The sequence below is a fragment of the Pelobates fuscus genome, chromosome 4, assembly GCF_036172605.1.
Source record: "Pelobates fuscus isolate aPelFus1 chromosome 4, aPelFus1.pri, whole genome shotgun sequence".
Lineage (NCBI taxonomy): Eukaryota > Metazoa > Chordata > Amphibia > Anura > Pelobatidae > Pelobates > Pelobates fuscus.
This window is the reverse complement of record NC_086320.1, coordinates 103,996,035-104,140,213: the sequence shown is the minus strand read 5'-3', so window position 1 is coordinate 104,140,213 and position 144,179 is coordinate 103,996,035. Positions and strand designations below refer to the sequence as shown.

Sequence of the window (144,179 nt, the reverse complement as noted above, 5' to 3'; positions counted from 1 at the left end):
GATAAGAAGGTGAAGGTTGTCGTTTTGTATCATAAAACTTCTTTTGAGTGGAGGAGGCCAATTCAAGATTGTCATGCAATTTTTTGAATAAAGAGGACATATGAGAGATTTGATTCGAATCGGATAGATTAGATGAAGAACTTGTCTGAGCAGGAAATGAGGAAGGATGAAATCCATAATTGGATAGAAATGGAGTCATTTTACTGCTGGTATGAAAAGAGTTATTGTATGCGAATTCTGCCATTGGTAACCAAGTTATCCAATCGTCTTGTAAGTGAGAGCAATAACATCGTAGATATTGTTCTAAGCATTGATTGACTCTTTCAGTTTGTCCATCTGTTTGAGGATGATATGCAGATGATAGTTTACGTTGGATATGAAGAGTGGCACATAAGGCAGTCCAGAATTTGGAGGTAAATTGAGTTCCTCGGTCTGAAATGATTTCGTCTGGCAGTCTGTGAAGTTTAACTATGTTGTCAAGAAATGTTTTCGAAAGTTCAGAGGACGAAGGTAACTTCTTTAAAGGAATGAAATGAGACATTTTTGTGAAGCGGTCTACTACCACTAAAATGGTAGTGTGATGATGAGAAGGAGGTAATTCTACCAAGAAATCCATAGAGATGGATTGCCAAGGTCGTTCAGGAATTGGTAAATTCAATAATTGACCAAATGGTTGATGATGGACATGTTTTGATCTTTGGCATACAGAACAAGATTTAACATAAGATTCAATAGTTTGGTCTTGACGAGGCCACCAATAGTATCTTTTGGACAATTCAAGGGTCTTCTTTATACCTGGATGACCTGCCAGAGGAGAATCATGAATAAATTCGAGTACTTTAATTCTGAAGGATGGAGGCACGTAAATCCGGTCTTTGAAATAGTAGAGACCGTTTTTCTTAGATAATTTAATTGATTTAGGAAGTTCGAGAGCATCTTCACTGAGATCTTTAATGTCGTCAATAAGAGAAGATAAGATTCCAATGACTTTAGGCGAAGGAGGTTCAATCTCAGTGTCCTTATGGATCCTGGAAAGGGCATCAGCCTTTTTGTTTCTAGACCCAGGTCTAAAGACGATTTGGAAGTTGAACCGGGAAAAAAAGAGATTCCATCTTACTTGTCGAGCAGACAGTGTTTTATTGGAGTGAAGATATTCGAGATTTTTATGGTCAGTATAAATGATTAAAGAGTTCCGAGCGCCTTCAAGAAGGTGTCTCCAGGTTTCTAAAGCCACTTTGATACTTAATAATTCTTTTTCTCCTGTAGGATAATTCTTTTCAGCAGGAGATAATGATCGTGAGAAGAAGGCAACAGGATGAAGAGGGTCTTGAGGAGTTTTGTGTTGAGAGAGGACAGCTCCAATTGCAAATTCCGAAGCATCCGTTTCAAGGACATAAAGATATGAAGGATTTGGAAGTTGAAGAATAGGAGCTGTTGTAAACTTTCTCTTTAATTCGGTGAAGGCAGTTTGAGCCTTCTCGTTCCAATTGAAGGGATAATTTTTTCTGTTAAGTTGATTGAGTGGGTGAACTATCTCAGAGTAGTTTTTAATAAATTTTCTGTAGAAATTGGCGAATCCTAGAAATCGCTGTAATTCTTTAACTGTAGAGGGAACAGGCCAGTTGATGATACAATCGACTTTTGCATTGTCCATACCTATTGAATGAGGGGAGATGACATAACCTAAGAAGGTAATTTCTTTGACGTGAAAAACACATTTTTCGGGTTTAGCGAATAATTTGTGAGTTCTGAGTCTTGATAACACCCATCTGACATGTTTTCTATGTTCCTCAGGAGTGTTGGAGTATATGAGAATATCATCTAAATAAATGATGACACAGACGTCCAATAGGTCTCTAAAGATATCATTTATGAAATGTTGAAAAGTTGCAGGGGCGTTGCAGAGGCCAAAAGGCATCACCAGATATTCGAAGAGGCCATATCTTGTTCGGAAAGCAGTTTTCCATTCATCATTAGCCTTTATCCTGATGAGATTATATGCCCCGCGAAGGTCAAGCTTAGTGTAGATGGTAGCAGTTTTTAATCGTTCAACCAGTTCATTGATGAGGGGAAGAGGATAACGATTTTTAACTGTTATTTTGTTTAAGGCTCTGTAATCAATGATAGGACGTATAGTCTGGTCTTTGTTTCTTACGAAAAACATACTTGAGGCAGCAGGTGAACTAGAGGGTCTAATGAACCCTTTCCGTAGGTTTTCATCTAGATATTCTTTGAGAATTTGTAATTCAGCCTCAGAGAGAGGGTAGATGTGCCCAAAAGGTACTGGGGCACCAGGTATGAGGTCTATAGGACAATCGTAGGAACGATGAGGCGGGAGCGTTTCAGCTTCTTTTTTACTGAAGACATCTGAAAAGTCTGAATAACAAGAAGGTATGGTTGGTTCTTTGGAGATTTGAAAAATAGGAATTTGCTGTAAACATGTTTCTTTACAATAATGTGAGTTAAAGGTGATAGAGAAAGGAGACCATGAAATTTGAGGGTTGTGGTTCCTTAACCAATTGATCCCTATTATAACGGGATAGAGAGGTGATGGAATAACATCAAATACTAGAAATTCAGTATGAATATGATTGGTGGTTACCTTTAGAGGGATGGTTTCATGAAGAATCGGTCCCGAGGAGATAAAGGAGCCGTCAATCACTTTAACAGGAACAGAAATGGCTTTTTGAACACAAGGAATTTTATTCTTTGTTACAAAGGTTGAATCGATGAATACTCCATGTGCACCAGAATCGATGAGAGCTTCAGTCACAATTCTCACCTTATCCCACTGTATTACAAGGGATACAGGTGTGAACGGAGTGGTCGATGTTGGGGGGGGTGCACTGAAGATCGCAGAGGTATAGGCTTGTCTACCGGCCTTTGTCCGTTTTAGTAAGGGACAATCAGAGACCAGATGATCTTGAGAGGCACAATACATGCATAGGTTTAATTGACGTCTTCGGTTCTTTTCTGCAGGAGTGAGAGGACTTCTTATTACCCCTAATTCCATGGGTTCATTTGGTAAAGAAGTTTTTTCTGGAGCTTTTGAGGGAGTAAAAGATTTTCGGTCTTTAGAATGAAAAAGGGCTTTTTCTGCCTTTCTTTCTCTTAATCTTCTGTCAATGCTGATTGATAAGTGAATTAGAGCGTTCAAAGTAGTAGGGAGTTCTGTTCTAGAGAGTTCATCTTTTACAGCTTCAGATAAACCAATTCGAAACTGGTTGCGCAATGTGATGTCATTCCATTGCGTTTCAACAGCCCATCTTTTGAATTCAGCAATATAATCTTCAACGGGTCTATTTCTTTGCTGTAGTGTTCTGATTGTTAAATCAGCTGTAGCTTGTTTATTAGGATCTTCATAGAGAAGAGACATGGCTTCAAAAAATTCATCCAGTGAGCCTAAGATGGGGTCATCATTGTCCAAAAAGGTATGGGCCCAGAACATAGGTTCACCTCTTAGAAAGGAAATAACTGAAAAAACCTTAGATCTTTCTGTGGGATAAGCTCTAGGTTTTAAAGCAATCAATAGTTTGCAGGAATAAAAAAACTCCTTATATTTGGAACGATCACCATAGAATTTTTCAGGGTTACATACAGCAGGATCACTAGCCGAGAGCAGAGTAGTATGAGGAGTACGAGTTTGTAAATCTCTGACATAAGTGAGAAGTCTTTCGTTAGTGACTTGCAGGTCTTGCACATCTTGGGTTAGTGTATCAACTCTTTGATTCAGCGTAGTTATAGTAGAATCGAAATCTGCTGGATCCATTACAAAGGCTGGATTAATCTGTCACGTTTAAACATTTCATATGAAGGAACACAACTGCAGATTTCTTATAGTTCGAATATTTATTAGAAGTAATTGGTATTGACTTTAATTCCAATATACAGGTACTGTAGCATTAAGTAGTAAATGATAAATGAAGTCCACAGTTACATGCACTGTAGCTTTAAGGAGTAAACGGAACTGAAGCAGCAAGAGTCCTTTAGTAGTATTAGTTAATTAGATGATAAGAAGTTACAATAGCTGTTCCATAGACTTTAACTGAAGAAAGATAGATGCAGCTAACTGAGACAAGTATGTGTTGAAGTTAGCTGTAACGGTTGGCTTTAACGAAGGACTTTGGAGACAGGAAATAACAGCTTTAGATGCAACGTTTATCAGAGAAGTTTTACTTAGCTTCCGGCTTATAGAACACTGGTTCCCGAGATTCCTCAGAGGCAGATTATCCTGCATGGATAGAGTTCAGCTTTAGCCGTGGATGAGGAGAGGCGAAGGGAACTTGAAGTCTTCTATTCCGGTCCGGTAACAGCAGGATTTCACAACTAAGTTGCAGCCGGTTCGTGAGTACAGAACGTAGTTCATTAATCCAGCCTCGATCAGCTGGTGCGGTCAGATTAAATAGGGAGACCGAGTCATGAAGAGGTGTGGCTAAGCTCCGTGGAACCAGGAAGTAAGGGGATATTATAGTTAAGGCATGACAGAAATGCTAGCAGAATGCTTGGTTGTATAGGGAGAGGAATTAGCAGTAGAAAGAGGGAAGTGCTCATGCCATTGTACAGAACACTGGTGAGACCTCACTTGGAGTATTGTACGCAGTACTGGAGACCGTATATTCAGAAGGATATTAATACAGGGAGTGCAGAATTATTAGGCAAATTAGTATTTTGACCACAGCATCCTCTTTATGCATGTTGTCTTACTCCAAGCTGTATAGGCTCGAAAGCCTACTACCAATTAAGCATATTAGGTGATGTGCATCTCTGTAATGAGAAGGGGTGTGGTCTAATGACATCAACACCCTATATCAGGTGTGCATAATTATTAGGCAACTTCCTTTCCTTTGGCAAAATGGGTCAAAAGAATGACTTGACAGGCTCAGAAAAGTCAAAAATAGTGAGATATCTTGCAGAGGGATGCAGCACTCTTAAAATTGCAAAGCTTCTGAAGCGTGATCATCGAACAATCAAGCGTTTCATTCAAAATAGTCAACAGGGTCGCAAGAAGCGTGTGGAAAAACCAAGGGGCAAAATAACTGCCCATGAACTGAGAAAAGTCAAGCGTGCAGCTGCCAAGATGCCACTTGCCACCAGTTTGGCCATATTTCAGAGCTGCAACATCACTGGAGTGCCCAAAAGCACAATGTGTGCAATATTCAGAGACATGGCCAAGGTAAGAAAGGCTGAAAGACGACCACCACTGAACAAGACACACAAGCTGAAACGTCAAGACTGGGCCAAGAAATATCTCAAGACGGATTTTTCTAAGGTTTTATGGACTGATGAAATGAGAGTGAGTCTTGATGGGCCAGATGGATGGGCCCGTGGCTGGATTGGTAAAGGGCAGAGAGCTCCAGTCCGACTCAGACGCCAGCAAGGTGGAGGTGGAGTACTGGTTTGGGCTGGTATCATCAAAGATGAGCTTGTGGGGCCTTTTTCGGGTTGAGGATGGAGTCAAGCTCAACTCCCAGTCCTACTGCCAGTTTCTGGAAGACACCTTCTTCAAGCAGTGGTACAGGAAGAAGTCTGCATCCTTCAAGAAAAACATGATTTTCATGCAGGACAATGCTCCATCACACACGTCCAAGTACTCCACAGCGTGGCTGGCAAGAAAGGGTATAAAAGAAGAAAATCTAATGACATGGCCTCCTTGTTCACCTGATCTGAACCCCATTGAGAACCTGTGGTCCATCATCAAATGTGAGATTTACAAGGAGGGAAAACAGTACACCTCTCTGAACAGTGTCTGGGAGGCTGTGGTTGCTTCTGCACGCAATGTTGATGGTGAACAGATCAAAACACTGACAGTATCCATGGATGGCAGGCTTTTGAGTGTCCTTGCAAAGCAGGGCCGTCTTTAACGCGGGGCAAACGGGGCAGCTGCCCCGGGCCCAGTTGCTCCTGGGGGGCCCAGAGCAGCTGCCCCGTGGGCCCCGCGATTTGCGCAGCCCCCCTTGGACCCGGCGGTGCGGCTGCACAGAGCCGCACCGGCCCGCACGCTGAGGAGACTCCCCGGGTGGCTCATGCACTAAGGGCCACCCGGAGAGCATGTGTGAGCAGGGGCCCGGTCTGGGCCCCTTCCTGTACCGGCTGGGATGAAGTGACGTCACTTCCTCCCGACGGAGAGCACAGCCGCGCGGGTGGAGAATGGCAGGGAGGGGAGTTCCAGAGGAAAACTCCCATCTGCCTTAGCCTGCCACTGGACCCCAGGGAAACCACCCTCCAGGAAAAGGTAAGAACCTGGAGGGTGGCTAAATGTATGCTTGTGTGTAAGTATGTTTGTGTGTGTCAGTATGTCTGTCTGTGTATGTATGTATGTGTGTGTGTGTGTATGTCAGTAGGCCTGTGTGTGTCAGTATGTCTGTCTATGTGTATGTCAGTATGCCTGTGTGTCAATACGTCTGTCAGTGTATGTGTATGTGTGTCAGTATATCTGTCAGTGTATGTGTCTGTGTGTCTGTGTGTGTCAGTATATCTGTCAGTGTATGTGTCTGTGTGTGTATGTATGTTTGTGTGTGTGTGTGTGTGTCAGTATATCTGTCAGTGTATGTGCCTGTGTGTGTGTGTATGTATGTATGTCTGTGTGTCAGTATGTCTGCCAGTATATATTTGTGTGTCAGTGTATGTGTGTGTCAGTATGTATCTGTGAATGTTTTAATGTCTGTCTGTGTGTATGTGCCAGTACGTCTGCCTGTGTGTGTGTCAGTATGCCTGTGTGTGTGTCAGTATGCCTGTGTGTGTGTGTCAATACGTCTGTGTGTGTGTGTCAATACGTCTGTGTGTGTGTGTGTGTCAGTATGTCTGCCAGTATATATTTGTGTGTCAGTGTGTATCTGTGAATGTTTTAATGTCTGTCTGTGTCTGTATGTGCCAGTACGTCTGTCAGTGTGATTGCACATTGGGCGTAATTGGGGGGAGGGATAGGAGGGGCAGGGCCCAGGGGGCCCAAGAAAATGCATTGCCCAGGGTCCTAATCATATTAAAGACGGCCCTGTTGCAAAGAAAGGTGGCTATATTGGTCACTGATTTGTTTTTGTTTTGTTTTTGAATGTCAGAAATGTATATTTGTGAATGTTGAGATGTTATATTGGTTTCACTGGTAAAAATAAATAATTGAAATGGGTATATATTTGTTTTTTGTTAAGTTGCCTAATAATTATGCACAGTAATAGTCACCTGCACACACAGATATCCCCCTAAAATAGCTAAAACTAAAAACAAACTAAAAACTACTTCCAAAAATATTCAGCTTTGATATTAATGAGTTTTTTGGGTTCATTGAGAAAATGGTTGTTGTTCAATAATAAAATTAATCCTCAAAAATACAACTTGCCTAATAATTCTGCACTCCCTGTACTTTGGAGAGAGTTCAGAGAAGGGCTACTAAACTGGTTCATGGATTGCAAGATAAAACTTACAAGGAAAGGTTAAAGGAACTTAAAATGTGTAGCTTGGAGGAAAGACGAGACAGGGGGGATACAAGAGTACATAGTTTTAAATTAGAGGGGCAAATGTTTAAAAATAATATCAGAAAGTATTACTTTACTGAGAGGGTAGTGGATGCATGGAATAGCCTTCCAGCTGAAGTGGTAGAGGTTAACACAGTAAAGGAGTTTAAGCAGGATAAGGCTATCCTAACTATAAGATAAATCCAGGGACCAATTAAAGTATTTAGAAAATTGGGCAGACTAGATGGACCGAATGGTTCTTATCTGCCATCACATGCTATTTTTCTATGTTTCTATGCATTATTCTCTGTATGTGAATCATTTCAAGCTGATACACTACACATACTGATTCCTACCACAATGACCACTTCTAAAAGCAGAAGTGGTCATGGTGGTCGGTGTAATCCTTTAAATCAGGCTTCCCCAAACTCCGGCCCTCCAGATGTTGCTGAACTACAACTCCCATGATTCTCAGCCTATTTCATTCATAGAATCATGGGAGTTGTAGTTCAGAAAGATCAGGAGGGACGGAGTTTGAGGAAGCCTGATTTAAATTGTAGACAGTTAAATAGCTTTGATATTATTTCAATAACCTTCAAAAATGAAAACAAACTACCAATTATGAGTTTATGTAACAAATGTATTTCTCACCATAAAACACTATATTTTGTTTTCTTTGTCAAAAAAAAATGTATTACCCTCATGTCATAAAACCATTATTCACCAAGCTTCAGGGATTTAGCAACGTTTGTTAAAAGTTTCTTTAAATCAATGATAAACTGCTTCACAGCGATCCCAAAAATGCATTTAGTCAACGTGGTATATTTTGCATAGACAAACAAGCTAAACTAATTGAAATCATAGCATTGCTTTAAAATAATCTTGGTGATTCCATAAAGAATAAAGAGATTAATTTACTTTGCCACCTTTACAATTCAATTCTACAATAACATGTTCAGGCAAAATGCATTTAATCTTAATTGCTATGGTGTGTATGCTTGCTTGTGCCTGAATTATTTTCAGAGCTGAAATAGATACAGCGGAACACTAAAGCTTAGAACTCCACCCTTCACCTGAGGCAGTTTCCATTAGTAGACAGCAATGTGTTTGAATATCTGAACCGTTGCCAAGGTGCTTTAAAAAAAATGCCTCTGATGGATCATTGGCTAGTCATTCAGGCACAATTCAGTATGCAGAACCAAAAGGCAAAATTAGTCATAAAATACATTAAAAACTCCATATGGTTCGTGCAGAGAAAAGCATGATTAAAGACAGACACAAAAAACTGGTTCAATCAGTATCAGACTCGCACAATAATGTATAGATAAGAGATCAGCACCTATAGGCCCACGGCAGTTGCTGGAATAAAACAGCCAGTCTATGACTTACAGAGAGTCATAGTTAAAGTACTTTAAAGACAGTTGGATTTCCCAACAAATTTAAATGTTTTATAAATTTTAATGCATATCAGCAACTCTATATTTGTATGCCTTGTCCCTCCCGGCACAATCTAGTCTCCAAACTCAAGTGGGTGTATTAGATATGTGCACAGTCATGGGAAAAATAAAGTACACCCTCTTTAAATTCTATGGTTTTACATATTAGGACATAATAACAATCATCTGTTCCTTAACATGTCCTAAAATTGAAGATTATGCTAGCTTTAGTGTACTAATAATCTTAATTTTAATAAGGACAGGAGGCGAGTATTTTGCATTAACTCTCTTTACTAAACTCCACAGCAGTAAAGAAAAACGTAAAGAGTAACAAGTAAATCACTGAGCAGCATAGTATATAAGGGTCATGCTGCCTGCACAACTTCCTCTTTCTTGAAGCGACATCCAAGTCCAGATAGATGCTCGAACATCCAGAAACTCAACGAAACTGTAACTGTGGTCTCTGGCGAGCGGAACTTGAGGAGACTCCTGGTAACGAGATAGGAGGTAAGACCAAACGAAGCCGTCATCCCATCTTACAGAGTCGTGAGGTTAACAAACCAGCGACCAGTGGAGGTCCTGAAGAGGGTTACACTGAAAGGAGAGTATAAAATCGGTTAGGTAATGAACCGTAACAGTTCACGCCTGTGTGTTTTAACAAAATGGTGTAAATTAAATCAGTACAAACAGATAGTAAACTGGCCAGAGGCTAAATATGTGTTAGGGTAAGTATGTTGTACAACTAAAACTGTCTGTTAGGTGGCAATACTGGGGATAGAGATGGAAGAGATTCCAAATATGTCCAGAAGGTAGAGTGACTATAAAATAAATCCCAATATCCATCACCTTAAGATCCACTCCCCCGAGGAGTCAGGGTAGGGAACAGAAGGGAGGGAAAATACTCGCCTCCTGTCCTTATTAAAATTAAGATTATTAGTACACTAAAGCTAGCATAATCTTCAATTTTATAACATGACAGGAGGCTTCCTATTTTGCAATTTTAACGCTGAAGAAGAGACATCCCAGCAGAAGGGGGAGTGCGAAAATAAAATGTACGGAAAGTGGATTCCTTAGACCAGTCCGCCGTTCGGAGAATATCCGAAAGGGACGCCCCTGCCAGGAAGGCTGAAGACGCCGCCGCTCCGCGAACGGAGTGGGCGCCGAACGCGGGGTCTATACCTGCGAGGGAAAGGATCCATCGGATCCATCGGGCCAGTGTGGTGACCGAGATTGGGGCGTGAGGGCGTACGTAGGAGACTAGGAGTTGGCCCGACGTAGAGGACCGGAGTGAGGAGGTAACCGAAACATATCTGTGAAGGGTGGACATGACACAGAGCTGCGGGTCGTCGGGAAAGAAGGGGTAAAAGACCGAAGTCGAGCCCGACTTAGTGCGACGGGAAATGTGGAACGTGACCCCTTCAGGGGCCACCTCGAAAGCGTCCACGTTGAAAGCCCGAACGTCCGAAACCCGTCGGAAAGATACTAGACGAAGGAGGAAAGCGCACTTAGCGGATAGTTGGCGTAGGGAGAGGCGGTCATTCGGAAGCCAATCCCTGAAAAAGCGGAGAACCAGTCCCACGTCCCATAGGTGAGGGTATCTGGGGGCCGGGGGGCGGCGGAGCCGCATACCGTGGAGTAGGCGGCAGACCAGAGGGTCTTTGCCGACCGGGAGATCCCCGACGGGGGTGTGAGCCGTCGAAATCGCGGAGCGAACGACGTTGACCGAACGATAAGAGCGGCCAGAGGAGAACAAGGAGGAGAGAAAATTAAGAATCATGGGAATAGGTGCTGTAAAGGGATCGGAGTCCCGTTCCATGCACCAAGTAGACCAGGAGGCCCAAGCTGAAAGGTAACAGCGTCTAGTTCCCAGGGCCCATGAGTCCCAGAAGAGGTCCCTAGCAGCCTGCGATAGTCCGCTGACTCGCCAGGAACCCCGGAAAGAGACCAGGCCACCAGGGGTAGCCGGTCTTCCAGGAGGAGTGGGTGGAGATACCCTTTGGGATCCGTGAGCAGGTCCGGGAAGGAGGGTAGGAGGAGAGGGTCCCTGTAGGAGGAGGCCAGGAGGTTCGGGAACCATGGTTGGCTCTGCCACAAGGGTGTTATGACAACCAGTTTGATCTGTTGCGTCCGCATCTGGTGTAATGTTCTCGCAATCATTGAGAATGGGGGAAAGGCGTAGGCTCCTGTCGTTGGCCATCGTTGGAGAAATGCGTCCGTCGCCTTGCTCTCCGGGTCCGGGAGCCAGCTGAAGAACTCCGGAGTCTGGTGATTGTTGCGAGAAGCGAACAGATCCAGGTGAAAGGGACCCTCCGGGCTGCCAGTGCCCTGAAGATTCTCGTGTTTAGCTTCCAGTCGCTGACGTCTCTCCAGTGGCGAGAGAACCAGTCGGTTGTGAGGTTGATCTCTCCCGGTAAGTATTCTGCCTGTAGCGTGATGTTGCGAGGGAGGCAATAGTCGAAGATGGTTCCGTTGGTGGCACCCCATCCCCACAGGCTGGCGTCTGATTCCAATATGAAATCTGGGGTGCCTCCGAATATGGTCTTGCCGTTCCAGGCTTGCATGCTGTCCAGCCACCATGACAGCTCTTCGCGAACCTCCGTCGTTACCGGGACGGGTTGGTCGTAAGTAGGCCTGTGGCATAGGTACTTCGCCTTGAGACGTTGCATGGCCCTGTAGTGGAGGGGACCCGGAAATATGGCCTGAATGGAAGCAGAGAGGAGTCGGAGAACCCTGCGAATCTCCTTGCGAATGGCTGTGATCTTTGAGGCTGGTAGTCTCAGAGTGCAAGTCGTCGAGTCGATCTCGAAGCCGAGGAATTGTATCGTTTGGGTAGGAGTCAGCTCCGATTTCTGTTGGTTCACCATGAAACCCAGAGATCCCAGTAGGGACACTGCCAGGTGAGCATAGGGCGGCCCAATTGTGGAAAGAAAGGGAAATACGTCCCGCAGTGCGGGTGCATGGTAACAACGGAGGAATATGGGTCCTTACCTGCAGCAAAGCAGGAACGTCCGCGTCCGCGGGGTCCACGGCCTCTATCCGAGCCTCTGGAAAAGGGTCGTTGCTGGTAGACACTTGTTGGATAGAATGGAGTTGGTTGAGTACGGGGGCCTGAAGGCCAAAATCGGCTGGCGGCACGGCCCCGTTGCCGGCCAGCCCTTCCAAAAACCCCTCTGGTAGGGTTGCTCTTGAAAACTCTGCGCATAGAGGATTGCGCCTTATTAGGGAGGTGAACACGTTGACATGTTTGTTTAGTTCCTTGAGGAACGGTTCACCGAAAAGTTTCCCTTGTGCCTGGGGCCCAATCTCCTTTGTGCCAAGGTCTGCCAATTTACCGTTAATACGGTATAACGCTGCTTTTCGTCTCTCCGAAGAGAGCGTAACATTGGTGTTTCCGATGAAACAAAACACCGTAGTGCCCACTCACGAATATCATGTGCCCATTCCCTGATGTCTTCGGTGGAGAAAGAATCGGCTTTGGCGTAGGCGTCATCCGCCAGATACATAATGCGAGCCAGGGGGCCTACGGAATCCAGTAGGTTATCTTGGGCGCCCCATAGGCCTTTCTCTACCCCTCGTCGAGGGTCTCTGCCACTGCGCATCATAAAGGTCGTCATAACCTTGTCAAATTCTGGGGTCTGAGCGACCTTATCCGGCAGGGAAGGGCGTGGGCATTCAGACCTGAGTCGGCTGCGGACCTCTTTCTCCAGAGGTTTGCGGAGCCACAGGTGCATGAACCTGGAAAGGTGTTCTGGAGGCGACCAGTCACCCGATCTGAGGTGCCGTATGTTGCGGGGGTTGAACATCGCTTGACCTGAGGGGTCCACAATGGTGTCTGAGTCAAGAGGAGGTTCTGCATCCGCAGTGTCCTCGATACCTCCTGTCTGGGCCGCACCCAGGAGGGTCTCCCGCATGAAAGCGGAGACAGACTTCTCATCCGAGCCCCATGCGTCGTAATCCGACTCAGAAGCGTCAGCTTGCCACTCATCCAGCACTGACATAGACTGGGCAGGGCCCTGCTCTTCATCTGAAGAGTACTCCTGACGCGGGGCCGGGGTGTGTAGTTTGGCAGATTTACGCTTGGCAGGTGCCTTACCCTTGGGTGGTTTGGGTGCATAGTCCTCGCCTTTGTCATGGCGTTTTGTAGGGCGGGATTCATCCCTTGTCTGATAGTCGGACAGTTCGGAGTCCGACTCGTGACGTGGACGTCTGCGGGTTTTAGGTACATCAGGAGCCGAAGCTCGGGCCTTGGAGAGTGCCTTTCCACAGAGGCAGCGAAAGCTGCGTTAATCATGGCCTGGAAGTCCACAGGGACGTTCTGGGAATCTTCCATGATAAGGGTAGGCTGGTATGTCACTGAAAGGCACAGTAATAAACGGGCACCCAGGTCTTGAGAGCAGGCGTAGGGTCAGTTTAATAGTATGGGAACAGAGCCCAGTATAAACCCCAGCAGGGTATAGTAGTGACCTTTTAAAACTGGGGCTCACCCAGTTAGAGAGAACTGCAACAGCTAGTCTCCCAATAAGCAGCGTATTTATAGTGGGGGCTCACCCCGGTTGCACAGGGTTGGGACCCTTAAGTGCAGGTCACAATAATAAACAGGCAGCAGCACTGACCTGACTGACCCAGCCACAGGATAGAGCTTGATAGGAGTAGCAGTCTGTTTGAAGCAGATGGAATGCTGAGCAGGTAATCCTGGACAGTCACACTGAATAGCAGTCTGTTAGAAGCAGATGGAATGCTGAGCAGGTAATCCTAGACAGGCACAATGCCAATCAATGTCACAGCATGTAATACTGACATAATGCATAGTGCAGCACACTATATAAGACAGTCACGAACTGTCCAGCATTGCAAAGTAATGTCACAGCATGTAATACTGATATAATGCATAGTGCAGCACACTATATGAGACAGCCCCAACTGTCTAGCAATGCAGAGTAATGTCACAGCATGTAATACTGATATAAAGTATAGTGCAGCACACTATATGAGACAGTCTCAAACTGTTCAGCAATGCCAATCAATGTCACAGCATGTAATACTGACATAATGCATAGTGCAGCACACTATATAAGACAGTCACAAACTGTCCAGCAGTGCAAAGTAAGGTCACAGCATGTAATACTGATATAATGCATAGTGCAGCACACTATATGAGACAGTCTCAAACTGTTCAGCAATGCCAATCAATGTCACAGCATGTAATACTGACATAATGCATAGTGCAGCACACTATATAGGACAGTCACAAACTGTCCAGCATTGCAAAGTAATGTCTCAGCATGTAATACTGATATAATGCATAGTGCAGCACACTATATGAGACAGCCTCAACTGTCCAGCAATGCAGAGCTATGTCACAGCATGTGATACTGATATAAAGAGGGGTGCCAGACACAAAGGAGGTGAAAAAACCAGCAATGTAGGGGTAACAGCAAGTTAGTACAGTCACACTGAGCCCCCAATGAGATGCACGAGGTAAAATTAAGATGGGCGAAATCTCGCGATCCAAAATGGCGGCCGCGAGTGTAGGCCGCAAGCCGGGGACTAAATTTTTGGAGGCCGGCTGCGTTTGGAAGCGGGCCGGCGCGAAAACGGCCGCGAATGGTTTCGGCCGCAAGGAGGAAGCCCAGGAGGGCACTCCAGGCTAGGAGGGCAGTGGGGGAACCTGGGGAAACCGAGGGGAAGCCAAGGGGGGGTCCCAGAAAGACTAGAGGGGCAGGAAAGAAGGGTGGAAACCCACAGAGAGCCCCTAGTCCCACAGCCCAGAACAAGAATACAGGTAAAAAGAAAGCAATAATAATAATAGTAAAAGCAAATAATGATAATAGTAGAATATAATCAAGATTAATGTACAATAAGTAAATAAAGCTCCAGGGGAGCAAAAAGTCTGACCTGTCTGCGATGGAGCAGTAAAGAAAGAGGAAGTTGTGCAGGCAGCATGACCCTTATATACTATGCTGCTCAGTGATTTACTTGTTACTCTTTACGTTTTTCTTTACTGCTGTGGAGTTTAGTAAAGAGAGTTAATGCAAAATAGGAAGCCTCCTGTCATGTTATAAAATTAGGTAAATACAACCTCAGATGAACAACAACACATGACGTATTACACCATGACATTATTTATTTAACAAAAATAAAACCAATATGGAGAAGCCATATATATATATATATATAAAAAAAACTATACTGCTGTAATTTTGTTTCAATCTAAAAAACCTTTAGTTAGATTAGATGTCTGGCTGTTCTGGTACAGTCAGAGCATACTATGCAACTTACTTTAGTCCCTACAGTGCAGTATAAACAAGGGAAGGGCATTATTGCATGGATGCCTGAGCACGCATGTATTTGTACAGAATCTAAATGAAAGTTCTGAGCAGCCCGCTCCTCTGTACTGCTCTGGCTAGTGAGGAAGTATTACCCTGAGCAGCAGTGGGCTATGGTGGTTGGCTAAAGGTGTCAGCTGACCGCTTCTTGCCTATCACAGCCTCCTATTGCTGGTATCAATAGCTAGAAGTAAGAGTATATTCTCTGCTTTAGCCGTACTTCCAGTGGGGGCAGGACTGTGGGTGACCAGGAACCCTCATTCAGTGTTAAACCTGCTTGAAAATGGTTTATCAATAAATGTAAGGACAGTGAAAGGGCCTCTAGACACTATAACTAATTCAATGAGATTAATGAGTTATGGTGCCTACAGTGTCACTTTAAAGCCACAATCTGCCCCATTAATTAAGTTGTTATGTGGCTTGAGTCCCTGAGATGATCTTACTCAATAGGGTTAAATTGCATTTGAAAGATTTAACCCCAAAGTTGTTGTGGCGAACTGCCAGTTTATCGCCGCCATGGATGTGAAGTAGCTCTATTTAAACAGTGAAAGTGAATATTGCTGGTATAGATTTCCCCTCCATACATTAGTCGAGACTGAATGCTAGGAGTAGATCTGTTTCTTTCAGGCAAGCACTAGCAATTGATACACACAGTAAACTCCTCCCTGTGCTTGAGAGATAATTGAGTCAGGAAACTTATAACTCAATTTTCTCACAGAAAAATATAACAAATTTTACAACACCCTAAAAGTACCCCCAAAATACGTGGAAACCCCTCGAGAGTCGCATCCATGGAAAGCCCTGATCTGAGTGTCTAACATATCCAAAAATCGGTACAATCGCTTCTGTGGTTTGGAATCGTCACCGGAGTAAAGTTTTGACTGGCCGTCCACGAGCTAGAAGCCCAAACTAGTTCCAAAGAAATAATGGCAACGGCCAGTCTCAGTTCAAGGGTTTCTATATGAAAATCACACAAGATATTCAATTGCTTTCACATAGCGAATGCTCCCCCAATTCGGTAGTTTATATCTCCCGAACGTATAGGTGGTCGAAAAGTTAAACGCGCAGAGGTTCCATCTTCACTGGTGTTCGCGGGAGTGCCTAGACTAAAAAAGTTCCAGGCACTCAACGACCAGGTACTGCTGCCTGCATTCAGGAGACATAATGGCCACCATCTATGCTGTCAACCATGTGTGTGGTTTCTCACTTGATACTTGGTATTCCACGTCCTAATGGGGTGCTGGTCCTTGTTCGGGAACCGAATAAGGTGAGTTCGAATGAGCAAATGAACAGGGAAAAAGAGAATAGTACCGATCCAAGTGATGGGGCATTCCTTTACAGTTGTGATCCTGGGTGCCTCTAATGCCACCTCCTCTATCTTTCCCCTCATCCACTGTGGTAAAACACTGCACTAGCTGAGTAACCAGTAATTGGTAGAGAGTCGTTCCGAGATGTCAGCTGTCATTATCAGCAAGGCCATACTTGGATGTTACAGAAACGTATGATGTCACAGCTTACAACTTCAAAAGCTTCCCACAACTGTTTTTTTATGGATCATAAACAGTTTTTAAGCTACATACTATTAGTGAGGGTACTGCAGCATAGCAGGGTGAAGTCTGAATTCCTATGCCTGCCTGTGCTCATTTTCATAGCTGGGGGTTCTTGGATAGTTATGGAAACACAATTTCTCTAAATTTCTCTAAATTGCCCAAGATGTACTTCCCAAGGTGCAACTTGAAATATGCATTTAATGCACAAAGTATTGTTTTTAATATTATATGCATTACTCACAATTTTTATTTTTTATTTTTTTTATTTCCTTAAAATGTTTCTGCATAATCCATAGTTGTAATAATACAAGTGTTATTTATTGAGCATATGTTGTAAAAAAGCAAAATGTAACATAAAGGGATTTTGTGAGTTATCCAGCATCTTCGAAGTGGCTGGTTATGCATTTGATTAGGACACTTCTGTGGGATTTATTCTGACCTTGTGAAATGTATGATTGCCTTGAGAAAATCTTAGCATAGTGCAACAAGTACATTTGTCAGCCACCCTTTCTAGCAAGGCTGGTGTTACTAACAAAACCGGCTTAGTCACTTTCAGGGGAGTGTTTTTATCTTACAGACATGGGTGTGGTAGCATCAGCTTTTTTTAGCAGGGTTACCTGCCAGGTTTCCAAATTTGCAGAATTGTGGACATGCACAAAACGTCACACAAAGTAATTTATGTGATAAAATGTTTTACTTAGAAATCATCAGCCTTACAGCATTTTGTTGTTTCTCATATTTTAAAGACTTTTTTGATTGTGAGTAACTCTTGAGTTGAGTTAATTTGGGAAACTTTCAATGTGTCCGATTTCAAGTTTCCTACATTTTAGGGGTTTACTTGATTTGAATTTTATTCTGGCAAAAATTAGCAGGCATAACATGCAGCCTCCAGGCAGTGGCATTGGAAGGGAAGGGCTGAAAGGCTGAAAGGGCTGATAAAGGTCATAGTTTGTGACCAAAACATTGCTTTGTGAGCCTGCTGTGAGGCGTGTGGCTGTGTTAGTCTCAGAGGCGGCGAGGGAGCTGTCATCTCCCTGCTCTGCTCCCTCGCATGCTGTTTGCTGATGCCGCAGGAGCCGGAATATGACGTAATTTAACCGGCTCCCAGCATCAGTACACAGCCCATGAGGTGCAAAGGAGCAGAGCAGGGAGATCACAGCTACCTGGCCGCCTCTGAGTCTAACACAGCCACCTGACAGCAGCCCCGATGGACCCCAGGTACAGATCCACGCCAGCTCTCCAAGTAGGGAGGCTGGGTGGAAAATTGTAATTTATAATAATTGTAATAATTTGTGAGTGTATGTGTGTATGAGTGTATGTGTGTGTCTGTGTGTATGAGTGTATATGAGTGCAGTGGTGTATTTTGGTTTTGTGCTGCCCTAGGCATGACTAATCTTGGGCACCCCCCTAATCTAAATTTGCCCCACCCATTCCTGTCAAGGCCACACATCTTCCTGATTTAAAACCCACCCCTTCCTCTTTAAACTCAACCTTTTCCTACTCCTTTTAAAGGGATATTATAGTGCCAGTAAAACAGCTGTTTTCCTGGCACTATAGTTCCCTGTAATGCTCCCCTCCCTTGTGTCCCCCCGCCACCCACTTGGCACAAAACAGCTGTTTTCCTTGCACTATAGTTCCCTGTAGTGCTCCCCTCCCTTGTGTCCCCCGCCACCCACTTGGCACAATTAACAACAAACCTCTTCAGTCACTTACTTGAATCCAGCACTGGTGTCCCTCGGAGCTGGCTCAGGCTTCTCCTTATTCTTCTTATTACAATTATTATAAATTAATTTTTTCCACCCCTACCTGGAGAGCTGGCGTAAATCTGTCCCTGGTGTCCAGTGGGGCTGCTGTGAGGAGGCTGTGTAAAACTCAGAGGCAGCGAGGGAGCTTTTATCTCCCTGCTCTGCTCCCTCGCACCTTGTGAGCTATCTACTGATGCCAGGAGCCGGTTAAATTATGTCATATTTCGGCTCCCGCGGCATCAGCAAACAGGGAGATGACAGCACCCTCGCCGCCTCTAAGACTAACACAGCCGCAAGCCTTGAAGCAGCCCCACTGGACCCCAGAGACAGGGGAAACACGAGGGAAGCCTGAGTGGGCATTTGGGGGTGGTGTTCTTTGATTCCCCCTGGTTGGTGCTGCCCAAGGCAAATGCCTGGTTTGCCTTGGGCTAAATACACCAGTGGGTAGATCACATAGATCACAGGTTACATTTGACATTGAAACACATTGAGGTTGTATAATAACAAATGAGTGGAGAAGACTCTCAAGTATATTCTACAAATTTGACGCGCATGCGCATTAGACCCCGCTCGTCGCGGGATGGAGGAGGGGGCAGAACTTCAAACCAGCGCCGAGGGACATTGGCACTGGGTTCAGGTATGTAAATAAAGGGTTTGTAACCCTTTATTTACTCGGTAGGAGGGGGTGTGAAATCGCTAGTGCCAGGAATACAGCTTTGTATTTCGTGCACTACAGTATCCCTTTAAGTTTGTATCGTACCTACACTAAAATAGAGTTTACACTTGGGTTCAGCCTAATGTGAAACTTGTGATCAAAGTGATTATTGTTCATTTCTTGGGAAGTAAGAAAAAAAAAAGTTTTGAGAAGACAAATATATTTCAAACCAATGTATTAGCTAACTAAGATAACAGCAGGATAATGTTTTCAGGAACAAAAAAGTTGCTTGAATCATTGTTAGCTATAAATTGTAAGAGAAAGGCAGTACTATGAACGCAATGTTTACTAGCTACATAGAAACAGAGAAAATAGAACACAGTAAGAAAGTTTATGAATAACAGACTAAGAATATGTATTTTCAGCTCTAGAGGAATATAATCAAAGGAAGCTATGAATGTAATAATCTCAAATGAAGAATGTAATTCAAATTTTTACCTCATTTTAAACAGGCACATACTATAAAATCAAAGTGGGTAGTGACTCTTTGGTTCTGCCAGCAGTATAGAGGGAACTGGAAATTGTACTGTTAGGAGCTAGACATGGCTAATATTTAAACTTGTTCTATAACTCATTTACTAGCAAGGGGGGCAAGTATCGGGTCTCAAAATTACAATTACAGTATAAAATTATACTTTATCACCCAATGCCATGGAGCTTTAACAACAAATAATTCGCAATTATCTAAGTCAATCGATAAAACAACAGAGAAAAAAATGATTGAGCTGTGTGTTGTAAAGTCTCATGAAGTTTATATATTGAAGTCAAAATCGATAAAAAAAAATTCACAGTACCTGGTTCAAATATTTTTTCATTAGAAATACCACCATATCATTTTAAAATTAGCTACTAATGATAGCCCCCATTTATCCTATGAAAATAGTAAATGAAGCATCACAGATTTTGCATCATTCCTATAGGCAGGAAGTATGAGAATTGCATGACATATCTTATATGCCTATTAGCAGTTCAGATATTTAGGCACAGTGCTATATTATTATTTTTTTATTATTATTATTTATAAAGCGCCAACAAATTCTGTAGCGCTGTACAATGGGTGGGCTAACAGACACATATTTGTAAGCAGACAAGTTGGATGCACAGGAACAGAGGGCTTGATGGCCCTGCTCAATGAGCTTACATGCTAGAGGGGCTGGGGTATAGTGACAAAAAAAGGTAAGGGTAGGGTAGAAATGTAGGTTACTAGGATAGTAATTTTTAATTACCTTTCTTTTTTTTTTCTTTTTTTTTTGAAGTTTGTGATTTACCTGTACTTAATGTATATAGGCATTATGTTCAAATGTATATGTTATTTTTACATTTTGTGAATATTTTTATTAAACTATTCTACTAGTTATGCCAACTGGGTCCTAACAAATACCTGTAAGCAAGGTATTTAACCAATTATTTATTTTTGCATCAATCCATAGACACGTAATACAGTGAGATTGAGAGTAGCCTTAAATATACAATTTATCTATTCTTGTCACACCTGCTGTATGTGAGAAAAATATGTATTTCCAGGTACCCTGTGTTATGGCAAGCATTTCATCATCCCCATATTTCTATTATATACGAGCACATGTTACATAATTATTCTGTTTTTAATCATACATAGAAACATAGAATGTGACGGCAGATAAGAACCATTCGGCCCATCTAGTCTGCCCAGTTTTCTAAATACTTTCATTAGTCCCTGGCATTATCTGATAGTTAGGATAGCCTTATGCCTATCCCACACATGCTTAAAGGGACACTCTAGGCACCCAGATCACTTCTGCTCATTGGAGTGGTCTGGGTGCCAACTCCCACTACCCTTAACCCTGCAGCTGTAATTATTGCAGTTTTTTATAAACTGCAATAATTACATTGCAGGGTTAACTCCACCTCTAGTGGCTGTCTACTAGACAGCCACTAGAGGTCACTTCCTGGGTTCTAGCACAGGAAACCTGTGCTAGAGCGTCGCTGGACGTCCTCACGCTGTGTGAGGACCTCCAGCGTCGCTCAAAACCCCATAGGAAAGCATTGAAATGATTTTTCAATGCTTTCCTATGGGGAGACGTAATGCGCATGCGTGGCATTTCCGCGCATGCGCATTACGTCTCCTCGGCCGGTGGGCGAGATCAGTCTCGCCCACCGGCCGACGCAATCACTGGGAGGAGCGTCGCGGAGGCGGAGACAGCGGCGAGGGACATCGCCACTGTCCCAGGTAAGTGACTGAAGGGGTTTTCACCCCTTCAGTAACCGGGGATTGGGGGGTGGGAGGGAGAGGGACCCTCCAGTGCCAGAAAAACGGATCGTTTTTCTGGCACTGGAGTTTCCCTTTAAACTCCTTTACTGTGTTAACCTCTACCACTTCAGCTGGAAGGCTATTCCATGCATCAACTACCCTCTCAGTAAAGTAATACTTCCTGATATTATTTTTAAACCTTTGCCCCTCTAATTTTAGACTATGTCCTCTTGTTGTGGTAGTTTTTCTTCTTTTAAATATAGTCTCCTCCTTTACTGTGTTGATTCCCTTTATGTATTTAAATGTTTCTATCATATCCCCCCTGTCTCGTCTTTCCACCAAGCTGTACATGATCCTTTAACCTTTCCTGGTAAGTTTTATCCTGCAATCCATGAACCAGTTTAGTAGCCCTTCTTTGAACTCTCTCTAAGGTATCAATATCCTTCTGAAGATATGGTCTCCAGTACTGTGTACAGTACTCCAAGTGAGGTCTCACCAGTGTTCTGTACAATGGCATGAGCACTTCCCTCTTTCTACTGCTAATACCTCTCCCTATACAACCAAGCATTCTGCTAGCATTTCCTGCTGCTCTATTACATTGTCTGCCTACCTTTAAGTCCTCAGAAATAATCACCCCTAAATTCCTTTCCTCAGATGTTGAGGTTAGGACTCAATCAAATATTCTGTACTCTACCCTTGGGTTTTTACGTCCAAGATGCATTATCTTGCACTTATCCACATTAAATGTCAGTTGCCACAACTCTGACCATTTTTCTAGTTTACCTAAATCATTTGCCATTTGGCTTATCCCTTCTGGAACATCAACCCTGTTACATATCTTAGTATCATCCGCAAAAAGACACACCTTACCATCAAGACCTTCTGCAATATCACTAATAAAAATATTAAAGAGAATGGGTCCAAGTACAGATCCCTGAGGTACCCCACTGGTGACAAGCCCAAGCTTCGAATATACTCCATTGACTACAACCCTCTGTTGCCTGTCACTTAGCCACTGCCTTACCCATTCAACAATATTGGAATCCAAACTCAAAGATTGCAGTTTATTGATAAGCCTTCTATGTGCAACAGTGTCAAAAGCCTTACTGAAATCTAGGTAAGCAATGTCTACTGCACCACCCTGATCTATAATTTTAGTTACCCAATCAAAAAAATCAATAAGATTAGTTTGGCATGATCTCCCTGAAGTAAACCCATGTTGTCTCTGATCTTGAAATCCATGTGTTTTTAGATGTTCAACAATCCTATCCTTTAACATGGTTTCCATCACTTTCCCCACTACTGAAGTAAGGCTTACTGGCCTATAGTTGCCCGACTCCTCCCTATTACCTTTCTTGTGAATGGGCACAACATTCGCTAACTTCCAATCTTCTGGGACTACTCCTGTTAACAATGATTGGTTAAATAAATCTGTTAATGGTTTTGCTAGTACACCACTAAGCTCTTTTAATAGCTTTGGGTGTATTCCATCAGCTCCCATTGACTTATTTGTCTTTACTTTTGACAGTTGAAATAGAACCTCTTCCTCTGTAAACTCACGTGTAATAAATGACTCATTTATCCTTTTTTTTTAACAGAGGTCCCTTTCCTTCATTTTCAGCTGTAAATACCGAACAAAAATATTCATCGAGGCAGTCAGCTAGACCTTTATCCTCATCTACATACCTTCCTTCTTTTGTTTTTAATCTAACTAATCCTTGTTTTACTTTTCTTTTCTCATTTATGTATCTAAAAAAGTTTTGTCCCCCTTTTTTACTGACTGTGCTATTTTCTCTTCTGTGTGTGATTTGGAAGCTCTTATAACTTGCTTAGCCTCTTTCTGCCTAATCTTATAGGTCATTCTGTCTTCCTCACTCTGGGTTTTTTTATAATTACTAAATGCTAACTTTTTGTTTTTTACTATTTTGGCCACATCTGCGGAGTACCACAGTGGTTTCTTGAATTTTTTGCTTTTACTGACAAGCCTAATGCAATTTTCTGTTGCCTTCAGTAGTGCAGCTTTTAAATAATAGCATTTCTTTTGGACTCCATTTAAGTTGCTCCAGTCTGATAATGACTCCTTTACACATATTCTAATTTTAGAAAAGTCTGTTTTTCTAAAGTCTAAAACTTTTGTTTTTGTGTGGTGTGACTCAGTCACTGTTCTTATATTAAACCACACTGACTGATGATCACTGGATCCTAAACTTTCACCTACAGTAATATCTGATACCAAATCTCCATTTGTTAACACTAAATCTAGTATGGCCTCTTTACGAGTTGGCTCCTCAATGACTTGTTTTAGAGACAATCCCAGTAGGGAGTTTAGAATATGTGTGCTTCTGGCACAAGTAGCTATTTTTGTTTTCCAATTCACATCAGGAAGATTAAAGTCACCCATGGTGATAACTTCCCCCTTCATTGTCATTTTAGCTATTTCTTCAACTAGTAGATTATCTAACTCTTCAATTTGTCCTGGGGGCCTATAAATCACACCTACACGAATTACTGTGTGATTACCAAATTCTAACGTAACCCAAATGGACTCTATGTTATTCTCACTAACCTTTATTAGGCTAGATTTTATGCTATCCTTCACATACAGGGCCACCCTCCCCCTTTCTTGCCTTCCCTGTCTTTTCTATATAAAGAGTACCCTGGTATTGCTATGTCCCAGTCATTTTTTTCATTATACCATGTCTCAGTAACAGCGACTAAATCTACACTATCAGTTGCCATTATTGCCACAAGTTCATGGATCTTATTCCCTAAACTGCGAGCATTTGTAGACATGACTCTAAGCTTATAATTTTTTAACACACTTGCTACAGGCACCTTCTGTCCTTGTTTTGGGGGACAATTGGATTGATGTTTTATCACCCTTTTGCCCCCCCCCCCTCCTAGTTTAAATACATCTTAGCAAAACCTCTGAACTGCTCACTGAGGACATTTGTTCCCTTTTGAGAAAGATGCAAACCATCTTTTTTGTACAGTTTATTTCCATTCCAAACAGAGCTACCATGAGCAATAAAGCCAAATCCTTGCTCCCGACACCATTCACCAAGCCACAAGTTAAAGTCCCTAATACGCATCCGCCTGTCATTCTGAGTGTTATGCACAGGCAGAACTTCAGAGAATGACAGTGTGGAAGCAACCTGCCGTATATCATTGGCAAAAACACTAAAAACTTCCTTAACCTCTGAAACCTCATTGCAAGCCAAGTCATTTGTCCCTAAATGGACAAGTACATCCAATTCCCCTTCCTGCTTTGCTTGCTTAACAATATTACAGATACACATACAATGTAAGGTGGAGTTTCTTCTTGTTTACAATAGATAAAGATTAAAATGGGATTCCTTCTTATAAAAAATAGATACCCTAGAGATAAAACACAGAAGGACACATCATAGTGCAATATAGAGACTATCTCTATAAGACTGCCTACAACTGTAAGGTCTTATTTTTTACTTGTGCACTTTATTAATAAAGCACTTTATACTACTTGTACCAACCAGTGAGAGGACATCATTCCATTTATCACCTCCTGTACTGATTTGTACTAACACCTCCTGTACTAACCTGTGAGAGGACATCATATTATTCATCACCTTCAGGCAGCATAAAGAAGGAAGTGGGAACCTTAATCCCACAACGCTGGAAGATTGAGCCTTATTCCATAGGCTCTCGCTTTGTGCGTTTATTTTTCACACATTTCCCTGATATTTATAGAACATTCAGACAATATTGCACTATGATGTGTCCTTCTGTGTTTTATCTCTAGGGTATCTATTTTTTATAAGAAGGAATCCCATTTTAATTGTTATCTATTGTAAACAAGAAGAAACTCCACCTTACATTGTATGTATATTTCGTTTATTGTGAGGGCGAAGGGTACTCACTAAGGTGTATGAGGAGCTCTTGGTTTATTTCTATATTTGTGTATTCCACTGGTTTTACTGTACCTCTTAATATTACAGATACGTCTCCTGTCTCTGTGAGCAGTAGCTCCGGGAAGACACCTCACAAGACCACCATTGTCCATCTCCGCAGCTCTTATGATGGAATCCCCCAACAACAACTGCTTTCTATTAGGCCTCACCATAGTCTTCAAGCCTCTCTGAACAACACCACTAGCCTCAGTGCCTCTCTGCACAACACCACTGGCCTCAATGCCTCTCTCCACAACAGCACTAGCCTCAGTGCTTCTCTACACAACACCTCTAGCTTCAGTGCCTCTCTGCACAACACCACTAGCCTCAGTGCCTCTCTGCACAACACCACTAGCCTCAGTGCCTCTCTGCACAACACCACTAGCCTCAGTGCCTCTCTGCACAACACCACTAGCCTCAGTGCCTCTCTGCACAACACCACTAGCCTCAGTGCCTCTCTGCACAACACCACTAGCCTCAGTGCCTCTCTGCCCAACACCACTAGCCTCAGTGCCTCTCCGCACAACACCACTAGCCTCAGTGCCTCTCCGCACAACACCACTAGCCTCAGTGCCTGTCTCCATGACACCATTACACTCTGAAAGTGCAGAAAATGAATTATGTAGAACAACAGACTGTGCAATATGCCTTTTATCCACAACTCTAAGTCTACCAGATCCTACAGTAATCCATCTGCCATTCCTAGTATGTCTCTGTGGCAGTGGCTTTGCAGCAGTTCCAGCCTGAGTTTGTTTACCAGATAATTTACAAATCTAAGACTTCAAAAATACAATCTCCTGCCGCAAGATAGAGAACTGTCTACAGATTAGACAACAACTAAACCTCCAAAAAGTGGAACGCGAAACAAATGCATAGCAACTATTACACTGAACTAAGTCTGCCATTCCAATGAGATCAATTATTTAAATCAAACAAATCTTAACTTTTTATTTATCCTCCTGAATACCTCAGATTACCTCCAGTTTATCTCCAGAATATCTCCAACCACAGACCCTTAGAAGCAACACTCTCCAGAATATCTCCAACCACACACTTAGAAGCAACACTCTCCAGAATATCTCCAACCACACACTTAGAAGCAACACTCTCCAGAATATCTCCAACCACAGACACTTAGAAGCAACACTTAGATGAAGCAACCAAGCTCTATTAGCCAAGCTAATGACAACAGCCCTTATATACTCCTAAAATCACCTCCCACTAGGAATGTTTAACACCTGGGTAGGCCTCTGCTTATTAGCAAACAATAGCTAATTTACACAGCAATCAATAGCAAGTAGCTAACTAATCAAATGCCTTATAATTACCAACAGGAAATCAAACCTTGTGCAATCAGTAACCTTTTCCTACAGATGAATCTTACCTGTAACAGTAAAAAAGAAAACTCTTAGCACAACTCTTAGACAGTTGAAGCTTCTGTAAAACTCTCCAGAATATCTCCAACCACAGACACTTAGAAGCAACACTTAGATGAAGCAACCAAGCTCTATTAGCCAAGCTAATGACAACAGCCCTTATATACTCCTAAAATCACCTCCCACTAGGAATGTTTAACACCTGGGTAGGCCTCTGCTTATTAGCAAACAATAGCTAATTTACACAGCAATCAATAGCAAGTAGCTAACTAACCAAATCAAATGCCTTATAATTACCAACAGGAAATCAAACCTTGTGCAATCAGTAACCTTTTCCTACAGATGAATCTTACCTGTAACAGTAAAAAAGAAAACTCTTAGCACAACTCTTAGATAGTTGAAGCTTCTGTAAAACATTCATGCTAGTCATCCCATGTTTGAAATGAATGTTATGCTAAAATGTTTGCAAACAAGGACCTCATATTTTATACATATTCATTGCACGGTCAGGAATTTAACGGATCAGAATTAGGGGTATTTGGATCATTCAGGTACGAAGGTGCAGTCATAGTTGATAACTAAATAAAACAGTACTTTATAAACACCATCATACCATCATAGAGTTTCTGCATTATCCAACAACTAAATGGAATACTTGTTATTATTCTGCAGAAATCAAGTAGATTTAATGAGTAGTTTAATTACAGAGTAATTTTATATTTTTAATTGTGCTAATTCTTTTAAACAATGTAATGAAATATATACACTTCATTCATTTACATAAGTTAACAATTGGTGTTCAGATTTACAAAACCACCTCAAAACACATTTACTGGTAAAATGCGAAACCATTCATAAATGTTCTCTTACTTTATTTTTTCTCTCCTCCCTCCCTCTTAGCTACAGAGACAAAGAGTACAAAAGAAAACAGACTGGTTACCATGGAGAAGCAGTGACTCATAACCACACCTGTGATTAGCAGAATCTCGGCAGGTTGGTGCAATACATTTTATAAACCATGCTGTGGGAATGTCTTTTACCTTTTATAGTACAATACAAAGGTTACTTTTAATTACTGCTTACACCTTAAAAACATGTCTGTGCCATATGCTTTGATGCTGAAGCCAATGTTATACAATAATATATATTGAAGCAATAGATAAAAAAAAGGTACATTCATATGTACAGATAAAGAGTGGTTGAATTAGAGCACAGGCAGTCACATACGCACAGTTACAAGCAGACAGTCACACACACAGTTACAGGCAGAGAGTCACGCACAGTCAAAGGCAGACAGTTACAACAGTCACACACCGCTACAGGCAGACAGTCACACACACACACACACACATACACACACACAGTTAGAAGCAGACTCACACGCGCACACACACAGAGTTACAAGCAGACAGTAACAGACAGTCACACACACATTTACAGACAGTCACAGGCAGACAGTCACACACACAGTTGCAGGCAGTCACACACAGTAACAGGCAGACAGTCCCACACAGTTACAGACAGACAGTCAGTCACACACACACAGTCACAAGGAGAGAGTCACACACACACAGTTACAGGCAGACAGTTACTCACAATCAGTGGTGTACACAAGATCCATGGGGCCCCGGTGCGAAAATAGATCCATGCTCCCCCCCCCCCGGTCACCTGGTTGCAGGGCTGCGACCCCTGCGACCGCGGTGTGCCGCCAGTGCATGCAGATACACTTAACCCCTTAAGGACCAAACTTCTGGAATAAAAGGGAATCATGACATGTCACACACGTCATGTGTCCTTAAGGGGTTAAAGGAACACTATAGGCACTCAGATCACTTCAGCTCAATGAAGTGGTCTGGGTGCCAGGTGCCTCTAGTTTTAACCCTGCAGCTGAAAACATAGCAGTTTCAGAGAAACTGCTATGTTTCACTGAGGGTTAATCCAGCCTCTAGTAGCTGTCTCACTGACAGCCGCTAAGGCGCTTCTGCGATTCCGCAGGACGTCCATAGGAAAGCATTGAGTAATGCTTTCCTATTGGCGGTTTGAATGCGCGTATGCACATTCAGAGCTGAGAGGCAGATCAGGGCGGAGAGATCCCCAGTGCCAAGGGAGCCCGGCGCTGGAAAAAGGTAAGTGCTGAAGGAGTTTTAACTACACACACACACTTCCTCCCAGCAGGTGAAGATCTTATCACAGGTGGCCCGGTCATGCTGTTAAAGCGCTGACCGTGCCCCCTGAAAATCCATACCCATCGGGTGGCTCTAAGAGCATGGGCTACCGATGGGCACCTTAAACTGCGGCACCGGCGGATTGCAGCGTGAGCCGGGGCCGCAAATGATGATGGCGGGCACCCGGTCGCAGGGGTCTGCAGTACGACCGCCCCCCCTGGAGTGACGGGCCCAGTCGCAGCTGTGACCCCTGCGACTGCTATATGTACGCCAGTGGTTGTGGACCAATTTTGAATGACAAAATACCATTCTATTTTGTATATATATATACGTACATACACTGTATATAGTGTATACATACAAACATATATATATACATACATGCACTGGTCCTGAAGAAAGATGGCTGAACCAAACTGAAACGTTGACTTAATAAAACACAAACAGATATTTAACAGATATATAATAAATTGGGAGGGGTAGGCAAAATGCCAATATGCTTCCACCAAATACAATTGTCAGTGCCGTTATCACTAACACAATCTCTATGTGTATAGTTTCCTGCATTCTGTAAAACATTTTGCATACTTTTTATATATTTGAATTGGAATTTCCAATCTGTCATTCTACAAACAATAGACAAATCTGGGTTCTATGTAAATGAGAGGAAAAAGGCAATATGAACTTGGCAGCAAAATAGCAAACAATAATCCAGAGCAGCAAAAGTCAAATTCCATGCAACTATTCATGTAAATAGAAACAGGAGAAAGTCACTTTTAACTGCTGTTTAGAATCATACGAATATAAAAAAATTATCTTTTTTTTTTTACAGTTGTATGTGGAACTGTATGTTAAACAAGGATTAGTTACATTAAAAACAAAAGAAGGAAGGTATGTAGAAGAGGAAAAAGGTCTAGCTGACTGCCTCAATGGATATTTTTGTTCTGTATTTACAGATGAAAATGAAGGAAAGGGAAAAAGGACAAATTAGTCATATGTTACATGTGAGTTTACAGAGGAATAGGTTCTATTTCAACTGTCAAAAGTAAAGACAAATAAGTGAATGGGACCTGATGGAATACACCCAAAGATATTAAAAGATCTTAGTAGTATACTAGCAAAACCATTAATAGATTTATTTAACCAATCATTGTTAACAGGAGTAGTCCCAGAAGAGTGGAAGTTAGCGAATGTTGTGCCCATTCACAAGAAAGGTAGTAGGGAGGAGGAGGGCAACTATAGGCCAGTAAGCCTTACTTCAATAGTGGGAAAAGTCATGGAAAACTTGTTAAAGGACAGGATTGTTGAACATCTAAACTCACATGGATTTCAAGATCAGAGACAACATGGGTTTACTTCAGGGAGATCATGCCAAACTAATCTTATTGACTTTTTTGATTGGGTAACTAATATAATAGATCAGGGTGGTGAGGTAGACATTGATTACCTAGACTTCAGTAAGGCTTTTGACACTGTTGCACATAGAAGGCTTATCAAAAAACTGCAATATTTAAGTTTGGATTCCAACATTGTAGAATGCAGGGCTCGAGTCCTGCAGGAACGCGTGTGAACGGCGTTCCTGCACTTTTTTTCACAGGAGGAACGCCGTTCCCCCTGCAGGCACTCAGGGGGCTGGAAAAATGCCGCCCCCAAATGCCCTGTGTTCCCCCTGTCATGGGGGGGTCACCTGATTGCCCACCCACCCCCCGGCGGGCGTCTCTCTCCCTGTCACACGCGGCGAGGGAGCTGTGTCCTCTCTGCTCCCTCTCGCTGCGCGCCATTTTCTGATGCAGTAAGCAGGAATATGACGTCATATTCCGGCTCCCTGCATTAGCAGACAACCCACGTGGCGAGAGGGAGCAAAGAGGACACAGCTCCCTCGCCGCGTGTGACAGGGAGAGAGCCACCCGCCTCACTGCAGCCCCACTGGACCCCAGGGACCCATCCATGCCAGCTTTCCTAAAAGGTAGGGAGGTTGGGTGGGTGGGCAATGTTAATTTTAATAATTTGTATATATGTATGTCTGTGTGTATGTCTGTTAGAGTATGTGTATGTATGTGTGTGTGTATGTCTGTTAGTGTATGTGTGTATGTCTGTTAGTGTATGTCTGTTAGTCTATGTATGTGTATGTGTGTGTATGTCTGCTAGTGTATGTGTGTGTATGTCTGTTAGTGTATGTGTGTATATCTGTTAGTGTATGTGTGTATGTCTGTTAGTGTATGTGTATGTATGTGTGTGTGTATATCTGTTAGTCTATGTATGTGTGTGTATGTCTGCTAGTTTATGTCTGTTAGTGTATGTGTGTATGTCTGTTAGTGTATGTGTGTGTGTGTCTGTTAGTGTATGTATGTGTGTGTGTGTGTGTATGTCTGTTAGTCTATGTATGTGTGTGTATGTCTGTTAGTCTATGTATGTGTGTGTATGTCTGTTAGTTTATGTCTGTTAGTGTATGTGTGTGTTTGTGTCAGTGTGTGTGTGTGTATGAGTGTATTTAAGTCTGTAAGCGTATGTACGTGTGTGTGTATGAGTGTATGTGCTTCTGTTAGTGTATGCATGAGTGTATGTGCTTCTGTTAGTGTATGCATGTGTATGTTTGCGTGTATGTGCTTCTGTTAGTGTATGCACGTGTGTGTGCAAATGAGTGTATGTGCTTCTGTTAGTGTATGCACATGTGTGTGTATGTGCTTCTGTTAGCGCATGTTTGCGTGTATGTGCTTCTGTTAGTGTATGTTTGTAAGTGTCTGTCAAATCAGTGAGAGTCTGTTTGTCAGTTAGTGTGTGTGTGACTATTAGTGTGTGTCTGTCAGTGTGTTTGTGTGTGTCTCTCTGTCAATGAATACCAGACAGCCACTAGAGGGACTTTCGGGTGGTTAGGTGACCAAAAGTCGCCTAACTGATGCTGGATGTCCTCACCCTGTGCATGAGGACATCCAGCATCTGCTAAATACCCATAGGATTTTAACCCCATCAGTGTCGAGTGGGGGAGGGGAGGACATGAGGGAGGGGGGCACTATAGGGAATTATAGTGCCAGGAAAACAGCTTTGTTTTCCTGGCACTATAGTATTTCTTTAAAAGGAGCAGGAAAAGGTGGAGTCTAAAGAGGAAGGGGTGGGTTCTTAATCAGGAAGCGGTGCACCCTTGACAGGAAGGGGTGGTAAATTTAGATTAGGGGGTGCTCAGGTATAGTAATGCCTAGGGCAGCACAAAATTAAAATACACCACTGTGTGAGTGTCTGAGTATGTGTGTGCGTCTGTGAGTGTATGTGTGTGCACGCGTTTATATATGCATATGTATTTTTTTTTGGGGGGGGGGGGAGTTCCCACACTTTTTTCCCCAGGACTTGACCCCTGGTAGAATGGGTAAGGCAGTGGCTGAGTGATAGGCAACAGAGGGTTGTAGTCAATGGAGTATATTCGAGGCATGGTCTTGTCCCCAGTGGGGTACCTCAGGGATCTGTACTTGGACCCATTCTCTTTAATATTTTAATTAGTGATATTGCAGAAGGACTTGATGGTAAGGTATGTATTTTTGCTGATGATACTAAGATATGTACCAGGGTTGATGGTCCAGGAAGGATAAGCCAAATGGCAAATGATATAGGTAAACTAGAATAATTGTCAGAGTTGTGGCAACTGACATTTAATGTGGATAAGTGCAAGATAATGCATCTTGGATGTAAAAACCCAAGGGCAGAGTGCAGAATATTTGATAGAGCCCTAACCTCAACATCTGAGGAAAGAGATTTAGGGGTGATTATTTCTGATGACTTAAAGGTAGGCATACAGTTTAATAGAGCAGCAGGAAATGCTAGCGGAATGCTTGGTTGTATAGGGAGAGGTATTATCAGGAGAAAGAGGGAAGTGTTCATGCCATTGTACAGAACACTGGTGAGACCTCACTTGGAGTATTGTACGCAGTACTGGAGACCATATCTTCAGAAGGATATTGAAACTTTAGAGAGATTTCAGAGAAGGGCTACAAAACTGGTTCATGGATTGCAGGATAAAACTTACCAGGAAAGGTTAAAGGATCTTAACATGTATAGCTTAGAGGAAAGACGAGACAGGGGGAATATGATAGAAACATTTAAATACATAAAGGGAATCAACACAGTAAGGGAAGAGACAATATTTAAAAGAAGAACTACCACAACAGAAGGATATAGTCTTAAATTAGAGGGGCAAACGTTTAAATATAATATCAGGAAGTATTACTTTACTGAGAGGGTAGTGGATGCATGGTATAGCCTTCGAGCTGAAGTGGTAGAGGTTCACACTAGAGATGTCCCGAATAGTTTGCCTGCGAATAGTTCCTGGCGAACATAGCTTGTTCGCGTTCGCCACGGCGGGCGAAAATATGCGATGTTCGGTCCACCCCCTATTCGTCATCATTGAGTAAACTTTGACCCTGTACCTCACAGTCAGCAGACACATTCCAGCCAATCAGCAGCAGACCCTCCCTCCCAGACCCTCCCACCTCCTGGACAGCATCCATTTTAGATTCATTTGGAAGCTACATTCTTAGTGAGAGGAGGGACAGTGTAGCTGCTGCTGATTTAATAGGGAAATCGATAGCTAGGCTAGTGTATTCAGTGTCCACTACAGTCCTGAAGGACTCATCTGATCTCTGCTGTAAGGACAGCACCCCAAAAAGCCCTTTTTAGGGCTAGAACATCAGTGTGCTTTTTTTTTTCTGTGTAATCTAATTGAAGTTGCCTGCCTGCCAGCGTGTGTGTCAGGCTCACAGCGTATACTGTGCCCACTTGCCCAGTGACACCACTCATATCTGGTGTCACAATAGCTTGAATTAAAAAAAAAAAAACATTTTTGACTGTAATATAATAGCAGTCATTTTCCTTCACACGTGTGCGTTTCAGGGCCTGCCAGGGCACAGTGTCACACCAGTTCAACTCATATCTGGTGTAAAAGTAGTGTACATTTTAAAAAATGTAATAGATTGAATAGCAGTTAGTTGTCTGCAAGCGTGTGTGTCAGGCCTACAGCGTCTACTCTGCCAACTTCTGCCAGTGCACAGTGCCACTCATATCTGTTGTCACAGTAGCTTCCACGCATAGTACCACTAATCGAAAAAAAATGACAGGCAGAGGCAGGCCACCCCGCAGGGGCCGTTGTGGTCGTGGTGCTGTGATTCCCTTTGGCCCTAGAATAATGCCCAGTGTTCAGAGGCCACGTACCCTGAACTCGAAAAGTTCTGAGGACATAGTTGACTGGCTAACACAGGACACCCAATCTTCTACAGCTTCCGCTCGGAACCTTGACGCACCATCCTCATCCAGCTTAGCTTCGGGCACCTCTCAAGTTACCACTGTCCCGCCTGCCGCCACCACCAACACTAGCACCACAGCCGCTTCACGTGATCTGTCAGAGGAGTTATTTACACATCAGTTGGAAGAAATGAGTGATGCGCAACCATTATTGCCAGAGGATGTAGGTAACAATGAAATGTCTCAGTCAGGCAGCATTACACACATGGACGTACGGTGTGATGATGATGATGTTGTACCCGCTGCTGCTTCCTTTGCTGAGTTGTCAGATACAAGTGAAGCGGTTGATGATGACGATGTGTCCATGGATGTCACGTGGATGCCCACTAGAAGAGAAGAAGAACAGGGGGAAAGTTCAGATGGGGAGACAGAGAGGAGGAGGAGAGGAGTTGGAAGCAGGGGGAGGTCATCACAAGGAGCTAGTAGCACAGTCAGACAGCATGCATCGGCACCCGGGGTCAGCCAGACATCATGCCAATCAACGCATGCTGTTGCCACCACCAAAATGCCGTCATTGCAGAGCTCAGCAGTGTGGCATTTTTTCTGTGTGTCTGCCTCTGACAACAGCGATGACATTTGCAACCTGTGCCAAAAGAAACTGAGTCGTGGGAAGTCCAACACCCACCTAGGTACAACTGCTTTGCGAAGGCACATGATCGCACATCACAAAGACCTATGGGATCAACACATGAGTACAAGCAGCACACAAACTCAAAGCCGCCATCCTCCTCCTGGTCCAGCATCTTCAGCCACGTCAACCACTGCTGTCCTCCTTGTCCCCTCTCAACCATCCGCCACTCCATTTCTCGCCTTGAGCAGTTCCTGCTCATCTGCCCACAGTCAGGTGTCTGTCAAGGACACGTTTGAGCGTAAGAAGCCAATGTCACAAAGTCACCCCCTTGCCCGGCATCTGACAGCTGGCTTGTCAGAATTCTTAGCCCGCCAGCTTTTACCATACAAGCTGGTGGACTCTGAGACTTTCCAAAAATTTGTAGCTATTGGGACACCGCAGTGGAAGGTACCCAGCCGAAATTTCTTTGCACAAAAGGCAATCCCCAACCTGTACTCGATTGTGCAAAAGGAAGTAATGGCATGTCTGGCACACAGTGTTGGGGCAAGGGTCCATCTGACCACTGATACCTGGTCTGCAAAGCATGGTCAGGGCAGGTATATCACCTACACTGCACATTGGGTAAAACTGCTGACGGCTGCCAAGCATGGAATGCATGGCTCTGCAGAGGAGTTGGTGACACCGCCACGACTTGCAGGCAGGCCTGCTGCCACCTCCTCTACTCCTCCTACTCCATCCTCTTCCATAGCCTCCTCGGCTGAGTCCTCTTCTGCTGCTGCGTCTTGCTCCACATCAACGGCACCCCCCCCCCCAGCTCCCCAGGTACTATTCCACATCCCGGATACGGCAGTGTCACGCCGTCTTGGGGTTGACTTGCCTGAAAGCAGAGAGTCACACCGGACCAGCACTCCTGTCCGCCCTGAACGCACAGGTGGATCAGTGGCTGACTCCGCACCAACTGGAGATCGGCAAAGTGGTTTGTGACAACGAAATAAATTTGTTGGCAGCATTGAATTTGGGCAAGTTGACACATGTGCCGTGCATGGCACATGTGTGTAATCTGATCGTACAACGCTTTGTGCATAAGTACCCAGGCTTACAGGACGTCCTGAAGCAGGCCAGGAATGTGTGTGGTCATTTCAGGCATTCCTACACGGCCATGGCGCACTTTTCAGATATCCAGTGGCGAAACAACATGCCAGTGAGACGCTTGATTTGCGACAGCCCGAAATGTTGGAATTCAACACTCCTAATGTTCGACCGCCTGCTCCAACAAGAAAAAGCCGTTAACGACTATTTGTATGACCGGGGTGCTAGGACAGCCTCTGCGGAGCTGGGAATTTTTTTGCCACGTTACTGGACGCTCATGCGCAATGCCTGTGGGCTCATGCGTCCTTTTGAGGAGGTGACAAACCTAGTCAGTCGCACCGAAGGCACGATCAGTGACATCATACCATTTGTTTTCTTCCTGGAGCATGCCCTGCGAAGAGTGCTGGATCAGGCCGTAGATGAGCGTGAAGAGGAAGAGGAAGAGTTGTGGTCACCATCACCACCAGAAAAAGCCTTATCAGCATCGCTTGCTGGACCTGCGGCAACGCTGGAAGAGGATTGAGAGGAAGAGGAGTCAGAGGAGGAATGTGGCTTTGAGGAGGAGGAGGAAGACCAACCACAACAGGCATCCCAGGGCTGGGGGGGAAGAACATACCTTCAGTGAGATCACTGAGGACGAGGAACGGGACATGAGTAGCTCGGCATCCAACCTTGTAGAAATGGGGTCTTTCATTCTGTCGTGCCTGTTGAGGGACCCTCGTATAAAAAGGCTGAAGGAGACGACCTGTACTGGGTGTCCACGCTACTAGACCCCCGGTATAAGCCTGAAATGTTACAGAATTACCGCAAGTCGGAAAGGATGCAGCAGTTCCAAAATAAATTAAAAAGTATTGTTTACACAGCACAATGGGAATCTAACAGGGAAAGAGGTGAAAGTAATCCTCCTCCTCCCATGACCACGCCGGCAAGGACAGGACGCTTTACAGACGTGTTGTTGATGGAGGACATGCGGAGCTTTTTAAGTCCTTCGCATCGCCACAGCCCTTCGGGGTCCATCCTCAGAGAACGACTCGACCGACAGGTAGCAGACTACCTCGCCTTAACTGCAGATATCGACACTCTGAGGAGCGATGAACCCCTTGACTACTGGGTGTGCAGGCTTGACCTGTGGCCTGAGCTATCCCAATTTGCGATAGAACTTCTGGCCTGCCCCGCTTCAAGTGTCCTGTCAGAAAGGACCTTCAGTGCAGCAGGAGGTATTGTCACTGAGAAGAGAAGTCGCCTAGGTCAAAAAAGTCTAGATTACCTCACCTTTATTAAGATGAATGAGGGATGGATCCCGAAGGGACTGACAGTGGGCGATACATTCGACTAAAAAAGGCCTTATGAGGGGGGCGTAAAAGGGATTAAACTGATAAGAATAGTACTACTTAATACACCACTCCTATTTGGTGGCACATTAGATTACACGCGCAGTGCCACAAATTTGAAGTAGGAGGACCAACCAAGCATCTTTCTCAGGGCCGGCGCTACCATAAGGCGGCCCAGGCGGCCGCCTTAGGGCGCACCGGCCCTGGGGGCGCAAAATCAGGCTGACCGGAAGGAGGGAAGCGCACTGCGCTCCCCTCCAGCCGACGACCTGTTGTAGCGTGGCCGAGCGCCCGGTTCTGCGGGCGCGCGAGGGAGCACTCTCCCATGTGTGCTTCCTCTTCAGCTCCCTCGCGCGCCGCATACTGATACCAGAGCCGGAAGATGACGTCATCTTCCGGCGCCGGCATCCCTACGCGGTGCGCGAGGGAGCTGAAGAGGAAGCACACATGGGAGAGTGCTCCCTCGCACGCGCCCGGGAGCCAGCCAGCCAGCGAGGGAGGGAGCCAGCCAGCCAGGGAGGGAGGGAGGGAGCCAGCCAGCCAAGGAGCCCAGGAGCCCAGCAGCACCACTGGACCCCAGGGAATCCCTTCAGCACTCCAAAAAGGTAAGGAGGCTGAGGGATTAAATTAAAAAAAAAACATGTGTTAGTGTGAGTGTGTGTCTGCTAGTGAGTGTCAGTGTGTGTGTTTGCTAGTGAGTGTCAGTGAGTGTGTCTGCTAGTGTCAGTGAGTGTGTCTGCTAGTGTCAGTGAGTGTGTCTGCTAGTGTCAGTGAGTGTGTCTGCTAGTGAGTGTCAGTGAGTGTGTCTGCTAGTGAGTGTCAGTGAGTGTGTCTGCTAGTATCAGTGAGTGTGTCTGCTAGTGTCAGTGTGTGTGTTTGCTAGTGAGTGTCAGTGTGTGTGTTTGCTAGTGAGTGTCAGTGAGTGTGTCTGCTAGTGAGTGTCAGTGAGTGTGTCTGCTAGTGAGTGTCAGTGAGTGTGTCTGCTAGTGAGTGTCAGTGAGTGTGTCTGCTAGTGAGTGTCAGTAAGTGTGTTACTGTGTGTCTCTTACTGAGTGTGTTTGTTTGTGTATTAGTGAGTCTGTTTGATGTCTGTTAGTGAGTGTGTGTTTGTCAGTGAGAGTGTATGTTTTGTAAGTGAGTGTGTATGTATGTCTGTCGCTGAGTGTGTCTGTCAGTAAATGTGTGTGTCTGTTAGCTGGTGTGTATGCATCTGTTCGTGAGAGTGTGTGTGTGTCTTCAGCACTTACCTTTCTCTAGCGCCGGACTCCCTTGGCGCTGGGGATCCCTCCGCCTCTCAGCTCCGAATGCTCTTGCCGCGCACGCATTCAAACCGCCCATAGGAAAGCATTACTCAATGCTTTCCTATGGACGTTCAGTGTTTTAGAATAGCGGAAGCTCCTCTAGTGGCTGTCAGTGAGACATCCACTAGAGGCTGGATTAAGCCTCGGTGAAACATAGCAGTTTCTCTGAAACTGTTATGTTTTCAGCTGCAGGGTTAAAACTAGAGGGACCTGACACCCAGACCACTTCATTGAGCTGATGTGATCTGGGTTTCTGTAGTGGTCCCTTAATTGTGTGTGCATCTGCATGCACTGGCGTACATACCGCGGTCGCAGGGGTCACAGCCCTGCAACCCCTGCGACCAGGTGCCCGCCGCCATGTGTTGGAGGGGGTGAGGATATGAATGACATCATATCCCTGCTCCCTGTGTACCACACAGCGCGGCTGGCGCCCTGTGATGGGGCTGGGCTGCAGGACAGGACTCCAAGGAGCCAGACAGCATGCATCCAGGGGACAAGATTGAACTAGTATGTAATTGTGTATGTCTCTGTATGTATGTATGTATGTATGTATGTATGTAGGTCTCTGTATGCCTGTATGTCTTTGTATGCATGTTTCTGTATGCATGTATGTGTCTGTATGTTTCTGTATGCCTGTATGTCTCTGTATGTACAAATGTATGTGTCTGTATGCCTGTATGTCTTTGTACGTATGTGTCTGTATGCCTGTATGTCTCTGTATACCTGTATATATGTATGTGTCTGTATGACGGTATGTCTCTGTATGCGTGTATGTCTTTGTATGCCTGTATGTATGTATGTGTCTGTATGCCTGGATGTCTCTGTATGTATGTTTCTGTATGTCTGTCTATGTATGTATGTGTCTGTATGACGGTATGCCTCTGTATGTATGTCTATATGCCTGCATGTATGTCTCTGTCTGTGTCTGTATGTCTCTGTATGATTATTTCTGTGTTTGTATGAACCTTATTTTAAACGAGGGTGGGGGGCACCAAAATGCATCTTCGCCTGTGTAACTAAAAATCCTAGCACCGGTCCTGATCTTTCTCCATCTCCCGGTTCCTAAAATCTATGCCATATACACGTCCCCTGATAGGGGACGTAACAGGGATTAAACTGATAAGAATAGTACTACTTAACACACCACTCCTATCTGGTGGCAAGTTAGATTGCACGCTCAGTGCCCCAAATTTGAAGTAGGAGGACCGACCAAGCATCTTTTTCCATCTCCCGGTTCCTAAAATCGATGCCATATACACGTCCCCTGATAGGGGATGTAACAGGGATTAAACTGATAGGAATAGTACTACTTAACACAACTTATAATAATGCAGAGAGAGGCAACGCAGAGAGAGGAGTCTGAAGAAGAGGAGTCAGAGGAGGAAGACCAAACACAGCAGGCGTCCCAGGGGGCTTGTTGTCACCTTTCGGGGACCCTTGGTGTTGTACGTGGTTGGGTGGAGGAAGAGACCTTCAATGACATCAGTGAGGACAAGGAACGGGACATGGCTAGCTTGGTATCCAACCTTGTGCAAATGGGGAGTTTGCGGTTGTGCAAATGGACTGTTTGCGGTTGTTTGCGGTGCGTTAAACGGGGATTGGTTTGTAACCCTTACACTACCTGATCGATACAACATCATACCTGATGTTTTAAAGCACGTTATTCCAAACAATTTAGGAATGTTAGGTGATTTATGCCCTTTATGGATTAAAACCAGACTCTGCATCAACTATTTAATTTTCCATGGGAGTTTTGCCATGGATCCCTCTCCGGCATGCCACAGTCCAGGTGTTAGTCCCCTTGAAACAACTTTTCCATCACTATTGTGGCCTGAAAGAGACCCTGTGGGTTTTAAAATTCGCCTCCCTATTGAAGTCTATGGCGGTTCGCCCGGTTCGCCCGTTCGCGAACATTTGCGGAAATTCGCGTTCGCCATTTGCGAACGGAAAATGTTATGTTCGCAACATCTCTAGTTAACACAGTTAAAGAGTATAAGCATGCGTGGGATAGGTATAAGGCTATCCTAGCTATAAGAGAAGGCCAGGGACTAATGAAATTATTTAGAAAATTGGGCAAACTAGAAGGGCCGAATGGTTCTTATCTGCCGTCATATTCTATGTTTCTAACTGATGTAGGTGAAATGTAAAATGTGAAAATCCTCTGAGTCGCAGAAATTAAAAGTGAATTTCACTTTCCTGCATTGGATTAACTACTGGAGTGCTCCATGTGTACTTTATGCATTGCAAAACAATGTGCTGTCTTGCATGTATTTGTTACAGTGTATACAAATCTATATGTCAATGTTTAGACAGAATGTTCTAAAAATGAATGGTGTGAAAGGAAACCTATAAGCAATACTTATTTTAAGAGTGCCGAAGACAGAGGGTAGATATGTGCACACACATACACTAACACAAATATCTGCATGCTGGACTTGGAGGTTTGTGTAGTTTCAAAATTAAATTCATCCAAATTTGGGCTGATGTGGTCTACAATTACAATGATTTATATTAAGTATACTAAACAGCAATTGATGATTTTCTGTAAGATTGTATTTGTGACTACATATTAAATACTACATTTTCTCTTACCAAGCTTTTTGTTCTAGAGTAACTAGTAAAGCTTTCATGATTAAAAAAATTTGGACAGAAGACCCCAGCAAATATAAAGTTCTAGTATGGTAAGGGTTAACCAAGGATTGAAAACAAGTGAAGAAGCTGAAATAGTTAAAGAATATTTGAGATGTCCTTCCTTAGCCATCTGGACAGGGTGTGTTACAGTGATAGGCAAAGTATACAACCACTCCTGTTAGATTTGTGAAGCAAATCATTTCATAGTACATAAGGGCAATGCACTGTTAGCAAAGAGGAAGTACTACTATGTATTTCTGCATTTATTAGAAAGTATGTTTATACTGGCAGACATACGCAACTTAAACTGTTAAAATAGGTATTAAAATTGAACTATAACTTTTGGATATTGGGAAATTAAAATAACCAACCCAAATGTAACTCTATTTGTTAGTTTTTTCCAAACCAAACCTCAATTTTATTCACATTAAAGGTACACTCCAAGTATCATAACCACAACAATAGTGGTTATGGTGTCAATATTGCACTGGCACTTCACATTGTATGTAGTCAAACTATTTTTGAATGTTTTGACTTCTTACCTGAGGTCTGCGGGCACCTCTCCCTGCTTTCACTACTACTGCCATAGAGCCAAAAGCTATTAAGCATCAGCTCCTCACCTCAGGGAAAACTGGTTTGACTACTTACAACTGGGTCGGGTTGCAACAGGACACTTTTGGCGACATAACCACTATATAAAGCTGTAGTGGTTATGGTGCTTAGAGTGTTCCTTTAAATGGAAGGCAAAGTCTGGTGATCATTTGCATGTGATCTGTGTGTACATGAAGGTATAAGCATGTACTGCATCAAAAGAAGATAAGTAATTATAAATTGAGAGTATTGCATGAATGTGGCAGCACATTTTACCGACATGTGAAACAGTAGTGAGTTTTAGTTTAACTTGAGTCTGATCAGAAGGTATCAGACTACTACACCCAGGGCCGTCTATAATATGAATAGGACCCTGGGCAAAGCATTTTCTTGCTTTCCCTGGGCCCTACCCCCTCCCACCCCCCAAATACACCCACCCCCATCACACTTTTCACCCCAACGCAGTGGGGGAACTAAAGTAGAGAGATTCAAAACATACTTGCACAGCCATATACACTCAGGGACGTTTTAGCCGCAAGGCAAACAAGGCATTTGCCTTGGGCGGCATTTTCCAGGGGGCGGCAAAAAACGCCGACCCCAAATGCCATGGGCAATTGCCTTGTTAGCCTTGCGGCTAACTGACATGCTGGGCTGGTTGCTGGCGGGCAGGCGGCTGGCGGGGGAGAGCTCCCCCTGAGCTGTCTGCTCAGCTCCCTCGCGCGCCGCCTGCAGAGTGAGGCTGGGAGCCGGAAGATGACGTCATCTTCCGGCTCCCAGCCTCACTCTGCGGGCGGCACACGAGGGAGCTGAGCAGACAGCTCAGGGGGAGCTATCCCTCGCCAGCCGCCTGTCCGCCAGCGCCGCCCAGCAGGCACTGGACCACCAGGGAGAAAGAGACTCCCCCCCAGCATTCCCAAAGGTAAGGGCAGCACAAAACCAGGATACACCACTGTATACACTTACAGCCATACTGACACATACATACAGACATACTGACACACACATACACTGACACACAAATATATACTGGCAGATCTATTGATACACATTCAGACATACTGAAACACACAGACACACATACATACAGACATACACACACACACACACACACATACATACTGACACACACAGACATTTACTAACAGAAATATTGAAACACACACAGACACATACACTGACAGATGTATTGACACACGCACAGACATACTGACACATACAGACATACACTGGCAGACATATTGACACACACACACACACACACACACAGACACACACATACTGAAACACACACTAACAGAAAGACATATGGACACACACAGTATGTTTGTGTGTGTGTTCCAGTATGTGTGTGTGTGTGTGTGCGTGTCAGTATGTCCGTCTGTCAGTATGTCTCTGTGTGTGTGTCAGTATGTCTGTCTGTCAGTATGTCTGTGTGTGTGTGTCAGTATGTCTGACACACACAGACAGACATACTGCCACACACACAGACATACTGACACTCACACTGACAGACATACTGACACACACACACACAGACATGCTGACACACACATTGACAGACATACTGACACACACATTGACAGACATACTGACACACACACAGGCATACTTACATACACACACAGACACACTGAAGCACACACACAGGCTTACTGACACACACACAGATATACTGACATACACACACACACACACACACAGACATACATACACACACACAGACATACTGACACATTTGCTACATTTAGCCACCCTCCAGGTTCTTACCTTTTTCTGGTTTTGTAAAGCCTGGCTGGACACCCAAGGGAGCAATTGGAAACAACAACTTCGCTGAGTCTGTCCTGATCCCAGATCCAAAGCGCTTGTGAGTAGCGGAGCTTCTCTGCCTGCATAAAACTCCCCTACTGCCATCTCGTAAGCAGTAATTATTTATTTCAATTGTATATTGTTATTAAGTATTTTGGTTTTATGTACTCTTGACATACTGCACGATTATTCTGTACCTGTGTTTTTTTACATGTCATCGAGACGTAGCTACATATGTTAAGTATACATTATTTTCTTTCTTTGTTTCACAAGGGTTATATTAGCAGGTTTTCCTGCAATTTGCGCTCCACTTATTATTATTATTATTTATTATTTATTATTTTATCACTGCTGACATATGCCCAGCGGGTGGCCCTTAGTGTATGGGCCACCTGGTGGACCTCCTTAGTGTGCAGGGCCACCCAGGGGCCTCCTTAGTGTCCATGGGTGCTGCGCTAATTGCAGGTCCCACAGGGCAGCTGCTCTGGGGCCCTCCAGCGGCAACTGGGCCCGGGGCAGCTGCCCCGTTTGCCCCGCGTAAAAGACGGCCCTGACTACACCATGCTTAGCTTTATTTTTGTGCATGTTCTTACTTGAGCTGCACACTTAAATGCTTTACTAGCATTTACTGGAGTGACATCATCAGGTGGGCTAGTTACTTTTTGTTAGTTTCTAATATTTCTGGTTGTGTGCACTAGCATTATAGCATATGATTAAACTAGCCCACTAAATGAAAACTGAAAGCCACACCAAACAACAGTATTGCTATTTTACAGAAGGATATTCAACACATCATTATAAAAACAGAATAATCAGAATAATCATTTATATATATAATAACACTACATTGTTTTCCACTGTTTACCACTGCTTAGAGATTCTGAGCGAATCTGGTTTTCACCTCCTCTCATTATTGCATGGCTATGCTTAAACACCAGAATGACTTCTTCTAGCACAATAGTTCTCCGGCCATGTCCAGAAAAACATTTCCTACATGACTTATACTATCAGAGAATCAGAGGATGCCATATATCAATTTTCACCTCTTGGGTGAAATATTAAAAATGTATAGTGTTCAGCAACATTTCTGCCCTTCAGTTAATGGCTCTCGACATAAAAGAATACCTTCTATTTTACTGCAATAACTTGGTGCAGCATTAAATGCTATTTTATAGTATTGAGTCAATTAGTTTAACTGGTAGAGTTTGTCTCAGAGCCAATTTTATTTATTGCTGGTTAGATATTCCAAAAGTAGTTTGTATAAGTAGATATTATCCCAAGGACTTTTTTCTGTTACCAGTTTAACAGTTAGCTTTAGTTTGTGTAGGAGGACAACCATAGTCTTGTGTTCATAACATCAGAGCTTGCTTTACATGAATAGAGGGAAGCGCCACATTTCCAAAAGTATTCCAAAAGGACATAGTACACTGGGCTCAATTATACTGCAGTTAAATAGTTAACTTCCTCCTGGGAACCCCTCAGACTCAGTCTTTTGAAGATATGTACATGATAATATCTATCATCAAATTACTTTAATAAGAAGTTTTTCCATGCTGTATGAGGCTAGAAATTGAAATATTAGTGAATTGACTTTGATATCGCGTAGTAGTGAGAGGGCATGTCTTGACCATCATGGCAAAGGGTCACACAATATACCAAGCCGAGCATCCTATTTGAGAGGTGTCTTTAACACCACTGATTTACTTACCCACCTATGTGCTTACCCCTAAAGTCTCCATACATGCCTCAAAAATCTGCAGCAGAGCAAATATCTGTAACATAACCATGGAAACATATGGCGAGTAAACCTCTTGGAGGACTGTTTTTTTTCTGATATGGCTTCGGAGCTCAACCTTTCCACCCAAGTACCTGATAGCTCTCACATTACAAAACGCAAACTACGTAAAATGCTCCAATCTTTAATGGCTATGCTGCAAACAGACTAAGTCAATAACAGCAAATCTTCATTAGGAGCTCAAAGACCTGGGAGATAGCACAGCACATGCAGAGGGACACATGGAGAAGCTTTGTGTTGTCTCATTGGAGCATTGGCAGGAGAGCAGGCTACCACAACCTACAGGCCAGCCTAAGGCAGCTCCTTGAGGTGCGATTGTCCTATTACACTAGCAAATAAAATGAGGAGACCCTGATGATGATGACTAGAAGGCTAAGACACTCCATGAGCCATATGCTAAGCTCTCTCTCTCTCTCTCTACGCTGATTGAGCAGCTACCACACTGGCTAAGAGTAGTGGTTTCTCAGAGGTTACCAAATACCTTCTTCAACACGTAATCTCATATTGTTGGGGTTACCGGACTAAGTTACTGGTGTGGAATGTGACTCTACACTCAATACCCACACTGGCAGATACTCTGCTGGTGAAAACTTCAGAGAAAAGAACGAGTACAATCTCCATCGGGATCTCCCCCTAAGAAGGTGACAGTGGTCACAATCTTTTTTTTTTATTTATATTAGTCTTTATATTTTCTTCTAAATAGAAAAAAAAAATACAGATACATACATGAAAAATACATAACACATACAAAACATATACCAGTGAGTGCTTATTTTAAATTGTACTATTTACACTAGGGCAAAGGCCGAATATATCCCTGGAGAAATATTTAAAACAAGAAACAATAAGTCATTTAACTCAAGGAGATAGCAACATTTATAATGTTAATACATCTAGGGATGTATCCGGACAAAAGAGCTTATAGCAAGAGAGAAAATTCACAGTGTAGAGTTTCTACACAAACTCACAGGGTAGAGTTGGACTACGATATTGTTTCCACGAGTCCCAAATATTATTATAAAGCTGTATTGACTTTGTAATATTCGGGTAAATTTCCCCGAACATAGAAAAACGCACCAGAGCAGGAAATCCATCTAATTTATATTCAGGGAATGTTCCCTGAACATAGATTTGAGTGATTCCCTACTCTGCTGTGCTTGTCTATGTTCGGGGAAATTTCCCGGAACATAGACCTGTACTGGTGCGCATGCTCTGTAGCGCATCCTCACTTACCAACCAATACGTTTTATGACCGAGTTGTAAGAATATATATGGTGTCTATGGTATTGAGGTCTAAGGATATATCTCAAGAGAATTTTTTTTTTAATCCTTACATAGTTAAATAGCTCAAGAGATGGTAGGTTGGAATTTTATTGTAGATAAGCTAAGGAATTTAGCATGCCAATGTCATAAGTATCTGATATCATTTTTATATTAGAAGATTGCTAATATATTTCGATTTTCTAGGTAGAGAGACAACAGTATGATCGGGCTGGCTCTTGTAATATAATTAGTTGTAGAGAATTTCCCATATTATTTCCTAAATTTAAACATCCCTTTTATTTAGCCTGCCAGTATCTGATTAGACATGTTAACAAAATTTAAATATTTGGGATCCGACCATAGGAAGAGGTAGGGATCAAGTCTTCTGCATTTATTCCTTTCCAGCATATACCATCCTCATTTTTTGTTCCTTTTTATATCTAACATAAATAGATGTGAAAGCATACAAGATTCATGTATTTTATGTAAGGCTGGGTATCCTAAGCCATCTGTACCTGTCTTTTATTTAATGGTAGCCCAGGAATTCTTGGTTTCTTTGGACCCCATAAACATATGTAGAAAAAAGGATCGCAATCTCTCTTATTATGGCCAGGGGGACTGTAAGCAAGGATGGCTCTAAAGGGATAGATGATATCTCAAGACCCTTCCAGTGGGTAATAGATTCTTTAAAGGGATACTCCAGGCACCCAGACCACTTCTGCCCATTGGAGTGACCTGGGTGCCAACTCCCACTACCCTTAACCCTGCAAGTGTAATTATTGCAATTTTCATAAACTGCAATATTTATCTTGTAGGGTTAAATCCTCCTCTAGTGGCTGTCTACCAGACAGCCACTAGAGGGACTTTTGTGTTCTTAGAACACAAAAAGTGTGTTATACGACGCTGGACGTCCTCACGCTATGTGAGGACCTCTAGCGTTGCTGAAATCCCCATAGGAAAGCATTGAATAATGCTTTCCTATGGTGAGGTCTAATGCACCTGCACTGCCATTAAGCCGGCGGAGGAGGAGAGTAGGCGGAGCCTGACCCAGCACGAGAGACATCAGCGCTGGACTCCGGTAAGTCACTGAAGGGGTTTTAAACACCTCAGCAACTTGGGATGGGGGGTGAGAGGGAGAGAGGCACTGTAGGCTCCTGCAGTGCCAGGAAAATAAATATGGTTTCCTGGCACTGGAGAATCCCTTTAAGATCTATAATCAAGTCTGAATAATTACTAGAGATCCTATTCCCAGGGTTAGTGCAAAGTTTAATTCCCAAATATTGGATCTCTTTATTGTTCCAGTCTAACATTTCATATTCTCTCAGATTCTGCAATTCTAAATCCAATAAGTAAAATTGAATAAGTTGGGTTTTAGAAATATTTCATTTATAATTAGAAAATGAACTATACAACTGCAATGATTCTAAAACTGCATGGAAGGAAGAACAGGGAGAAGATAATGTTAGAAGTACTTCATCTGCATATAGGGAAATTATTAGGTCTTGGTGTCCTACCTTTATTCCCATAATAGTCTATGTTTTTCTCAGCAAAGCAGCCAGTATTTCAATTGTGAGGACATATAGAAGGAGAGCAAGTGGACAGCCCTGACGCGTGCCATTAAGTATTTCAAGACTCATAGAGCTAAGGAAAGGGCCCATGATCCTCGCACTGAGAACTGTGTACAACCTCATAAACAAATGTGCAAACTGACCAGTGAGTCCAAATGTCTGCAGGGTCTATGCCAAAAATCTCAATTTTACTCTATCAAACGCCTTTTCGGTGTCAAGCACCATAATAAGAGATGGAATTTTTCTGAGATGGATCTCATCAATGATGTTAATGGCTCTGCAGGTATTGTCCTTTCCTGACTGACCACCACAAATCCTACTTGATCAGGATGAATTAGATTTGAAATGACCAAATTTAATCTCTGTGCTAAGATCTTAGAATATATTTTTATGTCAAGGTTGATTAATGAAATAGGTCTACAGATCTCTAACTGGCATTTTATCCCAAGTTTTCACCTTATAATGTAATGGTACTAAACAGGGGTGTCTCTTGACCCTTTTAATGTATATAATAGCTTTGGAACCATTGGTATATAAAATAAAACAAGCAGACCACATAACTGGCTTAGTTAAAGCCTCAACGACTGACAAATTAGCTTTGTTCACTGATGATATCATCTTAAACCTTACAAATCCGGGTTCGATCTTCCGCAGCTGATGACACTCCTGGGAGAATATGGCAAAGATTAATTTAAGGAAAATAACCTTAGTAAGACTCACAAACTCTTTATTTGTATTCCAAAGGTCTGTACAGTCAACTTAAAAATAAAATGTGATTTTTGTTGTCCCAGATTTAAAAACCTATTATGTACCAACTGCGCTTGCTTGAACGATGTCTCTACTAAGATCAACCTCTATTTCCCTGTGGACCTAAGTTATAAAGATATTATGCATCCCCTCAGCACTACACAATTATAATGGCTCCCACCTCACCTGCACCTGTCCCTGTTTTATTCCTCGCCATGACCAAAAATTCTCTGAATCTATGGAGAAATTGGGCTGGGATCTTACTGGGTAAAAGCCAGGCTTTATACTTGGCACCTCTCTCAACTCTACAATTACTTTGTGGAGATTAGCTGTAATCATTGTGCTCAGCACCCTCATCCGCGGTTTCATGAATAGGACTAGGTTGCTGTTGTTAATTTGTTTCTATGAAACAAATGGTAAGGTCTTTGCAATGAATTGCTGATGTGGACAGTTCTATCGAGTCCTACAAGACTCAAGTTTGTTAATATATGTTATATCCCTATGTATATGGTGTCATGTTTAACATGTAGAACTCCAAAAAATCTGATGAGAAAAATATACAGTAGTAGCACAATAAAAGTGCAAAAATAATATTTGCACAAAGTAAAGAATTCACATGGATAGTCAACATAAAATGGTACTGTTTTCAAGAGAAATTTTAAGATTTCTGCAAGGCAGAATGAGATACTTTAGATTCACATCACAATATCTGCTGCACACCCTGTCCTAGTGCCTTGGTTGGTACACAGTTACTGACACGTGGTCCAACAATGATGCTGTTTCATAATTATATAAAATGGCATGCTAATGGCACGCTAATGTTTTGGTCCCACCTATGGTATACACCCATAGTTGGACTGCATCTCCCATAATTCTTTGTTCTGGCAGAGTAATAAAAGTAGAAGTGGAGTCAAGTATTTGTGTACCTGCATGTCTTGAAAGGGGTGTAACTGGGTTACATGTCGGTTTCCTTGAGGACACACACCTCTCATCAGTGCTGCCTATACCACATGTCATATCTAGGGTTGCCACCTTTCTAGAAAACTATAGCTGCCATGCTAATTTGCATAATTAATTATATATGCATGGCTTCACATTAATGCTTGGAACTGTGAACCCATCCATTCTCCTTGCGCAGAAAACTATGCAACAGAGGGCAGGAGTTGATTTAAAGTGTCTCATTGGAGAGAAGGCCTTCAAAGTTGTTTAAGTATTAAGATCTGATTACCATAGAGTTAATACACTGGCTTTCTATCAGTCTCAGTCTGGCATGATATTAGGGTAGTTATATTCTTAATAAAAATTTAGCTTTTCAGATGGAGCTCGACAAGCAATGATTTTTAAATCCTCAGCTTTGTCTGTTAAAGGCAACAAATGTTTTAGTTTGTTTTTTTAAATCTGGATATTCCACTTTCTGCTATTAGATTTGCAATAACATCTACCACAATACTCTTACCAACGTCTGCTTTTTACTATAGGTGGTGACTGGCCATCTGAAGGAAGATGAAGATTGTGCTAGAAAATGAGTCATCGATGAGAGTGTACAGTCTGTCTGCATTTATCAGTGGAAGTCAAGTATGTGGATGTACATACTGGAACCTGTTTCTGTGCTAGAATGCTGACACTGCAGTGTTTTGCTGGCAAGGTATGTATTAACACTTTCCATTTATGGGACCTTGCTATTATTTCGCATACAACGGTAGTACTGCCAGAGGTAATTGGCGAATAGTTTGGCTACAAAAATATATGTGTACATATTCTTACAAAATAACTCATGTAAAAGGAAAATGATGTTAAGGACTTAATGTATTTAGTGTTCATATCACCCAAATAATATGTCAGACAAGATATATAGGAACAAAGACCATAGCCTTATTGTATTAATTAGTGAAGGAGTGACCAATTAGACGCCTGGTAAAACTGGTAAAACAGAATCCACACATGGATGGCAAACTGCAGAAATGCATGGCTCTCCTTTAATTATACCAGGCTATCATTTTAACAGAACAGTTACCAGTAAATAACTCCAACCTATATCCACATTCATATAATGTTCTATATGTATTTGGTTTTACTGATTATTTTTCTTGTTAAGTTATTTGTCCTTGATATTTGTTATGTCTTCATTATTTTATTAAATATATTAATATGCAAAAATGAGCAAATAAAAGCCAAAAATATAGCAAATATAAGTAAAAAAAAATTAATGGAGGAATGCCAAGATTAGCTCAACAGACAGTGACCATACCACACTCAAGTAATCAACTTTAAAGTAACGGGATATATATGTGCTAAGATGCTACACAGATCATCCACAGAAAATAACCTAACCAAAGTTCAGAGCGTAATTACTCTGAATCAAGTCAACAACATACAATGTCCAAATCAAGTAAAAGTATATAAGTATATACTCTAGATCTGTTTAAAAATAAATCTATAAAATGCAGCTGATATAATCTACAGAGTTTAATATTTCAACAAGATCTCTTCATAGTGATACAGTCTCGGTAACATCTTGCCACATTGCTATGTGTATGTGTTTTTTACTATATGTATTGGAGCTGATGTGTACTGTGGTCGTTGCTGTCGCCCAGGAGTGATGGGAGTGAGCAGAGGACTTATTTTTTTGTATGTGCTTTATGTATTTAAAGAACATACTTTAACTTGATTTGGACATTATACGGATATTTTGTCAAAAAGCACCCATGATTGCAACTGAAAAACTTGTCATCTATTACCGAGCCCAATTCATCGGATTTAAGTTGCAATGGTGCAATAAAATCCCGGGAGCTGATTTTTCTACAGGGATTAAAAAATTAACGAGCAGTTTAATCCCAAAGTCTTAAATCAAGGGCCCTCAGCTCTGCCCCTACGCTTTCATTCCAGACCAATGTTTAAATAAAGAAGTAGTCCCCCCTTCAAAAAATGGTGTGAGAAAGATACATATCTTTTTTCACTCTGTTTTGTGAATTCATAGCTAGTGGTCTGTGTAGTCCTGATTGGAAATTAAGTGAAGTGAAGAGGAAGGGCTGATGGGCACTAGAATGAAAACATTATGGTGCCGAATTTCTGAAGTGCCGAAGTGCTTCAGATTTCTGAAAAGTGGCAAAACAAGAGAGGGAGGGAAAATTATGTGAATGGTGACCGGGTTAGGGCAGGGTTAGGGGTAGGGTGCCCTACAGATGTTCCAAAGTCCCGAATTGCCAAAGTCCCGAATTTCGGTAGTACCGAACCGCCGGAGTCCCAAATTTCGGAATTGCTGAACTGAAGTGCCAATTTTTTTTTCTCTTACCCGAATTTACAAACCAAATTTTTTGATCATGCATTTCCCTAGTTTGAACAGAAGCGATATTAGCCATCCTGGAGTTAAACAATCAGGATGAATTTCTCTATGTGCAGCATTTCAAAGTGAAATGTTGCACATACAGACTCCAGGCACCATGTCAAATTAAATCATTGAAGTGGTCATGGTGCGTGGAGTAACCCTTTAATGTAATGCAGGTAGTAAATAGTTAGTGTTAGGGAAGCATAGGGAATACTGCCTAGTGTTAGAGTAGTGAAGTGGTTAAGGGAAGTTCTCTAGATACATTTCCCAGTGCTGCCTGAGATTAGTCGTAGTTAGAGTCCCAAACGGAAGCCAATTCAAATGCCGCTAATAAAAACAAAGCAGTTTCTTCTCAGTAGCTCAACTCCAATTTAATAGAGGAGATCAGGACATGTACTTCCCAGTTCCGTGTATGATTACAAGCTCCAAACTGCATGTCCGCAATCTGTGCATTATTGCTTGTTCAGAACGTTACAGCACAGATGACGTCTGCCTCCGTCCAGTACGCCATTCTAAAACATGACACTTATATTAAATAAAAGGCAGAATATTTATAAAATATTTTACCAGGAAGGATACACTATATTTTTTTTTTCCTTTTTCTTTTAAAGAAACCAGGAGTCATGCAGGATAGAGTACCAGAAGGGGCGTTTTAAAGATCTCCATGGCAGGTAAGCAGAAATTGATCACAAAAATTCAAGGCAAAAACATAAAAACAATCACATGCAATAAAATGGTTAAATAAATAAATGGTTAAACTTTGTATATACCAACCCTGAAGTTGGTTTCAGATTTCAAAGATGAAAAATAAATAATCAGAATGAAATGAACAATTTTAAATGTTTTAAATTGGCATTTCCTCTATAAAACAAAGGATTTATTATACATAAAAAAATAAAAAAATAAAAAAGCACATCACAGTGTACAAATATTAAAGATAGGTAATGAAAATGTACAACTAAACACTGTAAAATCCTTCTGTCCATATCTACTGGTTTCACAAACCAACATAAAGGTGGCTACCTAGTCAGTGTTATCAGCATGCAGTCACAAAGCACACCAACAATAAACAAAATGTAAACACTGATATCTCTGGTCAAGTTGTGCTTCTCTCAGTTTCTGGAATACCTAATAACGCGTTAATGACATCATGGTGACCGGTGGGGTTGGGTAGAGTACTTATTCGTCACATTGTTTGCCTAAAGCTGTAAAACAAGGAAAGAGTGAAAGGACATAGAGCAACCCAGCCCTTCAAAGCTGATACCTCCCCTCTACTTCTGTGCCTGGTCTCCCTCCCCCCAGTCAGTACACCTTTCCCCTCCTCTGTTGTACAGGCGTCTCCATTTTCTGCATCGGTGATTTTGTACTCTTAGGACTCCCGTGCAGAGACCAGGTCTTCTTCCCACCTGGGGTACTGTGTGTGGTCCCCAGGCAGGTCTTGGTTCACCTATCAGAAGTTCTTGGGTCAGGAAACAGACAGCACAGAGTTTGGCCACTGTTGTTAACCATGCCTTGGATCCCTGCTGGAGGAGGACGCCTGTTGCTGTTGTTAATGGTGAGTGCAGCTCCCCATGGGACTGTTTGTGTGCTTCATACAGAGGCTCAGTTTTCCTCTCCTATGAAACTTGTATATTCCCCCTCTCCTATGAAACTTGTATATTCCCCCTCTCCTATGAAACTTGTATATTCCCCCTCTCCTATGAAACTTGTATATTCCCCCTCTCCTATGAAACTTGTATATTCCCCCCTCTATCCAGACCAGGATTCTAAATTACCGAATTGTTACATTGTTACAGGACAAGCAGCTATCGCTCTGATCTAGAGTGGGGCTTGTAGGAACGTGTTTGTAGCATAGATCCTTCCTTATACCTGTCTCTGGTCCAACCCCACCCTGCAGCAGGGAAGCTCTGAGTCTGGACAGACACATACGTTAATATTTATTTAATTGTAAGGGCACGTGATTCATTTGAAGCAGTCAACATATAAATTAATTAAATGGGGTACTGCTGATTGTTTTGTAGGTTTTTTTTGTACACTTTGCTTAAATTCTGAGTATAATAAGGTATAATTCACACCTGTGTCTGGTTCAAACTACTAAGTGTAAGCATTCTTAGTTTTCCATAACTAGAGAAGTTAACTAACAGTAAGTAAAGAGTTACTAAATACATACATTTTTATGTACACAGATAAGTGGTAACAATGCAGATACTTTTTAATGCTTTCTAAGTGCCTAAAACCACACTTTAGTTGCATAACTTTTGATTGGCAAGATAAACATTTTTTTTTCCTTGTCCACATAGTTGTGTTTTTTTTTGTTGGTTTTTTTTTATTATTTATTTGTCAGGGCAGCCCTTTCCATTTGCTGCCTAACAGTTTAAAAATGCAGATACGAAGAATAAAATACTTTTACACAGTTTGGCATGCCATGAAAAGTGCTGTTCATTTTGGGACAGGCTGTGCTCTTTTACATTGTGCATTTTTTTATATTGTTGGACAGCACATGACAAGCAATGCCCCGCCATGTTGAGGAGAGCTATGACGAATTAGTCTGTCTTCCTGTGAGATCCTTATCTAATCTCACACAGGAGACTGCTGGCAAGGACCAGGGGGTTAGAATGCCTTACAGGAGAACCCCCAGAAAAAAAGTCAGCAGTTCCTAAACACCGCAATTGGAGTACCACACTTGCAGGGTTGGTTACTAAAGTAAGAATTATTGGCAATTCAAATTTCAATTTCAAATTTTAAGGCAGAGTAGCCTAAATGAAAGCATAGCTGACTTGGATGGAGTTAAGCTATTTTTGCTGTGAATTTAAATGAGCTTTGGATTTATGACAGTAATCACTTTGTTGGTGTGCTAATGTGGATCTTCAGATATGGACAGAACTTGAATATTCTTTAAGGAAGTGTTTTGTGAGGCTCTATGATTGACAGCTGGGGGTTGTGGCTAGGGCTGCAGAAATAACGTGCTTTTAATTTAATCTGCATCAATCTGAGCAGAGCAACTACAGGGGCAGAATTATCACCAAAACCACTTAAGTAAATTACACTGTGATGTGTATGATGCCAGGACTCTTCTTGTGCCATCCCATCGTTAAAGGAATACTCCAGTGAAATTTTAATTTTTTTTGAGTGGGGGAGGGGGTGTCGTACGAAAACAAAGCTTGTTGCAGATCTGCTATCTACAGCCTTTGCAAGCCCTCCCTCTTTCTCTGACACACACTTTCAATCTGTACTAAGGAATACACCAATCATAGGTTTCTCATTAAAAAAGCCTCTGTCTTGTAGCTCCTATTACCACTCATTAACCCCTTAAGGACTGCGGGCATGCTATGCCGTCCATGAGACATCGCTGAATACAAATGTGTATTTTATTGCAGTAAAAGCAGTATTATGACATTCACAGTTGCAGAACTAAAAAAATAAAAATGTCTTAATTTCTCATTTTTTTTTATATTTTATTCATATTAAGTTACGTTTAATAGCTAAATATTGGATGTTAAATGAAAGCCCTATTTCTTCTGAATAAAATATATAATAAGTGTGGGTGCGCTTAATATGAAAGAGGTGAATTACGGTTGAACAGACCGTAAAATTCCAAGTTTTGTTTGATCAAAACGTGTATATTTGGCTCAGTCCTTAAGGGGTAAAGAAGTGGGAAAAGCAGGTTTGCAGTAGCCTAACGTTTGGGTCACTTATTTTAGCTCTGTGGAGTGACAGCCAGGGAGATGCTTTTATATCCAATTTATTCTATTTAAATCATCACTGTTATAAACTGTCACAAATATGACAAACTCCAGACTGTCCTATTAAGAGTCAAACTGTTGTCGAATACATTGGGCATATCTGTTCTGCTGACTCTCTGAGGCCAGTGAGACCCGTTGAACCCATGTAAGTGTCAAAGTGTTCAAAAAAAGCTGACACTATCGCTCCCCCTGCCTCCCCCTCCCTCGCGTCCCTCACCTGAGTAAATAAAGGGTTAAAAACCCTTTTATTTATTTCCTGATCACCGCGCTGATGTCCCTCTGGCTGGGTTGACACTCCGCCCCCTCTGACGTGCCCTGCACACATTAGAGCTGGGTGTCCTCATGTAGAGTGTGAGGACGTCTGACGTCAGATACTGGACCTAAGGTCAATTTCAATTCAAGAAGCCCTCTAATAGCTGTCTTGTAGACAGCCACTGTGGGCAGACTTAATGCTGCAATGTAAACATTGTAGTTTATCTGGAAGTGGCCTGGGTGCCTATAGTGTCCCTTTAACCAGTACAGTGAGCTTTTGTAGTTAGAGTGCCTCTTTAAATTTAAGTCCTTTTTTGTGGTTAACCTGACTGTTTAAGTGAACTGAGCTAATGTAATTTATAATCAGCACCTGTGCTACTTCTGCTAATTGTTTTTTTTTTATATCAGATATTTTGTTTCCATAATTGTTTGAGCTTTCATTAGATAATTATAGTCCATGGTTTTGGGCTGTCATTACTGTCACTTTGAACATTGACTTTATTTTACAGTGCTGCTGATGTATGTATATAATAAAAATGATGAAGGACATTTTAGTTGCTGTAACATCTAAATAGACTTGACACTTCCATGAAAAGAAACGCATTTGGGAATTCACAGCAAGTGTACTTGTTGTAGTTTAATATAATAAAGAACAGTTCTATTTAGTGCTTTGTATTTTATAGTGTTTATATTGTCCATTTGGTACTTCATATCTTCTTCAGCTTAGTTCATCACCACTTTATATTTCCCAGAAAGTATTTAGTAACAGTAGGGTGTTTTCTACAGTAATCCTGTGTTACATGTTATGGATTTATTTATTTATTCAAGTGCTCTTTTTAAGTTACAGGTTTTTTTTGTTTGTTTTTTGTTTTTTTATATAAAAAAAATTCCAATTCTACTTATTTTAATAAAAAACAAGTTTGCTTTAATTTCTTTCTGCTAAGTTACATACTTAGAAACTTTAGAAACCGATTTAAGTTGAAAACAGTTGTTTTGTTTTATATTATATGATATATAATTATAATATATGTGTACATGGCAGTTGAAAACAATTCCTAGATTTTACTAGTAGCATGACGTAAAGTCATGATTTTATTAATGACACGGAGGCGAGTATTATGCTTCTCTTTCTTTAATTTTCCCTCAGCAGCGAAGAGAGAAATGAGTGAAAAGAGAAAAAACATATCATTAACATATATACATATTCAACATATTCCATAGTGCTACATAAGGGAACCTCCCCCTTCCAGTATATAAGGTGTAGCACTCTCTTCCTCTTCCTCTTTCGTAGCGATCCGAAGACCAGTAAACCGAACCATAACTTGAACTTGAACTGTAATCTTGGGAAGTTGAACATATCTTCCTAGGGAATGCGGAGTCAACCTTGAAGCTCCTGTTAGTTCCATTGGTTTGTGGAATCATGCTAAAAAAGAGAGGAGAAATATGGTAAAATCCCAACTGACAACTGGGTGTAACATAGTCCAGTATTTCTAGTAACCTATATTTCTGAAAAGGAAATGAATGTCATATTAAATAGACATAATATATGGATATGCAACGGTTATGATCAAATAAGCTAACGTCAACTATGCCTGAAAGAAAAAGGCGTCACAGTGTCCCCAGGAAAAGAACGTCAAATAGTTATGCATAACTTAATAAACTTGGGCCAGGAAGACCCGTCCTAAAGGTATGAGTGTAAGTTGTGAGTCAGTCTAGAATAACAGGTTGTAAAAGAAGAACATACCACCACTTCCTTCCCAGGGAGGGAGGGAGGGAATAATACTCGCCTCCGTGTCATTAATAAAATCATGACTTTACGTCATGCTACTAGTAAAATCTAGGAATTTTATTAAAGACACGGAGGCTCCTATTATGCTTTTTTAAAGCTGAGCTATAACTTTATCTGAAAAATGTTGTATCGGTCTAAAGTAAAAATTCCTGAAGGTGGATTCCGTAGACCAATCTGCAGCCTTCAGAATGTCTTCCAAGCGGCATCCGGCTGCCGATGCTTTTGAGGCCATGGCGCCTCTAACAGAGTGTGATGAGAAAACAGAGACATCGATCCCGGCCGTAGCTAACAGCCATTTGATCCATCGTGCCAGTGTCGGCGTGGATACAGGTAGATGAGGTTTCTTCAGGGAGATGAACAGAGGGCCGTCATTAGACGGGCGCAGTGTAGAGGTGCGAGACTCGTACTCTTTTAGGCATGCTATTGGGCATAAGTTAGGCAAACACGGTATTCGTGGATAGCAAACTTGTTTGGTGGCCGACTTCGTTCTTCGTGAGATATCGAACGACACCCCCTCCGGGGTGAATGTACGGGCTCGCCAGTCCAAGGCTCTCACATCTGATACCCGTTTACAGGATAGTAGGCAGAGCAGCATAAGTAGTTTTGCCGATAATTGTTTAAGTGAAAGATCCACGTTTGTGGGCCAGCCGTCTAGGAGTCTGAACACACAGTTGACGTCCCAGAAGGATCCGTATTTGGATGTGGGGGAACGTGAGAAACGGACTCCCTTGAGCAGGCGACAAATTAGAGGATTTTGTCCTAGTGGGAGGCCGTCTACCTGGTCGTGTCCTGCTGAGATGGCCGAGCGGAATACATTGACCGTGCGGAAGGCCTTGCCTGACTCGAACAGGTGTGTAAGGAAATCTAGTACCGACTTCACAGGGGCTGATACCGGATCCAATGATCGTCCCAAGCACCAATTGGCCCACTGTCTCCATGCCGCAGCATAAGCTTGTCGTGTACCAGGTGCCCATGCGTTTGCCAGGAGTTGCATAGTCGTGCTCGAAACCTCTGTGATCTCCCAGGGTCCCTGGAAAGGAGCCATGCCATGAGACGGAGAAGGCCCTGTTCCACTAGGGAGTGGTTCTCCCCGTCTGGGTTGGTCAGTAGAGATGGATGGTCCGGCAGTAGCCTTGGGTGGTCTATCGCCATCTCCAGTAGGTGTGGGAACCAAGGTTGAGATCTCCAGCACGGGGTTATCAGGACCAACGAGCTCTTGAAGCGTCGGAGGTGTGCCAGACAACGAGCTATTAGATTGAACGGTGGGAAGGCGTAAGCCCTGCCCTCGGACCAATCTTGGAGGAAAGCGTCTGTCGCTATGGCCTCTGGGTCTGGTCGCCAGCTGCAGAACCTCGGTAGTTGTGTGTTGAGTCTGGATGCGAACAGGTCCGTGCTCAAAGGTCCCCATAGGGATGAGATTTTGCGGAATACGCTCGGTAGCAGTCTCCAATCTCCCGAGTCCCTCAAGTAGCGGGAGTTCCAGTCCGCGGTGTAGTTGTCCAGGCCCGGGATGTGTTCCGCGGTAATGGACACGCTGTTCTGTAAGCAGTAATTCCAGAAGTCTCTGGCCAAAACCGCTAGGATGCGGGACCTGGTTCCCCCTAGATGGTTTATGTAACGTACCGCTGAGACATTGTCCAGCTTGAGAAGAATCGAGCATGAGATGCCTTTGGGTGATAGACTGCGAATGGCGAACGAGGCCGCCAGCAGTTCCAGAGAGTTTATGTGTAAGAAGGACTCTTCCGTGGACCATCTGCCTCCTGTGGAGATATTGCCGCAGCGTGCGCCCCAACCATGTAAGCTGGCGTCCGATTCGATCACTAGATCTGGAGTGGACCCGAAGATCGCCCGGCCGTTCCAAGCCTCCATGTGGGTTAGCCACCAGTTCAGTTCCTCCCTCGACTCCGTGTCCAGGGAAATGTGGGATTCGTACGAGTGGCCACTTCGTAGGCAGGCCGCTTTCAGTCGTTGTAAGGCTCTGTAATGCAGCGGGCCTGGGAAAATCGCCTGGATAGAGGCTGCCAACAGGCCGATGACCCGTGCCAGTTGGCGCAGGGATATGTCCGGCCGTTGCATAAGTTTCCTTATTTCCCTCTTGATGTTGGACATCTTCTCCGCCGGGAGGCAGAGAACTTGTAGTACTGAGTCGATTCGGAATCCGAGGAATTCCATTTGTTGAGAGGGGATCAGAACCGATTTCTTCCAGTTTACAAGGAAGCCCAGGTTCTGTATGAGGTGTAGGGCCCACCCTAAGTGCTCTAGTAAGAGTGATCGAGTCCCGGAGAGTATGAGGATGTCGTCCAGGTATATGATAAGGCGGACCCCGTGTAATCTGAGGAAGGCCACCACCGGTTTCAGTACTTTTGTGAAGCACCAAGGGGCTGAGGACAGACCGAAGGGTAGGCATGTGAAACGCCACTTTTTGCCTTCCCAGCAGAACTGGAGTAGGTTCCTGTGAATTGAGGCTACGGGGATCGTTAGGTAAGCATCTTGCAAGTCTAATTTGACCATCCAGTCTCCGGGTAGGAGCAGGTCTCTGAGGCAATGAATGCCTTCCATCTTGAAATGCCGGTATTGTATGAAGGCATTCAGGGGCCGTAGGTTGATAACCGGGCGGACCCCGCCTCCCTTTTTGGGCACTAGAAAAAGGTTGCTTACGAAACCTGGTGTGTCTAGAGGGACTTCCTCTATGGCCCTCTTTGCCTGTAATTCTCTGATCTCTGTAGAGATGAGGTCTAAGTGCGCAGTCGGCATTTGAATCGCCCTTGGGGGAGAGGTCTGCATGGGGGGAGCAGTCAATTCTAGGTGGTAGCCCTCTATCGTCTGCAACACCCAACTGTCTGACGTGATCAGTGTCCATGCCCGAGTGAACCGGGCCAGTCTGCCCCCTACCCGTATATGGGAAGAAAGGGGAAACATGGTACTCACCATAAGGGCGTTTTCCCGTGGGTGCTCCTCGACTGCCGCGGGTATGCCAAGCCCGTCCTCGTGAGGGGAAGAACGGGGTGAAGGACCGTTCCTGGGTCGGTCTCTGTTGGTTGAAGGAGCCTCTGCCCGGTCTTGAGAAACCCCGGGGGTTGCGGCCGGGTAGACGGCTCCTACCTCTACCGGCCCCGCCAAAAACCTTTGGGCTAAATACCCGCTTGATGGAGGATTGGGCCTTGTCCAAAGCTGTGAAGGTCTTAACGTAAGACCCCAGGTCCTTTACAAAGGACTCCCCAAATAGAAGGCCCTTTGCGGAGGCACCGGGCTCATTGGAGGCCATGCTCGCGAGCTTGGGCTCAATCTTAAGCAGGATGGCTTTCCTGCGTTCCGTTGACATAGCCGTATTGGCGTTGCCTATCATACATATAAGACGTTGGAGCCATCCGAACGCCACATCAAAATCTACTGGAGCCCCACTAGCCTGAGCCGATTCTAGTAGCTCATATAGTTTGGTGACTGGGCCCAGGGTGTCAAGGAATTTGTCCTGACAGTTGCGCATGGAGTAGTCCAGGCCCTTTTTGGGTTTCCAACCCGTCTTGCCTAGGAACTGTATAATCTGGGGGTCTACCTCAGGGGTCTTGGCTACCGCATCGGGTATGATCGGGCGGGGGCATTCCGCCCTCAGTTTGTTCCGACCCTCCTGTGAGAGGGATTTATGGACCCTAAGGGCCAGGTACCGGGCTATATGGTCCGAAGGCTCCCATTCCGCGGAGCGAGGGTGCCTGAGGTTGTCTGGGTCAAATGCCAGGGCATCTTTATCGTCAGAGGTTAGCTCTGCATCATGGGCCCCTGAAAGGGCTTTGGTCTGGGTTGGCTTGGAGGGAAATTGTGACCCCGGGAGGTCATCGTCCCCTGAAACCTCGTCCCCGTAGGGATCCGAGAACTGATTGTCCGACTCCTCGTCCCCATCCTCGTCCGAATCGGACAATAAATCATGGGCACGTGCCCGTTTCCATTCCCTGGCCGCCGTAGCCCGGCCAGTAGCTCTACTGCGCGGTTGTTGCGCGCCATCATCGACAGCCTGAGGCGTGTCATTCAAACCAGGCTTTACCTGGGTATGGGGGTGGTCAGCAGCGTGTTTACGTTTGCCAGGCGCCTTGCGCCCTGGGGTAGTCCCTTCAGGGGAGATGGGAGAGTGTCCTGGCCCAGACTGGGCAGGGAGGGCCTGCCTAAGGGCCTGAGAGATGGACAGGGAGATGCTAGAGGACATAGCTCCCATGGCCGAGGAGATGGCCTTGTTAATGGAGGTGGACATAGTGGTGTCCAGGAGGCTTTGAAACTCCTCAGAGCCTATAAGATTAGAGTCAGCCTGGGAGTCAAAACCTGTGGTACCCTTAGGGGGGACAGGGTGAGAAATTAAATCACCGCAGGCAGACTGCATAATTATAGATAATATAGTGCAAATACCGAGAGTATAGGACAGGGATAGATGCTGGATTGATTAACCCACGCACAAAGGACAGAGCAGGAGAGAAATACCCGGTATAGGAGCAGGAGCAGGGAGCATGCAGCCTCCACGGAGCAATACAGCAAAAAACGCCGCGAAAAAGGTCTTAAAATGGCCGCCGGCACAACCGGCGACAAGAAACCAACAAAATGGCCGCCGCGCGTCTTCCGCGCATGCGCAGAACGTGCGCGCGGCGGAACCGGAGAAGAGAGAAAACCGCTCGGGTAAGCCGCCGGCGGGAGTCTAAGGGTGCCGAAAACGGCTATGGGGGGGTGGGGAGAATGCCAAGGGCACTCAAAGAGCCCAGGGACCCGGGTGAAAACGGGCCGGGTCAAAACAGCCCAGAGAGAAGAGAGGGACCAGAGCCCACCCCACAGGATAGAAGAAACACAGCAGTAAAAGTATATAATAGGAATAAATGAATTAGGAACAAGCCCTGCAGAAGAACAGGGACAGTAAATGAAGATACAAATGACAATAATATAAAATAGTCAATGAAGGTACTTAGCTGGTCTGAGGGAGCAGCGAAGAAAGAAGAAGAGGAAGAGAGTGCTACACCTTATATACTGGAAGGGGGAGGTTCCCTTATGTAGCACTATGGAATATGTTGAATATGTATATATGTTAATGATATGTTTTTTCTCTTTTCACTCATTTCTCTCTTCGCTGCTGAGGGAAAATTAAAGAAAGAGAAGCATAATAGGAGCCTCCGTGTCTTTAATAAAATTTACAATTTAGGATGAGTTTGTTTGTTTTCTTGTGACAGTGCCTTAGGGACTTTCATTAAAAGAATGTTTGTGCCACACCTTTCCGTAGAAACCATAGATGGATGTGTCAAAGATCAGTGTGTTTTGTATTTTACTAACTTTTATGTTGATTTATTTATGATTTATTTTTGTTTTATGAAAAAGCAATCTAAATCAAAAACAAATCCGAAACTGTATTCAATATACAATTTAGTAAATAACAAATACAATAAAACGTGGTGTAGGCCTATCTGAGGTTTGCAAGCAAAGCTTGATTTGTGGTTTTTTTTTTGTATTGCAAAATGGGAATGTACATTTCTTTGTGATTCCAATGTAATGTGCAGAAAAATAGCAGGGCCCATACAAAACACTGACATTTCAATAAGCTGTTTGAATTTGTAAACTATGCCAGGGTTAGATTTCGACCCATGAAAACAGTGGGATTGACCAGGGTTCTCTGTAACTATGTGATTCGAAGAAAAATAAATGTTTTCTGTCTGTTCAGTCTCCCACTTGACTGCGTTTGATCTTTGCAAGTGATCCTAGAAAGATTGGGTCTCCGTCTCAGAATTAGCTCTACATTTAATCTAGGAGATGAGTCATTTATTAATTTGAAATTCATTATGGGGACACACGTTAGCAGATTTGCTTTGTACAGAAACAACTGTACTTTGAGCTGGCCAAATTCCAAACCGATGTATAGATACAAACATATGTAGATACGTGTATCTATTTACCTATAAGCATGACACATTCTACTGCTTGTCTAAGACATTGCAGGGTTTATAACTCTTCAGTAATAGTATGGGTCTCCGAAAATTGAGTTTCTATATATTTGAAAATTGCATTTTTCTGTTCTGTTATAATCCAAGCAATTGTCCTTTTTGTATATTTCTGCTCAGCAGGTGCACTGATAAACCTCTGCTACCTAAAAATCGTAATCATTTGTGTTTTACAGAAATCTGTTGAAAAAATATTTTTCTCTTTAAAATAAATAATAATTTCAAAAATGCTGTATCGTATATTTTAATGGATTTTTAAAGTATTTTTAAGAAATAAAAACGTATTCTGATTTCTCATATGATCATAAAACCAGATGCTTTCTTTCTCTTTATACAAACCTCATATATAGTTCTGGAATCAATGGCTACTTAGCAATTTATCAACTATTCAATAAATGCATGGATTCCCCCTGTTTTACTAATATTGATGAAAATAATTGTTAGAACATGAACACTAATTTAAGTGTTTTATCATTAAAAAAAATACATATATATATGTATGTGTGTGTATATATATATATATATATGTATATATATAATTGTTTTTTTCTACTCCTTCTAATTATTAAAATGGGATGGTCCTCTTTCCATAAATCACTGTAATCATTCATGCTAATAGATTAATATTATTGTCCTTTCTATAAGCTATAGTATTATCTCTTGAAGATCTGTTATCCATTAAGGATGTTGCTATGCAAAAAGTTAACAATGTTTTGAAACTTGTTACTAATGATAAAAATGGGCTGCAGGGAGCATGCAATATCAGCAGCCAATCAGTCTGTGATATGCAAAGTAACTCCCAGCTTTCTACAATGCAGGAAATCATTATTTTAAAGGAACGCTGTAGGCACTGTAGCTGCTTCATCTCATTGAAGTGGTTCAGCTGCGTCACTAGGGTTTGGTGTTGCCCTGTGCGATCATTCATGGGGGCAGGCCCACTTCCCTCATGGACTTACTCTTATTTATTTATAAAATATTTTACCAGGAAGGATACATTGAGATTTCTCTCGTTTTCAAGTAGGCCCTGGGCCCACAAACACTGCATTGTTACAATAAGTTGCAATATAATATAATAAATATAAATTTAACACATAGTTCCTGATGGTGTCAGTGTTTTGTTTCTGTGGATTACCATCAATACTGTCAGTGACGCTGCTGGAACTCACAAGAGGGATATGCAAGGTCTTCACTTAACGTAGCTGCAGACCCGAACGTCTCTGGTCTTTCATGCAATTGTCCACTGGGCTTTCACCAGCCCATTAAAGGACACAGTACCTTCTGCATGGGCCAGCTGTGGTGTCCTAAGGTCGCTGCCTTATGGTAGTGCCGGCCCAGTTGGTGTCACCCGGTGTGGTCTGTACCATCTAAGTGATGCTAGTGTTGGTTGCTGTGTCTAAAGGTCCCTGGTGCTGTCCTCTATGCTGCTTGGGCTAATAAAGTAACATAAGCCTGAGAAGCAATGGGTGGATGTAAATGACTGTGTCAGATGACTGCTTTCAGCCTATCACAGCCCCCATTGCTGGTATATTCTGGTGTTGGATGAAGGAAGTGTGTTATCTCTGTATTAGCCACAGGAAGTGGGTGGCCAGAAACCCTTATTTAGTGTTAAACTGCTGAAAAATGATTTAGCATTAGAGGGACAGCACCAGGGAACTCCAGGCACTACAACCAATTGAATGAGATAAAATTGTTATAGTGCCTACAATGTCCCTCTAAACCACAATGATTATTTATGGCTGAAGTGGCCATGGTGTTTGGAGTAACCCTTTAAAGTTTCTGATGATATATATATATATATATATATATATATATATATATATATATATATATATAATATTTTTTTTTTTTTTACATGCAGTATATGGGACTCTATTGCATGGTTAATCACTTATTTATTAAATATATACACAAAGTCTATGCTCTTTTCATGGGGTTTATTGACCATGTTGCAGATTAAAAACTTCCGACCTGTGGCAAAGCAAATGGTATAAAATTAAGTGATGGATTAGTAGCCTACTTCGCATTGTTTAAATGGAGGAATTTAAGGAGTCTAAGCAGGTCTTGGTGTCAAATTTCATGATAAGAGATAAACGTACCCTGGTACATCCTCCACTGATGTTTGTGGGGAAATGCTCTTGAGTTCTAATTGATAAAAGCTGCTCAATGAGCTAATTATGTGTCTGTAGCTGTGCATCTTTATACGATCTGAGTCAGAATTATTTAATTTTGTTTTTGACTGACATTTTATATTTTACTAGACATAATTTTTATCTAAAAAAATAAATACCATTAAAACCATTTTACTTGTCGCAGAATCCTCACGAGTTTTAAAAATTAAAATGTGTACATAGTCCCATATGTTGTTCAGTGAGTAATGATACAAACATCTGCAAAGTGCCACACCTCACTCGCTTAAACTGTTCTAGCTCGCTAAAGGATCATACTGAATAATTAAAGCCCCGGGCACAGAGATAAATATAGCTGCTGCTACACTGGAAGACCTATAGTTTGAGTACTTTGCTGTTTTAGGAAAATAACTTTTTACTGCTCTGAGATGAGGGAGTGGAATGCAAGTAAACTTTATTTTTGTGGTTTAAAAAGGAAAGGAAAGCCAATACATATAGCATTTCAGCAACAACAAAAAAATAATTAAAAAAAAAAGGTGTTTAATATGTGTAATACACACTCAAATTTATTGATTTTTTAAAATATTTTATAGAGCACCAACCTATACTGTAGCACTTTATACCTATTACAAAGAGGGAAATCAGACAGCAGGTAATTGCCAAACAAAAATACTATTGACAGAACCAAGAGTTCAAGATGACCCTATGCAGACCAACCAAAAATAGGCTCCTAAAGTAACACTATAGTGTTGGGGATTAAAAAGTGTATTCCTAGCACTATTGTGTCCCTCTGTGCCTCCTCCCCTCTAATGGTAAATAAAGGGATTAAAAAAAAACCTTTTTACACTTGCCTAATTCAGTGCGAACCAGGAACCTAGTGCTCATGCATTAATCCTTCCCTATAGGAAAGCACTGAATCAACAAGCATAAAAGATCACATGATTACATTATAAAACAAAATATACTATGAAATGGGATGGAAAGTATAATGAATTCTCCTGGATAAGTATACTTGTACTTTTTCTGAGTGATAAGTCTTCTCGTCTCTCTAAAGACGTTTGAACTAACTTTGTAGGGGATCTGGTCAAAGCATGAAACTCAACATATTCCATACATCTTGATCCATCATCCATCATACTTCATCTTGCTGTAGTTATAGGAAGATTTAATGATTGTAGGAAAAGAACACAAATGACTTTTGGGCATCCACAATCTTTAACCCTGTTCCAGAGTGCATATATGCATATTGAATATTCTGAGTAAGTGATTTTGTGAACCCATGATAAACAAAACTGATGCTACATGGAATTACAAAGACAGGGGGAAAAAAAGAACAAAAAGCATCCACCGTATATTATTGATGACATGCCGTATAGTAATCGATTGCTTGAAAAAGTAAAGGTAACAAAATTGCAGAATGTCAGACATTAAATTCCTGATCCATTAAATGTCTTGGCACCTAAACTTATTACCATACCATTGTCTGGACATATCAAATTTCATGTGCTTTAATTTCATACTGGAGCACATTCTGTGTAATATTTGTGCACAAAGTAAGCTAATTAAAAATGCAAGAACTGATGATGGTTGTAGAGACAATCTCAAATAATGACATTGCACAAAATTGTGCTGTGACTTTTTTGAAGCATAAAAACATACAATATGACTGCAGAAGAGAAGAACCATTCGGTCCATCTAGTCTGCCCAATTTTCTAAATATTTTCATTAGTGCCTGGCCTTATCTTATAGTTAGGATAGCCTTATGCCTATCCCACGCATGCTTAAACTTCTTCACTGTGTTAACCTCTGCCATTTCAGCTGGAAGTCTATTCCATGCATCCACTACGCTCTCAGTAAAGTAATACTTCCTGATATTATTTTTAAACCTTTGCCCCTCTAATTGAAGACTGTCCTCTTGTTGTGGTGTTTTTTCTACTACAAAAGACGCATGTAACACTCATTGTACAGTGCTACGGAATTTGTTGGCGCTATATAAATAATAAAATAATAATATAATAGACTATGGAGAGTCTTAAAGGAACACTTCACACCCCTAGCTTGCCGAGGTGTTTTATGTTTTTTTTGTTTTTTTAATTCTTTTTATTTAGTTTTGTCATATATAACAACATTTCAATACAAAAAACATTTACATTACACTGTTCATATTCAACTTATTCAATAATATCTTATTAAACATGATTCAATAAGCATGATTCAGAATGACAAATTTACATTACAAACAATTTAAAATCGTTCCGACCAGGAGTTTCTTTAAACTTGTTTTATATAACTCAAGTTATGTGTTTTTATGTTTTTTATTTTTTTAAATTCTTTATTTATTTACAAGGTATGTAACCACAGGCATGTGAAAGCAGTAGAAAGAAATACAAAGTGCGGTAAAATAGTATCACATATATGAACACTTAGAGCATTGTGTTTTTATGTTTTAAGTTGGTTTTTTTTGGGGGGGGGGGGGGTTTTGGTTTACATAGAGGACAAATTTCAACAGAAATTTCAACAAGACATTGTTACATCCAACTGGCTGCCAATCCAACAACTGGTCATGTTACTTTCTAACTGTTTAAACTCAAGAGGCAGCAAATGACATTAGCACCTGCATTGCAAAGACTTCGCATTGATCTGCATTAGAAAGTCTGTGATTGGACATTCACAGAAAGTCTGGGCAGAGTAGGAAGAGGAGGGCTTGCAAAGGATATAGACGAGATCTTCAACTTTTATAACCTGTTTTTAGATATCCCTAGAATGTGAAAAAAATAAACGCATGCATGTTTTCATGTTTTGTTTGGTTTGTTTTATTTGGTACCTCTATTATAAGTTCATGCATAGAGTAGTGCATCATCTTTGTTCCCAGGAGACAAGGAAAAGTGAGTTTTTAAATGGTAAAGAATAATGTCTCTAATTGCTGGGAATTGCTAGCATTTAAAACTGACAAAAGATATGTCTACATAAAACCAGATGTTGGAAAGTACAAAGGATAACGTTTTTAAAAAGTTTATTAAGACACATCTGCTTTACAATTAAGTTGTTTCTGGGATGAAAATGAAATAACCAGGACGTTTCTGTTACAAATGGTATTGCATTAAAGGATCCCTGAAGTTACCAGACTACTGTATCTCAATGAAATGGTCTGAGTGTAGTGGTCCTGTCATTTTAACCCTTCCATGTGGAAACAGCAATGTATACAATGTATATGTCTTCCTAAAGGCACTCCCACCCCTATAGACAAGTTAAAATCTACTATTCAATCAGATGCTCTCATTGATAACATTTTGATTGGCACAACACAGTGTTTTGCTGCACATGTGCACTAGCCTCCCAATGCCAGTGGATTGGATGAGATCATGAATCTTGATGATCTCATCCAAGGAGTTAGAGCAGCTGCAGCAAGACCAGCACAGTGAAGGACTAAAGGTAGTTACAACTCTTTTTAAACCTTAACCGCAGTTTGGGCCAGGCCACCTATAGGTGAGGGAACACTATTGCTTTAGGAGTAAATGTTTGCATTCCTAACACTACAGTGTTCCTTAAATCTCCATACAAAGCTACATTCTTTTAAAAAACCTGCTGATAACCAAATAGGCATTTCTTCTTCTTCTTTTGGACACTAATCCTTATTTATGCAGATAGGGTGGAAGAAATAAAAAAAAAAAATTCACAGTAAGTTTTATAGCTAAGTTTAAAACTATTTTGATAAGTAAACTAAAAACTGATTATTTTGCACCTATGTTAATTTATACCCTAGACCAAAAACTATTTTCTGCCACAGAATATACCTTTTCTAAGTGTGTACATAATGTTTGCTGTGCACACACTATATGGACAAGTAGTATTTAATCTGTTTAAATCAGACTGGTGTATAAAATCAAGCACTAAGCCATGCACTTTGCATTTACAAACGTTTGTGGAAAAAAAATTGATTGTTCGGAGCTGATTCCATAGCTGAAGAGTTCCAAACTTCTACTGGCATTCATATCGGCACAACAACTGTGCGGATTGAACTTCATGGAATGGGTTTCATGGCCAAGTAGCTGCATGCAAGTCTCACTTCCTGTTCTCTTAACACAATTTCCCTTACCTGGTGTCTGGAGGACCGAGAGAAAGTAAAATGATTACCCATCCTTGCACTATGCTTGAAGGTAATTTTTCTACAAACACAGGAACTTCCGTGATGTTTCACATAAGACGCCTGTAATTCTGACACATTGACAAGCTCTGCTCCCTTAGAGGCAGATATGTCTTCAGTGATGGAATTAGTGGCACACCCATATAGTGGTCCCTCCCTCACCTGACTTCAGATCTGCCACTGTGTGTGTGTGTGTGTGTGTGTGTGTACACGCACGCACTGTGGGAAGTAATTTTTAAAACTGGCCAGTACTGTGGAACTTGAATTTTTGGGTCCTTTTAAATCTACTTTCCCAAAAAAAAAAAAAAAAAAAAAAAAGGACTTTTGTAGCTCTTCTAATTTTTCAAGTGCTGGAGTTCACACTTCCAATATGAAGAGATCAGGTTGAGTTAATGCCATGACAGTTGAGTGAGAAATAAATCAGAAGGTGAAAGGTGAAAAGAAAAACATTCCATTCTGGGTCAAGAAAAATGCGTCTGCTACAGTTTGTTTCCAAACTATAATGAATGCTGAATGTCACCCCTTCAAAGATAGCAGGACCACACTTGGTGTCCCTAGCTAGCAATATAAACACTGTAATTTCTCAGAAAAGACAATGTGTGCATTGCTGTGGCTGAAGGATCACCAAATGTTTACCTTTAAACAGGTACAGGTCATGTACATTTACCTGCATTATCTGTACTTACTGAAACTGTTTTTTTTTTTTTTTCCCTTAGAGTTTTAAGAAAACACCTCATGTCATTCATTCTGGGTGTCTTATACCAGTGACTCATGCTTTCATTTTATATTCATTTGAATGTCACGTAGTATCGTGTGCACCATTTTAGCAGCAAGGCATAATTCAATTTTTTTTATTTTTTTTTTAAATCTAGGACAAGAACAAAATATTCTAGTTACACATAGTTATGAGTATGTTTTAAAACCTAAAAACAGTGTTTTGTTAATAATGTGAGAAATATATAGAAATTACTGTTTTGTTTTGCAGTCTTGGCCACATCTCCCTGTCTGTGACACTAACAGCCACTCTACACACTTCCTGAAAAGTCTAGTTGATTTATTAACTGTCCTTTATTGCTTAGTCTGCTTAATTTGGAATTCCCTGTCTCCTGCTTAAATAATAGCCTGCAAAAGCCTGCAACAGTCTCCTGTGTTTGATTACAGATCAATAACCGAGTAGGAGATGAGAACTCCTAAAGTAAGACTACATCGAAAATGAAACCCTTATTTTCATGCAGGCTGTTTAAGTCACAGCCATGGAGAGATGTACCTAGGGCTGCATAAACAGAAAAAGAATTAAAGGAGCACTATAGGGTCAGGAACACAAACCTGTATTCTTGTATATTCTTTAATATAGTATTAAAATCACTATCTAGCCTCCCTGCTCCCACCACCCCTAGCCATCCTAAATATAGTAAAATCGTACCTTTTTTTCCAGTTTGCCAGTGCTCCGCCCCTGACCTGCCTCCTTGGCTGACATCAGAAGTGATGATCTTTGCCAATCACAATGCTTTCCCAATTCTGATCATCTCAGCCAAGGTGGTAGGCCAGAGGAAAATCCAAATGCCTCCCTGGCCAATCAGCAGCCGACTCTGCAGCACTGCCCCAGGAATCCCCTCCAGTGGCCACTGGAGGTGCACCTAGACTGTAATGTAAACACTGCATTTTCTCTGAAAAGTCAGTGTTTACCAAAAAAAACCTGCAGGGGCTGACTATATACTCCCAAGAACAACTACCTTAAGCTGTAGTTGTTCTGGTGACTATAGTGTCCCTTTAATGTGAATTCTAAATTGCAGAGAAACACACTGATATAGTGTAATACTATACATATATGCAAATAATAATCGCTCACTAGAGAGTTGATGAATATGTTGCCTTAGGATGTCTCCTGTTAGAATCCTGAAGGACTGTTCCAGATCCTCTTCATGGTTTTTTTTTATTTTTTTTTTTATATCGTCCGGTGTTCTGCTTTTCATGGTATGTGGTGATAACTACCTAAAGCACAAAGAGGATTTGGAGCAGCCCCCAAGGTTTCTAAAGGGAGGCACTCTAAGGCAACCTATTCATCAACTCTCTAGTGAGTGAATTACTATTCGCGCATATATCTGTACTTTACTGTATTACACTATATCAGTGTGTGTTTATAGATCTACAACAGTATCCTCATCATTTCCTATGTTGGTTTGCTATTTTGAGGGGTACTATCTGTTATATCCCTAGAGGAAGCTGTGCATTATTATTTTAAGTTGTATATCTTTTATTCCACACTGTTCAATTCAAGTTGAGGTTGTGGAAATTGTACTGATAAACTAGTGAAACTGCAGGGGCATGATCGATACACTAAATCAACTTCTTTAAATTTAAAATTGTTTTTGTACATAGTGTCCCTTTAAATCTAAGAATTGTGCCACTTCAATTATTTATTTACATAAATAGCGAGAAAGAGGGTGAAAGGTTTTTTACATTATTTGCAAAAAAATTTGACTTCATAGAAAAGCAATACAGTATTGAATTGTGTGTGTGTGTGTGTGTGTGTGTGTGTGTATGTATGTATGTGTGTGTGTGTGTGTGTGTGTATGTATGTATGTATGTATGTGTGTGTGTGTGTGTGTGTGTATGTATGTATGTATGTATGTGTATATATATATATATATATATATTTATATATATATATATATATATATATATATATATATATATATATATATGTGTGTGTGTGTGTGTGTGTTCATCTGAGTGTACCCTCCTATCTCTGCATTAAAGGGACACTATAGTCACCTGAACAACTTTAGCTTAATGAAGCAGTTTTGGTGTATAGAACATGCCCCTGTAGCCTCACTGCTCAATCCTCTGCTATTTAGGAGTTAAATCCCTTTGTTTATGAACCCTAGTCACACCTCCCTGCATGTGACGTGCACAGCCTTCCATAAACACTTCCTGTAAAGAGAGCCCTATTTAGGCTTTCTTTATTGCAAGATTGTCTTATCCCCTGCTATGTTAATAGCTTGCTAGACCCTGCAAGAGCCTGCTGTATGTGATTAAAGTTCAATTTAGAGATTGAGATACAATTAGTTAAGGTAAATTACATCTGTTTGAAAGTGAAACCAGTTTTTTTTTCATGCAGGCTCTGTCAATCATAGCCAGGGGAGGTGTGGCTAGGGCTGCATAAACAGAAACAAAGTGATTTAACTCCTAAATGACAGTGACTTGAGCAGTGAAATTGCAGAGGAATGATCTATACACTAAAACTGCTTTATTTAGCTAAAGTAATTTAGGTGACTATAGTGTTCCTTTAAGATACATTCTTTAAATACTCAAGGCCACCCTGATTTTACCAGCATTTTTTGTCTGTGATTTTGTCCATTTAACCTTGTGGGAACACATTCTCCATGCCCCTTATCAATCAGCCCAGTGATCTTGTCAATGGTATTTTAAATCACCGTTTTAATTTTAGAGGAGAGCTTTGTGGACTCTTCTTTTTTCAGCTTTTGCCTTGTGTTTGGTAAATGATCTATTTTGTCCATTAACTCTGCACTTTGCAGGTCTGTTTACAGCAGGGCCGGACTGGCCCACTGGGACACCGGGAAATTTCCCGGTGGGCCGTCGGCACCTGGGGCCGGGCAGACATCTGGGTCTGCTGGTGGCCGCAGAAGAAGCTGGGGAGGCGGCCACAGAAGAAGCTGGGGAGGCGGCCGCGGAAGGAGCTGTTCTGGCGGCCGCATGGGAAGCTGTGCTGTCTCTGCTCCCAGCGCGCTACTGAATGAGACCGGGGCCAGAATATGACGTCATATTCCGGCCCCGGTCTCATTCAGTAGCGCTCGAGGGCGGGGGAGCAGAGACAGCACAGCTTCCCATGCGGCCGCCAGAACAGCTCCTTCCGCGGCCGCCTCCCCAGCTTCTTCTGCGGCCGCCTCCCCAGCTCCTTCTGTGGCCGCCTTCCCAGCTCCTTCTGCGGCCGTCAGCACTCCCAGCTCTCTGCCCTGCATGACTCCCTAGCCAATCACCCACAGGTAATCACCCACATGTGTAATGCTGTCAGTGTATGTATGTGTGTTTGTGTGTGTGTGTGTGTGTGTGTGTCTGTGTGTCATGGGGGTGTGTGTGTGTGTGTGTGTGTGTGTTTGTGTCTGTCATGGTGTGTGTGTGTGTGTCTGTCTGTCATGGTGTGTGTGTGTGTGTGTGTGTGTCTGTCTGTCAGAGTGGGTGTGTGTGTGTGTGTGTGTTTGTCTGTCTGTCATGGTGTGTGTGTCTATCATGGTGTGTGTGTGTGTCTGTCTGCCTGTCATGGTGTGTGTGTGTGTCTGTCTGTCATGGTGTGTGTGGGTGTGTGTGTCATGGACTTTGTGTCATGGTGTGTCTGTCATGGTGTGTGTCTCTGTCATGGTGTGTGTGTCTGCATCATAGACTGTCTGTGTCATGGTGTGTGTCTGTGTCATGGTGTGTGTGTGTGTGTCTGTGTCACGTTTGTGTCTATCATGGTGTGTGTGTGTGTGTGTGTGTCTGTCGTGTTATGTGTGTGTCTGTCATGGTGTGTGTGTTTGTGTCTGCCATGGTGTGTGTGTTTTAAAAATAGTGTTTTTACTCACTGACACAGGAAGCACCTCTAGTGACCGTCTGAGTGACGGTCACTAGAGGTGTCACTTGGAAGCAATGTAAACACTGCCTTTTCTCTGAAAAGTCAGTGTTTACATTGAAAAGCCTGCAGGGACAGGCTATAGACACCAGAACCACTACATTAAGCTGCGTGTGTGTGTGCACCTGCTAGTGAGCTTGCTTGCATGTATGTGTGTGTGTGTCTGCTAGTGAGTGAGCTTGTGTTTTTATGTCAATGAGCTTATGTATATCAGTGAGGCTGTCTATGAGGCTGTGTATCAATGAGCTTGTGCGTGTCAGTGAGATTGCCTGTGTCGGCATGTGAGTATGCTTACTGTATAATTAAACGTTTTACTCTGAAAGGACCAATATTTTATATTAGAAAAAGCAATATATATATATATATATATATATATATATATATATATATATATATATATAAACTCAATCATCTGGGGTGGCAAGACATAGCTTTACATATTACATGCGACAATATATGTCGCATTGACTTATGGGGCTGGCATAGATTTTTTTTCCAGGGCTGCTTTGCATCCCCAGTCCGGCCCTGGTTTACAGCAAAGCTTCAAGTAGCATTCCTTACCAAGGGCACATAACAAAGCCACAGTTACTCTGAAATAATGAACGCACTCAACTGAACAAAAGACTGCTTTAATCCCATTCTGTGATTTCACTGAAAACCCCCTAAAAGCACTGAAAAGTCTTTATTCTGCATTAGGAACTAAGAAATCTTTTTTCTGATGTTACTAGATGATGATGTGTCTGTGTTGTGTTGGCTAAACCAAAATATTTTTAATTGTATGAAAAGCTTAGGTAAGCATCTATACTGATAAATCGGTTTAAATAGTTTTTTCTTCTACTAAAAACACAAAACAGATTTTATCTAATTTTGGCTAGCAATACTGGCTGTAATGTTGAGGTTTTTTTTTTTTTTTGATTTTTTTTTTCTATGTATGTGAAAGTTCAATAAAGAGATGTTCCCATACACACCCACACAGTCGGACATGAATGTGAATAGTCAGCAGTGCACTGCAGGTGGTAAAATTCCTAATGTCTCATAACTCGAGTTGCTCTGTACAAGTCATCTTACAGAAGTATAAAAAAAATGCAAAAAAAGTTATTTAAACTAAAAAAAATAATATATATATTTTAATTTGTAGAATTACAGGAAATTGATTTTCAGAATTTTTGGTGGCAGTACTTTAAAATAGAAAAAATATATATATTTTGTTTTTGTGAATACACTGTGATATGAGCATAATTAACGTTTTTTGACTAAAGCTTATGTGTAGTCCTTATTGTTAAGAAGTTAACTCTAGTGATAAAACAAACATTTTAGCCTCAATTCAAATGTATTCAGTAAACGACCGTTTTATATGTAGTGGTAAAAAAAAAGTTGCAAGGTCGAATCAGCTGTTCCTGGACTAGGTAAAGAATTCACTACAGAGCAATCAATCGAGCAAATATGAGAAAAGCAAACAAAAAGAGCCTGTTTGCAGTGTGTGTGTGTATATGTGTGTGTGTATATGTGTGTGTGTGTGTGTGTGTGTGTAATATATATATATATATATATTATATATAATAAAACAAAAAATTCCTGCACTCCAACTTATTAAGTTATAGCCTGGTGCACAGTGAAAAAACATATAAAATAGGAAAAAATACCAGCACTCTAGGTCTTCCAAACGGAGATATTTATTTTCAGATCATTCCAGATGATCTGAAAATAAATATCTCCGTTTGGAAGACCTAGAGTGCCGGTATTTTTTCCTATTTTATATATATATATATATATATATATATATATATATATAATTATTTTTTTGCATTGGGTGGGGGGAATGGTTCAAGAATGTGTTTGTTTGTTTGTTTGTTTGTTTGTTTTATCCACCTGGTTTTGCCCACACTTATCATCTTAGGCTACTGAAGTTTACAGAACAATCCTGTGGGAAACCTGAATGATTAATGAATCTGCATATACATTCATTGCAGTTACTAGGTATTTTTAAACTAAATAAAGTGGTGAAAATCTGGTATACGGCACCAGAATTATGTTTAGAAAATGACAAAGCTGAAGCTATACATCCGATTTTACTATGTAAGGCAAAGTTTTGTGAGGGCCGCCCTTTCGTTTGTCATTCGAAAATATTTGTGTTTGACATTTTATTAAAGGAACACTATAGTCACCTAAATTACTTTAGCTAAATAAAGCAGTTTTAGTGTATAGATCATTCCCCTGCAATTTCACTGCTCAATTCACTGTCATTTAGGAGTTAAATCACTTTGTTTCTGTTTATGCAGCCCTAGGCACACCTCCCCTAGCTATGATTGACAGAGCCTGCATGAAAAAAAAACTGGTTTCACTTTCAAACAGATGTAATTTACCTTAAATGATTGTATCTTAATCTCTAAATTGAACTTTAATCACATACAGGAGGCTCTTGCAGGGTCTAGCAAGCTATTAACATAGCAGGGGATAAGAAAATCTTAATTAAACAGAACTTGCAATAAAGAAAGCCTAAATTGGGCTCTCTTTACAGGAAGTGTTTATGGAAGGCTGTGCAAGTCACATGCAGGGAGGTGTGACTAGGTTCCATAAACAAAGGGATTTAACTCCTAAATGGCAGAGGATTGAGCAGTGAGGCTGCAGGGGCATGTTCTATACACCAAAACTGCTTCATTAAAGGACCACTTCAGCTTAATGAAGTGCTCTGGGTGCCAGGTCCCTCTAGGATTAACCCTTTTTTTTTTTTATTATAAACATAGCAGTTTCAGAGAAACTGCTATGTTTATAATGGGGTTAATCCAGCCTCCAAATCCTCTAGTGGCTGTCTCACTGACAGCCGCTAGAGGCGCTTGCGTGATTCTCACTGTGAAAATCACAGTGAGAGCACGCAAGCGTCCATAGGAAAGCATTGTAAATGCTTTCCTATGTTACTGGCTGAATGCGCGCGCAGCTCTTGCCGCGCATGCACATTCAGCCGAAAGGGAGGATCGGAGGCGGAGAGGAGGAGGAGAGCTCCCCGCCCGGCACTGGAATAAAGGTAAGTTTTAACCCTTTACTCTCCATCCAGCCCGGCGGGAGGGGGTCCCTGAGGGTGGGGGCACCCTCAGGGCACTATAGTGACAGGAAAACAAGTATGTTTTCCTGGCACTATAGTGGTCCTTTAAGCTAAAGTTGTTCAGGTGACTATAGTGTCCCTTTAAACAATAGAGTACTAAGCAATACACAACACCTGCATCAAATGGCTTACTTTAAAGATAATTTGACTAGTAATATGCCGAGACATTTGCTCAATATTTTCTATGTGGAAAAATTATAGAAGTTTATCACGGAGGAGGTGGAATGTCATAAATATTAAAAGCCCAAAGAAACACTTTTTCTGCTGAAGAATGTTCTATTTACACATGCACCATGTGATAAATTCTAAAGTGCACTTGATTTTTATTTATTTATTGTTTATTTAGTAACCTTTTGGAACTTTTAATCAATGGTAAGGATATACATTGACAGTTCTTACTTTTTTGGGGGGGTGGGGGGATTTGACATAGTTTTGAAGTGCTTCTATCTGTTGTAAACTAAATGCAAAAGCTAGTGTTTTTTTTTTATTTCTTTGTATAATAAAATAATTGTGTAAAGAATAGAAGGATGCAGGTAACTAAACAACTGAATCTGGGGACTTTTATATGACATATGTCCAAAGACCTGTGTAGCCAAATGCTATGTAAATTAACGACTTTAAGATTAAAGTATTTCTCTACACAAACAGTTGATGGCATCTCCTGCATTTATCTTGTCTATAACTATTTCCCGTGATAACCCCAAATTACTTCAACTGTCTTAACATATGATTTTTGACAAAATGAACATCCTCAATATTTTCTGTTTGCATCTGATGACTTTCAATAAAACTCTATATCCAAAAGGTAAATTTTGCAAAAAAAGCTTTTATTAAAATTCGCTCAAGTATTCCCAAGCCCTAAAACCATACCCTTTATTAGCTGCTGAACTGCCTTTAGTTTTGTTTTGCCTAGCACATGCTTTGTTCTTACATGGCTGTATAAATCTAATGCCCTCTGAGGTAGCATAGATAAAGAGGCACTATAGCAGGCTTCCCCAAACTCCGCCCCTGCAGATGTTGCTGAACTACAACTCCCATGATTCTGTGAATGAAACAGGCTGAGAATCATGGGAGTTGTAGTTCAGCAACATCTGAAGGGCAGGGGTTTGGGGAAGCCTGCACTAGTGTGTTAGGAATACAAAACTGTATTTCAAACAATATAATGTCCCTCTGCCTCAATGCATACTTAGAGCTTAGGTTGTTAATGAAAATTGCCTAGTCTGAGTGTATCTCAGATATGGGGAATCTGCTCAAATAGGTAATTTCTGAAGTGCCCCCTATTTAACCTTTAGTACGGAGTCGAAGCTGAACATCCGGTGTATAATAATTTAAAAATGTTCTAATCTTAAACTAAAATCACCATTTAAAAAGTTACAAACTAACTAAGATTGTAATGTAAATGTTGTGAGTTGAATCCCTATATGGTGTTATTTTTTTTTTATTTTTTTTTATGAGTGTTTATTTTTTAATAACAATTGATTATCAGGTGTGTGTGTGTATATACATAAATGGAGCATGGAAGATTGAATAAAAAAAAATGTATGTGTGTGTATATGTGTATACATATATTATACACACACCTTGGTTCATGTAAAACATATTCACTGCATGTGACGTGTCAAACAATATTTTTTGGGGTGTGATTTAACAAAAATTATAATAAAAAAGAGAAATGGTTTGATGCCCATACAATGAATTGATCCCTGGTCAAGGTGAAAAACAAAATATTTATTCACTAAGCTATAAGGGAACAAATGTTACCAAACTCTGCTCTAGTACCAGTAATGTCTGTTAAAATGTGGCCCCTATTCCCAGCACTGTGTGTGGATGCGGAATATAATGTCTCCCAATCTTTGTACTGTTTGTACTGCGTGCTGAACCCTCGGAGTGCCAGAGGTATGCCACTCTTGTTACTTTGCAATGTACTGATCATATTTATGGCATTCAAATGCTTAAACAAATTAATTAAGGTGTTTTTTTTATTTTTACATCCCGCAATCTTAAAATGTAACCAGTTGTCACTGGTGTTGTTCTATCCCCTAATTAATATCGTAAGCTCGGCATAATATGCGGCTTTCATATAAAGAGTACTTTAGGGTTTTACATACTAATGGTGTGGGATCCTCATTTTATGATCTTCATTTTAAAAAATAAAGTATCTCAATATTTTCTCAAGATTGTGGGAGGTTTTGTGTTCCAGGTAACCATCTAACCAGACAGGCATTTCAGATCATATTTCTTTATTTTATGCTGTTCAGACTGGTTAGTGTCTAATACTAATCCCCTCAAGCTGTTAAATATTTTCCAAAATGTTCTATTATTTTCTGAACGTTCCCTACCCAATCTCATCACTGTGCTAGAAGAGTATAGTAAGGTGTCCTATTACAAGTTAAACCAATCAAAAACGCAAGCCCTGCCAATCCGACATCCCTCTTCCAAGGTATCTAGACTGAAAACCGAATTCTCCTTTGATTGGAGACAGACACACCTCACTTATTTAGGAGTGACGATAGCGGCCACACACCGAAGCATCACCACACTCAATCTTTTCCCCCTACCACAAATGTGTAAACAGGTCCTACATAAATGGAAAGATGTTATGCTGTCATGGCTGGGCAAGATCAACACTGTAAAGATGATGGTGCTCCCGAAACTTCTATATGTTTTTTGTATGTTACCCTTACCCCTCTCACCCACGCTATGCAAACAGATACAAAAATTACTAGCATCCTTTATATGGGACGCAAAAAAAACGAGACAAAAAAACAACAAAGTGGAACCCACATCCAATGAGCATACGATATATGTATACAACCTGGGAATTAGACCAGAGTGAAATATTCTATATACAATGATAGTAGAATCTAGAAAAACAAAAATTGTAGATCATAGCATAACACTGTTATGTAAAATAAGTGAATAAGTGATAGTGATATCTAACTCACAAACGAAGGTAGAAATCAGGCCTCTCACCCCCTTGGGGTATATGGAGTATGAACCTTGGTATCCGCTTCAAATGCACAATTCAAGGAGGTTTGTATCTTTAAGGAGTGGATAAAAGAAAGCCATACATGGTGAAGTATGTAATAAAAATTACAAAAACGATTTATTAGATACACTTACAAACAGAAGGAAAATCTGAGCATATCTCCACTCTCTGTGGAACTCCAGAGCAGCATGGAACAAACAGCACGATTCCAAAGAGGAGTAGCACGGCCAAGAGAGATCAAAATACAATAAAATATAAAATAAAAATTAAGAACAACTTGAGTCCATATATCCAACGCGTTTCGTCCAGATAAAATATAAGGGACTTCTTCAGGGATATGTAGAGGGTCATATGAAGGAGGATCTTCTTATACCCGTTGAGATTCTTCATAATGCCGATCACCGGCGGCGTGCGTTTCAGTGTGGAACGCACAAACATACTTCCTGTGACGTACATCCGTTAGCTGAGCGCATGCGCGCTAGAAATCTAAGAGCAAAAACGCTCGAGACTCGAGCATATATAAACAAAGAAAGGGGGAGATCAAAACACCGGAGATCTAAATTGCACATAAATAAGTCGTTTAAAACGATAACATAGTGGGAACCATATAGAACCCCAAAAATATATGGTATATGACCAATTAGAAATTATATATATAAATGTACAACCTATCAAGTAATCAAATACATAATAAATCCAGCACCAATTCAAATGTGTACATGGATGCGTAGACAGGTAAGTATTACACCAAATATAAGCATCCATGTACATAAATGATAATGGACCGGAACAAACTGGGTAATAAAATTACAGAACAACCATCTAGGTAAGCATATATATCTTATAGTACAAATAGAATGATAAGGCAAAAAATTGTATAAATATTATATACATACATATATCAGTAAATGAACAAGAAATGAGGAAATTGAGAAGAAAAACAATCTATACCAATCAATATGACAAGTGATCCAAATATCTATATAAGACCTTGAAGATCTATTTCAGCATTAAGGCCATAATGTAGCGTCTTTAGTGTATAAATCCAAAATGCTTCTTGTCGGATTAGTTGTTGGAGCTTATCTCCTCCTCTGCAACCCAGTGTGATATGTTCAATACCAAAGGCCTGGAAATTTTCCCAGCAAAAAAGGGGACATGAATTACAATGTTTAGGAACACTGTGATCCAAAGTACCCCTTTTAATGTTGTTAAAATGCTCCAAAATTCTGATGTGGAGTTTTCTGGTGGTACGACCCACATACTGGGCTCCGCATCCACACTGAAGTATATAAATCACAAAAGTGGTAGAACACTGTATGTGTTTTTTAATTACATATGTTTTTTTAGTCTGAGTACTGACAAAGCTAGTTATTTTTCTTTTTTGATGTTTGCAAGTGGAACAATGTCCGCAACAATAAAAACCTTTAAGGGGTTGGAGAAAAGAACCAGAAGTAGATGAAGGGAGTGCAGGGAGAAGGCTAGGAGCTAATTTGTTTTTGAGATTGGCCGCTCTTTTGTATATAATCATGGGCTTATCAGGAATGATCTCTTTAAGTACACTATCACGTTGTAAAATGTACCAATACTTGTTTAGAATCTTTTTGATTTTATTAGCATGTGGGTTATATTGGGTGATAAATGCAAATTGAAATTTATTGTTCTTAGGGTCAGCCGTATTATTGCTTTTAGTGTATTGTTTTTTATGATGATTTTTCAGGAATGTATTCCTGTCTGTAGTTAATATGTTTTGTATATCTGTATTGATTTGATCCTGATTGTAGCCCTTTTCCAAATAGCGTGCCTTTATTATTTGGGCTTGTTGTACAAATGTAGCATTATCTGAACAATTCCTCCTGAGTCGAACTAACTGGCTTCTTGGCACATTGGAAAGCCAGGGAGGGTAGTGTGCACTGGACAAATCTATGGCATTGTTACAGTCAGTTGGTTTAAAAAATTTCTTAGTTTGAAGCTGATTTTGGTCTATATAGATAGTAAGGTCTAAGAAATCCAAAGACACTAAACTTGTGTTATAAGTGAATTTAAGATTATAATCATTTGAATTGACATAATTAAAGAAAAGATCCAAACTCTCCATGGGACCCTCCCATATTATAAGTACATCATCTATGTAGCGCCGCCATAGGACCAGATTGCCCCCCAGCTGAGGGCCTAGATGGATATGGCGCTGTTCCCAATGGGAAACATATATATTAGCAAAGCTGGGGGCAAATTTAGTACCCATGGCGACGCCACATTTCTGCAAAAAGTACTGACCATCAAACCAAAAGAAATTCTTAGTTAGTACAAACGCCATGCATTGCATTAGGAATTCGATTTGAATGGGTGGAAGACATTGATGTTTGAGAAGTACATCTTTAATGGCCTGAATGCCCTTGTCGTGTGGAATGTTTGAATATAGGGCTGTGATGTCTGTAGTGGCCAAAACATATGTAGATTTCCACTGTATTGAGGAAATATCCTGTAGAATATGTTTGGTATCCCTAATGTATGAATCAATGCGGGAAACGTAAGGTTGGAGAAAAAAGTCAACATACTCCGACAGATTACAGGAAAGGGAATTAATGCCACTGACTATAGGGCGGCCAGGAGGTCTTTGTAGGTTCTTATGAATCTTGGGTAAAAAATAAAAGGTAGCTGATTTACAATTGGGATTATAAATAAAATCATGTTCTTTCTTTGTTAGAATCTCTTTTTCAATACCCAAGTCTAATAGTAATTTTAGGGATTGTAAAAACCCTAAGGTTGGATTCTGTGACAAAATTTCATACGTGTTAGTGTCATTTAGAATGTTATATGCCTCTTCCATATAGTATGATCTATCCATTATTACTGTACCACCTCCCTTATCCGCCTCTTTAATGATTATATTCGGATTTTCAGTTAACCTTTTTAAAGCGTCTCTTTCCTTTTTATTCAAGTTAAGATGGTATTTGTTGTTGGTTAGTTTATCAAGGTCTGCTTGGACTAATTCATTAAAAATATCCAAGTATTTGCTTTTTGCAGACCAGGGGTAGAAATGAGAAGTGGATTTAAAAGGAGTATGTATGATATCTTGTATAGACTTAGAATCATTATTAGGTGTCTGATTTGGTTCTTCCTGCACTATTGTATTGGGTTGTAAATTACCGCTAACTTTATTTTGAAAAAATCTTTTGATGGTTAATTTTTTTAAGAATTTTTGGTTGTCTAAATATAAATTAAAACTATTAATGTTAGTTGTGGGGGCAAATTTAAGTCCCCTCTTTAAGAGGGTTAATTCATCTGATGTGAATTCAACCTGTGAAAGATTGAAAATACCTTCAATTTGATTTAATTTTGTCTGTATGGGATATGTACTGATGTAGTCTGATCCTCCTCTACCTCTGAATGGGGTCTTTTCTTTATTGGGGATCTGAGTGTTTGAAACCTGTTTTGAGTAGGCAAAAAAAACGAGACTTCCTTTAGCATTATTGCACTCCCCAACCAAGAAAGGAGGTATGGGATTCCCTAACGTCCTAAAGTACCACAGGGCCGCAATCATAGAGAATTTAGTTAAACTACACGCCCCACCAGGGACCATACAATGGATGGACATTAAAAATCAACATGGGCCCAGAGGATCTGTGGTAGATCTCATTTGGACCCAAAACATCTGAGAGATAAAAAACACAAACTCTTACCCCTAACTCGCTATGCTATACAAATGTGGGACTCCCTCCGCCACTCGTAACAGACTGACAAACGGCTCTCTCACTGGGCACCTATAACTGCACTCCAGTCGATCTCTCCATGGCTATCCCTAGGCGGATGGGAGGAGAAAGGAGCTAAACGCATTAAGGACATATGTCACCAAGGGAAGATCATACCCTTCCCGGAATTACAAAGCTCATTCAAATTACCCCCCTCCTTTCCATACATCCAACTAAAAAGCATAATCAAAGACAAAGTAGCACAATCCTTAACCGCTCCACACAACATTGATACCGAAACGAATACGTTGTACGATAGATGTTATTCGGCACCGACTAAAAACAAAACTTTGTCTTTGTGCTATGCGGTATTGGGTAACCGAGCCACCACACACGAATTCTCTTACAAGGCCCAATGGGAAAGAGAATGCCCCTTGGCACTTTCAGACGGGCAGTGGCTTGAATCACTGATGGCTTTAAAAGTCATAACCAGCAAAAAGCTAGTATACAGATGGTACTACACCCCTGAAAAGCTACATAGAATTTTTCCTCTCACTTCAAATAAGTGCTGGAGGTGCGGAATGAGTGAGGGAACAATGACCCACATATGGTGGGGATGCCACCTCATAATACCATTATGGGCAGAAACCTATAATCTATGGTCCTGTATGGGTATGAGGAACCTGGCACTGACGCCCTGACTGGGCCTCTTGCTCTTGATCCCCACCCCTATCTCACACCTGGATAAACACATGGTAATTATAACAATATTAGCGACACGCAATCTTATAGCCTCACACTGGAAACAAACTACCTGCCCCTCTTCCACATTGCTGGAAGTAAAGATTAGACAATACCTTAAATACGAAATATTAACAGCCTCTACACGAAAACAAATCTCAACTGCACACCACAACTGGCACAGGTGGACTACCTTAAAACCATAGCCCGTCAATACAGATTAGTGTGACACACAGCACAACGTTAACACCCAATTGCTAACAAAACATCACAGGTTTAAATTAGATATACGCGGCTGACGCCTACGATGGGAGAATCATAGACCCTGACTTATAAGATTTATATATATATGGTCGCAATCTCTCCTAGTATAGACTGAGCTGCAAACCTGCAGGCAGACTGTGCAGCTCATCACACATATGTATCTTGGATTCATGTCGGTATCTGATTCTAAACAGGACAACTTGTACAAATGAGCTGCTGTTAATATGTGAAACGTTATGTAATACACTGCAAGTACATGTGAAACACCCCTACCCCTCCCCATCCATTTTTGTCTTCTGTATCCTATCCCTCCTCATAAAACTTTCAATAAAATACGAATTATAACAAAAAATATGTTCTATTATTTTAAAAATGAGCTTTTCAGATATTCCTAGCAATTACAATGCCTCCTTGTGGCTGTGTATGGTAGTCAAACTAATTATTATGCTGAAATATTTACATGCCAGAGATAGATAGATAGATAGATAGATACCGTAGACAAAACAATGTTGCACTCCCCAGATTCCAAATGTAAATGTCCGGTGCTTGTGAGCAATATTACACAAATTAAAAATAGGTAGCACTCCAAGGTTGTAAAACTTAGCTTTTATTGCTCAAAAATCGACGTTTCAGTCTGCCCCAGCAGACTTTCATCAGGATAAGTATACAGTGTAACTATACATCAATAAATGCCAAATACAAAAATTACATTAACTCACCCCACCAATGTGCTTGCTATTCTGAGGACGCCCGGATTGGACTGTACACAAAGCGCAACAATCACATAATTACGCCACACAGCGTGAGTTTGTGCCGTCACTCGGCATCATCATATAAATATACAAGGGAATAAAATTTTAATGTGAAAATGATTATATTCCTAAAAATCCAAATTAAGGTGATTAGCAGCTATGCTACTTACACCTTGTTCAATCTACATCAAGCAGGACTATCAAAGGCCGATCAAATGGATCAGGCTTAGTAGTGGCATGGCACAAGTTTGGTTGTATGAACCTCACTATTAGGTGAATAACTTGCTTGATTCATATTCCGCAGAGGGCTAGGTTGCCCACAGTATAATGTAACGCATACCTTACCACTAAACCTACAGAGTCAGCAATATACTGTGTGTGTGCATGTGTTTAAAATATATATATATATATATATATATATATATATACACACATATACCCTTTATCACTAAAAAAGTGCTAGCCCACGTTGGCACTATTCAATATCTCAACTCCAAGTAAACGGAGTTATAGAAATAACAATTGTGGCTACACCATGTTGCCAGCCAAATGTCTACACAAAGCAGACCCTTCCTGTGTCACAAATTGTCAATGGCTTGGAGTCCTAATCAACCCAAGTGAGGGGGTGTCTCTCTATATTCTGTAGGGTCTATCCCCCTGGGAACCTCCCTAATCATCTATCTATGTGGCTGTTAGTCATTTCATGAAATCATTTTACAATATTTGTGATGGTTGGAAACAATTTTCTTTTTCTTGTTCTGCAGGTCATTTTGGGACTTGGACATAGTCTTCATTTACAGGTATAGTCTATTAAATACTATCTGTTCTTGTCAAATGTGTGCAGTTTTGTTCCTGTAAAAAAATTATACACTTTAAATGTTAAGACAGGAAAGTTCTTTATACTATTGCTAAAGCCTGCTATGTAACATTTTAATAGGACAAGGACTGACTTAATTTGTGTTAATTTCTATATTGTACTTTTAAGTGGAAGTAAACTCTTAATTTTAAAATTTCTCTAGTATTCAACTTTTGACTCACACAGGGGTCTTGCTAAATGGGGAATCGTGTGTGTGTTTGTGTGTGTGTGTGTGTGTGTACATATATAAAAAAAAAAAAAAGGATGAATCATACAGATGCTAATCTACACTATGACGAATTTTGTTGTTCCCTAATGGAGTATAGCTAAATTGCAATATTTTTATATTTTCTTTATTTTGTAAATCCTCACGCAGGGCATAATGCAAACATACAAGACACTTTTATGTACGGTTGTTTGCATTCTTGTATAGTATGTGTACTGTCCTTGTTTTAATTTCTTTTTTTTTTTTCTTCTTCAGAAGGTGAGAAAAAGTGACCACAAACCTGGTGTAAAACCAGAATATACACGTCTAATACGGCAGAAACGGGAATGGATTATCCCACCTCTTTCAATACCAGAAGAACAGGATAATTCTTTTAGGAATCCTATAGCAAAGGTGCGTGTTGCAAGAATATGTTTTTAAAATGCTGCCTTATAGTATGCCTTCTCAATTACTTTCTACTACCAGCCCTGTGGTTGTTTTTAACAACAATTTATATATTTTCAGATTTTTATATTTTTTTCCTGATTTCCCACTCTTAATATTTATGTTCCTCTGGTATTGGGCCCTAATCTGTTGCGTTCAACCTCACACACATCTGTTTTTTTATTTTGTGCTTCCTCCCCCCCCCCCCCCCCTTTCCTTAAGCAAAAGCAGCATCCATCTCACTGCAACTGAAGTGATTAACATTTTATTTCTAACTAGTTTCAACAGTATCTTTCACAGATGCATACAAATTTGCTTTAAAAAAATTCCCTATTTTAATGAATGTTTTAAACTTGAAAGAAAATTCTATATAGTATATAATGTATTGTTTTGCATAATAACAAAAATGTCACTGATGTAGCTGGTATCTCCTTTTTTCTGTTCTCAGTTGATCTATTATTTCAGTCAATTTACCACAGACCAAATATACCAAATATGTTTTTAGATATGAAACCATAAGGGCTGCACTCACCTAAACATGCCTATATTATAAGGGGGCTTTAATATAAAATACAATATCTAGACCACTCCTTTATTAAATTCTGTGGCACATCCCAAGACAAACATATATTTGAGGTGTGCCATTCATCGATAAGCTTTTTGGGTTTTTTTTCTCTCTTTTTTAGAATTTGCTTGAGAGCACTATTCGTGTTTTGTTTCCTTTTCCTTTTATAAAAGGACATTAAGCAAATTTGAATGTCCTTTCGTCTTACTTTTAAAAAATATATTTATTTATTTTAAGCTACAAATGATTCTTTGTATTCCTGAATCATACAATGGTAAAGAATAGAAATAAATTGGCTGTTCATAAGTGGTCAGTCACCAAAACATGCTTTTTTCTGTGAACCGGCATTTTCTTCTTTCTATTATAAAAAAAATAAAATTTGAATTTATATATACACATTTTTTTTTTTAACCTGCATGGGTACCAGCCTAGATTTGTTAAACATTTCCATTATGAACATTTCAAATTTTAGATGAATAGTTCTTTCTGACATCTGAAAATATATATTCAGCTAGCATAGTTATTATACATTTTATTAGGTGGATCATGAAGTTAACCTGACCAATAAAGATGCCTTTTTGATTTTTATACATTTTGTGCTCCCTTTAGTTGTTCCCAAAGTTTGGTGGAAATTGTTACTAAGTCATTATTTTACAGTCCATTTTTCTTTCTTTTGATCAGATACAATCTGACTACCAGGGCTCCAAAAGAATTCGATATTTGATCACTGGAGCAGGAGTTACTGAGCCCCCTCTTGGCATATTCTATATCAATGAGAGGACTGGTGAAGTAAATGTGACTGGGATTGTGGACCGAGAGGAAAATCCAATGTTCTATGTAAGCATTTAATGGGTTGGGCATATGTTAAATTGTTGACCCCGAATTCATTACTTTTTTTTTTATATTTTATTTTTTTTAATGAGCAATACCATAGGGTAAATGGGAGCAATTGACTACCTCCCACTGTAAGTTATGGAAAATGCAACATGTTCTCGACAGGAAAAGTAACCATTTGCACTATGTTGCCTGCACTAGGGATATTTTAACCCCTTAAGGACACATGACATGTGTGACATGTCATGATTCCCTTTTAATCCAGAAGTTTGGTCCTTAAGGGGTTAAGAGTATGTGTGGAGTTGTGGCCAGGGACTGGGCTGTTCTATTTGTAGTCTAAAATTTCAAATTAACCTTCAACAGCCAACAATTCACACTTTACTAAGGAACATTGAATATAATCCAAATTGATCACAGCACTTGAGACATTCAGCATCCCAGGAAATGGTTTCAGTGGCAATTCCCAATTTATTTAAGATTGTTACCTTTTTTTTTTTTTTAAAGATATGACATCTCTGCTTGTACTTTAATATAAATTGGGGTTGCTTATGATAACATGTATCAGTCACTTTAGCAAACGTTTTACAACAGTAATTTATTGTAATGATAAAACTGAAAATGAAACTGTGTGATGTAAAAAAATTACATCTGATTTCTTTAGCTACACTTTTTTTGTTTAATATGTAATACTGTATCCTAAAAGAACACATAAAATTATCAATTGGATTATGGGTGTATATAAAAAAAAATAATTAAAAAAATAATAGGAAAACCTCACAAGAACTAGAAACCATATACATTATTTCATGTATAAACTTCTATGTATCATTACATAGATTTGATTGCACTCCATCCAAACTCTGTAAATGTGTGTGCTCTTTTATTAAAGGAACACTATAGTCACCTAAATTACTTTAGCTAAATAAAGCAGTTTTAGTGTATAGCTCATTCCCCTGCAATCTCACTGCTCAATTCACTGTCATTTAGGAGTTAAATCACTTTGTTTCTGTTTATGCAGCCCTAGCCACACCTCCCCTGGCTTTGATTGACAGAGCCTGCATGAAAAAAAAAAACTGGTTTCACTTTCAAACAGATGTAATTTACCTTAAATAATTGTATCTCAATCTCTAAATTGAACTTTAATCACATACAGGCTCTTGCAGGTTCTAGCAAGCTATTAACATAGCAGGGGATAAGAAAATCTAAATTAAACAGAACTTGCAATAAAGAAAGCCTAAATAGGGCTCTCTTTACAGGAAGTGTTTATGGAAGGCTGTGCAAGTCACATGCAGGGAGGTGTGACTAGGGTTCATAAACAAAGGGATTTAACTCCTAAATGGCAGAGGATTGAGCAGTGAGGCTGCAGGGGCATGTTCTATACACCAAAACTGCTTCATTAAAGGGACACTCCAGGCACCCAGACCACTTTTGCCCATTGAAGTGGTCTGGGTGCCAACTCCCACTACTCCTAACCCTGCAAGTGTAATTATTGCAGTTTTTTATAAACTGCAATAATTACCTTGCAGGGTTAACTCCACCTCTAGTGGCTGTCTACTAGACAGCCACTAGAGGTCACTTCCTGCTCTATAGCACAGGAAACCTGTGCTAGAGCGTCGCTGGACATCCTCACGCTGTGTGAGGACCTCCAGCGTCGCTCAAATCCCCAAAATTATTTTTCAATGCTTTCCTATGGGGAGCGCTAATGCACATTAGGTCTCATCGGCCGGTGGGCGGGATCAGTCTTGCCCACCGGCCGACGCAACCCCTTCAGTACCTGGGGATTGGTGGGTGGGAGGGAGAGGGACCCTCCAGTGCCAGGAAAACCGATCGTTTTCCTGGGACTGGAGATTCCCATTAAGCTAAAGTTGTTCAGGTGACTATAGTGTCCCTTTAATATGTTATGGGTCACAGAAAGGTGGTTTTGGGCATGTTTTATGCAAAATGATAATATGGAGAGTGTGTTGGCCAAGAGCGTGCAAGCTATCATTGAAGTCCGTGATAGGACAGATAATGTGGAAGCAAGTTTACTTCTATCTAGACTGCAGCTGAGGGAAGGAGTTTGGTTGCCAGGAGCTCCCAGCTTTGGTCAAATGAGTTAAACTATTTGACACTAACTGGGGGCAATCACCCACCAAAAATATTTTGCAAACCTCTGTATTGCGCATGCTTACCTTTTCCTTCATAATTTATTTTAGAAATCACTGACAAGGTTAGTTGCTAAAGTGGGACTTATTGAGAATTCAAAGTGAATTGAATGGGAATTTTACATTTAAGCCCAAAGTAGCAAATCTTGGAAGCACAGCTGCCTGGGAGAATTGTTCCAGTTCAGCTATTTTGGTCTTAAATGTAATATTGACTTTGAATTCCCAACAATTCTCAGTCTAGTGACTAACCCTGTGACTGTTTGAAGACCTGCGGACATGTACAATATGATATTCCCAGGTTTGAAAAAAAGTGACTAGCAGGTGGCTGAGCTATCTCAGACACTTTATGGTTGCTGTGGTTTAGAGGGTTGGCATTACAAATTCCTTCAAATAAAGCTGCAGTGGTGAGAGCATTATATTACCAAATGCTAGTGAGAGGTACTTTCACCCAGAATGGTAAAGAATATAAATGCTATTTTTTTCCCTGTGTTTATTTTTTGGGGGGCGGGGGAGAGGGGGGGGGGTGGATGGGGGTTCTTTTATTTCTAATTTGCGTAAAAAGAAAAAAACGTGAAAAAGCACAATGTGCAATTGAATTAATAGGTGAGCTATAATACATTAAATGAAGAGCACGAAAAACAAACGTTCACCAGTGGCACTAGCCCTCATCAACGAAGTTGTGCATTGTGCTTTTTCACTGCTTTGGTTTTGTATTTTCTATGCTGAGGTAACACCGCATTGTTTTGCATAAGTGTGAATTGTTTTGTTTTATTTTTGGCACTGCAGTGAGCACACTACAAATCTGCTTTGATTAATTTACATTACATGTATCTCCTGCAGCTCAAAGGATATGCATTGGATCAGAGCGGTAAAGATGTTGAGCCACCTATTGATCTTCGTGTAAAAGTTCTAGATATCAATGATAACTTCCCAATGTTTACATCTGAAGTTTTTATCGGTGAGATTGAGGAATTGAGTGAAGCAGGTAAGTCGTTGTTATGGACTGTAGTCTTATCAATTTCCTGAATTATTATGTATATTATGAGACATATTAATCCATGGTTAATATAAAATATTTGCACATGATTAATCCTGGCCTGTAAATTAAGTAGTATAGATTGATACATACATAATGAGCAAGTATCTATTTATATATTAAAAATAAAAATGTTGCCTTACCTGACTTTGTATAAAGCTGGTACTAGTGAGTTAAAAAGACACGGCACCTTCACAACCTTTTATACATTGCATAGCTTATGGTATTAATAATGTGTTTTGCATGTTTAGTTTTAACAGATTTAAACACAGATGCAAGTTCTGTTTATGGGCTATTGATCATGTTTATAATCTCTGCAAAGAGAGTTAAACGTCTAATGCACAAAACATACTGTAGCCCTTGCAGTGATGGATTAAACATGTCCAACAGTTCACACTCCTTAGAGCTGTGTAATAGGTTTCTGATTAGTAAAGTTTCTTCTTGGAGTTGGCAGAGCTCAAGGCTCATGATGTGTAGAGGGAAATGTATCAAAGTAAATTGCAAAATGTTGAGAAGCATTCTGTTACAATGGCTATTGCTCCTTATTTGACACTTGGTTCTAGAAGTGCACTTGTATTTACATTGCTAAATCTCCCCTATAATGTGTTTGTTGTCTCTCCCCCCCCCCCCCACCCCTTTTTCTGTTATGTTGACTAGAATGTTTAACGTGTTCATACTTATTCTGCATTCTCTACAGACACCCTTGTAATGAAGCTAAGTGCAACTGATGCGGATGATCCACAGACATTGAATGCTAAACTTGCCTACAAAATTATCTCTCAAGAGCCAAGTTCACCACCAATGTTCGTGATCATAAAAGAAACAGGTGAAGTTCGCACAACTTCAGCCTCAATCGACAGAGAGGTAATAAAATCTATTCATTTCCTTTTTAATCTAAATTTAATAGATTTATTTTAGTGTTTTTTTTTCTTCTCTCACTTACTGTCATGTCTTGGTGTGACCGTTTGGAAGCAGTGGCAGGATACCCTAAGCAGGGGTAAGCAACCTTCATCACGCCAGATGTTGTGGACTACAACCCCGGTAATGCTCTTACACCTCCCAAAGCATCATGGGAGGTGTAGTCCAAAACATCTGAAGTGCCAAGGGTTGCATGTCCCCGCGGCCTAATGCATCAACTGCTGCATCCTTTTATTGCCCTCAATGGGTTGTGGGTGCTGCCAGCTGCCATGACTAGCTTACTGAAGGCCTATTTACGGTTTCTTGTTAGTCTCCGTGTGTTAGTGATTGTTTTTTGTTTTTTTTCTCTATGTCACACAATCTCATAGAGTGCACTATTCTTGCATTGCTATTCCCTGTATTCCTAAATAATGAAAATGTGTGATTGTCGTTGGAAATATTCCATTATGTTTCCATATGGCCATTAAGATAATTGCTCAACATACAAAAGGATTTAACATAAACTGCAAAAGTGTACAGAACTTCACATTATCTCCTCTTACTTTCTCTAGACGAAATCTGTTTAGATATTCCACTCATCTGCAATTTCTGTCAGAGAATTCAAATAAATGTTCTATATATTCGTGATGGACAAAACCCTTTGATGATCCACAATGTCTGACATGGCAGTGGAGCAATGTGTTATGTCATCATTATACTATTGCACTGAATATCAGACTGTTTGCGCTATGGTTGTAAGCCACTGTAGTACTCCCAAAATGTAATTAACTTACTTAAAAAAATACCAATTCATTGTTGAGTACTTGTAGAATCATAGATAAATAAAATGACCTTAAACCTTACTCATGTAAATTCATCAGTACATTAAATATTTCCAGATATATTCTGTTTTAAAATGATCATTAATATCCTCCCCGTAATGCGCAAGCCCCACATCTTTCTGAGTAAGCACCGATCCAAATTATTTTTCCTCAATTCATGGTAACCTGTTGTGGTGTGTTTTTTTTTTTTTTTTGGCAAGTAGTACAATTGTCCCTTTAACCCCTTTAGGACCAAACTTCTGGAATAAAAGGGAATCATGACGTGTCACACACGTCATGTGTCCTTAAGGGGTTAAAGGAAAACTATAGCGTGTTTGGAATACAAAATTGTATTACTAACACAATAGTGCCTTCGGCCCTCCCCCTGCCAAGGCAAATAAAGTTGTACACTTTCCCAGGTTCGGCACCATTGTCCCTCGGCGCTGGGTCGCGCTCCCACTCTGCTGAAGTCAGCCGATGGGGAACATAATGTGCATGCGAGTGCCCCACGCTTGCATTAGGCTTTCCACATAGGAAGGCATTGGCAAAATGTTTTCCTATGGGGATCTTCAACACCCTGGATGCCCTCATGCAAACACACTGGAGGTTCTCAACTCTGGAAAGCGTCTTTGTTGGCTTTCTGGTAGTTATCCACTAGAGGCAGTCCTAACCCTTTCATGTAACACTGCAGTTTCTCAAAACTTGCAATGTTTTACATTGCAGGGTTAAGAGAACCGGAACACTGCACTCAGACCACTTCAATGAGATGAAGTCGGCGTGGTGCCTAGAGTGTCCTTTTTAATACCTTCACTATCCCTAATCCTTAATGTTTAGCTTAACTAGAATACCCTGGCATAAAATAATCATGTAATATAAAAGATTTACAACACAGCTGAGTGTATGAAGTGAAAACAAATGCCATTCTTGTCTTTTGGTTTATTATTAGATCTTCATAACAAAATACATATTTTTTCCCCCTCTAGCAACAAACCAGTTACAGTCTGGTTGTGGAAGTGAAAGACTTGGATGGGGCTCCAGGTGCGCTCGCTGGAAGATCTACGCTGAAAGTCAAAGTTAAAGATGTTAATGACAACATTCCATACCTGGAATATGAGGAGGTAAATTAAAAAAGAAAAAAAAAACTGGTGCTACCAAGCCTACTCTTTGCCTTTTACAAATAGCATTCAGCTGCCCAATGCTTTAATCTTTGAAACCATATTTTCAAAATGTATTGGTCCATACATTAGTCAGGACTTTCCTGGTTTTGTATTACAAGTGTTTTTCATTTAATCATCTGAGAGCCATAAATGTGAGCCTGGCGTAGGTTTGACTTCATGTCCGTGTCGATTTTTTTCCTATTATTATTGTTGTTATTATTATATTTTAGAATTTTACCTTATTGTGTTCAAGCTTTAGGCCGAGCAACAGATGCCGCATTCCTTTTGCTATTTTACAAGGCGGCAGAGTGCCTTTCATTTGAGAGCTTGACATTTACTCAAATACAAGTGAGACTATGAAAAATAAGACAATAGAAATGCAAGTCCCTGGTGGAACTCTCCACCTTGCAACAATAAAGTGTTAAGCTTAAGTTATCGCTGTCTAGTATTTTGAGTTAATAGGTACATAAAGGTTATTTTGCTGCAGCTTTATCTTGTAGTGTTTAAGTTGCTTAACCATCTTTTCAAGCAACTGGTAGTAAGAATGATCATACACTTCTTCTAAGCTCACAACAAATATCCTCTAAAATAGTTTCTTCAAAAAAATTCCATATAGAATATTATCTTATCCTTTCCTTTGTCTGAAAACATGTAGTTTCATGGTGGAGCCCAGTGCAATAGATCATAAAGTCTAAATCCCACCACCACTTGCCAAAAAAAAAATTGGCTTTGCATTTCATTGCTCTCTTGATTTATATTTCAGTATGAAGGTAGCGTGGAAGAAAATACAGCTAATGTGGAAATAGTGCGTATGAAAGCAATTGACCTTGATGAAGAATTTACAGATAATTGGTTGGCCAACTTCACAATCATCTCTGGAAATGAAGGTGGCCATTTTGAAATAATAAGAGATTCTAAAACAAATGAAGGAATACTAATGATTGTTAAGGTAAGTTTAAAATAGTTGAGTTTTACGCTTTACAACTACACACTTTACTTTTTTTATTTTTTTTTAATTCTTTATTTTTCGTGCTTTGTTTGGCACATTGGCATAAACATAGTAGTACAATGGTAAGACATTTCGTTTTTGCATGCATCGTGATCGCCAACGTGTAGATAAGACATTGACAGGATGGTTGTCAGCACAATTTTTCATAACAAACAGGTAAGGTTACAAACCCCGGGTAGGTGTGTTTGTAGCAGGTGTGGTAGGACGTGTGTTTTCCCCTGGGATACTCAAAGTGGATGAGTATGAGTATGCTCGTTAGTTCTAGCCATTGTGGTCCAGTGTGTGTGTGAGCATATGTGTGTGCGAAACAAGCTAGTTCAGGTGTATACGATTGGATGCCTGTATGTACACTACTATGGAGTTTCTGGTGTGTTCAGGTGTGTTGGAGTGTCATGTGAGAGTATTACTCCGATGTACATGATACATATTGTGGCTTCCTATCTGGTACCCCTCACCTTGATGGTGGCGGGGGGAGTGGAGGATTCTAGATTGGGATAGACTCCTTCAGGTTGTCAGCCATAGGGGGTCTGTCTGCCCCTGTTGTGGGAGAGGGTCCCCATACAATTATTGGCAGTGCTCGAACATTAAATCATAAAGAGCAAATATAAAGGTGGATGCAGGAATACAAGTGAACTCGGGTGGGAGTAAACAAGAGAATCATAACCAAAACATAAACGGCTATATACACAGGTCTCGTGCTGGCATAGCAGGAGTGGATCCGTCTGCTAGGTCCCCATTCTCCGGGTGGCCTGCTGGTGTAGTGGGGATTTGTGAGGGCTGTAGTCCCAGTGCGCTTAGAAAAGCGGGTGCTCCAGCTAGAGACGTGAGGTTGTGTTCAGTCCCCTGATGGTGGACCAGCAGTGAGCCAGTGTTTCCCCACCTGTATGCTATTCCAGCTTTGTGGAGTGTTGTAGTCACCAGTCCAAAACTCTTGCACCTCAGCAAAGTGGCTCTAGTAAGGTCCTGGAAGAATAAAAGCTGGGAGCCTTAAAAGTCCAGTGGCGTTTTACCTTTTAGGGCAGTCATTATTTGTATTTTATCGTGGACGGTTATACAGCACAGGATGACATCTCTGGGTGTGTTAGGTGAGATGCGGACTGAGCCCGTCACTCAGTAGATCCCATCTAGGGCAATTTTCTTTGCGGTGGCCTGTGGTAGTATAGTTGAGAGCAGGCGCCGTATATAGTGTGGCAATTCCACAGTTAGGACTGTAGTAGGGACACCACGGATTTTAATGTGTGTACAGCGCTGTTTATCCTCCAGGGACATTATTTGGGCAGCTAAGATGTGCTGCTCTGTTTGGAGTTGTTGGATAGTGTCTTTGAGGGTACCTACCGTGTCCTGAACACTGGTGATGTCATTCTCTGCAGCTCTAACCCGTTCTGTAACATGTTGGATGTCAGCTCTCACTAGCGCGACGTCTGCTGCAAGCAGCTTCTGTATATTTATTAATAGTGCCTTTAGATCCCCTTTAGTAGTGGGGGCTGAGTCGTCTTGGGGTTCAGGCCGCCGTGAGTGTTCCGCCGGGGGGGGCCGTTGTGGTTGTCTGTTCACCTCCGATCGGTTCTGAGGTCAGGCTACTGTTGGGCGGGTGTGCAGTGTGTGCCGGTTCTGGTTGCCCGGGCCTGAACAGCATCTCTCCTATGTCTCTGTCTTGCAAGTTGGTACCGGCTGTGTGCTTTTGTGAGCGGTGGCCCATGGTAGGTGTGCCGGTGTCTGTGTCTGGTGGGGAGTGCTCCTGGTAGCTTCTGCCGAGGAAGGCCTCAAGGCCTAGGTGTGGCATTGCTCGGTGTGGCATTGCAGTTTTTTGCCTTTGCCTGGGCTGTTTGGGGGCCTGAAAGAACGGCATCAATCAGTGCAGTATGTTTTGCTGAGTTGTATTGGTCGGTTTTCGAGGTTTGATGGGGCATGGGAAGGGAGATTAACTGCAGATTGTATCTGGGTTCTGGGGAGTTAGTTGAGATGGCATCTGATCAGGATGGCTGCCAGGCTCCACCCCCACACTTTAATTTTGCAATCCTCTAAAACAGCTTAAAATGTATTCTGCAATATCAAAGTAGACTTGTTACATTTGAGCTGTCTGCATAATCTTGTTTTGTATATTTGACTTAAAAATGCTTTATGTAGTTTTGTTTAGTTGACTTAAGCTTACTTGTCATTGACCTTGGCTACCTACTAATTCTGTGCTGCCTCAAGCATGAAACATTGCATGTACCTGTGAAGATACTGCCTAATATTGCCCGTAGGTATTCTTTTTACATAACTTGCATGACTAAACTGCTCCACTAAATGCTAGGACTCCTATTTTGTTATCCACCATAATGGAATAACATAGGAAACATACTATGAAATATCTATTCTGCAGCTTTCTTAATTTTTTTTTTTTCCCCCTGTAGTGTCATACTGTTTTTTTTTTTTTTTAAATGTATGTATGTATGTATTTATTGCATGCTGATCTTCATGTTTTCCCATTTTCCTGTCCTGCTTAGGATCTTCTGTTGGCTCTACTGAGCTAAAAACTGCAATGCAGGGCTAGCTCATCGTTGCTCTTGAACATAGGGGTAGGCAACCTTTGGCACACCAGATATTGTGGTTTGTATCTCCCTTGATTCTTTGCCAGTATTATGAAAGAAAATGCTTTATGGGAGATATAGTCCATAACAACATCTGGAGTGCTCAAGGTTTCCTAACCCTGATCTAACTTATCCTCATCCCTCAATTCCATTCTTTCCCCAAAGATTTGTTTTGTATTTTTTCACTGTGCTTGGTTAAATGAAATAGTTTGTTCTGCTATTTCCTATATAGGGTATTTTTATTTATGTATACCGAATAAACTGTAACACTTTTTCTAGTGGATTATCTGTACCCATCAGGCAGATATTATACGACATTGGCTGCAGAATGCTAGTTGCCTTGACATTGAGCTTCATTTTGAGTTACATTAGATTACAAAAAAGGATTAGTTTTTTATTTTATTAAATCTCTCATCTTCTCAACTTTAGTGAATAAACTCAAAGTCATAATTCTAATAACTTTTCAAGAAGCATTACACAGTAGTGTCATGCTGGGCAAATGTAGTGCAGCCAACATCCTTTATGTAACATTCAACAGGTTTTTTAGTTTTTTTTGTCTTTCATTAAACCATAAATTGAAAAACGAAATTACTAGATTTTGGCTGAAATAGCTTAGTTATCACTATAATTGGTGAGAGTTTGTACTTTGTTTAGGGTTTTTGGGAAAACAAAATTAAACTTACCAAGGTAGTCCTACCACTTTAACTTTTCCTGGGAACATTTTTTGATTGTACATAGTTTAAAGGGGAAAGAATAACTGCATTTCTGTTTTTTGTTTCCAGGAAGCCGATTATGAGGAAATACAAAATGTTGAACTGAAAGTAGTTGTTTCCAACCAAGCAGAATACCACCACTCGGTTTATAAATCCAGTGGCGGTGGCAGCGGCGGTGGTGGTGGTGGTGGTGGAGCAGCAGGTGGTGGAGGGGGAAGAGTTGGAAAGTCCATTCCCATTAAAGTGAAGGTGAAAAATGTGCCTGAGGGTCCTGTGTTTAGGCCAAGGAGAAAATCCCTTGTGATCAAGGAGGGAAAAAGTGTAATGATCAATCAAGTTATCGGTTCATACCAAGCAACTGATGGAGACTCTGGAAAAATTGCTTCAAATGTCAAGTAAGTATTTTTGTGTGTTTGGAATGAATGTATAGATATTGATTGATTGATTTGTCAATAATTTGTAAATACTTGATTAAATCTAAAGTACTGCATATGAATAAATAATATTTCAAAAACAGGTATGCAAAGGAGTATGACCCAGACAATTGGTTCATGATTGACCCAATCACAGCTGAAATTAAACTTTCAAAAATACCAGACCGTGAGTCAATATACGTAGTAAATGGGACCTACATGGCAAAGATTTTGGCTATTAGTGAAGGTAAGCTTTTACTCTGTCTTCTTAAGAAAATCTCTCTCATGAGAAGCTAATTTTTATCTCCCTGAGTACTAGAAAGATGAACATTTCAGTATTTTTGCAGTATTTCAGTCAATGTCAAAAAACCTGTAGATCCATTGTGGGTGATCTACAGAGACCCATACTAAACTTCATGTTTATGACTGCTCCTGACGATTTTCATTGCAAGCACCCATTGTTAACAGGCAAGTTGAACAGGTGACTGCCACAAGAAGTAATGGGAAAATTAGACAAATCATAGTTTTTTTGTGAGAAATTACAATATTTAAGTGCATGTGTTTTGACAAACATGACTTTGTGTAACATTTAAAAGTGTAAACTTTCACCTAGGCTTTGGCAATTACAAACATTTGTCTAATACTGCCATCATGTTCTTAGACAAGATGAATAATGTTCCAAAATGTCAAAACCTTTTTCTAATATTTTTATTTTTAAATGTATAGTTCTTCCAGGAAAAACTGCAACAGGGACCATTGCAATTGAAGTTGAAGATGAAAATGACAATTGTCCAACACTAGTAGAACCAGTGCAAACTGTTTGTGACACATCTTCATTTATCAACGTGACTGCTGTGGACCTTGATGGATACCCAAATGGTGCTCCTTTCACATTTACAGTCATTGATGAGCCAGTAGGATTTGCTAAATTATGGACAATTGGTAAAAAAGATAGTAAGTATCACACATATATCTACAATCAACAATCTCTGGTTATTCCTTGCTGTGAAATATTAATTCTTTGACACTTTTTATTCACAATTGGGACTATACAATACTTACGTTTTATTGTTCTTTTATTTATTTTTTTAATCAACGTCTTAGATGTTAGCGTGCAACTGAAGCCTACAGAGACCTGGCCTGGTATACATACAATTCAGCTTTTGGTTACTGACAATCAAGGATTAAGCTGTCCGACATTACAGGTCCTTAAGTTAACTGTCTGCACCTGTGGAGATGGTTTTGCTTGTAGAGACAAAATGGTGGACACATCTGTTAAATTGGGAGGTGGAGCCATTGCACTCATGATCCTTGCCTGCTTGATATTATTATGTAAGTACAGAGGATAAGAAAACATTTAAAAATGTAAAATTATGAATATTTGTAGTGTGTGTGTGTGTGTATATTGTTTTACATGACTGTTCAGAATTGATGGACTAATTTCTAGGAGAGCTAGAAATACAAAATGCTAATTTCTGGGTCAAATTTTAGAATTCATGTAAAAGTTTCTTATTATGCTCCATGTACATGAGTGAGGATTGATAGGACCGAATGGACACTTGTATCTTTACTGCTGGATTGATAAACTGTTTTATGGAACTGAAGTATCAAATTTCTTTACTCTGTTCTTATAGATTCCTAAACCAATGCATATGTCCCTGCATTCTGAGCCAGCCTTCCTTATAGATTTAATAGATGATATATTTATTGTGTGTTTGTTTTTTGCTATACAGTGATACCACTTTTGTTACTAATGTGCTACTGTGGATCTGGAGGAAAAGGATTTATGGCCATTCCTGATGGGACAGAAGCGACGATTCTGAGTTCAAACCATGAACTGGCAGAACCACTGAACATGGCAAGTATTTGAGGATCCAGAAAATTGGTAGACATCTAGTTCACAACCTTAAAGGAAGCTGTAGGCAACCAGACCACTTCAGCTCATTAAAGAAAATATCCCATGTCCCTTGACCCTACAGTGGTAATTATTGCAGTTTTTGAAAAACAGCAAGAATTACCTCTCAGGGTTAACTCCACCTCTAGTGGCTGTCTACCAGATAGCCACTAGAGGGACTTTCAGGTGCTTAGACGACTTTTGACAGTCTATGATGCTGAACGTCATCACACTATGCACGAGGACTTCCAGCATTACGGAAATCCCCATAGGAAAGCATTGAATAATGCTTTCCTATGCAGAAGTCCTAATGCCATTGCCACACATGCGCATTAGGTCTCTCCGTCGGCTGATGTCGGCAGGGGAGTAGCATGGGCGTAGTCTGACAACGGTCTGGATTCCGGTATTGGGGTACTTGGGGGGGGGGGGGAGAATTCCTTTAAATCCAGAATGTGACCTTAAAATGTTTGTGTTGCTTATTGGGATAATACATGACGCTTGGCCTTATTTATTTCTGTGCAGTTCACATGGTAATGCGTTAGCATAGTAAAATTTAGTGTTTTCTATCTTTCTGTAGAATGCAGTTTTCCAGATGTTGTTGTATAAGCTTTACAGGAAGTCACAGGATCTTTCACGTGACATTTTCTCTGCTCTGCATTTAATTCATAGTCAGATGCATAACTAGAAAACACAGGGTTCCAGTGCAAAAATTGCCCTGGGCCCCCCCCGCCCCTCCTCCTCATACATCATCCCTACACCCCTAACCCCTCCAGGTAATTCATGGCCATCAGGTGGCCCCAAGAGCATTGGCCACCCGATGGGCCCCTTCAATGAGGCCCCGGCGGTTGCTCCACGTGGCCGGGGCCGCACAAAAATGCCGGCGGGCACCCCGGTCACAGAGGGTGGCCGGGCCCTCCTGGAGTTACGGGCCCAGTCAAAGCTGTGACCGTGGTGGTTACGCCACTGTTCAAAGTCCCTTTTGTACATCTTCTTGTTTCCTTAATATCTATGAAAAACTCTCTTTAATTGGAAATTATAAATCCTTGCCATCACATATAATTTGGAATTTTTTTTTTATTTTTTGAGTAGAGAGGAATAGAAGATTATTTCTAAACATGTGTTCAAACCTCATAATACAGTCATATGCATAATGGAAACCTTTTATTCACAACTTTCTGAAAATTATTGAGAACTATGCTTCACTTATTGCAACCTGCAAACTATGCCACTTTAAAGGGACACTATAAGCACCAACCACCTTTAACCTAATGGAGTGGTTTGGGTGCATAGATCATATCCCTGCAGTCTCACTGCTTAATTCTCTGCCATTTAGGAGATAAATTACTTCGTTTATGTATCCTCAACCACACCTCCTCTGCATGTAACCTACGGAGTCTGTCTAACCCATTTCTTGTAAATAACAATCAAATATGTAAGCTTCCTTTCATTATACATTCTGTTCAATTTACAATTTCATATCTCCTGCTTTAATAGCTTGCTAGAGCCTACAAGAACCTCGTGTGTGAGATTTTAAGTTACATTAACAAAGCATTAAAAACTTCTAAAGTAAACACATGGTGCATCTGATTGAAAATTAAATTTCTGTTTCTTTCATGTAGGCTGTGTAAGAGACAGCCAGGGGAGGTGTAGCTTGGATTGCATAAACAGAAACCAAAGTGATATATTTACTAAATTTCAGAGAATTTAGTTGTGTAAGATTTGAGGGACATGATCTGTACACCCGAATTGCTTCAGTAAGCTAAAGTTGGTTTAGTGCTTGGAGTATCATTTTAAGTGTGTCAGTCCAGAACCAGGGCACTCATCAGGCTTACCCATTTTGTTATGTTACTCTTATTTCGAAAGCAAGAGGACAGGAGGTCTGCATTTCTGCAAAACTAATCTGCACCTGCGCAGACTGATTAACAGGCCTATTAGCCCACTATTGAACAGCTGGCACCTCCCATCGAGTGTGTGTGTGTATGTGTGTGTATACAACAGCTTGAAACACAATATAAGAAAAGATGCAAAACCAGTGAACCACTCATGGACAGCTGTTTCGTTGTTAATGCAACTCATCAGCACGAGGTGGTTCACTGGTTTTGCATATTGTGTTTCAAGCTGTTATATACAGTAAATACAGATTAAAAGGAATCCATGTTTAAAATTGAATGAGGCAAAAATGTGATTCTTTGTTAAACTAATTTGCATATGCTCACCCAGAATCCTTTGCGGTTGTAACATCGCTGCAGTTTTGGGATTTCTGTGGGAAAAGCAAGTCTTATGGCTTGACTGGTGTGCAGATTTCTGTTTAACATTGTATTAACTATCCACAGACTTCAGGTGGAAGGGGTTTTCAATCACAATTTTTCATTTATATATATATCTGCTCAAAAAATAAAGGGAACACAAAAATAACACATCCTAGATCTGAATGAATTAAATATTCTCCTGATATACTTTGTTCTTTACATAGTTGAATGTGCTGACAACAAAATTACACAAAAATTAAAAAATGGAAATCAAATTTTTCAACCCATGGAGGTCTGGATTTGGAGTCACACTCAAAATTAGAGTGGAAAGAAAATCACACTACAGACGGACCCAACTTTGATGTAATGTCCTTAAAACAAGTCAAAATAATGCTCAGTAGTGTGTGTGGCCTCCACGTGCCTGTATGACCTCCCTACAACGCCTGTGCATGCTCCTGATGAGGTGGCGGATGGTCTCCTGAGGGATCTCCTTACAGACCTGGACTAAAGCATCTGCCAACTCCTGGACAGTCTGTGGTGCAACGTGACGTTGGTGGATGGAGCGAGACATGATGTCCCAGATGTGCTCAATTGGAGTCAGGTCTGGGGAACAGGCTGGCCAGTCCATAGCATCAATGCCTTAGTCTTGCAGGAACTGCTGACACACTCCAGCCACGTGAGATCTAGCATTGTCTTGCATTAGGAGGGACCCAGGGCCAACTGCACCAGCATATGGTCTCACAAGGGGTCTGAGGATCTCATCTCTGTACCTAATGGCAGTCAGGCTACCTCTGGCGAGCACATGGAGGGCTGTGCGGCCCGCCAAAGAAATGCCACCCCACATCATTACTGACCCACTGCCAAACCGGTCATGCTGGAGGATGTTGCAGGCAGCAAAACGTTCTCCATGGTGTCTCCAGACTCTGTCACGTCTGTCACATGTGCTCAGTGTGAACCTGCTTTCATCTGTGAAGAGCACAGGGCGCCAGTGGCGAATTTGACAATCTTGGTGTTCTCTGGCAAATGCCAAATGTCCTGCATGGTGTTGGGCTGTAAGCACAACCCCCACCTGTGAACGTCCGGCCCTCATACCACCCTGATGGAGTCTGTTTCTGACCATTTGAGCAGACACATGCACATTTGTGGCCTGCTGGAGGTCATTTTGCAAGGCTCTGGAAATGCTCCTCCTGTTCCTACTTGCACAAAGGCGGAGGTAGCGGTCCTGCTTCTGGGTTGTTGCCCTCCTACGGCCTCCTCCACGTCTCCTGATGTACTGGCCTGTCTCCTGGTAGCGCCTCCATGCTCTGGACACTACACTGACAGACACAGCAAACCTTCTTGCCACAGCTCGTATTGATGTGCCATCCTGAATGAGCTGCACTACCTGAGCCACTTGTGTGGGTTGTAGACTCAGTCTCATGCTACCACTTGAGTGAAAGCACCACCAGCATTCAAAAGTGACCAAAACATCAGCCAGGAAGCATAGGAACTGAGAAGTGGTCTGTGGTATCCACCTGCAGAACCACTCCTTTATTGGGGGTGTCTTGCTAATTGCCTATAATTTCCACCTGTTGTCTATCTCATTTGCACAACAGCATGTGAAATTGATTGTCACTCAGTGTTGCTTCCTAAGTGGACAGTTTGATTTCACAGTGTGATTGACTTGGAGTTACATTGTGTTGTTTAAGTGATCCCTTTATTTTTCTTTTTTTTTGTGTGTGTGTGTTTGTGTGTATGTGTAATATATATATATATATATATATATATATATATATATATATATATATATATATACTATTTGTTTCCTTCAATCTCTCCATTCTCAATTCAACAAGGAGATACAAAATAAATACAGTGAGCTACCTGACAAATGTAGCACTGTTTCATGCTTGATAATTTTCAACCTCTCTTTGGATAATGAACTGTTCCTATTTTTTTTTTCTTCTGTACAAATACTATTGTTCATTAAATAGATATGTAAATGTATAGTCTATATATTTTAATCCAAAATACTAATTATCAATTAAAAAACAACAACAAAAAAACACCTTTCTTGACTTAATAATAAATACACACACAGTTCCTTCCATGACTTGTGGTCTCACGATCACCTTAATGGCAATTGCTATATGAATCTCTATCTTCTCCTAGATCAAGTCTTCATCACTTAACTTTTGAAATTGTTAATTTATTCGCTAGTGAAAATGTAAGAAAATAAATCAAAACATCATACATGCCTGACATTTTATTGTGGTTTAATGCATAGTTTTTTCCCCCCTTATACCTTTCCTATTAGGCTTCTCTACCAATTGTTTCAGTAATGGCTGGTGAGAATGGAGGGGAAGTTGGTGCTGGAATAAAATCTAATGGGTATGGCTTCCAATCTGAAGGATATGGAAACAATTTAAAAGGAATGTACTCATCCACAACGAACACACGATGGGAAGAGCACAGAGGACTTATGTCTGGCGCAGGGCATGCTGAAGGGTTCGGTTTTGGAAACCAATCAATAGGAGTTTTAGCTTCAGGAAGCGGTTCGGGAGTGGGAGCTGGTGGCGGGTTTGCAGCTGCCGGAGATGGTGGGGCTTATGCAGCTGGAAGTGCAGTGGCCCTGAATGAAGACTTTTTAAAAGAATACTTCAATGGTGTAAGTACTTGGATCATGACTTTTGCTAGCAATTGACATTTTCACTTATGTATCTTGTAGGACATTAATTACACTTTGATGTATAGTTGCATTGTTCAACTGTGATACGTACTGCACTAAATATCTACAGAGGCGCATCAATGCTCCTCGTCAACTGAATGCAGTTGGGCATACAGTTTTTTAAATACTGTGCCAGTAGAATCTGGCAATTAATACATTTACTTCTTTATTTGACTTGTGTCAGTGGACTGTAAATAGTTTATGTGAAATAGACTTTTGTAATGTTTTAATTTTCTTTAGGGATGTTTTTGTTGTGTTTTTATTTATTTTTATTTTATTTTATTTTTTTCAGTTGACAGGCAAGTTTAAAATAGTTAAGTCAAGGTCAACATATCAATTGTTTTTTTGCTTTTAAACTAGAACGCAAACAATTTTAAACAAATATACAAACCAAAACAAAGCAAGGAAAACTTTAAAACGTATATAAAGGTTTATAAACTTAATCAGGTTGCATTATTAAGCATACCTCTCAGCTGCGGGAGTTCATCCTTCCCACCCATCTCCATTTTAGACCAGTCCACTAATGACAGAAACAGGGCATCATTGTGCAGCAGCAGGAGAAAGAAACGCAACAAGGTTTCAAGGTGATGAGATCTTCTAATTGCACATGAGTAAATCTGTCAGGCATGCCCAATGCACATATCCAGCATTCCTAGGGATAGGGCACTGATGGTTAGATCAGTGTCTGCCCCTCCCCCACCTGGAATGGGTGTGGAAAACATAAGAAAGATGAAGCAGGTGAATATATCATATTTACCTGCTTTAAGCATTAAACTAGACCATTGTCTCACTCTGCAGGCTGAAAAAAAGCTTTTGGCTGATACCTTTGTCTCAAAGTGATGCATATCCCTTGGTATTAAAATAAAATGTGAAATCAATGTGTAGAATTGTATATGCCTGACCACTGTGCATGACTGCAAAATATTGCTAAATATCTTTAAAACCTGTTACTGAAACTATTTTTCTGTTTCCATAGAAAGCCATTTCATTTGCCGACGAGGAGGATGCACAGCCATCCAAAGATTGCATTCTGACTTATTCCCAAGAAACCGAATCACTTGCAGGCTCTGTTGGCTGCTGTAGTTTCATTGAAAGTGAATTTGACGAGACATGTCTGGATAATTTAGGGCTGAAGTTTAAAGTTCTGGCAGACATTTGTCAAGGCATTGAATTAAGCTCTGCTGGGCACATAGAAGAGTACAGATCCTATGATAATCTCAGGCAAGATACACTGCAAGCACAAGAAAACTTGGAATTTGCTGCAGCTCAAGAGCAAGAAGAGTTTGACCTACGAAATGCTTCACAATTCGAAACCGCCTATACTTCATCATCCATGGGCCACCATATAACTGAGCCAGAAACTGCAATGATAGAAGAAGTGGTTGATCAGTCCTACGGATCTTCGATGTACATTCATGAGCCTGTTGTTCGTGGTAATGTCCTTGTGACAGAGAAGACCTACACCACAGGTCCTCCAATGCGATTTGAGCCACTGCATCAGCAAAACGTGCTGGTGACAGAGAGGGTAATTCGTCCTGCTTCTAGTATGCATAAAATTATTGACATTGCAGATGGGCAAAATGTTATGGTTACTGAGCGTATGATCAAATCAGACAAAGGTAGGTCTGGATTAGATGTTGGTGAGCTTTCAGATTCACAATACTTACTTGTAACTGAAAGGGTCATGGCACCTAGCTCAGGTTTAAAGACCTCAATGAGCATTCCTGACATATCTGTAGGGCAAAATGTTCTAGTTACTGAAAGGCATTATGCTCCAATATCCAGTGTACAGGGCAATGTCCTAATTCAAGCTGAACGATCTGGTGGGCAAAGTGTGGTGGAGAACAGAACAGTCGCAGAAAGTGGGTTAGAAGGCCAGATTAACTTTAATCAAGGTGGTTATTTGATGGAAGAACTGCCTCCTTCCAGTAGCAATGTAGGGAAATCAACAAGCCGAGTCACGAAATACAGTACTGTACAATATACTCGTTCTTAAGCAATATCTTAGAATGCAAGCTTGCTATTGAAGTTTGAAAGGTTTTAATAGTGTAAAGTAAATAGTTATTCGTTTTCTTTAAGCTTGGCAATTACGCAGTTTTATTTTTAAGATCCCTTCCAAACAGAATATCAAATAGTAAATCTTTCCAGCTACACAGAATATTTTGCAAAACCCAATTTAGGAAATGTCTAGCAGTCATTCAGTATGTTGCACTCTAGTGTTAGTATTTGAAAGGGAAACCCACTAGTAATTGCTTACACAGTGTTGTTTTGGACACTTGAGAAACACTGAAACCTTCATTTTAATATCTATCCTTTCTGCTTAAGAGTCCAGCACAGTAAGTCAGAATGCATAGTATGTAATGTGCATTCAAAAAGGAAGCAAATGTATACAGATCCTTTTTACCCTTCTTTTAGAGGCAAAGCTTTTTATTTTAAAGACTGCTTTACCTTTTGGTGTTCTATCAATATGATGGTTAAATAGATTGTATCATTACCTGGAAAGAAACAGACTATTTTTTCAAATGTTTTAGTTAATCTGTATTTGAATTTTCTGATTGCATATGATATTTTAATTTGTTGAATTCACAACTGAACCCACATACATCATTATGCAAGCCATCCTGTTTAAAACTCCCAATGTTTTGCAGGTAGAAGTTATGCTTTGATAAATGAAACTTTACTTAAAATGTGTTTGCACACTCTCTAGTCCTGTGACTCAAATTTGCTTATGTAAATCAATATTAAAGAAAAACACATAGGGATGTAATGCAGCTTTTGGTTACTGCAAAGATTATTGTGGGATTATTACATTGTTGAGTATTAAAATAAGGCAATTGCATGTTTTTAGGCGAAATGGTTGGATTAAAAAGGGACACTGTCCGCACCCAGTCCACTTCAGCTCATTGAAGTGGTCTGGGTGCAGTGTCCCTTTTGCACTTAGTTTACATTGCAGCTCTATGTCTGCCCACCATGACTGTTTACGAGACAGCCCAGCCACTTGAGGGATTCCTGAATCAAAACAGACCTTTGGTCCGGGCTCTGCATGAGGACCAACAGCGTCAGATTTTTCCCCATAGGAAAGTATTGATTCAATGCTTTCCTATGGGGAGGTCTAATGCACGCGGCATTTGCACCCGCTCGTCGAGAAGAGGGACATCGGTGCTTGGATAATGTAAGTAAATAACGGGTTTTAACACTTGACCCAGGCGGGAAGAAAAGTGGGGTGCGAGGGAGGGGGAGGCAAAGGGGCTAAAGTGCCAGAAATACAGCTTTGTATTCCTGGCACTTATTCTATATCCCTTTAAGGAATACTTCCAGTACAAGTATATTTACCTAAAATTTCTTTTTTGTTTGTTTTCCGCAATTTGCAGTAAAGTAAATAAAACCATTGGTAATGGCCAAGTGTGGCAATCTGAGGGACCACAGTATGTATTTAAACTGTGGGAATAAATGCTTTTTAATATGTATTTTGACATGTTTGAGGGAAAGTGTATATTTGTTGAATCTGGCTTTCAGGTAGAAATAGGAAAAACCTCCTTGATTTGTGTTTTACTCTAGATAAAATGTACATATGTAAATAAATTTTATATCATTGTGATATAGCTATCACTGGAAATAATAAAACGCAACGGATTTAAATTGTTGCATTGTTTATAGCAGAAATGTTTTTTTTAATGAAATGTGTGTATTAAGAAAGATAATGTTCTAACATGGAACCCACACAGACCCCTAGTCTTTTGAGGGAACTTTAACTGTTTAATTCCCAAAAATCAGCAAGAACCAATTTATTTTTGTAGTTGGTTTTCACAAAAATATGTTGGATAAATGCAATTTGCGTGTAATTTCTATGCATTAAAAGAACCCCTCCCCTTATTCCAAAAGTATTAAGTTTGACAATTCTATTTCCAATGGTTAAGCCAAACCTTGAAGATATACATATTAGAACTGACACAATTCTGGCAATTTTACCATCATTTCATATGATTTACTAGAAAAGACGAAGCATATTGAGACAAAAAAATGTTCCTTTTGGCTTTTAAGCATAATGTGTACATATGCTAATACCATAAACACCATCCATTTGGAGGCTATATATGCTTTGTGCTATTTTTAATGGCCAAAAATGTCAATGTATCTTATGATTTTTTTAGGATTCATTACAAATATGTAGAATTATACTTGAACAGTGCCCTGTATTAACAAAAGAACGTGAATGTTTGTTTTATACATATAAATATATGGTACGTCTTGGATTTTAACCTATTGCTTGTCCTATATCATCTTTTAAGTCGCTACATTGCTTATGTCTTGCAAACGCATAAGATATTTTTGCACTGGTTTTATATGCAGGAAACATGGTACTGAATAAAGCAAATTTTAAAGCCATATGTTTAATTTTTTGTTGTTTTTTTTGTTTGTGACTTCATTATTTGAATTAGGATTTATACTAACCTAGAACTTGTCTATCACCTAAAGCACCCTCCATCATTTACCTTTAGTCTGATCTAGTGTTCCTTTTCCTCTCTCATAATAATTATGCCATCCATTATCATGCCACCATTTGTCCTTCCCTTTTAAATGAAACCACTTTTGTTTATTATGCAACATCTACCCACTATCTACTTGAACACACACAAAAAAAATGTACACACCGTTCTTTATTTGGGTAATACTATGGCATCTGACTTGGCGCTTAATTAATAATTTCCAAATTAAATGCACTTAAAAAACAATATAAAAAAATATATATAACTAAATCTTACATTAAAGGATCACCTCAAGCATTCTCACCACATGCTGTAGTGGTTATGGTGCCAGTGCCTGGTGTACCATGGCATACCACTCAACATTACAAATCAACACTTAAAAGGGACACTATAGTCCTCAAAAGAACTTGAGCTTAATGAAGTATTTTGTGTGTATAGATCCAGTCCCACTACCCAATTCTGTAATTTAGGAGTTAAATCACTTTGCTTATTCAGCCCTATCATACCTCCCTGCATGTGACTTACAGTCTTCCTAAACACTTCCTGCAAAGAGTCCTCTAATACTTCCTTTATTGAAAATTATGTTTAAAAAGTCACTCCAGGCACCAACACAACTTCATCACTGGAAAGGGTACTTTTCTTTCCAGGTCAGTTTAGGGAATAGGGTGTCACTGATTGCCTGAAAGCGTCAGCTGACTGCTCTGTCAATGAGTGGGGTCCCTGCACGGCACGGCGGTGCTCCATGCTTCCTGAATCTGAAAATTTAGAACCCAGATGCCGCTGGGTAAGAGTGGGCATCGACGCTGGAGGTAACTTTGGGGCATTTAGAGAAGTTGTTTTGGTGCCTGGAGTGTCCCTTGTAATCTAATTTAGCTTTAATTTCTAAAAATCTGCTATGTTAATGGTTTTCCCAGACCTTGCATTTTAAAATTATTTGACCACTTATAAGGGTTAACCAGGCCCTCCTGCAACCATAAACACTACAGCATGCTAAAAAAGAAAATCAAAAGTAGAAAAAAAGGTGTAATAATGTAAACCAATATTAGACAAAGAATACAACTAATGAGGTCAGACGGCTTCCCAGAAAAAGAGGCGCTGTACCCCACCGGAATTACCTCTAAATTAAAAAAAATAATCTTATAGGTAATAAACTTTATTATAAACAACTCAATGACAACAGATATTGAGTATCAAATAACTGTTTAGCAGAAGTGTGTCTAGTCATTGCAATTCTCTCCCAAACACAAAGGCGCCTTGGCGGGTTTTCCTGGGTCTGTATAGAAGCCATTGTTTTGTTTAATAAAGTGCTCACTATTTTCACCCTGCATCAAGTCTTGGCTGATGTTTGGGGGAGGATGACACCTACTTTGCGGGATCAGAGTGAGGTTCTTAGTGGAAGCAGGGCAGGTGCAAGGATTTTTGCAGCCCCAAAAAAATTTGCTGCCCTATTCGCTCCACAGGGGTCCTCCTGTATGTTTAACCCCACAAGATAAAACATTGCCTTACCATGAAGGGTTAAACAAGCCTCTAGTAGCTGTCACACTGACAGCCACTAGAGGTGCCTCTGCTACAATGCCATGCTTAACTACAAGAAGCATTGGTAGTGCATAGCGCTTGCCACTGATGCACATCAGTGCTCCTGTATGAGGAACATTGTTTTGGACAAAGTGTTGCCCCATCAGTGACATTGAGCGAGGTATAGAGGTAATGCCCAAATGCATACGCACTCATTCAGTGATGCTCACAATCGGTGACCCAGAAAGACACACACACACACACACACACTCTCTCTCTCTCTCTCTCTCTCTCTCTCTGCTCTCTCTCTCTCTCTCTCATTTGATGTTCGCTCTCCGTGGGTCACAGAATTGAAGACTGCGTCTGGCTTCCTTGACTCGCTCTCAGCTCAGCCCCTCACTATCCTCACGACCACTTGACCCAGAGTACAGGGGAAGGGGCGGGAGGGATTACAAGATGTGCCCGTGCGCTGCCGGCAAACTAGAGGTGTGATGGGGGGGGCGGCTCTCTGATCTTTGCGGGTTGAGGTTAATGGCATCGGGCGCTAGTCTGCAGCTATGTAAGTGCACCATAGGGCCCGATGCCATGACCTGCAGCACACATTTTGACCCGGTGACCCCCTTATCAAGCGCCCTAGGCAGCCGCCTAATCAGCCTACAGGACGTGCCGGCCCTGGGTGGAGGTACTCAGCCGGAGTACTTGAGCTCAACTACAGTGGGGCAAAGGAGAGATTCTAGCTTTTCTGTTCAATGACTATCTTTCAACAGCTCTACTGTGAGAATGAGCCGCTATGCATCAGACTGTGAACACAAGCCACATTATGCCAATGGTGACATAAAGCAGACCCTTTTTTTCTTTAATCATACCACTTTTTTTTTTTATTAACTTTTTTGAAGATACAAAAAATATATTCATTAAACAGACAACACTGAGGTTAAAAAGTGTTTAAGTCCCCACTCATGTTTACACTGATTACACTTGAAAAAGCCTTGATAGGGCGAAAAGTGTTGTTTTTATACTTTTGTTCAATAAAAGTTATTTCTTTTGACTACCTGTATATTTTTGTCAGTATTTATACTTTTATTTTATTTTTATTCTACCTATACCTGGCTTATCCTACCATCTGAAGCACCAGAGGCATCTTTTAAAGAATCCTTGGTGGGGATTGTTCCACCCATGCCTGACACACAGAGCGTTTTGTCAGCTCTCAAAATTGTAAGTATATTTCTTATTACCACCTGTACTTACACATGGGCCTTCTCCTCTTCTTATTTTCCACATGATCTACACTGCAACTATCGTCAGAAGGATATCCTACAAGTGGGGAGTTTATATACCACTGTAGGCTGTTTTACCTGGAGCTGGTTATAGCTCTTTTGAATGTAAGTTGGCACTTTTTAACCTCGGTGTTGTCTGTAGCCAATTTATCAACTATATTGTACCATTGGTCCCCTGTGTTTTATCTCTTTTTTCGTATGCTGCTGATGATTTGACCCAAGACGTCATATGAACACTTAAAGATTTTTGAAATCTAGATATTTTTATTACATGCTTTTTGTACCTTTTTATTGTATTTTGTATTAATTTTGTATCTGTTTTATTTGGTGCACACTGTATCCCTTGTTCTGTCTCTCCTTGTGAGAGTGGTCTGACGTTATTCCATCATGACATTAGTCCGTGTTTTTACGTTCTTACTCTGGGCACCGTTTTTCTTATGGTATAATGTCCATTACATTTGCCATCATCCGTCTGATTGTCTTTAAAAACATTTTACATATTCATTAGGGCAGTCATTTATAAAATCATGCAGCTCTCAAATAAAAGGTATATGTATTCCTAACACTACACTGTTCCTTTATCTTTGTCAATAAAAACAGAAAATGAAGACTTTACTATATAATAAAATGTATTCTCAAGAAATACTGGTAGAGGGCACCATTGTATACAGAGTATAATTTATATGTAGAGTCTGAAACTGGAAACCGTAACAAGGAATGTGAAATGAAACTACAGTAAGGCAAGCCAGATAAGAACTATCTATAATATAGGGTCATCTACTGAAACTTACTATTCTAAAAATACGATATTTGCACCCAACAATTCTGGTAAAATACCTGAATTGGATACATAAAATACAATTCAGAATTCAATTAAAGACAATTTAGTTAGAATACAGTGATTGACTGGAATGTACAAATTCATTTATGGCTAGTTGCGCTGTCAATAAACATGTTTCAGAACATCAGACATCAGTAAATCAGATATTTCTAAATAAGTTTCAGTTTAATATTGCATTTCTTGGAGAGACAATTAAATAACATGTCCACTTCAGAGCATTTGCTGAGTAAGATGTTTTAGAATAACAAGTGAGGGTGAAAAGTTTTGTTTCTAGCTAATTATTCTAACCATTCTACCTGGGGGTCATTCTAAACATTTTTGAGCGTACATACTGATTACTCAAAATATGACATGACATGACATGACATTCAAATATCTCCAATATTTTTCAACCCATATTATGTGAACATTACTGTAGGTGAAGGTTTAGGATCCAGTGATAATCAGTCAGTGTGGTTTAATATAAGAACAGTGATTGAGTCACACCACACAAAAACAAGCCTTTTAGACTTTAAAAAAAACAGACTTTTCTAAAATTAGAATATGTGTAAAGAAGTCCTTATCAGACTGGAGCAGTTTAAATGGATTTACAAGAGAAATGGGATTATTTAAAGGATCACTATAGTGTCAGGAAAACAAAGCGGTTTTCCTGACACTATATTGCCCTGAGTGTGCCCCCACCCTCAGGGTCCCCCTCCCATGGCGCTGAAACTGCAATCTTTAAGCTTCAAGCTTGGATTCCAATATTGTTGAATGGGTAAGGCAGTGGCTGAGTGACAGGCAACAGTGGGTTGTAGTCAATGGAGTATATTGGAAGCATGGTCTTTTTACCAGTGGGGTACCTCAGGCAGTGGCGTACACATGACCCATGGGGCCCCGGTGTGAAAATTGATCCATGGGCCCCCCCCCCGCGCGCTTACTCTGGTAACATTGCGGCGGGCACCTGGTCGCAGGGGTTGCAGGGCTGCGAACGCTGCGACCGCGGTATGTACGCAGACACCCAGATCACATCAGCTCAATGAAGTGGTCTGGGTGTCAGGTCCCTCTAGTTTTAACCCTGCAGCTGAAAACATAGCAGTTTCAGAGAAACTGCTATGTTTCACTGAGGGTTAATCCAGCCTCTAGTGGCTGTCTCACTGACAGCCGCTAGAGGCGCTTCCGCGATTCTAAGACACTGAACGTCCATAGAAAAGCATTGAGTAATGCTTTCCTATGGGTGGTTTGAATGCGTGCACGGCTCTTGCGCGCATGCGCATTCGGAGCTGAGAGGCGGAGGGATCCCCTGCGCCAAGGGAGTCCGGCGCTGGAGAAAGGTAAGTGCTGAAGACACACACACACACTCTCACGAACAGACGCATACACACTAGCTAACAGACACACACATTTACTGACAGAGACACACTCAGTAACAGACATACATACACACTCACTTACAAAACATACACTCTCACTGACAAACACACACTCACTAACAGACATCAAACAGACTCACTAACACACACACAAACACACTCAGTAACAGACACACACAGTAACACACTCACTGACACTCACTAACAGACACACTCACTCAATGACACTAGCAGACACACACACTCTAACACACACACTAACACACACACTAACACACTAACACTCACACTAACACACACACTAACACACACACTAACACACAAACACACTCAGTAACAGACACACACAGTAACACACTCACTGACACTCACTAGCAGACACACACTCAACAGACACACTCACTCACGGACACTCACTAGCAGACACAAACACTCTAACACACACACTCACACTAACACACACTAACACTAACACACACTTACACTAACACACACACACACACTAACACTAACACACACACACACACACACGTTTTTTGTTTTTTATTTAATCCCCCAGCCTCCTTACCTTTTGGGATTCCCTGGGCTTCAGTGGTGCTGCTAGGCTCCTGGGCGGCCGGTCACCCGGCGGGCAGTCAGTCAGTCAGGCTGGCGGGCGCGCAAGGGAGCACTCTCCCCTGAGTGCTTGCTCTTCAGCTCCCTCGCGCACCGCGTAGGGATGCCGGCGCCGGAAGATGATGTCATCTTCCGGCTCCGGTATCAGTGCGGTGCGCGAGGGAGCTGAAGAGGAAGCACTTAGGGGAGAGTGCTCCCTTGCGCGCCCGCAGGACCGGCCGTGGGGTGACCGCAGGGCCAGCCTCGGGGGGCCCCCGAGGAGAAGAGGCTGGCCCAGTGGCTACATACCGGGTCGCAGGGGCGGCCGGGCCCCCTGGTGGGCCGGGCCCGGTCGCAGCCGCGACCCCTGCGACCCTGGTATGTACGCCACTGACCTCAGGGATCTGTACTTGGACCTATTCTCTTTAATAATTTTATTAGTGATATTGCAGAAGGTCTTCATGGCATGGTATATCTTTTTGCTTGATGCTAAGATATGTAACAGGGTTGATGTTCCAGGAGGGAAAAGCAAATTGGCAAATGCTTTAGGTAAACTAGAAAAATGGTCAGATCTGTGGCAGCTGACATTTAATATGGATAAGTGCAAGATAATGCATCTTGGATGTAAAAACCCAAGGGCAGAGTATAGAATATTTGATACAGTCCTAACCTCAACATCTGAGAAAAGGGATTTAGATTTTAGATGATTTAAAGGTAGGCAGACAATCTAATAGAGCAGCAGGAAATGCTAGCAGAATGCTTGGTATATTAGCAGTAGAAAGAGGCAGGGCCGGATTAACATAGGGGCTGATGGAGCTGCAGCTCCAGGCCCAGGCCCATGGAATAGGCCCATTGATTTAAAAAAAAACTTTTTTTTTTTTTTTTTATACACTTCTCTTAGGGATTCCACCTGGCTTTTATTTTATTGGCACAGCCAGTATTTGAGGCTGCCTGGCTGGTTCCAATATTACAGTGATACTGGCAATACAAATGCTGGTATTTTTCTCAGTATAAACAAGAGATTACTATGCAATACCAGCACTGGCCAGTAGGGGTCGCTGTGTATGGAGAGAGGCAGGAATAGGAAGTTCCAGCATATTCCTCCCTGCCTATCTCTAATCACTGATCCGCAGGGGAGCAGCTACAGAGAGTCCAGACAGCAGCTCCCACCCTACAGAGACAGCCTACGGCTCATGGAAGTAAGGGATGGGGGGGGGAAGGCTGCAAGGAGACATACACTGAGACACTGGGAGACATTATGACACAGAGACACATGGGGACACAGAGTCCCCATGTCTCTCAGTGTCCCCATGTCTCCCAGCCAGTGTCCCTGGCATCTCAGTGACCCCTAGTCTCCCAGTGCCCGCAGTCTGCCAGTGTCTCACTGTCCCCATGTCTCCTAGTGCCTTCATGTCTCCCAGTGCCTCAAGTGTCTCAATGTCCCCATGTCTCCAAGATAGTGTCCCTAGTATCTGTGGCCCTGGTGTCTCAGTGTCCCCATGTCTCCCAGTGCCCCCATGTCTCAATGTCCCCATGTCCCCCAGCCAGTGTCTCTAGTGTCTGCAGGCAGCCTGACATGCATTCATGCCAGGCTGGCCTTCTAATTCTTTGGGCAGACATGTCCTCTTTTTGGGCATTTTCGCCCCTTTTGGCAGGTCATATGATTTGTGTCAGTGGCACACCCTTCTCCGTGCCTATTGACTTCCTGCTTCACTGGACACTGCTGTTAGGGTTATGGATTTGCTTGAAAAATGAAAACATAAATTAGTGAGAGATTAGCCTAGGGTATGTGTTTTCTTATAGCTGCTGCACTCCATCAGATACATGACGCTTGGGAGTGTTTTACTGTTTTTGGTCGATATGATCCTGTAATTAGGCCCGTCATAATTGTCAGCACCAGGCCCACTGGGCTCTTAATCTGGCCCTGGAAAGAGGGAAGTGCTTATGTCATTGTACAGAACACTGGTGAGACGACCTCACTTGGAGTATTGTACGCAGTACTGGAGACCGTAACTCCAGAAGGATATTGATACTTTGAAAAGAGTTCAGAGAAGGGCTACTAAACTGGTTCCTACAGGATAAGACTTACAATGAAAGGTTAAAGAATCTTAGCATGTATAGCTTGTAGGAAAGACGAAACAGAGGGGCTATGATAGAAATATTTAAATACATAAAGGGAATCAACACAGTAAAGGAGGAGACTATATTTAAAAGAAGAAAAATTTCCACAAGAGGACATTACATTCAAGGGGCTAAGGTTTAAAAATAATATCAGGAAGAATTACTTTACTGAGAGGGTAGTTAACACAAGGAATAGCCTACCAGCTGAAGTGGTAGAGGTTAACATAGTGAAGGAGTTTAAGCATGTGTAGGATAGGCATAAGGCTATCCTAGATATAAGATAAGGCCAGGGACTACTGACAGTATTTAGCAAATTCAGACTAGGTGGGCCGAATGGTTCTTATTTGCCATCACATTCTATGTTTCAATGAAAGAAAACTCATAATACCAAACAAAATGACTGCTTCCCTGTTGAATACAATGAAAGCATGTTTTTTTTTATCTTGTACACATGACTATGAGAGCCTACACAATAACTCCCATAATCCCTAGTACCTCTGGAGATGAGCATGAATAATAAACAGCAGGAATTCTCAGAACTTAGAACCAGGAAGGAGCCAATAGCTACCTTATATCCCCTCACCCAGTGCATGTGAATGAGTGGGTTAAAAACCAGCAGGATCCCGGGCAGTGCCTAAGCCTCATGGTGGCTAGGCGCAGCTTGGAAGGGATGCTGACCAAGCTCATAGTTCAAGTCTTTTACTGAGACAACCATCAATCATAACTGACATAATCACATAGTCACTAATACCAAAAGAAGTGATCGGGACCAGTTTAAAACGGAGCTGAAGGCAGAACTTAATAAAGGAATATTTATTATGAGCAAATAATAGTCACAGTGCGTACAAAAAATAGATGATAAACAAATATTTACACCAACAACACATAAAAACAAAAGGGATAAAATAACAGAAATCCTAATCACTTACTCAGGTTTTCAAAGTAAAACTTCTGCCCATGGGGTCTCTGGCAAGGAAGATGGTGACTCACTCAAAATTGGATTTTGGCTCCAAGCAAGTAAAATACACATTTCAATAGCATTGGATATATACCCTGTGGATTACCATGCCTAGCCCAGAGGTGGAGATAAGGCATACCAAATGAGGCAATAAATGACCACCCCCTTGTGTTCCAGACCAACATCAATCCAAACAGAAACTTTTTCTTAGATCTCCTGTTTTGTACTTGCCACAGAAATAATAATTGCATATATGAATTTTTTTTACCATTTTTCCATTCAATAGATATGTCACACTTATTACTTGTGACCCAATATAGCGGACATCACAATCCCTTCCCATATGGTTATGTTATGCCAATCATGTTTAGGCTTGATTAGGAGACTGTGCTTGTCCCATTCTAAATATAATAAAAATGAGGCTTAATTATTAATCTGTATTAAGTATTAATGTTTCTTTTGGATATGATACTGGAACACCAGGTTTTTGTTTTTTCTTGAAAGCCAATTACCATTCATATCAAAGGACTCCTTATCTAAGAGGGAATCTAGACATATGGCAAATTAGAGAGTGAGTTTATATTTAAACTAGACTACCAGACCATATATGTGTGACATATCCTACCTTACATAGTAGCTCTGTTGGGGTCCTCATCTTCAAAGAGGAATTTATGTTATAAACCTTCTGACCTCCCATACAATCAAATTAACCGCTTTTAAAAATGACAATACCACCTCTACCAAGTGGCCAATTCATATATATCCCCTACACAAATTACATTAAATTACAATATTCTATAGTGCAACAATGAATTATGCACCCTTGCCGTGACAGCCACCACCTCCTATCTCCTATTAACCATTCAGCTGTTCATTTGAACTATAATATATTTTATATTAATCATAGTCTCTTTTATTAATTTTCCTTTATGTTGCATTTGATGGTGCACCATGATATGCCTTTTTTGTGCAGTGGTACCTTTCTAAGTACTGACTTAACATGTGATACAGCTTTTTTATACTATGCCATTCCTTAAGTTGTTTTCATGTCAAGAAAGTCTACTTGTTCACATGCTAATACTTTAACCTATATCTAGACATGCTTATCTAGCTTGTTGTTTTCACTCTAAGAAAATGTAGCAAATGTCATAGCCACGTTATCTTTTGTCTGTCACAGTAATTGTAGATTATGCTAGCTTTAGTGTACCTATAATCTTAATTTTATTAATGACAGGAGGCGAGTATTTGCTTTAGTCTCTCTTTACTAGAACTCCACAGCAGCACAGAAAAACAACCAATCAGAAAAAAGTTAGGTACTATAAAACCCCCTTCCCATTGCATCATTTCCTCTTTCAAGCTGCGACAAAACAGAACAAAAGCAGAAAAAATAATGGGAAGCAACGAAGTCCAGATACGAAGAATACAGCAATGTCCAACGTCTGAGAAGAACTGTCAACCAGATAGCGTTGATAGACTGAAAATAAATAAGTCAATGTCCACCATCCACGAAGAAGCGCCACACCAGATAGCGCTGAAGGACTGGAAACTGAAACGAGAGAAAAACAGAATCAAACAGGTTGATTATCCAATAAAATGTATTTTGAATAAACTTGTAGATACCCAATGTAGCAAACAAAAATTACCTTAATATGTAGATATCCCAACCCTACTTATGAAAAACAGACATAAGGACAGGTGACAGGTAGCAGAAACAACAAGCAGAGTTGTATACGTACCTGATTAATCCAAACTATAAAATTAAAGGGAGGGATAAGAACGGGTGGGAAATACTCGCCTCCTGTCATTAATAAAATTATGATTATAGGTACACTAAAGCTAGCATAATCTACAATTTTATAACATGACAGGAGGCTTCGTATTTGCTGTTTTAACGCTCAGTCAACAAATTCCACGCTGTTTGTTTCGCTGGTACCCATTCTCTGAGCTACCCGAGCAATCCCAAATGGACTTTCCAACTGCGATAGATGACAATACAGCAACCGATGGAGATGCCAGTTGATGAAGTATCCCAAAAACAGAAAAAACATCCTCCGCTGATAGATCCAATGTACGTGGGTGTAACGTGTATATACCCCTACACGCAGGATCCAGCAAAACAGAAGACAGCACAGAGGAGAGATACGTCTACCGGACCTTAGAGTGGCCGGACTCGACGTAAAGGAGAAGTACAGAGTCAGGAGCGATCCGAGGTCAAGGGCACAAAGAGACAGCGTAAACGAGAACTAGCCGGGGTCTGGTACACAGGAATCAGCAAGCCGGCAAACAGTACAGACAAGGATAAAGCGAAAACGAAGTCAGAATACAAAGCCAAGGTCAAGTACGGAGAAACACAACTGAATACAACAAGCACTAAAGGGAACTGTAGCAGAAACCACGATAGGGCAAGGAACTAAGGGAAAAGGGTAAGTATAAGTAGCCTTCAAACTAACGTGATTGGCTCCTGTCTCTTCCACTCCCCCAACAGGTAAGTGTATGGGGTGATTGGCGTGACAGGAGCCAATGGGAGCCTTTTTGCAATTTAGGCTCCCACTGTCTCTTTAAGAGCGCGCCCGAGATTCGCGGCGCGCTCTTAGCTGCAGGCGGGACACGTGACCGCTTCTCGCGGTCACTGCCCGCCTTCCTGTTTGAGCAGTCGGATGAGCCGCGCGCGGCTCGTGCAGCCGCAGGACCGCGCGCGGCTTGAAGAGAGGACCGCGGCCGGCCCCCGGATAAGGTAAGTACCGCTACAGTACCCCCCCCTGAGGACACGCCCTCCGGGCGGGCAGGACCAGGTCTGGCAGGAAAACGCGAATGGAAAGAACGTACAAGGCGGGGAGCATGAACAGCATCCGCAGAAATCCAACTGCGCTCCTCAGGCCCATAACCCTTCCAATGTACCAAGTACTGAAGCCGACCCCTGAGGAAACGAGAGTCAATAACAGCAGACACTTCGAACTCCTCATGACCCTCCACAGAGACAGGAGGGGGAGGGGGTGTACTCCGGGTATAGCGGTTGCGTACGTAAGGCTTCAACAACGAGGTGTGAAATACATTGGGTATACGCAGATTTTTAGGCAGACCCAAGGCATAAGAAACGGGATTAACCTTATGTATAATGCGATAAGGACCAATGAAGCGGGGAGCCAATTTCATAGAAGGCACCCGGAGGCGAATATTCCGTGTGGAAAGCAAAACCCTGTCCCCCACAACATAGGAAGGAGCCGCTCTGCGATGCTTGTCAGCCTGAGCCTTCTGGCGGGCAGCAGAGTCCACCAAAGAACGCTGAACCTGCTCCCAAGTATTACGCAAACCAGCCAAATGCTCATCCAGAACTGGCATGCCCTGTGAGGAGAATGCAGCCGGAAGAACAACGGGATGCTGGCCATAGACAACGTAAAAAGGGCTTTTGCCGGAAGAATCATGAGTGGCGTTATTCCGAGCAAATTCAGCCCAAGGAAGCAGGTCAGACCAATTGTCCTGATGGTGAGACACAAAACAACGGAGGTACTGCTCCAGAGACTGGTTGGCACGTTCAGCAGCTCCATTAGACTGGGGATGGTAAGCGGAAGAAAATGAGAGGGAAATACCCATCTCCGAACAAAAGGCTTTCCAGAACCTGGAAATAAATTGGCTACCCCTATCGGATACAATAGATAAGGGAATACCATGTAATCGAAACACTTCTTTAGCGAAGATAAGAGCCAGTTCCTTGGAAGTGGGCAACTTGCGAAGAGACACAAAGTGAGCCATTTTGGAAAACCGATCTACTATCATTAGGATGACTGTGTTACCATTCGAAGGGGGTAATTCAACAATAAAATCCATTGATAGATTAGACCAAGGTCTCTCGGGAACGGGTAACGGATGCAACAGCCCACAAGGAACTCTACGAGAGGTTTTCATACATGCACAAGTAGAACAAGCACTTATATAGTCAGTAACATCCTTACGTAAGGTATCCCACCAGAAATACCGAGAAACGGCTGACACTGTTTTGGAAATACCAGGATGTCCAGCAGTCTTAGTATCGTGATACAGTGACAGAATATCCCGTCTCTCGGGAACGTCAACGAACAATTTATCATTAGGCCTCTCGCCAGGTGCCATGCTCTGTTTCGCTTGTATGGCCTGCAAGAGGGACGAGGAAATAGACAATATAGTAGTTGCTATTATCCTGTCTGGGGGAATGACAGGAGTGACATCAATCTCCTGTTTGTCAATAGTCTCGAATTGTCTGGACAGAGCGTCCGCTTTAGTGTTCCGGTCGCCTGGCCTATAGGTTATTATATAATTAAAATGAGACAAGAACAGTGACCACCTAGCCTGCCTGGAAGACAATCTTTTAGCTTCGCTAAGGTAGGACAGGTTCTTATGATCCGTAAATATGAGGATGGGATCCTTAGTGCCTTCTAACAAATGTCTCCATTCTTTAAGTGCTAAAATGATAGCAAGGAGTTCGCGATTACCCACATCATAATTCCTTTCTGCTTTGGACATTTGTTTAGAAAAGAAGCCACAAGGATGCAATGGCTTGTCAGGAGACTCTCTTTGGGATAAGACAGCACCTACCCCTATATCGGAAGCATCAACCTCAAGTATATATGGCAATGAGGGGACAGGATGCTGTAAAATAGGGGCAGAGGCGAACGTAGTCTTAAGAAAGTCAAAAGCCTGAAGTGCCTCAGTAGACCAGACACGTGTATTGCCATCCTTTTTAGTCATACGAGTAATAGGCGCTACTATAGACGAAAAACCTTTGATAAAACGTCTATAATAATTAGAGAAACCCAGAAAACGCTGGATGGCTTTCAGACCTTGTGGCAGAGGCCATTCTATGACCGCAGCGAGCTTCTGGGGATCCATCCGAAAACCCTCAGCGGAAATCAAATACCCTAAAAACTGGACCTCGGATTGGTCGAATAGACATTTTTCTAATTTGCAATAAAGACCATTAGCAAGAAGGGTCTTCAGAACTGTCGTAACATGTCTGTGATGAGTGTGAATGTCTGTAGAATATATTAAAATGTCATCCAAGTACACAATAACAAATGAGTGAATAAAGTCCCTTAAGACATCATTAATAAATTCTTGGAACACTGCTGGGGCATTGCAAAGCCCAAATGGCATGACGGTATACTCATAATGACCTGACCGAGTGTTAAAGGCTGTTTTCCATTCGTGGTCCTTTTTTATACGTATCAAATTGTATGCTCCTCTAAGATCTAATTTGGTGAATACCGTAGCATGTTTGAGCCTGTCAAACAATTCTGTTATTAACGGTATAGGGTAAGCATTTTTGATGGTGATTTTATTAAGACCTCTATAATCAATGCAAGGTCTTAAATCACCTTCTTTCTTCGATACAAAGAAGAACCCCGCTCCAGCCGGAGAAGAGGATCTCCTAATAAATCCCTTTTCTAATGATTCTTTAATGTACTCCTCCATGACACGGTTTTCTTGAACCGATAGGGGGTACACCCTGCCCTTGGGAGGTATAGTACCAGGCAACAAATCAATAGCACAATCGTAGGGTCTGTGAGGCGGTAATTTGTCAGCCTCTCTTTTATCAAAGACAGTCTTTAAAGTTAAATACTGAGAGGGTATAGCCGTAGATAAAGGAGGAACAGTAGGAACGTTAATAGAATTCACAGGCGTGACTTCAATAGTACATGACTCATGGCAGGCTTCACTCCATGATTTTATCTGCCCTGTCTCCCAGTCAAAAATGGGATTGTGGGCACGTAACCATGGATACCCTAATACCAACTGTGAAGAGGGAGAGGTGATGACCTGGAACCGAATGGTTTCATAGTGTAGAACCCCTGTGTACATGTGTAGCGGTGCAGTCTCGTGAGTAACAACTGGAGATATCAATGGTCTACCATCTATGGCCTCAACGGCCAAGGGTATCTCCTTCTCCCTGATGGGAATATTGTTTTTCTTTACAAAACCAGAGTCTATAAAATTCTCAGCTGCCCCAGAGTCAACCAGGGCGTATATGTTTTCAACTATACAACTCTCTCCCATATGTAAAGAAACAGGGAGAAGCAGTCGGTTAGGAGGCAATGTAGGAGACTTAGAAATCACACCCAAGGCCAGTCCCCTATAAGGTCTTAGGTGCGAGAGTTTTCCGGGAGCAGAGGACACTCCTTTACCATATGTTCTCTCCTACCACAATATAGGCAGAGTCCCTCTCTTCTCCTATGTAATTTTTCATTATCAGAGAGTTTGGCAACCCCTAATTGCATTGGCTCCTCTTCAGATACTTTTACACTCTCCGGTGGATTAACTCTGGGGTGAATAGGCGTAACAAAACGTCTATTCCTGTTCTTGGTATAGAGCCTGTCCCGAATCCTATTATCTATATCGATGAGGTAGTCAATAAGGTCCTCTAAGGCAACAGGAAGTTCCTTAGCCGCTACCTCATCCAATATAGAATCTGATAAGCCTTCCATGAAGGCAGTAGTTAACCCATTATTGGTCCAATCGACCTGTGAGGCAAGGGTACGAAACTGTATAGCGTAATCAGCCACAGACCTAGAACCCTGTTTAACCCTCATTAATGCTCTAGCGGCATTCTTAGACCTTTTCATAGTGTCAAAAGTTCTGCGAAAAGCTGTTAGGAAACTGTGAAAGTTATGCACCATAGGTCCATTAGCCTCCCAAATAGGGTTTGCCCATTCAAGTGCTTTGTCGGTAAGTTGGTGCATAAAGAACCCAACTTTGGACCTCTCTGTGGGAAATGAACGTGGATACATTTCAAAATGAAACTCTATTTGGTTAATGAACCCTCTGCATGTCTTAGAATCCCCTCCATACCTAGGAGGAGGCGTTAAATGTGCTGTAGCATTAGGCATAGTCGATACTTCAGGAAGCAGGGGTGCAGGAGGGTTAGGTGCGGTTGCTGGAATGGTTCTAGCTAAGAGCGTCTGGAGAGCCTGAGCTATTTGATCCATACGGTGATCCTGCTCTACAAATCTAGCCTCATGGGTCGCCATCTGTTGAGCTAAATCTGCGGGGTCCATGGCCCTATCGTAATGTAACGTGTATATACCCCTACACGCAGGATCCAGCAAAACAGAAGACAGCACAGAGGAGAGATACGTCTACCGGACCTTAGAGTGGCCGGACTCGACGTAAAGGAGAAGTACAGAGTCAGGAGCGATCCGAGGTCAAGGGCACAAAGAGACAGCGTAAACGAGAACTAGCCGGGGTCTGGTACACAGGAATCAGCAAGCCGGCAAACAGTACAGACAAGGATAAAGCGAAAACGAAGTCAGAATACAAAGCCAAGGTCAAGTACGGAGAAACACAACTGAATACAACAAGCACTAAAGGGAACTGTAGCAGAAACCACGATAGGGCAAGGAACTAAGGGAAAAGGGTAAGTATAAGTAGCCTTCAAACTAACGTGATTGGCTCCTGTCTCTTCCACTCCCCCAACAGGTAAGTGTATGGGGTGATTGGCGTGACAGGAGCCAATGGGAGCCTTTTTGCAATTTAGGCTCCCACTGTCTCTTTAAGAGCGCGCCCGAGATTCGCGGCGCGCTCTTAGCTGCAGGCGGGACACGTGACCGCTTCTCGCGGTCACTGCCCGCCTTCCTGTTTGAGCAGTCGGATGAGCCGCGCGCGGCTCGTGCAGCCGCAGGACCGCGCGCGGCTTGAAGAGAGGACCGCGGCCGGCCCCCGGATAAGGTAAGTACCGCTACAGTGGGGTCGCGACCTGTTACCGACCAGCCGGTCCATGAGCTGGCAAACTGACCTATTAGCCATTTCCCTGCAGTTATAAAATGTCGAAGGTCATTTGCGGACTTAGGGCCGCGATAAGACACTGCCACCATGTCTCAACTCTTGATGTATAAGGTTGCTCCACCGATCGTGCCAGGGGCACCCGGCAATGTGGCCTTGCAGGCAGGTCTTATATCTCATTGAACGCGTCTAAGTCCACCACCAAATCGCAATAGAACCGAGTAGGATCTGTCGTTCCCTCCTGGCCTACCCGGTGAGATGACTCCTCCGAGAATAAATTTATAATGCGGGCAAGAGTGTGGTCAAACTAGCCGTATCCTAAGTGATTCCAATATTCCAAGTGAACTGTGTAATCCTCGGACGCGGTAGAGGAAAGATTCCAAAAGGACGTCCATTCAGGGTTCCGAACTGAACTTGTGTGGAGGAACGGTGGTCGACTATTCTGGGAGTAGCGAATCCCAGGAATAATCAAAGTGATGGGAAGTGCCAACCGGAGTGCAGATTTCCATCCAGATATGTCCTCTTCTAAGAGTGAAAGATGTCTGAGTAGGAGTCAGGGCACACCAGGTACTCCCATAAAGCCTTGTAGGTCTCCATGACGGTAGTTGAAAAGTAGGTTAGCGCCAATCCAGACAAAACGGCGTCTGTGAGGAAGAAATAGAGTATAGACGGAGGACCCCCATCTCCGAACCCTGATCACCAGGTATGCGTTCCGAGGAGATGGGGCAGTCCTGCCATCTCATCCCAAGATCGTAATGAGCGGGGAACTCAATACAACCGGGGTTACCGGTCTTACCATGTGATCCATGCGAACGGTTTACCTTCAGATCGGATAATAGGCCTTCCTTAATCTTGTTACTCGAGCAAGGCAGTGCCCCTTTGCTCCATGAAGGTCTCCGTATCTCCTGCCACCTAAATATGGGAGAAACTGTCTGCGCAATTGTTTGCAATGGTCTGGATATCCAAAAACAGAAAGCAATCCTCTGTTTTATATGGTGCAGAATACACCAAAACCTGCACTCACGTAATACCTGAGGTCCATCCGTTAGCCGTACCCTCTCCAGGAGTGTGTGTAAATAAGTGGGAGACTCCCCCCGTTATACCTCTGCGAGAATGTCTCGCGTGGGTTAGAGTGGGACGGATCCAGTAGATCCATTACAGGAGATAGAATAGAGGGATCCAGTCTAAATATGTATATCTTGCATCACCAGGCAGTCCTCTATAACAAAATCAGTAGCACGGATGTCAGATCAAATTGAATGCAGGAGGGACGCCCCTCCATGTAGTCATCGATGTCTTGCACAGGTACAAGCCTGTGTGATGAACAAATGGTCGGCATTGTAGAGCCTCGAGTGTATGAGAGAGCCACACTCTCTATAATGTGATCAAATATTGTGATAGCGTCCAGCTCAGTCTCTGGCTGAGGTTGAGGGAGGGTTGCGCCCTCTAATAACAAGTCAGTGTCTGGCTCCGTATCTGAGAGGGGATCGCTCTCTGTTCCCAAAGAGAAAATATTCTCGGATCGAAGTGATGGAGGGTCGCACCCTCCTGTGATCCCAACTAGAGTCCCTAGAGACTCAGGGTGACCAACTGCAGGGCACACCAAATACTAGTATCAGCATAAGGCTGAGGGCAATCTACAGAACAACGATGGGAAAACTATCAACTGACCGTCCGGATCCCGTGCGCGCGCGGGGTCCAGGCTGACCGTTGGTAGTCTGAGGAAAGCTGGAGACGTTCTCCGCAATCCACGAGTGCCCGGGATGTCGGAGGAGGTCAAGTCAGGCCTCTCGACGACCCGAGCGAAAGGAAAAGGAAGTCACGAAAAAACAAACAAACAAAAAAAACAACAATAACGTAAAAACGCAAATTCTGTCTCAGCTAGAAGGCAAAAAGCAGGCCGGAAGGTAAGACAAGTAAGCCCCACTGAACAGGGTCAGGAGCTAATCTTACGCATGAAATAACTACCGATACCTATATGGATACCGGGAGGCAGATACGGAGTTGCAACACTGCATACTCTTGTAGGTGTCTGAGCGCCGGTCCTTGCCTGTGCAAAGTTCTCCTTGGAGATCTGTAATCTGTAGAAATAAACACATGGCAAACTACCAGTAATCTGTATAAATAAACACATGGCAAACTACCAGTAATCTGTATAAATAAACACATGGCAAACTACCAGTAATCTGTATAACTAAACACATGGCAAACTACCAGTAATCTGTATAAATAAACACATGGCAATATATCAGTAATCTTTATAAATAAACACATGGTAAACTACCAGCAATCTGTATAAATAAACACATGGCAAACTACCAGTAATCTGTATAACTAAACACATGGCAAACTACCAGTAATCTGTATAAATAAACACATGGCAAACTACCATTAATCTGTATAACTATACACATGTCAAGCTACCAGTAATCTGTATAACTAAACACATGGCAAACTACCAGTAATCTGTATAAATAAACACATGGCAAACTACCAGTAATCTGTATAAATAAACACATGGCAAACTACCAGTAATCTGTATAACTAAACGCATGGCAAACTATCAGTAATCTGTATAAATAAACACATGGCAAACTATCAGTAATCTGTATAAATAAACACATGGCAAACTATCAGTAATCTGTATAACTAAACACATGGTAAACTACCAGTAATATGTATAAATAAACACATGGCAAACTATCAGTAATCTGTATAAATAAACACATAGCAAACTACCAGTAATCTGTATAAATAAACACATGAAAAACTATCAGTATTGTAAAGGAAACATTCCCCAAAGAAAATAAAAGAGCCAGAAAGGCACATAAATCTCACAACCAAGCATATTTCATAACAATCATAAATGAATCACACTAAATCCTAAAGCCACCCACTAGAAGCAGGAGGCGGTGGTACTCTGACCTGTACTGATGCGGAGCAGCAAAGAAAGAGGGAATTATGCAATGGGAAGGGGGTTTTATAGTACCTAACTTTTTTCTCATTGGTTGTTTTTCTGTGCTGCTGTGGAGTTCTAGTAAAGAGAGACTAAAGCAAATACGAAGCCTCCTGTCATGTTATAAAATTGCTTACCTATGCTGTTGTGGCTAGGTTGCTTCTTTGTATTCATATGCTCAACAAAAATATAAAAATAAATGTAAAAAAATTAACGATCTCTGAATATCCAAAGGGTATATATCCCAGATTCCTACTATCCCTTTAATCAAACTGTAGTGGATTGAATATTAATAAATATCTCCTTGGTGTACCAAAATGTGATACAGACAGTCCAACTCCAAGCTTGGAGTTCCTTGTACCTGTATATGCAGTCTAATCCTAAATTATACAGACATTTGTTAAATCTAAGATTTGACTATTGCAATCTTTGTAAAACTGTGTACATTTGGGGAACAAATAACACAAAATGTGTAAACTGTGCCTAATTACTTCAAGATCTCCAATAGTGTACAGAAGACAGACAAGGTTAGTATTTATATGAAAAGTAATTGTTGATATAGATCTTGTAATATGGATGCCTTGGAAAGATGTTCTTGTGCTCTATTATAACCCAACAAAATAATGAAATGATGTAAAGATATTTACATTTTTTTCCAATAAATCAGGAGTGGGGGGGGGGGGGGGAGAGAGAAAACTGTCTGCATATTGAAATATTTAATTAACTTTAAAATATCTGATGTGTTGTAGAATCTTGTTTTTGTGATATGAATATTATAACATCTTCATTCAAACTACTACCAGACACAGAAACTTACCTAGGTCTATACTAGTAACAGACTTCCATTGTATATGAATGGTCACTACATATGGTTCTTGTTAAGAATGATTTATTTATTTGTTATTTATATATAAAATATTTTACCAGGAAAGATACATTGAGATTTCTCTCGTTCTTGTTAAGAAGATGGATTAAGGCCTGTTGATAGTAACCTAGCTTTGTAAGCCAGACTCCCTGTGTATTACCAAGGCTCACATTTCTAAAGGCATTTATTCAGTTAACCATGTATCATGTATATAGAACTTCATTTGTGTAACTTCAGTTTTACTGCCTAAATATAATGTATGGCTTTAATCATAGATTTCAAATTATACTAAGCCCCTACCCTTTTTCTATGATAGCCACTTATTTTAAAGTAAGACAACCTTATGTATACACCCCTATATAACTGATTTTTAAACCTATAAAAACGATTGTAGCTAAGATTTTGTTACCAATACTTTAACATCAAAAATGGATTCTATCTTGAAGTGCTTACACATTGCTTGGTATAGGGCAAGACTGTGCAAAGACATTTATGTAATTTTTCGGATGGTGTGTATGTTTGCATAAATATACATTTCCTGGCTAATCATGGCAGCATTTAACATATGGGTTTAGCTTCTCCCTCTAACCCTCAGGATAGGAAACACAAACAATTAAACAATTAAGCATACCTTCCCTTGGTATAATAGAAACCCCATCAGCCATCACACCTCAGTCGTTTTTTCCTGTCCTCATAGCCCTAGGAAAAGAGTGCATGGAGGGTACAGTCATATGACTTCTGTGTTTTACAGCCCTCAAGACCGGTCTGGCCCTAGGTCTCCATCTAAGAGGACGGATAAACCGGCGGACTGCCCTGGATGTGAGGCCTTTGGATAACTGCAGGCTATGCCGCAAGTGTTTATCCATGGTCGCAGGAGAGTTGGAACATTGCAGGTCACTTCAAGCCTCTATGTCCTCAGTAGTGATGTCGCGAACATAAAATTTTTGATTCGCGAACCACGAACGTGATCTTCCGCAAATGTTCGAGAACCCGGCAAACCGCCATAGACTTCAGTAGGCAGGTGAATTTTAAAACCCACAGGGACTCTATCTGGCAACAATATTGGTTGAGGGGGGGGGAGGAGATCTCATAAAGATAATGAGAGGGAACCTACTGTCCTCCCCCTCTCCGGCCCCCACCCCTGGGCGGCAGTGGGGGCCATAATGATAATGAGGGGGGGACCTACTGTCCTCCCCCCCTGGCCCCCACCCCTGGGCAGCGGGTGGGGGTCATAAAGATAATGAGGGGGACCTACTGTCCTCCCCCCCAGGCCCCCACCCCTGGGTGGCGGGTGGGGGCCATAAAGATAATGAGGGGGGTCCTACTGTCCTCCCCCTCTCCGGCCCCCACCCCTGTGCGGCGGGTGGGGGCCCTAAAAATAACAATAAGGGGACCTACTGTCCCCCCGGCCCCCACCCCTGAGCGGCGGGTGGGGGCCCTAAAATTAACAATAAGGGGGACCTATTGTCCCCCCCCGGCCCCCACCCCTGAGCGGTGGGTGGGGGCCCTAAAAATAACATTGTCCCCCCCGGCCCCCACCCATGAGCGGTGGGTGGGGGCCCTAAAATTAACAATAAGGGGGGACCTATTTTCCCCCCTGGCCCCCACCCCTGAGCGGTGGGTGGGGACCCTAAATACAAAGGGGGGGACGACCCTGGTCACCCCTCCCCCCCAAAAAAAATTATCTCCCTACCTACCCCCCTCACCCTAAAAATAATGAGGGGGGGACCTTTAACTAAAAACCTGTAAAAAAAATTAGATAAAAACAACTTACCATTCGATGTTTTCTTTCTTCTAAAATCTTATTTTTTCAGCCCCAAAAAGGGCAAATAAAAAACCATAATAACCGACTAATTTTTCATTATTTTTAGGGTAAGGGGGGTAGGTAGGGAGATAAAAAAAAATTTGGGGGGAGGGGTGACTAGGATCCCCCCCATTTGTACTTAGGGCCCCCACCCACCGCTCAGGGGTGGGAGCCGGGGGGACAATAGTTCCCCCCCTTATTGTTAATTTTAGGACCCCCACCCACCGCTCAGGGGTGGGGGCTGAGGGGGACAGTAGGTCCCCCCCTTATTGTTATTTTTAGGGCCCCCACCCACCACTCAGGGGTGGGGGCCGGGGGGGACAATAGGTCCCCCCTTATTGTTAATTTTAGGGCCCCCACCCACCGCTCAGGGGTGGGGGCCGGGGGGGACATTAGGTCCCCCCCTTATTGTTATTTTTAGGGCCCCAACCCACCGCTCAGGGGTGGGGGCCGGGGGGAGGACAATAGGTCTTCCCCCTATTGGTATTTAGGGCCCCCACCCGCTCAGGGAGAGGGGACCCTTTTTTAAAACAGGCTGCTCACTGTTTAATAGACATGCCCCTACTCGCGGTATTGCGAGTAGGGGCACAATTTACTAATACTAAGTGTTTTTTCAAGTTCAAAATAGGGGGCGGACCGAACATCGCATATGTTCGCCGTCCGTGGCGAACGCGAACACGCTATGTTCGCCAGGAACTATTCGCCTGCGAACCGTTCGGGACATCACTAGTCCTCAGCTCAGGACATAGCTTATTGGATTAAGCAAGCTGTGGCGGAAGGGATTTCAGAATCCAATAGACATAAAAGACCCAGATGTGAGAGCTTTGGCCGAGAATCCGACCTATCTGAAGAAGACTTCAGACACGCTGCTGGTTCCTTAGACTTGGAGTTTATCTCTTCTAGTGAGGAAGAGTTCACGGAATAACCGTGTTCATGGCAGTCAGAAAGACTTTGGATTTGCCAGAAGAAGTCAAGGAAGTTTCAACTTCTGATAGACATTTCGGAGACCTCCACCTTCCTTTCCAGTGCACAGATCCATTAAGGAACTGATTCGCTCAGAGTGGAATACTCCTGGAAAAAGGATTACAAGTCAGGGCACATTGTCAAAATTGTACCCTATTAAGGAGGAGGATTCAAGAATGTGGACGGCGGTCCCAAAGATTGATGCTCCGATTATTAAAGTGGCAAAAAGATCAACTCTGCCTATTGATAGTAATGCTTCTCTCAAGGAACCCATGGATAAAATAATTTATGCAGATCTTTCTAAAGTCTTCATGACAGCAGGCTTGGGTTGTCATCCAGGAGTCTCTATCTCTGCTTTGTCCAGAGCATTACATTCATGGATCCTTGATTTGGAGGAGGATATAGAGAGAGACGTGAGTAGATGTCGCATGACGGACTCCTTGAAGGAGATTAAACTAGCCAGTGATTGGCTGTTGGAATCCTCCACAGATCTCATCAGGATTTTTTCTAAAGTCATGGCACACTCTATTACTGCCAGAAGGGCTCTATGGTTGAGCTCCTGGGGAGCTGACCTCTCTTCCAAGAATAATTTATGCACCCTACCATTTTTGGGAGAGGTGCTTTTTGGCAGACCACTTGAAGAAGCTATTAAAAAGGCAGCTGAGGTCAAGCAAACCATGCTTCCACAAGACAGGCGTCCGAAGAGACCACAACAGGACCATCGTCCTTACAGGGTCCAGGGAGGCTATAGAGATAGTAAAACCTATCGACCATGCAGAGAATATACTCGGCTCTCCAATTGGAAGAATGGTCAAACTGGAAATTCTTCCAGACCTAAGGCTCAAAATTCCTCCTTTCACCCCACCAGACAGTTCTGAAGGTGGCTTACACCAGGTCCCTCATGTAGGAGCATGCCTTTCATTCTTCTGGAGGACCTGGAGTGTAATTCCAGATGCTTGGGTGAATTCCGTAATCACCGCAGGATATTCTCTGGAGTTCGAAGAATTTTCCCCTCCACCAAGATTCATCAGAACAAGACTCCCTGTCGACAGACAAAAGAGAGACGTATTGACTCATTATGTTACCAATCTATTACTAGAAAAGGTCATTGTTTCTGTACCTGTAAGAGAGAGGTTCCAAGGGTTCTATTCTTCCATGTTCTTGGTAAAGAAACCAGGAGGAAAGTGGAGGCCTATTTTAGACATACACCAGCTTAATCTCTTCTTAAAGATAAGGTTTTGCATGGAATCCATCCGTTCCATCATCCCCGTGATACACCACAGAGACTGGTTAATCTCAATAGATCTAAGAGATGCCTACTTCCATGCTCCTGTCACAGACAGACATCAGAAGTTTCTCTGATTCTGTGTAAAAAAAGGAGCACTTCCAGTTTCAGGCTCTTCCCTTCGGGATAAGTACAGCCCAGTGGACCTTCTCGAAGATACTGGTCACGGTGATTGCTTTCCTGAAGAAGATGGATGTTGCAATTTACCACTACCTCTACGACATCCTGGTAGTGTCCTCAGACTTCGAGATCATACTCCGACACAGACATCTGGTCCTCGAGACTCTCTCTCAGTTTGGGTGGCTCATCAACTACGAGAAGAGTCATCTACAACCAACAAGGGAGCTGGTGTTCTTAGGAGCAAACTTCAATACCCTCATGGCAATGGTATCTCTCACCCAAGAGAGAAAGTTGCACTGCAGAATCGTATTCAAGTCTTTATTCAAAAGGCTTCTGCTTCCGCAAGGGAGTTTATAAAGCTCCTGGGTACCCTGATCTCTACTATAGACCTGGTCAGATGGGCGCAATGGAATCTGTGTCTGCTTCAACAGTATCTCCTGAGGAACTTCAGAACCAGCTCAGAGTACTGGGAAAGACAGATCCACATTGCTCTCGACCTGAAAAGGAAGCTTCGTTGGTGGCTGAAAGAGGAAAACATTTCCAGAGGTTTTCCCTTGAAGGAAATCAACTGGGTAGTCATCACGACAGATGCCAGTCAGTTCAGATGGGGAGCACATCTGGGAAATTCCTTCATCCAAGCAGAATGGCCTCCGAGGGCTCAGTACCTGCCTTCAAATATAAGGGAGTTGAGAGCGACATTTCTGGCTCTTCTCCATTTTTAGCACCTGATCAAAGGGGCCTGGGTGAAATTGAGGGCGGCGGCTGCCGCCTATATCAACCATCAGGGGGGCACCAGGAGTGTCGCACTGATGAAAGAAGTGACAGCAATCATGACCTGGGCACAAATACATGTGGAAGGCCTACGTTCTGTCTATCTTCCAGGAAAGGAGAATGTCTTGGCGGACTTCCTCAGCAGACACCAGGTGGAAGCCACAGAATGGCACCTTTCAAGACCTGTGTTTCAGCAATTGGTCCAGAGGTGGGGTCTTCCCCAAGTGGATCTCATGGCTACGGCTCAGAACGCTCAAGTTCCTTGTTTTGTATCAAGGAGATTCCATCCGAAGGCACTGGATCAAGATGTTCTGTCAATGAAATGGCACTTTCATCTTGCGTATGTCTTTCCCCCCGTTCCTTTCATTCATGCTGTTCTGAGGAAGATTTCCAGAGAACGTTGCAAAGTGATTGCAGTAATCCCCTTCTGGCCAAGACTTGGTTTTCTCTTCTGAAGAGGTTGGCGATGGAGGAACCTTGGGAGATTCCGGTCTCGGAAGATCTACTGACACAAGGCCCGGTGGTTCATCCAGAACCTTACAAGCTCAGGCTTCATGAATGGCTTCTGAAAGGCAATCCCTGAAGAAACAGGGCTTATCAGACCAGGTGGTCTCTACCCTTTTATGTTCCTTAGAAGATCTCTGTAATGGCACCCCCAGGCATAAAAGGGGTTAAAAGCCATTTAGGAGATCTTCTCCTTCCAGAGATACAGGCACAGCTACTGCAGAACACCAAACTCCCGAACTGGATACAAAATAGCACTCTAACTCCCGAACTGGAACCTCACAAATAGCTGCTAGCAGACGAACAGGAAAAGCTCCCAAGCGGCTTACACTCCTGGCAATCAGTCTCTAACAGCATACAGTGAATCCCCCCAAAGACGAGACAGAGCTCAGTGTTGAGAGTCAAGTAGTGGTCTGTTTTAATTAACACTCACAGACTTTTATGCAAGTCCCCATGCAAGGGGACATCCCACAGGGAGGGACAACATGTAACCAATCCCGTACAGTAAAACATAAAACACACCCAGCACAAACACATAAAATCCTCCCCTCTGCCTGTGATATAATTACTGAACACAATGGGTTAATGTAATTTATCACAGGCAGGAAAAATACAGTTTTTACAGCATATTCATAACTTCTAAAATATACATCACATTCACATAAATATATATATATATATATATATATATATATATATATTCACAATCAATCCATTCAGGGGAACAACATATCAAAAAATGGCATGAATCAGACCAGGGGTTCAGAAGTTAGTAAAGTATCTTTTGGGGCCTGGCTGGCAGCATGGCTATCTGGCCCAAACCGGTTTTACAGAGCCCTCTATCCTGGAGACAATGGGGAAAATAATCCTATTATATCCAGGAATAGAGGCAGACTCCATTGAGCACATGTTACCAGTAAAACACAAAAGGATACAAAAATACATAACTCCTATCATACTGAATTGAACAGGCCAAATCTCCCAGGGTCCATAGTAACAGGGCAAGAGGCGGGCAACCAGGCTCCTCCAATGCAATGTGGCGAGATTGGTCTCGTCACAATCTGCACTTCTACTTACCACAGAATATGGGAAGCCTTTGCAGTATGGTTGAACTCATCTGTGCAGAACATGAGTCCTCCTACTGTCTCTCAAGTCTTAGGTTTCCTACAAGCAGGCCTGGACAAGGATCTTCGGCTTAACACCCTGAATGTTCACTGCTCAGCTATCTCTGCTCTTTCTGGCATTCGATGGGCACTTCATCCTATGGTGGTTCGTTTTTTTTAAGGCCGTTTTACATATTAGACCTCCTATCAGACAACTGGTGGCTCCTTGGAATTTGCCTCTGGTGCTGCAGGCTCTAATGGATTCTCCCTTCGAACCTATTGGGGACATACATATGCAGATCCTTTCTCAGAATACACTATTATTGCTGGCTCTAGTCTCTGCCAGAAGAATTGCAAAAATACAATATGTGTGTACACAAACCACAGTGCAATAAGTGCTCAATAGAATACAAGCAGAAAAGAACCTCCCTGGACAGGGTAGAACTTCCCCAAAGACTTCCTCTTGTCTTCAATGAAATATGTACAAACATAGGGGATAATCTGCTAAATCAATGATGAAAAAAAGAACATAACGTATAACTGTGTATATGAATAAACAATTTACACCTATGGTTTATTCATATTCACAATTATACGCTATGTTCTTTTTTTCATCATTGATTTAGCAGATTATCCCCTATTTTTGTACATCTGCCAGAAGAATGTCTGACATCAGGGCTTTATCAGCCGAGGAACCTTACACTTCCTTCTTCGATGATAGGGTTGTTCTCCGCCCGATACCTGAATTTCTTCCCAAGGTAGTTACATCTTTCCATCTCAATCAAGAAATTGTCTTGCCTGCCTATTTTCAGCATCCTTCTACCCCTGAAGAGTCAAGGTGTCATATGCTGGATCTTCGGAGATGTTTGTTGATGTATATAGAGCGCTCTGCTGCTTGGAGGAAATCCTCTCAATTGTTCATTATACCTTGGGGTTCTCGCAAAGGTGAAGCCGCTTCAGTCTCCACTCTTCGTTCCTAGACAGTTTCTGCTATTTCCAGGGCTTATAGAGCAAGGAATGTTCCTGTTTCCAAAGACATCAGAGCTCATTCCACAAGGTCCATCGCTACTTCATGGGCTGCAAAGTCAGGAGTTCCTGCAGAGAGCATCTGTAAGGCTGCAAAGTGGTCATCTTTAAAGACCTTTATGAAACACTACAAAGCTCTCGCTCGGATTCGGAGTTTGGCCTGTCTGTCCTGAACTCCTTTAATCCGCATAGCTGATTTATATATTAAACTATTTTTTGTAGCATGCATTTCCCTCCATGTGTTATTATTGCTGGGGGAATCCCATATGTAAAACGCTGCCATGATTAGCCAGGAATAGGGAAAATGTATTCATACTTACCGTAATGTTCTTTTCCTGGCTATTATTCATGGCAGCATTTGGTTTTCCACCCTCTCTTGGATTTTCTTCTTGTTACTTGACTGAGGTGTGATGGTTGGTGGGGTTCCTATTATACCAGGGGAAGGTATGCTTAATTGTTTAATTGTTTGTGTTTCCTATATTACTGTCTATATTGTGTAAAATCTGTGGGAGGAGTTAGGGTGGTAAATTTGGCTATAATAGGAATAATATATATGTGAGATAACATTAAGTGGTCTTGCTATGCAAGAACACTTAATTAGGTTATCACTAGAGATGTTCCGAATAGTTCGCTGGCGAACATAGCTTGTTCGCGTTCGCCACGGATGGCGAACATATGCGATGTTCGGTCCGCCCCCTATTCGACATCATTGAGTAAACTTTCACCCTGTACCTTACAGTCAGCAGACACATTACAGCCAATCAGCAGCAGACCCTCCCTCCCAGACCCTCCCACCTCCTGGACAGCATCCAGATTCATTAGATTCATTCGGAAGCTGCATTCTTTTTTTTTTTTTTTTTACACAGAAGTGTGTTATATTTGAGCATGCTAGGCTGAACGTGCGTATATCATGGCTAGTTGCATTGAGGGTATGAGTATATAGCAGTACATTGTTGTGAAAGATGGCTGTCATGTTTAGGGTGTAGCTTGCACGTTATCAACTGTGTATTTATATCAGCAGCTCCACCACTAGTTATAAATCAAGTGTGAGTCGCCCCATGAGATGAGACTAGTGAATAACATAATACATGAACGGTTAAGGTAAAGGCATGTAAGGAACTACAACAATAAACTCTTTAGGAGGTGAAATAATGACATGTTTAAAGGCTTGCTACTTTACGATTAGTTAATGTGCAGAGAGCAGTTCATGTGATCAAAGGCATGGTGTGGAGGATCGGCTATAGTGGGACATGCTTGTCAGGCTGCTGTTTACTGCTTGTGCTCATCTGATCCCTTCTGGGCGCCAGGTGCAGACGCTGGGAGTCCCTGAGACTTGGAACAACAAAGGCAAGTCTCTGGCTGAGTGCCGGGTTCGTGGCTTGAGGTGGTGGAAGCTTGTTTTGTCGGGTGGTCGGATCTGTCCCAGTGGTGCTTCACGTCCGATTGTGGTGGCTTAAGGTGGAGGCGAGTGCTTGACGTGGGGCAGGCTCTGCATTTCTGTTTGTGCCTCCGGTCCCGTCTTCGACGCCTTTTGCGTTGGTGGATTTTAATGGGGACTGCTTCGCTTAGCTGTGGTGGAGCTTGTTGGGGCTGTGGTGGAGCTTGTTGGGGCTTCCTGCTTGTTATTTGCTTCCAAAATTGATTAAAGAGTCTGTCCAGCTTAGACTCAATATCCTGGCATGCTTTGCTGGTACCAAGAGGACACGCGGCTGCCACCATATTGGGAGAGTCGCAGATGAGTATGTCAGCCTGGGCGGCTGTGCTCTGTGCGTCCATTAGCTCCAGACAGCCTCTCAGGGGTGGATCGGGATAACCCCCACCGGTCCGAGGGGGGGGGAACGGAGCTCCTGCCGGGAAGTAGCTGCTCCTGGGCATCCCAGGATCGAGAAATCAGCCTCCTCTACCACCTGGTGAGCACCAGGCCAAACTTGCCACGCGGAGGTAAGTAAGACTGTCAAGTTGCTGACCGCTATTAAGCATGTCGGGTCGGTCAGGTAGGAGCAACATTGCTGGGTCATCCCCTTCTGGGTTGAAATTCACTTGTTGATAGCTGCTTAAAGTGAGATATTGAGGGAGCTCACACGAAGTGCGTCTTTCCTCCATGACAGCTAGGCCCCGCCCCCCGGAAGCTGCATTCTTAGTGAGAGGAGGGACAGTGTAGCTGCTGCTGATTTAATAGGGAAATCGATAGCTAGGCTAGTGTATTCAGTGTCCACTACAGTACTGAAGGACTCATCTGATCTGTGCTGTAAGGACAGCACCCCAAAAAGCCCTTTTTAGGGCTAGAACATCAGTCTGCTTTTTCTTTTTTTTTTCTGTGTAATCTAATTGCAGTTGCCTGCCTGCCAGCGTGTGTGTCAGGCTCACAGCGTATACTGTGCCCACTTGCCCAGTGCCACCACTCATATCTGGTGTCACAATAGCTTGCATTTAAAAAAAAAAAAAAAAAAAAAAGTGCATGCCAGGGCACAGTGTCACACCAGTGCAACTCATATCTGGTGTAACAGTAGTATACATAAAAAAAAAAAAAAACTAGAAATTTGACTGTGAAATAATAGCAGTCAGTTTCCTTCACACGTGTGCGTTTCAGGGCCTGCCAGGGCACAGTGTCACACCAGTGCAACTCATATCTGGTGTAACAGTAGTGTACATTAAAAAAAAATAAAAAATTGATAGATTGAATAGCAGTTAGTTGTCTGCAAGTGTGTGTGTCAGGACTACAGCGTCTACTCTGCCAACTTCTGCCAGTGCACAGTGCCACTCATATCTGTTGTCACAGTAGCTTGCACGCATAGTACCACTAATCGAAAAAAAAATGACAGGCAGAGGCAGGCCACCCCGCAGGAGCCGTCGTGGTCATGGTGCTGTGATTCCCTTTGGCCCTGGAATAATGCCCAGTGTTCAGAGGCCACGTACCCTGAACTCGAAAAGTTCTGAGGACATAGTTGACTGGCTAACACAGGACACCCAATCTTCTACAGCTTCCGCTCGGAACCTTGACGCATCATCCTCCTCCAGCTTAGCTGCGGGCACCTCTCAAGTTACCACTCGCCCGCCTGCCGCCACCACCAACACTAGCACCACAGCCGCTTCACTTGATCTGTCAGAGGAGTTATTTACACATCAGTTGGAAGAAATGAGTGATGTGCAACCATTATTGCCAGAGGATGTAGATAACAGGGATATGTCTCAGTCAGGCAGCATTACACACATGGACGTACGGTGTGATGATGATGATGTTGTACCCGCTGCTGCTTCCTTTGCTGAGTTGTCAGATACAAGTGAAGCGGTTGATGATGACGATGCGTCCGTGGATGTCACGTGGGTGCCTGCTAAAAGAGAAGAAGAACAGGGGGAAAGTTCAGATGGGGAGACAGAGAGGAGGAGGAGACGAGTTGGAAGCAGGGGGAGGTCATCGCAAGGAGCTAGTGACACAGTCAGACAGCATGCATCGGCACCCGGGGTCAGCCAGACAGCACGTCAATTAACGCATGCTGTTGTCACCACCAGAATGCCGTCATTGCAGAGCTCAGCAGTGTGGCATTTTTTCTGTGTGTCTGCCTCTGACAACAGCGATGCCATTTGCAACCTGTGCCAAAAGAAACTGAGTTGTTGGAAGTCCAACACCCACCTAGGTACAACTGCTTTGCGAAGGCACATGATCGCACATCACAAACACCTATGGGATCAACACATGATTACAAGCAGCACACAAACTCAAAGCCGCCATCCTCCTCCTGGTCCAGCATCTTCAGCCACGTCAACCACTGCTGTCCTCCTTGCCCCCTGTCAACCATACGCCACTCCGTCTCTGGCCTTGAGCAGTTCCTGCTCATCTGCCCACAGTCAGGTGTCTGTCAAGGACATGTTTGAGCATAAGAAGCCAATGTCACAAAGTCACCCCCTTGCCTGGCATCTGACAGCTGGCTTGTCTGAACTCTTAGCCTGCCAGCTTTTACCATACAAGCTGGTGGAGTCTGAGGCGTTCCAAAAATTTGTAGCTATTGGGACACTGCAGTGGAAGGTACCCGGCCGAAATTTCTTTGCACAAAAGGCAATCCCAAACCTGTACTCGATTGTGCAAAAGGAAGTAATGGCATGTCTGGCACACAGTGTTGGGGCAAGGGTCCATCTGACCACTGATTCCTACACTGCGCATTGGGTAAACCTGCTCACGGCTGACAAGCATGGAATGCGTGGCTCTGCAGAGGAGTTGGTGACACCGCCACAACTTGCAGGAAGGCCTGCTGCCACCTCCTCTACTCCTCCTACTCCATCCTCTTCCATAACCTCCTCGGCTGAGTCCTCTTCTGCTCCTGCGTCTTGCTCCACATCAACGGCACCCCCCCAGCTCCCCAGGTACTATTCCACATCCCGGATATGGCAGTGTCACGCCGTCTTGGGGTTGACTTGCCTGAAAGCAGAGCATCACACCGGACCAGCACTCCTGTCTGCCCTGAACGCACAGGTGGATCAGTGGCTGACTCCGCACCAACTGGAGATCGACAAAGTGGTTTGTGACAACGGAAGAAATGTGTTGGCGGCATTGAATTGTGTGTAATCTGATCGTACAATGCTTTGTCCAAAAGTACCCAGGTTTACAGGACGTCCTGAAGCAGGCCAGGAAGGTGTGTGGCCATTTCAGGCGTTCCTACATGGCCATGGCGCACTTTTCAGATATCCAGCGGCGAAACAACATGCCAGTGAGGCGCTTAATTTGCGACAGCCAGACATGTTGGAATTCAACACTCCTAATGTTCGACCGCCTGCTCCAACAAGAAAAAGCCGTTAACGACTATTTGTATGACCAGGGTGCTAGAACAGCCTCTGCGGAGCTGGGAATTTTTTTGCCATGTTACTGGATGCTTATGCGCAATGCCTGTAGGCTCATGCATCCTTTTGAGGAGGTGACAAATTTAGTCAGTCGCACCGAAGGCACCATCAGCAACATCATACCATTTGTTTTCT

The 144,179-nt window shown here is 41.9% G+C and overlaps 1 protein-coding gene across 2 annotated transcripts; it reads left to right on the top strand.

The window, feature by feature from the left end:
• The first annotated feature begins 53,490 nt into the window (after nt 1–53,490).
• Nucleotides 53,491–109,426, top strand: DSG2 (desmoglein 2). Of its 2 annotated transcripts, none has more exons than XM_063451447.1 (15): nt 53,491–53,779; nt 87,168–87,203; nt 87,744–87,878; nt 89,155–89,310; nt 92,292–92,436; nt 93,185–93,351; nt 95,189–95,323; nt 96,126–96,311; nt 99,727–100,052; nt 100,175–100,317; nt 100,797–101,024; nt 101,175–101,402; nt 101,804–101,928; nt 106,510–106,860; nt 107,897–109,426. In XM_063451447.1, exons 1-15 carry the CDS (start codon nt 53,732–53,734, stop codon nt 108,914–108,916), a joined length of 3,429 nt encoding a protein of 1,142 aa, XP_063307517.1. In that variant the 5' UTR covers nt 53,491–53,731; the 3' UTR covers nt 108,917–109,426. The 2 variants fall into 2 exon arrangements, with proteins under 2 accessions (XP_063307517.1, XP_063307516.1); XM_063451446.1 differs by having other exon boundaries at nt 87,741–87,878.
• The last annotated feature ends 34,753 nt before the right edge of the window (nt 109,427–144,179 follow it).

Bases quoted from the DNA above. Each gene is read 5' to 3' on its own strand.
- DSG2 (XM_063451446.1), top strand. From the start codon at position 53,732: ATGCCTTGGATCCCTGCTGGAGGAGGACGCCTGTTGCTGTTGTTAATG. The intron at 92,437-93,184 runs GTAAGTCGTTGT...CATTCTCTACAG, and splicing joins TGAGGAATTGAGTGAAGCAG to ACACCCTTGTAATGAAGCTA. The intron at 101,025-101,174 runs GTAAGTATCACA...TCAACGTCTTAG, and splicing joins GACAATTGGTAAAAAAGATA to ATGTTAGCGTGCAACTGAAG.